Source organism: Rana temporaria, chromosome 9 (genome assembly GCF_905171775.1).
Source record: "Rana temporaria chromosome 9, aRanTem1.1, whole genome shotgun sequence".
NCBI lineage: Eukaryota > Metazoa > Chordata > Amphibia > Anura > Ranidae > Rana > Rana temporaria.
In genome coordinates, this window is record NC_053497.1 from 134,011,580 (window position 1) to 134,155,758 (window position 144,179).

At 45.2% G+C, this 144,179-nt stretch overlaps 1 protein-coding gene across 4 annotated transcripts; it reads right to left on the reverse strand.

Moving 5' to 3' along the window:
* Positions 1-19,492: 19,492 nt before the first annotated feature.
* On the reverse strand, positions 19,493-79,116 carry LOC120914098 (torsin-4A-A-like). Of its 4 annotated transcripts, none has more exons than XM_040324580.1 (3): positions 78,956-79,116; positions 65,784-65,832; positions 19,493-20,875 (listed from the first exon to the last, which is right to left on the reverse strand). In XM_040324580.1, the coding sequence occupies exon 3, from the start codon at positions 20,837-20,839 to the stop codon at positions 19,580-19,582; it is 1,260 nt and encodes a 419-aa protein (XP_040180514.1). In that variant the 5' UTR covers positions 20,840-20,875; positions 65,784-65,832; positions 78,956-79,116; the 3' UTR covers positions 19,493-19,579. The 4 variants fall into 4 exon arrangements, with proteins under 4 accessions (XP_040180514.1, XP_040180513.1, XP_040180511.1 ...); XM_040324579.1 differs by lacking the exon at positions 65,784-65,832 and adding an exon at positions 77,181-77,314; XM_040324577.1 differs by lacking the exon at positions 65,784-65,832.
* Between the last annotated feature and the right edge of the window lie 65,063 nt (positions 79,117-144,179).

The following is a 144,179-nucleotide window of genomic DNA, read 5'->3' on the forward strand; positions in this document are numbered from 1 at the left end:
TAATCCCCGAGCTCTTTCAAAGGTTCCGATCAGCTCAGGTTTTTTCTAAATTGGACCTCCGGGGCGCCTACAATTTGGTCCGAATAAGGGCAGGAGATGAGTGGAAGACTGCGTTCAGGTCCAGATTCGGGCACTTCGAGTATCTGGTCATGCCCTTTGGGCTCTGTAATGCGCCCGCCACCTTCCAGCATCTAGTCAATGACATTTTTCGACAATTTTTAGATGACTTCCTCGTAGTCTACTTGGACGATATTCTCATCTTTTCAGCCACAAAAGAATTACATCGGCAACATGTCAGGCAGGTTCTCACCATCTTGAGACAACACCGGCTTTATCTCAAATCAGAAAAATGCGAGTTCGAAAAGACATCAGTGCAATTTTTAGGATTTATCATTTCTGTGCATGGGGTAGCCATGGATCCCCAGAAAATCAGTGCTATTCAGGAGTGGGCACCTCCAACAGACAAAAAGGGCGTTCAGCGCTTCATTGGCTTCGCCAATTTTTATAGACGATTCATCATCGGTTTTTCATCAATTGTTTCTCCCATCACCAAGTTGACCCGCCAGGGGCACCGCTTCCAGTGGCCACAAGAGGCTCAGGAGGCCTTTATCAAACTCAAAATGGCCTTTACCTCGGCACCTGTACTTTGTCATCCGGATTCTACGTTACCTTTTGTTCTAGAAGTGGACGCCTCGGAATCTGCTACAGGCGCTATTCTTTCCCAGAGACAGGGACCGAAGTCGCTTCTTCACCCAGTAGCCTACGCCTCTCGGAAACTAAGTCCTCCTGAGCGCAATTACGACGTAGGCGATAGAGAACTACTGGCCATAAAATTTGCACTGGAGGAGTGGAGGTACCTGCTGGAGGGGGCAGCGCATCCCATTATCATTTGCACTGACCACAGGAACCTGGAATACTTACGGTCTGCAAAACGCCTTAGGCCCAGACAAGCCCGTTGGGCTCTTTTTTTTGCTCGCTTCAATTTCCATATTACCTATCGTCCTGGCGCAAAAAATGGAAAAGCTGATGCCCTCTCCAGGATGTTTCCAGAGACGCCCGATACTTCCGAGCCCAGCACGATCCTGTCACCTCAAAATTTTTTGCTTCTCCCTCAAACAGATTTGTTGACTGCTCTAAAGACCGCATGCCAACGGTGCCCTGATCATGAGGTTTCCTCCTTGGAGAAAAAGGACGACCTGCTGTGGTCTCGTGGGAAGATTTTTGTTCCAACAGAGGCAAGACAGTTAATCCTCAGCACCTTCCATGATCGTAAATTGGCTGGCCATTTTGGTACCCGTAAAACTTCCGAACTGATCTCTCGCTCCTTCTGGTGGCCTAAATGGAGGTCCGACTGCAAGGATTATGTCTCTTCCTGCATTCGCTGCCAGCGGAGTAAGGGGCCAAACACGAAGACCTGGGGGCTGCTGAAACCCCTTCCTATCCCAGAACGGCCCTGGATTGACATCTCCATGGACTTTATTGTCGATTTGCCTCCTTCAGCCGGGTTTACCACGATCCTAGTCGTGGTGGACCGTCTGTCCAAGATGGCGCATTTTTTGCCCATGGTGGGTACGCCCTCCGCGGCAGACACAGCCAAAATCTTTTTTAAAGAGATTATCAAGCTCCATGGAGTGCCCAAAAGCATAGTATCTGACAGAGGTACTCAATTCACATCCAAATTTTGGAAGGAACTTTGCAGAGCTTTGGAAGTGAAGATCTGTCTGTCCTCGGCCTATCACCCTCAAAGTAATGGCCAGACAGAGCGCACTAATCAAACGCTAGAACAGTATCTACGATGCTTTTGCTCAGTCTCCCAAGACGATTGGTCCTCCTTGTTATCTACAGCCGAGTTCGCTTACAATAATTCCATACATTCTTCCACAAACCAAACCCCGTTCTGGGCTAACTTCGGTTTCCACCCTTCCTTTTTGCCGGACTCCATCCCGGAAACATCTGTGCCAGCGGTCCAGGAACGTGTGACCTGCATCCAGCAAAACTTTCAGAAGTTACAGGAAAGCATGCAGCAAGCTCAGCAGGACTATAAGAGGTTCCATGACAAGGGGAGGAAGGATTGCCCTGTCTTCAAAGTGGGTGAGAAGGTCTGGCTATCCGCCATCAACCTCAAGTTACCTATTCCCTCTCGGAAGCTGGGTCCAAGGTTCATCGGGCCATTTGAGATCAGGCGAGAAATCAACCCAGTAGCTTTTGAGTTGGCTTTACCCAGGTCCTACAAGATCCACCCTGTGTTTCACGCCTCTCTGCTTAAGCCCGTTGTGTCTGACCCCTTCAACGGTAGAGAAGAACTGCCACCTCCACCAGTGGAGATTGAGGGTGAAAAAGAATTTGAGGTGGAGGCTATCTTGAGCTGCAGGAAAAGAGGAAGGCAGTTGCAATACCTTATAAAGTGGAAGGGATATCCCCCTGAAGATAACTCTTGGGAGCCTTCCCGGAATCTCCATGCCCCTCGCCTGATTCGGGCCTTTCACCTGGAACACCCGGAGTTAATGACCAGTTTGGGCGTCCGGAGTCCGCCCCTTGGGGGGGGGCACTGTCAGGGTACTAGCTCCATCTCTGACAGATTCTCGCACATGCCCAGTAGAATGACATTTCGGCGCATGCCTGTGCGTGGTTTGCGCGCACGCATGCGCGGTACGGCAGCGCGCCGTGTGCGTGGAAGCGCGCACGTGCACGTATGCGGCAACCCTGGGGCCAATCAGAGGCCGGACATTCCTATTTAAACCAGCAGCCTTCCCTGAACAGGTTGCTGGTTTGTCTTCAGCTCCTATGTGTTTACCTGTTGCCGTACCTGCCTGTTTTGACCCGGAATTCCTGACGACTCTCCTCTCACCCGGAACCTCTGACCCTTTGGCTAACGTTACCTGGATTGCTGTTGTCTCCTGCCCCTTGACCTCGGCTTGCTCTCATTGACTCCCTCTGAACTCTCCTGCCTTGACCCTCAGCTTGTGACTCGGATTTGCCCTCATCTCCTGTGGACCCTACCAGACTCACCAACCAGTTCCTGCCTGACCAACGCTTGTCTCCAGTCTTCTGCACCTGCCCTGCTTCTGTCAGCTGCACCAAGTCTTCCTGCCAGCTCCCGGCGCCGGTGCCTCCTTGTGCCGTCCCTCCTCTGTCCCAACTCCAGGGAGTGGTCTGCACAGGGTCGCAAAGGTGAGCCGCCCTCAGCATCTCGGTCTCGGTGAGTACAGGTTCTGACACTACCTTAAGTAAAGTGTGCTACATATATATGAAGGTATATTTTTTCACAGTGCACTTTATTATGTTGAAACATCAATAATCAGCTGATGTTGTTCAGGTCACCTAAACTTTAATATTTGGTTGTGTATGGAAGTCACATGTTTGCACAGGCACTTTATTATGTTTATATGTAAAAAAAAAAAATTATTTCATTTATCCACACAATTAGCCAGATTCAGAGAGACTTACGTCGACGTATCAGTAGATACGGCGTCGTAAGTCCGAATGTGCGCCGTCGTATCTATGCGCTCATTCTTAAAATGAGATACGCCTGAATTTTGCCAAGATACGACCAGCGTAAGTCTCCTACGCCGTCGTATCTTGGGTGCATATTTACGCTGGCCGCAGGGCGCGCTTCCGTTGATTTACGCGTCGAATATGTAAATGAGCTAGATATGCCGATTCACGAACGTACTTGCGCCTGTCGCTGTAATGTACATCGTTTACGTAAGGCGTTTTTCCGGCATAAAGTTAAACCACCAAAAAGCTGGTCTAAGTTGTTTAGGGTATGGACGTCGAAAGTGCCGTCGGATTTTACATTGTTTACGTAAGTCGTACGTGAATGGGGCTGGGCGTAAGTGAGGTTTCACGTCGTACACATTGTGATGTCGTATCGTAGGGAGTATTTGCAACGTGATTTTGAGCATGCACGTGCATGCGCCGTTCGTTCGGCCATGCATTCACATGGGGTCACGATTCATTTAAATACAACACGCCCACTGCCTTGCTACTATGAATTACGCGGGCTTACGCCGGCCCATTTACGTTACGCCTGCTTTGTGAATACATTACTTGCCTCTCAATGTTACGTCGGCGTATGGCATATGAGATGCGCTACGCCTAACTAAAGATGCACAGATCTCTCTGAATCTGGCTAAATGTTTGTTAGATTGTAGTGCTGGCTGCTACTGTCTCACTAATATAGCACAGTCATTTTTTATATACTTTTCCTCAACCACTTCAGCCCCAGAAGAATTTACCCCCTTCCTGACCAGAGCACTTTTTGCTATACAGCACTGCGTCGCTTTAACTGACAATTGCATGGTCGTGCGACATGGCTCCCAAACAAAATTGATGTCCCTTTCTTCCCACAAATAGAGCTTTCTTTTGGTGGTATTTGATCACCTCTGCGGTTTTTATTTTTTGCGCTATAAACAAAAATAGAGCGTAATTTTTTTTAAAAAAGCAATATTTTTTACCTTTTGTTATAATAAATATCCCCAAAAAAATATATATATAAAAAAAAAAAGATTTTCCTCAGTTTAGGCCGATACTTATTCTACATATTTTCGATTCCTGCTGCAGAAGCTGTTGGCATCTTTCCAAGATCTCAATCTTCTACCACTGTTTGAAATTGTCTCCAGTCATGTGTGGCTACCGGGCCTGTTTGTTTATTGTTGGAACTCTGACAATATACAGGTGAAACTTGAAAAATTTGAATATTGTGCAAAAGTTTATTTATTTCACTAATGCAACTTAAAAGGTGAAACTAATATATGAGATAGACTCATTACATGCAAAGCAATATAGTTCAAGACGTGATTTGTCATAATTGTGATGATTATGGCTTACAGCTCATGAAAACCCCAAATCCACAATCTCAGAAAATTATAATATGGTGAAAAGGTTAAATATTCTAGGCTCATAGTGTCCCACTCTAATCAGGTAATTAAGCCATAACACCTGCAAAGGGTTCCCGACCTTTAAATGGTCTCTCAGTCTGGTTCAGTAGGAATCACAATCATGGGAAAGACTGCTGACCTGACAGTTGTGCAGAAAACCATCATTGACACCCTCCATAAGGAGGGAAAGCCTCAAAAGGTAATTGCAAAGCACATTAATATAAAGTTATGTAGAAGGGAAAAGTGTGGAAGAAAAAGGTGCACAAGCAGCAGGAATGACCGCAGCCTGGAAAGGATTGTCAGGAAAAGGCCATTCAGAAGTGTTGGGGACTTTCACAAGGAGGGGACTGAGGCTGGAGTCAGTTCATCAAGAGCACCACACACAGACGGATCCTGGACATGGGCTTCAAATGTCGTATTCCTCTTGTCAAGCCACTTCTGAACAACAAACATCAGAAGCGTCTTACCTGGGCTAAAGAAAATCAGACCTGGCCTGTTGCTCAGTGGTCCAAAGTCCTCTTTTCTGATGAGAGGAAATTTTGCTTCTCATTTGGAAAGTCCAGTGTGAAGTTTCTACAGTCTGTGTTGATTTGGGGAGCCATGTCATCTGCTGGTGTTGGTCCACTGTGCTTCATTAAGTCCGGATGCAACCGTCTACCAGGAGATTTTGGAGCACTTCATGCTTCCTTCCGCAGACAAGCTCTATGGGGATTCTGACTTCATTTTTCAGCAGGACTTGGCACCTGCCCACATTGCCAAAAGCAATACAAGGACATTTTTCTAAATCAGTTAACATAATAAGAGGCACTAGGCAACTCTCCCCACTCATATTCGCTATAGCCATAGAAACTTTAGCAATTGCTATTCGCCAAAATCCAAACATTTAGGGGGTAACCTGTGGAGATCAGATCCATAAATGTGGTTTGTTTGCAGATGACACTCTTTTATTTATCACATCCCCACTGACTTCACTACCAAACATTTGCCAAGTCCTAAATATTTTTTCTAAGATATCAGGTCTTATACACGACCGTTTTTCATGTCATGGAAAAAAACGTTTTTCTCGACGTGATTCCTTCTGCCCACTTCCTGGCACTGGTCTCACCGACGTCAGCACGTCGAAGTGCGACCAGCGTCACCACGCTGCACCTACAACGTTCCTACTCCCGATTGGACACAGATCGGGAGTGCCCGCCCTACTTCCGCCCTTCGTCTGGCGCGGACCTCGCTGGTGCTAATACGCACGCGTGGGTCAAACGCCATGACGGCGATCAAGTGGGCGGTATTATGGGACGCTCTGGGCTATTTAACAGGTCGCCGAATGTTGCAGCCACACCCTCAGACGAAGTCAGCCAATGACGAAACGCGTCAGGGTGTGGCCAACATCGGACGACCCATAGACTGTTAGCCTGGTGGATCAGGAACAGAGGAGCGCGCCTGAGCGCCAGAACCTGTACAATACATCCAGGAAGGATCAACAGGCACAGTACATTTTCATGCTTATTGTCTATTGCATTGTGGTACGCATATTTTAAAGGGGACCTGTGTTTTTTTTTTACAATAAACTTTTAAAACGGTAATACACTATCCAAAGTTTATTCCTTTATATGTACACAAGCAAGACACACATAAGCTGGAGTGGTGGAGAGTGCAAGACTGGTGGCAGAGGCTGATGTGTATCCAATGCTGTTTTTTATTCCTGGTCTGGTGAGTGCATCCCCATAAGGGGATAGTATCCCCCCACGTGGTGAAACACAACCCCCTGGTGATGAGGAGCACACATTGAGGAAGACACTATTTACTGCTGATGTCCACCTGCACCATTATTCTGATACCTATGTCAACATAGAACTTTCATTCAGAGCTCATACTCTGTTTTTTAGCGCTGCTACAGTACACATTGAACTGCTTGGACTGCATAGTCATTTATACATTTCCTTGGTTTACTGTCATTTGCAATATTTTCTTTATCTAAGCGGCTGCTTATTGTGTATCTAGGTGTCTCTTTTTCCTGTACATCATTTATCTTAATTGCTGACTCCTGTGCGCTGAGCAGTGCTTCATCATTAGGAAGGGCGGATTTAAGCACTTTTTCATACAGTGATTCCTGTCAAGCCTGCCTTGCATACACACAAACGTGAAAAAAAATGCTTGAGCAAAGCGCAGTGACGTACAACACATACAATGGCACTATAAAGGGGAAGTTCCATTCGAATGGCGCCACCCTTTGGGCTGATTGTGCAAATTTCCCTTCTCATAACTTGCTTCTGTGCATGCGTGTTTTTTTCCCCATCGTTAAAGCCTACACACGACCGTTTTTAATGACCAATTTAAAAAATTGCATTTTTCTAGTGATGAAAAATGGTCATGTGAACGCGGCATAAGAGTCAATTATACAAAATCACAAGCCCTTAACGTCTCGCCCCCCCTTCCTTACTGAAGCAGTCATTTAAATTTGAATGGCAGGACTCTTCTATCAGATACCTAGGCATCACACTGACAGCTCGCACGGAGACCCTCTATGATCACAACTACCCGCCACTATATAGGAAATTGGAAAATGATCTTAAAACCTGGTCCAAACACGAATTGTCCTGGCTGGGCAGGATAAACTCAATCAAAATGACTTAAAATCACTTTAGAGCAAGATCCTCAAGTATATTTGGGGTACCACTGGCTACCATATAACCCAGAACATTCTATTTCTTCACAGACGCAGGGGAGGTCTAGGTCTCCCAGATTTACACAAATACTTTATCGCAGCAAGATTAGCACAGCTCTCCTCGATGTTCTCAATGTCTGAACAACCAGATTGGATCAAGATTGAAAATCAGGCAATACCCTGCTTTTGCCTTGATTATCTTTTATGGTGTCCACCCAAGAAACGACCACCTATAATGGCTCCTACCCTTTCTCAATCTTTTGCTCTTTGGGACAGATTTAGGAATCATCTGGCTCTTGTCTCTACAGGAGGCCTGCTAGAACCTCTATTCAGTAACTCAGATTTTCCCCCGAGTCTAGATTTTGAGGCATTCAAATGGTGGACGGATAGGGGACTATACCGTATAGGAAATGTCTTTAATTCTGGGGTTCCTATAACCCTTAACCACTGTATCAAAATATTAAAACTCCCATACTCTGAAAGATTGCGCTTCTGTCAAATTTTACGATTCTTAAATCACCTTTGGAGGTATAAACCATTACCGCTCCAATTTACGAAACATGGTGTGGTCGAGCATTTCAGTGATATACTCGTCCCTCACTCACACTACAGCAAAGACCTCTTATATGAAAGCCTGGGAAACAGACTTCCAATACAACTGGGACCTGGATACCTGGCATAAAGCTTGCTCAAAGTCCTTTAAAGGTATTCTGAACATATATCTAATGGAAGCTAATACCAAGGTTCTAACCAGATGATATCTTACCCCCACTAAATTAGCTGCCATATACCCATCATTAGACCCTTCTTGCTTTAGAGGATGCCAACTTTCAGGATCTATGGCCCATATCTGGTAAGAATGTCCTAGGATTCACCACTTTTGGAGCAAAGTTTTTAATTTGATCCTCCGGGTGATTGATTGTCAGGTTTCCAGGTCTCCATCTGTAGCTCTTCTAAATGCTCATATACCTCAAATAACTAAGACTACGCAAACATTAATCCATTTTATTCTCACAGGAGCCAAGATAACTATAGCTAAGGCGTGGAAGAAATCGAAACCCTTCCTTTCAGATGTCAAATGAAAAATATCCCGAAATTTGAAAAAGAATGGGAACCATGGGCTAGTTATATTGGGATTTCACTTAATCAAGATGTTCCATTGTTCTCTCATTACCCAACAACATTAAGCTAGGCATGTACCCTCTCTCTTTTTCTCTTTCCCTTTCTATTCCCAGTTCTCTGCTTTCCTTTTTATTGTTTATTTTATGATAAGGATTCCTGGAGATGTTTTTAAGGAACATATTTACATATTTTTTATCTAATATTATTGGATAGTTGCGTCATAGATTGAATGAGTTACAATCCTATTTAATTGGTTATATCTTTTGTGAAGAGAGTGGGGGCTACACTGTAAGTCCATGAAATAGACTGGGGATTCCCTCTTCGGGCACAGCATGATCCCTATAGGGGTGCCCCGGAGAGATATGGATCTTCATTATTTTAAAGGACGGTTTAAAAAGGCCTTCTTGACATAGCCTAACCTTACAAATAATTTTCAGAATATTTAATGTTATAATTTATAAGATCCTCTCTTCTTCTTCTTATTTTTTTAGGCTATTGAATTTCATTCCTACATTATCATCCTCCGGGATGTACCATTTATGTAATGTAATGTCTTATGATTTACTTTATGTTTTTTTTTTCTAAATAAAATATTTTGAAAGGAAAAAAAAAACATACTTCCCTTTTAAGTAAGGTGGTTTACCTATCCAGCATTCACATAAATTCAAATATCGATTTTGGTACAGACAGGCTCTTTAAGCTCAATAACAATTGTCCTCTAGGCTTTGCATGTCAACTTTATTTGTCTTCTGTGTTTCAGCTATGTTCAGAATGTAGGATGATCTCACCAAAGGATTTCTGATTGCCAATTACCGTACTTTGTTTGATCCATTAAAATTTTTTCCTATGGGTCAGGATAAAGAGAACATTAATCTCTGTGTTTCGTGTTTGCCTGTTGATGTTTACTCTCGACTTTCTGTTACTATCACCAGCCAGATCCTTCACTGCCTGCATTTACCCTGATTACCGCTGACACTAATTGGAGGTCAGGTTCAGATCTGTGGAGGCGGAGGTCCTACATGCCTAGACCATTATTACCCCCATTATGGGTAAATAAAATTACATTCCATACACAGGTGGGTCTAAGTCTATATCTACTGGGCTGGGATTAGAGACAGGATCAGTCTCATACCGTAGGCTTATATCTATGTATTCTTAAAGGGAAGGTCAAGGCTTTTTAATTTTTTTCTCATACACTTGTAAATGAAATCAGCATAGTGTAAATAATTTGTGTGCAAATATTTTTTTATATCTTGTTTCTATGTAATTTGTAATGATATATGTTACATGATGGCAGTTATATTCATTCATTCCATACGCAGCCTTTGCTTTCTGATCAGTGGCAGCCCATCCATAGGGGCGCAAGAGCGCCGCCCCCCCCCCCCTTCCCGTAACTAGTCACCAAAAAAAAAAATGTAAAGTTCCTTTAAAAAACAAAAAAAAGTCCTTTAAGTGCACTGTTTATAGGCACCAAACAAAGTGCACTTTTGGCAGCGTGACGTCTGTGCAATCACGTGATTGCAGATGAGACACTTCATTGGCTGCTTTTGGGAGTTCATTGTGGCACAAAACAATGTGCTGCAACACTGCCATATTGCAGTCATTGTCTTTGTTGTCGGGTTTTCTCTAGGCACCAAGATAGGACATGGGCGTTGCTTCCCTCGAAGCCGCTGCGTCACTTCCGCCTTCTCTGTGCCAGTGTGAAAAGTGTGAAAAGAAGTGACGCCACGGCTCTGTGGATGGAACGCACGGCCCGCGCGGCGCCTTCTTGCAGAATCGGCTGGGTTGGTAGGTTCAGAGAGTGAACCAAAATGTAAAATAATTAATGAAAGAAAAAAATATATCGTCTTTTACTATTTACAATGATTGCTAAGTTTTCTACATGTGGTCAGTGAGGTTTATTTAGGTTTTTGGATGGACATTTACTAATGGTGAACACAGAGGCAGTGATAAACACACATGACAATTCTTTGAAGCTAAGTCCTGATCTGTGAGGCTGAGCTGCATATACCCTGATCGGTGAGACTGAGCTATATACAGTACTCTGTCCTGTGATGCTGAGCTTTATACTCTGTCCTGTGATTCTGGGGCTGTATACTCTGTCCTGTGATGCTGAGATGTATACTCTTTCCTGTGATTCTGGGGCTGTATACTCTGTCCTGTGATGCTGGGGCTGTATACTCTGTCCTGTGATGCTAAGCTGCATACTCTGTCCTGTGATTCTGGGGCTGTATACTCTGTCCTGTGAAGCTGCGATGTATACTCTGTCCTGTGATGCTGGGGCTGTATACTCTGTCCTGTGATGATGGGGCTGTATACTCTGTCCTGTGATGCTGAACTGTATACTCTGTCCTGTGATTCTGGGGCTGTATACTCTGTCCCGTGATGCTGGGGCTGTATATTCTGTCCAGTGATGCAGAGCTGAATACTCCTGACACTATGGGTGTAAGCAAGTGGAATACAGGGGACGGAGTGGGTGCCCCCCCATCCTAAACCGTAATCAGCCACCACTGTTTTTCTGATTTGTAGCTCTATACAACAGTTGTGGTTTACTGCTCCTTCTCACAATGCAAGTCAATTGTTCTTGCCAATCCAATCTATTAACCTTCTATGAAGAGGTTAGCTGCCATCTAGATAAAGGAAGTGTCACGAAAGGAGATTCCGCAGTCCTGTCAACGTCAGGGGAATTCAGCCCCAGCGCGTGCGCATTGGCGCGCGTTTGCGCGCGCATGCTTGCGTTCGTGTGCGCGGTGCGCGGCGCGGGAGTGCGCGCGCCCGCTGACGGCGTTTGGCGCCAAGGAAACGCTATTTAAACTGGTCAGTCCCTCACCATCTTGCTGACCAGTCTACAGCGTTTACCTGAGAACCTGCATCTGCTACCTATTGTTCACCTGTTTACCTGACCCGGCTTTCCTTGACCTTCCTTGTCTGCAACCTGCCTTTGACCCCGGCTTCATCTGACTACGGCTCCTGCTCAATCCCTGGCTTGTCGCTGCACGCCCGTGTTACCGACCCGGCTTGGACTACCACTATTCTCTGGACTTTCCTTGTTACCTGAACCACTTACCGGTGACCCGACCGGCTTACTTACCTGCCTGATCCCTGTACCTGCAAGTGCCATACCACCATCTCGTCTGCTGCTTAAGTGCCCTGCCTGAACCAGTATACCTACCTGCTACCGTTCCTGGACCACTACTCAGCTTTACCACCAGGCACTTGTGTCCCTCCGGACTCTTGACCCTCTGTCCATTCTACCAGGAGGTCTTGGGTCGGAGGCTTACGAGAGGCCGCTCCCTGCACGTTGGGCTCTATAACCAGGTACGTGACAGGAAGGCCCGTAGATGTGGTGTATATGGATTTTGCAAAAGCATTTCGATACAGTTCCCCATAAACGTTTACTGTAAAAAGTAAGGTCCGTTGGCATGGACCATAGGGTGAGTACATGGATTGAAATCTGGCTACAAGGGCGAGTTCAGAGGGTGGTAATAAATGGGGAATACTCAGAATGGTCAGGAGTGGGAAGTGGGGTCCCCCATGGTTCTGTGCTGGGACCAATCCTGTTTAATTTGTTCAGGATGGGGTAAACAGCTCAATCTCTGTATTTACTAAGCTCTGGAGCAACTGCACTTGCAGAGTACAACTTTGCGTGCCTATTTGCCTTTAGTAAATCCACCCCAATGGGTCTGCCAATTCATTTTACTGCCCTGCAGCCTCATGTATACACACCCTTTGTTCATTACAAAACAAAAAACTATTTTGGATAGTGTACGGGACTAATAACAATTTTGTCTGTTTTTAATTGTTGTCTTTTACCCCTTATCCCATTTTTCACACATAGAGATTGATTTACTAAAAGAGTAGTGCATGTTCACTTTGCAAAGCAAATTGCCATTAGCTTAGTGAATGAAATAATGTTGTGGTGACCTCAATCATCCAATCGTGTGTGAGTATTTTTTTTTTTTTCATTTTCCTTCCATATGATTGGAAATCCTTTTCAAAGAGAATTTTGTCGTAGCTTCACGTCTATTCCTTTAGTACAGTGGTCATCAACCCTGTCCTCAGGGCCCACTAACAGGCCAGGTTTTATGTATTACCTTGGAGATGCAGACTAGAATACTGCAATCACTGAGCAGCAAATGATATCACCTGTGATGTATTTCAGTTATCTTGCAAACCTGGCCTGTTAGTGAGCCCTGAGGACAGGGTTGATGACCACTGCTTTAGTTCATCAACCCTATAATGCTCAATTCACAAAGTTTTATGTCATGGATATGCAATAATGTCTGGCAGCTTTCCTGTCTCTTCATGTGTTCATTAGAGGCCTGACTCTCTTATCTGGCTGCCTTTATCATCTCTCCTCCCTGTATGGCTCCACCGCAGGCCATCCCAGGAACTCTATATTAACCACTGCACTGCTGGTCTGCTGTGCTGATCAACGTTGTGTGTTAGCATTGTGTTCCTGCTTGCCGTGTGCTACGTTATCTCTGTGTACTGATTTTGGCTTGTCTCCGACTACTCCTGTTTGCCTGTGACCCTGACCCTTGGCCTGTCCCTTGATTATCCTCGTCTGCTTGTTCCCCCAACCTCGGCTTATCCCTCACTATCTCTTGTGTCCTGAGTGGCTGCTTCCCCTCTCACCCTACGGAGCGTGACCTAGGGGACTCCGAGGGCCGCGACCTGGATCCAGTTGCAGTGAAGGCCATCCTCATCGCTAGAGGCTCTGGTGAATACCAGCTGGATCTTAGACTCCGCGCCCTGGGGAATCTTGGGCTTAAGCTTCCTGTAGGTTCCCTGTTTGTGCCCCAGTGAACCTCTCCCCCATATCCACTCTGTGGTCCATCTGCAGCAGTCTGCTATAGGGTTCACTACCTTGTGGTGCACCCCTGACTCCAACGGTGTGCACTTGTCATCTGGCCACAGGTGACCTGACATTTTAACACAAGGTTAATGGCTTAATTTTAGCCATGTGGCTATCATTTTCAATGCTGATTGGCTGAACATACACTATGTTACCAAAAGTATTGGGACACCTGCCTTTACTCACACATAAACTTTAATGGCATTCCAGTCTTAGTCCATAGGTTTCAATATTTCGTTGGCCCACCCTTTGCAGCTATAACAGCTTCAACTCTTCTGGAAATGCTGTCTACAAGGTTTAGGAGTGTCTATAGGAATGTTTGACCATTTTTCCAGAAGCGCGTTTGTGAGGTCAGGCACTGATGTGGACAAGAAGGCCTGGCTTGCAGACTCATTCATCCCAAAGGTGTTCTATCGGGTTTAGGTCAGGCCAGTCAAGTTCCTCCATCCTAAACTCACTCATCCATGTTTTTATTGACCTTGCTTTGTGCACTGGTGTGCAGTCATGTTGGAACAGAAAGGGGCCATTCCCAAGCTCTTTCCACAAAGTCGGTAGCATGAAATTGTCCAAAATGTCTTGGTATGCTGACGCCTTAAGAGTTCCCTTCACTGGAACTAAGGGGCCAAGCACAACCCCTGAAAAACAAACCCACACCATAATCCCCCCTCCACCAAATAATTTGGACCAGTACACAAAGCAAGGTCCATAAAGACATGGATGAGCGAGTCTAGAGTGGAGAGCTTGACTGGCCTACACAGAGTCCTGACCTCAACACGATAGAACACACGATAGAACACAGATGAATTAGAGCGGAGACTGCGGGCCAGGCCTTCTCGTTCACATCAGTGCACTGACCTCACAAATGCACTTCTTCATATTATTATGTATTCTACAAACACATTCCCATAGACACACTCCTAAACCTCGTGGACAGCCTTCCCAGAAGAGATGAAGTTGTTATAGCTGCAAAGGGAGGGCCAACTCAATATTGAACCCTACGGACTAAGATTGGGATGCCATTAAAGTTCATGTGCTTGTAAAGGCAGGTGCCCCAATACTTTTGGTAATATAGTGTAGCTGTCACCATTTTGAAAATAAGTATCTTTATCGTATTTAGCTTTGTGAAGTTAGCATATGGGGAGTCGTTGGTATAGGCAGTGAGGAGAAATTAAATATAATTGGATCCCATACAACAATAATCATCTGAAAGCATTTATATCCCTTCTTCACTGTATTAAACAATGCCTTATTGCTGTTTGTATCTCTTTTTGAAAGTTTTATTCTCACTTTCTGTCCACACACCTACATCCAATGACACAGCATAAGAATGCAGGGTATCTTAGTAGGAATGCTTTATCTAGTCTGTCCTCATACACTAGTTTAGTCCATCTGCAGGGTATTAGAATGTTATAAACAAAGAGGAAAAAAAGGAAAAATAAAAACATTTAGAGCCGGTCCACACTACCGCGACTTGGGGGGCGACTTGTGTTGGCCCAAGTCGCGCGACATGACAAATTACATTAAAGTGAATGAGAGCCATCTTAATGCACACTACTGAAGTCGCTCCGACTTCAGAAAAGGTTCTTGTACTACTTCAAGGCGACTTGTATCCTCTGATTTCAATGGAAGTCGCCTCCAAGTCGGATCTCCTGTCTTAACTGAAGCAACTTTACAGGAAAAAAAACTTGTTTTCTCAGGAAAACCCCTCCCTCCTACAGAGCTGATTACTGTTTGATTGGCCACTGGCAAAGTCGCCTGTCCTCCAAGTCGCGCTGAAGTCGCCTCGCAAAGTTGCGCCCAGAGTCGCGTTGCGCCTGTGTGAACCGACTTTTACACAATCTCTGAATAAAAAAAGACAATAAAAAGCAAATTCTGTTTATTTTCCAACAACTTTTCTAGACCTGATATGGTTTCTCAGATAACCGTTCCATAACACCTCTTTCCAATAAATTCAAATTAATGTTCCTCGGAATGTTTCCGTTACCAGTTAGAAAAAAGAGTTGCATTTCTAATGCCCTTGTTGATATATTCTTTCTGTCAGTGTAATTAAAAATGATTTATCCTCCTCAAAACTGTAGCAACTTATGAGACTCACAGACAGCGGAGATGTTAAAGTGAGTCTGTCAGTTTAATAAGCCCATTACCTTTTCAGACCTTCTAGTGAAGACAGCCAGAGCACAGAGACTTATAATATTAAGATAAATGTATTTCTCTATGTACACAGTGCTATCACATTCTGCATTTTCAAATTATGTATTCTACAGTCACCGCCCCCAAGGAGCTTATAAACTTTAATTTTCAACATTGACATCCGTTCCTGCCCCCGAGGAGCTTGTGGTCAATGCTGGATTTTCTCCTAGGCCCTTGAAGACTGGAACTTTTATTTTCAGTGCAGCATCCTTGGCTCTGGTATCTTTCAGCACAGGACTATGAAAATTTAGTACAACCTCTTCTGATTATGATATTCATAAATAAAGGAGGGGGGGGGGGGGTTGTAGAATTACAAAGTCATTTAGGGGTCAGGGTGCTTAGTTTAAATGCTGTGGTTAATATTAGAGTTTTTTTAGGATTCAGTTAATCCAACTTGTTCCCTAATTGCTCCCTCTCTTTTTTTTGTTTTTTCTTATACTTAACCTTTCCAGATGTCTTTTGACTGGTTGAGTGGTGGGTGATTGATCCTTAAAGTGGTTGTAAACCTTTTACAACCACTTTATGCTACAGGTGGGCCTATATTAACCCTCCTAGCAGTATTCCCGAGTCTGACTCGGGGTGAGATTTTTATACCAAAAGCGGTAACCCCGAGTCAGACTCGGGCTTGCCTCGCTGCAGCAGCAGACAAAGTTACTTACCTTGTCCCTGGATCCAGCGATGCCACCGCGCTGTGTGAGCGAGCGGGACCTCGCTCGATTCACACAGTGTCCTCCTGTGCCGCCGATCTCCATTCCCTGCGACGTTACGACGCACGGGAGCGGAGAACGGCGCCAAATTCAAAAAGGTAAACAAACACATTACATACAGTATACTAAGGGAGCTGCGGTGGCCTAACGCGATTGGCACTGCGCTGACAAGCCATTCACCTCTGCAGCTAGGGGTTCGGATCCCGGTCTCGGCTACATGTGAATTGAGTTTGGTGGTCTCAGCCGGTGGGTGTGCTATGCGAGGTAAGCCTGTGCTTAGTACGCCCACCCCCCTCCCACAAAAACCACCACACGCACTCGAAATTGGGTTAACACACACGCACTTTGACCACGCGGTCTCTAAAAGAGAGGTGAAGGACTAACGGGGCTGGTTGAGCGGGCTAATCCTCTCACTCCCTTATAGGGAGTCCCTCTGCCCCGTTGGGCTTCAAAGCGGAGCAGGTAGGGCGGGCTGTGTGGGAGGACCCCCTCACACACCCGCCATTGCCACCCGGGGCATGGAGAAAGGTGGCAGATTGCCTACTCCCAACTCATGCAATCCGGCTCCTCTCTCGAGTACACGCACAAAAAAATACACTTTAAAAAAAAAAATACATACAGTATACTGTAATCTTATAGATTACAGTACTGTATGTAAAAAATACACACCCCCCTTGTCCCTAGTGGTCCGATTACAGGAAGCTGTGTACACTGTCCTGTCACTAGGAAGACTGGGGAAATGCATTTCCCCCTTCTTCCTCACGTGACACGATCGCAAGTATGCCCACGGACACCGAGTCCGCGGGACCTGCGGACGGAGTCACTGAGCTTGCGGCGCGCGTGCGTCCACAATGCCGCTTCTTAAAGGGCCCATGCCATTCTGCCGACCTATATCTGCGTGCGGCGATCGGCATGTGGTTAATGAAGCTGAGAGGGATGCTGATGACATCACGGTCACTCTCTACATCTTAAGGCTCTGTTTACACCTAGGCGTATATACGCCTGAAGCGCGACGCCGCAGCAGCCCCTAAGACGCTGGAGGGATGATTTTACATTGCCCTCTATGGAGATGGTTCACATCTCCACGCCGAACGCCGAACACCGTACGCCTGCCGCCTGAAAACAAGTCCCGGACCTTTTTTTCAGGCGGCTTTCGGCGTTCGGCATAGGAGATGTGGACCTGGGGGTAAGCTGCATTCACAATCGCGGCGTTTTGTCGCCGCAAATCGCGGTACAAAACGCCGCAATTTGTCGCCGCTTTTCGCGGGACAAAACGCCGCGATTAGGTACGCCAAGGTGTGAATGCAGCCTTATATTCTGAGTGCAGCGTGTTGCGGTGACATTCCATCAGAGGGCTTCTGGTTTGAAAAACTCTGAGCGTAAAATGGGGTAAATTAAGGGTCATGTCTTAAGTGTTGAAAGGGTAATAAGAAATATTAGTTTTGGGTGGGGGGATTAAGGGGTTTAGTTAAACGGTTGGTTAAGTGTTTAGACGTGTTTTACTGTAAGATACTTTTTTTCAGTTAAAGAGAGTTATGCCCTGTACACACGATCGGTTCGTCTGATGAAAACGGTCCGATGGACCTTTTTCATCGGACAAACCGATCAAGTGTGGGCCCCATCGTTTTTTTTCCCATCGGTGAAAAAAAATAGAACCTGTTTTAAAATTTTCTGATGGTCAGAAACCGATAGAAAAAAATGATCGTCTGTGGGGAAATCCATCGGTCAAAAATCCACGCATGCTCAGAATCAAGTCGACGCATGCTAGGAAGCATTGAACTTCGTTTTTCTCTGCACGTCATTGTGTTTTACGTCACCGCGTTGGATACGATCGGATTTTTAACTGATGGTGTGTAGGCAAGACTGATGAAAGTCAGCTTCATCGGATATCTGATGAAAAAATCCATCGGTCCGTTTTCATCGGATGAACCGGTCGTGTGTACGTGGCATTAGAAAACAATTCTGAATTGTGCTTCTATTTCATCCATAAAGCCCTACACTGAAAGCTACTAGTATTGGTCTGGGGTTGTCGTTTGTAGGCACAACATCTAGGGCAAGGGTCTCTAAACATTCTAAACAAAGGGCCAGTTAACTGTCTATTAGGATTTTGGGGGGCCAGACTGTGGCCAGTGGGATTAGAAAACACCTTGGCATCATGATCAGTGGAAGTAAACAGTGCCTTCTCATTGGTTTTAATGGTAGGAATAGTGCCCCAGCAGAAGAAATGGTACTCTATTGTTGGTATTTTATGGGGGGGAATGGTGCCCTATCATTGGTGTCTGTGGGAGGAATAGTGCCCCATCATTGGTGTTAGTGGATAAAATGGTGCCTCAAGGGCCGGATATAGGCAAGTAAAGGGCTGTAGCTTGGAGACCACTGATCTAGGGTGTACAATATTGTCAGGGTTTACAAAGGAGGAAAGAATTTAAACATTGTACTTAGGAAAACTGCTATGCAGGGTACTTTCAACTCTAACATCTGCATCTCTTGCCTTGTACACACAACCGTTTTTCACGACGAGAAAACTGCCATTTTTTATATTGGACGCGAAAACGGTTGTGTGTATGCTCCCTAGCAGTTTTCTCGACAAAAAAACTGCCCACAAAAAAAATGAAAGCAGCTTTCTTTTTTCTCGTCGTGTTTCTCGTCAGTTTTTCGCGAAATTGTGTATACTTTTCTGAGGGGGGAAAAAACACGCGTGCTCAGAATCAAGTATGCAGTCCAAAAGCAGCCCAAAGGGTGGCACCATTTAAAAGGAACTTCCCCTTTATACTGTAGTCCCGTCGTACGTGTTGTACGTCACCTCGCTTTAGTCGGACATTTTTTTGCATGAACGTGTGTATGCAAATCAGGCTGGAGAGGAACCACGTCGGGAAAAACTGCTGAGAAAAATGGTTGTGTGCACGAGGCATCTGTGTTAGTGGGGAATGCTGCCTAGGACCAGTGCAGTCCCACAAGTTTGTAATTGGACTATAGGAGGAAACCCACACAAACATTGAGAGAATATACAGTACCAACCCCATGTACAAATGTGTTTCTGGTGGAAATATATTAAGAAACTCACCTCAAAGGGTTATTAAACTTACAGAATCTCTTTTATTCACTTTAAATATAGGTGATAAACTTTCTAGACAGCAGTCAGAATGGTTTAACCCAACAATCATGTGTATGAATGTAAAAGATTCACTTTGGCTACCACCTGTTTGCACCCAGTGATGGAGAATTGCTTGTCCTTTGTAGTGTAATATTTTAGCTGTCCTGTCAAGCTTTCAATGTTGTTATTGTCTGGGTAAAACCCTTCCCGTAAGAGTTCATCTAAAAAGCAATTGGCGATATGGCTTTTCTCCAACAAAGTGAAAGGGACAATTTCAGCAATATCCCACATTCGGTGGTGCTGTTTCAAAGAAGATTGGATAATGCTTTTCAGTTCTTGCCGAACGTTCAAAACATCGCTGGATGAATTTTGCAGGATGAACTTGGTCACCTCATTTCCTCCAATGTTGCTGATTAAGATGTAGACTGCATTGAGATACTCATTGTTTTGGTTTAAGTAAAAGTAACTTTGTAACGTGTCTAAAAGTGGAAGGGGCATATGCTCCATTTCATCAAATATAAAGACAGGAATTTTTTCCTCAATTTCTGCCCGAGTCACCATGTCTGAGATCAAGTCCACTAAACTGTTCTTACAAGCCTCAATATCACTATCTTTCGGGCAGTTGTGCATGACATAGTATTGTATAACAAAATCATTGTCCATGACTGCACGAAAGTGCTTGGCCAATATACGTCCCATGTGGCTCTTACCAACACCACTAGGGCCGTTCATTGACATCACCAATGGCTTATTATGACAATGAGTTGCCAGGTAGTCCTTCAGGTGATCCATTATTCCCTCAATGGCATACTTTTGTCCAAATACTTCCCGATGCATTGTTTTCTCAAGTCCATCTAGTTCATATTTTATCACATTGTCATCCAAGTTCTCAATAGCATTCAAAATTTGGAAGCAAATGATCCCAACTAACAACATTAGGCATCGTTTTGCTTTGCTTTTCTGTTCCACTGGTAAATACCTTTTGGAGTTTCCTGGATAAAGTACCGCTCTGGACTTCTTACGTTTTTTCTTACGCTTAAGACTACTTAAGGTAACCTGCTCCAAGGTTGGAGTGTCAAATTTAAAAAAGTTAGGTGTTTCACAGCTGGAGGGCCTATAGATGGAATGCTCGGTAGACAGCTGCCGACGAAAAAGGCAAGATTTATTATTATCCAAAGGTCTCTTGCCAGACAGATCCAAGGCAAGATGGCTTTTTTTAAATGTTCGAATTTTTCTGCGTATTCGGATTGCGGCACGAATAGGAGTGACCAGTGAGATTTTGTGTTCTGTGGCTGGAGCCTCTGGAATAGGTTCCATATTGTCCATTTTTACAGTTTGTTGAAAATTGTGGAGCTAGATGTCCTACAATAAAAATAGAAACGTTTTATTGGAAAACTGTAAAGTAATTGGATTTCCACATTTATGGGTTGAATTGATTCTCAATCCGCACAATATCTTACAAGTTTCTGATATACAATAGGTTGAGCATTCCTCTCACTTATCCATTTTTTCCAATCTAGGTTAAAGGGGTTGTAAAGGTAAAAAATGTTTTCCCTAAATAGTTTCCTTTACCTTAGTGCAGTCCTCCTTCACTTACCTCATCCTTCCATTTTGCTTTTAAATGTCCTTATTTCTTCTGAGAAATCCTCACTTCCTGTTCTTCTGTCTGTAACTACACACCGTAATGCAAGGCTTTCTCCCTGGTGTGGAGAAAGCCTCCCGAGGGGGGAGGGGGCGAGCAGGAGTGTCAGGACACCCACTAACACACAGCTTTTTTCTCTATCTGCAAAGTAGAGAGTGTCCTGGCTTGCCTGCTTGCCCCCTCCCCCCTCAAGAGGCTTTCTCCACACCAGGGAGAAAGCCTCACATTACGGTGTGTAGTTACAGACAGAAGAACAGGAAGTGAGGATTTCTCAGAAGAAATCAGGACATTTAAAAGCAAAATCGAAGGATGAGGTAAGTGAAGGAGGACTGCACTAAGGTAAAGGAAGCTATTTAGGGAAAAATAAATTACCTTTACAACCCCTTTAAAGCTAAAGTTTAGTCATTTTGGGGGGATACAGCATTAAATTCAATAATTACATGTAATAGGTTGTATCCATGTCTGCTTCTTGTAAAAATCCACTCTTCATGCTGCCTTCATAGATGTGGGATACTGCCCTGAGCACTTCCAGAGCTGCTTGGGTTAACAGCAGCCACAGTCTGCAGGACATTGGAAACACACCATTGCACATACATTGGAAACACATTGCACATAGCTAATATGAAGGGCTGGATTAACAAAGGGGCTATTGGAGCTGCAGCTTCAGGCCCCTTACCTTAAGATAGGCCCATTTGCCCAAAAAAAAAAGAAGTTTGTGCATCATAGAGACCTCAAATGCCGAAGACCTACCCAGCCACTGGTCAAAATCTGCGACTCCTAGGACCTATGGTTCTGGATATACGAGGCTCCTTGCACAGCCTGTCAGAAGCTACATACAGAGCGGCCAGTTTAAATACAAGCTGGCACACTCTGTTTGTAGCAGACTGAGAGGATGAGCTCACAGTGCCTCTCCTCACTTCTTATCAGAGGCACTGAGCTCAATGGACAGCTTGGAGCCTTGTACCAATGGTAAAGAACCATTAGCCCCAGCTGTCCAATAAAAATGTGTCATAGATAAGGGCATGTGTCGAAAAGACACATGTTCCCTTCCAGCTCAGCCCTCTTAATTAGGAGGAAAAAACATGGGTTTATAGGCATAAGGTTTACCCACAATCTCATGTTTTTCTCACACTGTTGAGAGGAAGAATGAGAATCTTCTGCTGCTGAAAAGGCACTGCTTTAATCAAGCTAAATCATATATTTATATGCTATATTGTATAACATAATAATTTATTATTTATCTATTAACTGTGAAATTACTGGTTTGAAGTTATAACTTCAAACTTCAGTAATTTGTCCGTTAAGCCACATGCTTGAGTAAAGTTTTTAAAAATATATATATTTTTTGGAAAGAAACCGTTTCATAAATAATAATAAAAAAAGATTTTTGTATACTATGAAAGATGATGTTACACCGAGTACATAAATACCTAACGTGTCACGCTTTAAATTTGCGCACACTTGGAATGGCGCCAAACTTTGTTACTTAAAAATATCCATAGGCGGTGCTTTAATTTGTTTTACAGTTTACATGTTTAGTGTTAGAAAGGAGGTCTAGTGCTAGAATTATTGCTCTCACTCTAACGTTCGAGGCGTATATAACCTCACCGCACGTCCCTGACCCAAATCTTAAAAATAGAATTTGACAGGGCTGTACGAATGCCGTAGGTGTGATGCTTTACTTCACAGCTGCAACTTTTTTTTGTAATTTCTTTAGCTGCAGCATCTTTAACTCAGCCTGCAGAGTTTGACAGGCAGCACCGCCTGTCAAATGCGCCTACTGATTTCAATGGGCTCACTCTGCAACTGCAAGCCAAACTCGCCTGCAGTAGCAGCATAGTCCAATAATGTAAAACTACCATTCAGCAATGTAAAAAAAAAAAAAAACAAGGAGGCGGCAGTAGCACCTCATGAACGTCTGTCAGCTGCTGCCACTACCACTCGTTTAAAAGTAATCCACCACAGATCACTTTTCAGAGTGCGGTAATCATTACCGCAAATGTGAAAGAAACTTGAAACACATCATCCATTTCACACTCACCACCAACCAGGTCACTCAACAGCCACTTCCCATATTAGCCACCTCCATTCAACTTATGTCACAGGTCATCTGCAGGTGACAGACCCTACTCCAAAAGATATCACTCCCAGTTTCTCCCCCCATCGATATCCCTCCATGACCACCTCACATCCCCCCACTGACAGACCTCTCTCCCCAGCCTGTGCCCACACACCCTCTCACCTGCTGACCTGTGGATGGGGAATCAATCCAAAGAATACAATGATCAGTGTTGCTAAATATAGCTGGCAGCACTGATTGTTTTGGGAAAAACTTGATAGGCTGGATTTACTCAAGTCGATTAATAGATTGACTTGTGTACAATCAGCTAGCCTATACATAAATCGACTATGGCTGGTCCCTGCCTAATTGGCTTAATTTTAATCCATGTATGGTCCGCTTAACCACTATGCAGTCCCTATATATCCTTCCACAAACCTTTACATTACTTCTTCCCAGATTCCTTCATCCTCCTCACCTGTACATAGTGCCCACTGTCATACCCTCCACACTTCTCTCCTATACTTAGTGTCTACTGTCATACCCTCCACACTTCTCTCCAATACATAGTACCCACTGTCATACCCCCCACACTCCTCTCCTATATATAGTGCCCACTATCATACCCTCCACACTTCTCTCCTATACATAGTGCCCACTGTCATACCCTCCACACTTCTCTCACATACATAGTGCCCACTGTCATACCCTCCACACTTCTCTCCTATACATAGTGCCCCCTGTCATACCCCCCACAATCCTCTCCTGTACATACTGCCCACTGTCATACACTTCTCTCCTGTACATAGTGCCCATTGTCATGTCACCCACTTTACTGTCCTGTACATACTGCCCACTGTCATACCCTCCACACTCCTCTCCTATATATAGTGCCCACTGTCATACCCTCCACACTTCTCTCCTGTACGTACTGCTCACTTTCATACCCTCCACACTCCTCTCCTGTACTTACTACCCACTGTCATACACTTCTCTCCTGTACATAGTGCCCGCTGTCATACCCCCCAATCCTCTCCTGTATATACTGCCCACTGTCACATACTTCTCTCCTGTACATAGTGCTCACTGTCATACCCTCCACATTCCTCTCCTGTGCATACTGCTCAGTGTCATACCCTCCACGCTCCTCTCCTGTACATACTGCTCACTGTCATATATTTCTCTTCTGAACATAGTGCCCTCTGTCATACCCTCCACATTCCTCTCCTGTACATAGTGCCCACTGTCATACCCTCCACACTCCTCTCCTGTGGATGATCCCTGATGTAGCATGGATGAGCCATGGATGAGCATGAATGAGCCATGGATAGGGATGCATGAGCCATGGATGAACCATGGGTGAGCCATGGATGGAGCATGAATGAGCCATGGATGGGGATGCATGAGCCATGGATGGACCATGGGTGAGCCATGGATGGAGCATGGATGAGCCATGGATGGATAAATGAGCCATGGATGAGCATGGATGAGTCATGGATGAGCCATAGATGGAGCATGGATGAGCCATGGATGGAGCATGAATGTGGATGAATGAGCCAGGGATGGGCACAGATCAGCGCTGTGGGAACTTCAGATCCAGCCCACAGTGCTGCTGCACCCGGCTCTCCCACTCTCCTCACACGCTGTACCGATCAGCGTGAGGAGAGGGGAGGAGTCGAACCGGACATACTCCGGTTTCTTTAAGTGATCATGTGGTAAAAGGCTGCTTTCACTGGCCCTTTACCCCAATCCGTGACACGACGGGTCTGGGAGACCCGACGGTCACGGACATTCCCGATTCTGGGAGGCCGTCATATGACGGCTGGCCAGAGTTATCCGACCATGCTGTAGCTGTCATTCGGCTATGGCCTGGTCGACAACTGGTTAAGAAACATATAAAGTCTCCCCTGACATAATAATATAGTAAACTTGGTGTTGAAATATTCGCTTTAAGGTCATCACAGAGGACAGGGGGGCAGGGCCGGCCCTAGCCCAAGGCAACATGTGCACTTGCCTTACGGCGCCGGCAGTGGACAGGGCAGAAAATTGAGTGGGTGTGCGGGGGGTGCGGCCGTGCAGGCACTGCTAACACCGCCCGCTGCCCCACACTGATCAGCGCCTCACTCTGTGGAGCGTATTGAAGCCGCCGGCGCCTCCTCCACTCTGTTTACATCCAGTGAGGAGGAGGAGCCCGAGGGACACATACTGCTGTGTGTATATCCGCGGCCACGCTGTTCTGAGGTCTGTACGTGTACTGTACTATTTTAAGTAGATGGACATGTGCGGGGGGGGGGGGCTGTCTATGCTGATGGAGGGCGTGTATACTGCGGGGGTCTCTGTACTAAGGAGGGATTCTGTACAGCGGAGCAACAGACGGACCAGACCAGCAGGCAGTGCGGCATCATCCTGAAGGCGACAGCGACCTGTTGAGAGACTTGGGAGCCACCCAGTGCACAGATTTGGAAGTTGGAACCGAGCGAGGAGGCGTTTTCGGTTCACCCTCTCATGGTAACAAACCCCAGACACATCGGACTTGTACCGGGAATCGGGATTGGGAGCTGGCTGAAGTGGGAGCGGTATGTAATATAACAAAGACAAAGTGCACATGGTATGCTGCATTGTATTGTATTCTTTTGTATTGTATTGTGTTGTGTATTGTATTGTGCATTGTATAATACAGCAGCACAATGCTGAACACCAGCAGCTATAGAGGGACAACAAATCCCAGCAATAATACATTATACAGGCTGGTTAATATATTATTGCTGGGATTTGTAGTTCCTCTATAACTGGTCAGTGGTAATCTGCATTGCGCAGTATAATCATTATACAGTGCAATGGAGAATACCACCAGCTATAGAGGACTACAAATCAAAGCAATAGTACATTATATACAACGCAATGCAGAATACCAGCAGCTATAGAGGACTACAAATCCCAGCAATAGTACATTTAGGGAACAACTGTTGATAAAATGCACTTTACAAAACCACAAATAGTTTGTTTGCTTTCTCTGTAAAAGATAAATAAGTTCAACGATCACTTTAAGCATCATAACCATTAAAGCTTAATGAAGCACAGATAAAATGTATGGTGTGTGTGTGCGTACGTGCATGCCGGGGGGGGGCAAATGCACAAAATGCGTCAAAATGCACCTTCGCCTGAGTTGGCAAAAATCCTTAAATCCTTGCACCGGCCCTGCAAGGGGGCACTCTTTACGTCTGTTTTCCCCATAACTCTGATACTCCCATATTTTATTTGGCCATTTTCCCAGGAGCTGATCGTATATAAAATCAAGCAAAAGACAGTTATCTCACTAAACATGCATTGCAAACAATATCTACATTTTTCAGAAACAGGAAGGAATGCTTTGCCACACGTCCACATTCAAGACAAGAGGAGCCAATACCGCAACTGACAAGCTTTATCTCACAATAAGAGAAACACAAGTTAATATTATCCTCTAACAGCTTTAACGTCCATGTGTATGTGACAACATCACTTCCTATTTTAAGTTCCTGAAGAGGACAGCAAGAGCTTCAGAGCAGAGACAGGCTGCGGAGTTACATAACTGGAGCTGAATAAACATCCCACCTTCATATTGTACTTTGCAACCTTTTGTTCTCAAAGAGAACCATACAGGAAAAAGATTAACCACTTAAGGGCCGGAAGAATTTGCCCCCTTAATGACCAGAGCACTTTTTACAATTTGGCACTGTGCTGCTTTAACTGGTAATTGTGCGGATAGAGCTTTCTTTTGGTGGTATTTGATAACCTCTGGGATTTTTATTTTTTGCAATATAAACAAAAAAACGACTGAAAATTTGGAAAAAAAATCGAATAAAATGTTCTACTTTTTGTTATAAAACCAAAAATCAAATAAACTCAATTTTAGTCATACATTTGTATATATATATACATGCGTATATTTATTGGTTTGTGCAAAAGTTATAGCGTCTACAAACTATGGTACATTTACTGGAATTTACGCAGCTTTTAGAAAATGACTGTCTATCTAATTTTTTGAGGTGCTAAAATGGCAGGGCAGTACAAGCCCCTCCTCCAAAGGACCCCATTTTGGAAAGTAGACACCCCAAGGAATTTGCTGAGAGGCATGTTGAGCCCATTGAATATTAAACTTTTTTGTCACAGTGACACAAAGTTGTCACTGAAATGATATATTGCTCACACATGCCATGGGTATATGTGGAATTACACCCCCAAAATACATTCTGCTGTTTCTCCGAGTACGTGGATACCACATGTGTGAGACTTTTTGGGAGCCCGAAAACCAATCACCACCTTCAGGCTTTCTAAGGGCGTAAAGTGGTGATTTCACAGTTTTAGAGGACCTAAAGTTATCAGATAGCACCCCCCCCCCACAAATGACCCCAATTTGGAAAGTAGACACCCCAATCTATTTGCTGAGAGGCATGTAATATTTTATGTTTTTCCACAAGCCCATTTTGACACTTTTGTTTTGAGGAAAAAAAAATTTACTAGCAAATACTTTGAACCCTATATATTTTTTTAAAGCAAAGGCCCTACAGATTAAAATGGTGGATGTTGCAATTTATTTTTTCACACAGTATTTGCGCATTGATTTTTCAAACTCAATTTTTTGGGAATAAAAAACTTTAAATTTTAATGCACTGAAACACACTTGTAACAGGAGGTCCGTGGGACCCAGAAACTCTTACACAGATTGAGCCAGGAAATAAGGGACATATGTTGGATTGTTTTAACAAGAATGTCTGCAAGACCTATTTACAGGTTGTTCATTCAGAACCCAACAGGTCAACAGAAGAGTGGCTCATTCAATGTGGGAACACAGACTGTTAAGGGGGTAATTAAGTCTGCTACTGTCATGTAAACTAACCTTAGTCTGGCTTCTAAAGACCTTTCCATTGTGTGATGCTAATTAACACTGTATTGTGTGAATTCCTATTGATGATAAATGTGTATTGAACAGCAGGTGAGAGGAGCCGTAGTCATGATGTCTGTCTGACTTGTCAGCTGTAGCTAATTAGCTCATGTGGATTGTGTCAGACCTGGCACCAGAAAGTCTACCCAAGATGTGTATTGGAGGCTCGTTATTGTATGATGTTGTGGTATGATGTATGTGGGTGGAGTGTGTCATTGTCCCTTTGATTACTGCAGCATGCTTTTTGGTGTATATAAGAAGCCTGAGTTTCCCATTAAAATCTATTTGTTTGAACCAGAGAACAGAGCTGTGTGTGTCTCGTTTCTGGGGAATCCTATGGGTCGTGTTCGCTGGATTGTGGAGTGTCGATAAGCTGTCGTGGGTTGGTGGAATGGAATATCGTAAACGGCGTTAACCCCTGACCGTTACAACACTATATTGCCCAAATGTTTGGTAAAATATAAAAAGATGATCTTATGCCAAGTACATAGATACAACTACATAGATAGTACATAGATACAACTGCAGTGGCGACAAACTACATGCATTTTTAAAAACCATTACAAGTTACCACTATGGAATTACAGAGGAGGTCTACTGCTAGAATTACTGCCCGCGGTCTGACGTCCGTGGTGATACCTCACATGCATGGTGCAATTGCTGTTTAGATACAACACGAGACCAACGCTTGCGTTCACCTTTGCGTGCGAGCACGGGACAGGGTGCTTTATTTATTTAACTATTTATTTTGCCTTTTTATTTTATTTTTACACTGTTCCTTTCATTTTTTTTTTATCATTTTTATTGTTATCACAGGGATGTAAATATCCTCTATGATAGCAATAGGCGGTGACAGGTACTCTTTTTTGAAAAAAAAAATGGGGGCCAATTAGATTCTAGATCTCTGATTGGAGCTGTTCTGGTCTCCGATCAGCTCTATGGTCAGCTGGTGGAACCACCGGCTGCATTCTCGGGTTCCCTGATGGAACAGGAGAGCCTGAGAAAACCATGGCAGACGGCGGGGGGTAAACATTCTATCCCACTGATTGTAAAAGCAGTCTAGCAGCTAATTAGCTGCTAGGATTGCTTTTACATGAAAGCCGACCACTTGCTGAAAAGAACGATACCAGGATAATACCTAAACCTGCAGGCATCATTCTGGTATAACCACTCAAAGTCCAGCAACATACCAGTACGTCACTGGTCCTTGTTGAGCATATATTGTAATGTTCTTTTTTTTCATGCAGCCCGTAGATAAAAAAAGAGAACCTAACAGATTCCTCCATTCATATTGATCAATCGGTGGTATGCCCACCATTGGAGTACCAACCTGCATCTCACTTCTAATGATGGGCATACATGCATCATTTTTTTTAACTGCGGTGGTGAAATCACCTCCTACAGAGCTGGAGTCGCTGATTTACGTATAGTGAGAGCAAACCCTGTTCCTGTCAAAATAAATAAATCAGTTCTGCAGCTGAATGGCAAACAATGGTAACAATAAAAAAAACAATCAAATAACAATAAAAAAAAACTCAATAAAACAACTTTTTTTTACTGCAATCTGTGCCAAAAAAAGAGTTAAAAATATATGCCGAAGCATGGGGGCAATCTGCCCCTAATGTTAGCGGCAAATCACCCTTCCACCCCTGCCTCCATGCTTCGGCATATATGCTCTTTTTTTTAACTGTGGTGGTAAAATCACCTCCTACAGCACTGGAGTCGCTCGCTGATTTACCCCTGTTGCTGTCAAAATAAATAAATCCATGCTGCAGCTGAATGGAGTACCTGAAAAGCAAAGAATGGTAACATTAAAACAACTCAATAAAACAACTTTTTGTATTGCATCTGTGGTGGTGAATTCACTTCCTACAGTGCTGGAGTCACGGCTTTACATATAGTTTATTCTGACAGCAAACCCTGTTGCTGTCCGAATAAATAAACCTTTGCTGCAGCTGAATGGCGTACCTGCAAAGCATATAATGGTTAACAACAAAACAAAGTAACATTACAGTATAACAGTAGGACATACCATACCTGCAAAGCAAATACAAAAAAACACAGTAACAATAAAACATTACAGTTAAGCATAACATACAGGAACAATAGCTAGAAAACAATAGAGAGAGAAGAAAAATAAAACGATATGGGGTGAAATACTGCAGCTGCTGACTTTTAAAATAAGGGCACTTACCTGTCCAGCGCGCCTGCGATGTCAGCACCCAGCACTGCTCGGATCTCGGATGCTATCTTTGGTAAGGGAATTAGGCTGGTTCCCTACTGCGCAAGATTGAGTCGCGCTGCGCGATCTGAATGGTCTCTGCTGTTTTCTGGGACCTGTGTGTTTCCCAGAAGACAGGAGGGGGCGCCGGACGTGGCGTACATACCCGCAGATAATGCAGCTATCTATGCCCGGAAGTGGATGCAAATACCTGTCTGAGGCCCCGTACACACGATAGGATTGATCCGCGGATACGGTCCTCCGGACCGTATCCGTGGATAAATCCTCTGGCAGATTTGGATCCGTTGGCATGTACTCACCATCGGATCCAAATCTGCGCGGAATTCAACCGCGGTGACGTGTCGCGCCGTCGCCGCGATGATGATGCGGCGACGTGCGCGACGCTTTCATATAAGGAGATCCACGCATGCGTTGAATCATTACGACGCATGCGAGGGACGGGTTCGGACGGATCGATCCGGTGAGTCTGTACAGACCACCGGATCGATCCGCTGGAGCCGATTCCAGCGGATAGATTTGTTAGCATGCTAACAAATTTTTATCTGCTGGAAATCGGAAATATCCGCGGATAAATATCCGCTGGAACGTACACACCAGGGGATCTATCCGCTGAAACCGATCCGCTGAGATTTTTCAGCGGATGGATCCTCTCGTGTGTACGGGGCCTTAGACAGGTATCTGCTCCCCCCTAAAAGGTGCCAAATGTGACATCGGAAGGGGGGAGGAATCCGGACAGCGGAGGTTCAATGTTTGTGTTGACCCCCGCTTTAAATTATTCTGAGTCTGCATGCTCTAGAAGTACAGCCCCCTTCCCCCTTAAGGGAAAACTCCACTTTCACTAGATAAGTATGTAAAAGACATGTAATAGCCACACATTATTTTGTAATTCAAACATATTGTGAAGTAAGAATAAATAGCACTTTACAACATCGGGGAAGACAGTACAATCACAATACAATTCAATACAGGACAAATCCGAGGGCCCTGCTCATTAGAGCTTACAATCTAGAAGGGAGGGTCAAGTGGAACAAAGGGTATTTTCCTGTGAGGGATGATCAGATGGACAAGATGAAAATACAGTTGTTAGGTGTGGGTAGGATAGGCTTCTCTGAAGAGAAGGGTTTTCAGGGATCGTCAAAAAGCTAATAGAGTAGGAGATAAACGGACAGATTGGGGTAATGAGTTCCATAGACTTGGAGAGGCTCTGGAAAAGTCTTGGAAGCGAGCGTGGGAGGAGGTGATGAGAGAGCTAGAGAGTAGGAGGTCTTGCGAAGAACGAAGAGAACGATTAGGTTGGTATTTTGAGACTAGGTCAGTGATGTAGGGGCAGGGAATATATTGTATATATTGTATATAATATATATTGTAGAACAATCAAGGAGAGAAAGTAGACGCTTCAGAAAATGCTGAAGTTTACACAGGGAATGTATTCTTGCAGAGGGCAGTGGTGGGCTACTCTAGGATAAATTTGCATGCCGTCTGTTCATTTTGTGTTTACATATGAATTAGTTCACTTTTATAGGGAGAGTAACCAAGCATGATGTAGATTTCCTTTATGCTAGGGCACATATATTTCCTCTTCACTCTTGACACTAGCGGTTGAGTTATTACAGTAACTCTCTTGCAAGGTGCAACTTCCCTTGCAACATGAACAGCATATTTACAGTGCCTTGAAAGAGTATTATACCCCTTGAAATTTTTCACATTTAGTCATGTTACAACCAAAAACGTAAATGCATTTTATTGAGAATTTTTGTGATAGACCAACACAAAGTGGCAAGTGATTGTGAGGTGGAAAGAAAAAAGATAAATGGTTTTCAATTTTTTTTTTTTTTAAATATGTGAAAAGTGTGGCATGCATTTGTATTCAGCCCCCTTTACTCTGATATCCCTAACTAAAATCTAGTGGAATCTATTGCCTTCAGAAGTCATCTAATTAGTAAATATAGTTCACCTGTGTGTAATTTAACATCAGTATAAATATAGCTGTTCTGTGAAGCCCTTGTGGGTTTGTTAGAGAACCTTAGTGAACAAAAAGCATCATGAAGGCCAAGGAACACACCTAACAGATCAGAGATAAAGTTGTGGAGAAGTTTAAAGCAGGGTTAGGTTATAAAAAAATATCCCAAGCTTTGAACATCTAACGGAGCACTGTTCAATCCATCATTTGAAAATGGAAATAGTACGGCAAAACTGGAAACCTACCAAGACATGGCCGTCCACCTAAATTAAAAGGCCAGGCAAGGAGAGGATTCATCAGAGAAGCAGCCAAGAGGCCCATGGTAACTCTGGAGGAGCTGCAGAGATCCACAGCTCAGGTGGGAGAATCTGTCCACAGGACAACTATTAGTCGTGCTCTCCACAAATCTGGCCTTTATGGAAGAGTGGCAAAAAGAAAGCCATTCTTGAAAGAAAGCAATAAGAAGTCCGGTTTACAGTTTGCGAGACGCTATGTGGGGGACACAGCAAACATGTGGAAGAAGGTGCTCTGGTCAGATGAGACCAAAATTAGACTTTTTGGCCTAAAAGCAAAACACTATGTGTGGCAGAAAACTAACACTGCACATTACTCTGAATAAACCATCCCCATTGTGAAACATGGTGGTGGCAGCATCATGTTGTGGGGATGCTTTTCTTCATCAGAGACAGGGAAGCTGGTCAGAGTTGATGGGAAGATGAATGGAGCCAAATACAGGGCAATCTCAGAACAAAACCTGTTAGAGTCTGCAAGCAGTCACTTCCAGCCCTATGAGTTTTCTGTGGTGTAAAACAGCAAGGACAACTGTAATGCCAAAGAACTGTGCGGGTGCTGCTCTCCCTGGATAGGGTAATCCAAACGATACTACAGAAACAAGAAAAAATGGAAGGTGCACGGCACCTAGTGCATTGCCACAAAACATTTTTTCAATACAAAATGAATACTCACAAGATGGCAGAAAATTGTAGGCCAAAAAACACACAATGCTGGACAGTGTGGACACACGTGTGGCGTATTCACATCACGGGCAGGGGCAGACTGATAACTCATGGGGCCCCGGGCAATAGGAAATTATGGGGCCCCCGTGCAATATGAGATTATCGGGCCTCCGGGCAATAGATTATAGGGCCACACAGTATACACACACATACAGTATACATACACTGTATATGCACACAGACACACAATATACACACACAGTATACATTCACACAGAATACACATACACATACTGAAAAGGTACTGGAGAGGTGTGGCAGCTGTAATCTTGGGATTTTTTCTAAAACACACATTTTTACATACTGTCCCTGGTTTTACTGAGGCTGGCAACCCTGATGGGGCCCCCTAGTGGCATGGGGCCCTCGGGCAGTACCTGAGTGCCCAAATGGTCAGTCCTCCCCTGATCACGGGGTATACTTCCTCAGAGCTAAGTTTAGCTTATGCGTTAGATGTATACCCTGTGATGTGAATACGCCACATGTGTGTCCACACTATACAGCATTGTGTGTTTTTAGGCCTACAATTTTTATTCTTGTGAGTATCCATTTTTTATTGAGAAAATTGTTTTGTGGTGATGCACTAGGTGCGTGCGCCTTGCACTTTATCTTGTTTCTGTAAAGTCTGCAAAAGACTTGAGAATGGGGCGGAGGGTCACCTTCCAGCAGGACAACGACCCTAATCATACAGCCAGAGCTACAATGGAATGGTTTACATCAAAGCATATTCATGTGTTAGAATGGCCCAGTCACAGTCCAGACCTAAATCCAATTGAGAATCTGTGGCAAGACTTGAAAATTCAGACTCTGGGAGGCTGAATCCAAATGCACCCCACAAATTTCAGATATTTATTTGTAAAAAAAAAACATTAATCATTTCCTTACACTTCAGAATTATGTGCCACTTTGTGTTGGTCTATCACATAAAATCCCAATAACATACATTTATGTTTTTGGCTGTAACATGACAAAATGTGAAAAATTACAAGGGGTATGAATACTTTTTCAAGGCACTGTAAATAGGCTGTTCATGTTGCAAGGGAAGTTGCACCTTGCAAGAGTTTGCCCCAGACCTTATGCCGCGTACACACGGTCGTTTTTCGGCATGAAAAAAAACGACGTTTTTAAAAACGTCATTTAAAATCATCGTGCGTGGGCTTCACATCGTTTTTCGGCTTTTGATGTCACAATGTAGAGTATAAGATTTCCTATCATCTGTGCCCAGTCTTGCCACACAGAGTTAATCCAGCTCTGAGCAATCCTCTTTTAATGTTCAGTGAAAATTAACAGAATTCCAGATAAAAACTTGCCAAATTATAAAGTCCATTTCTCTGTTCTTGCTTTGTGTTACAGGTTATTTACATATCTAGAGCTTGGACATGTTTATCATATGTTATGTTATGTTTATCATAATATGAGGTGATCCAAAGTTCATTTTATATTACCAGGATATTACCAGGATATGGTACTCCGTAAACATTGGAAGATTTTACAGCAAAGAAAAGTGTAATTCCTTGTGTAAAAAAAATGCATTTTTGTGTGAACAGTCACCTCATTCACTAAACTAAGGCCAAACTTCCCATGCAAAATAAAATTTCCCTTGCAAATTGAACAGTCTATTTATTAACTGTCAGATACATTCAGGATGATTTACCAAAGGCAAATAAGCTGTTCACGTTGCACACAGAGTTGCACTATGTAATGGATATTTTACTTTGCAAGGAAAGTTGTTCTTTGCATGAAAATTTTTCACAGAAATTAGTGAATGTGATGAAATTTTACTTTGCAAAGAATATCTAGTCATGTGTCAGGAAAAAAAAAAACAGCATTTTTGCTTACATATGATTTCATGATTCAATAAGCTCTGGGGAAAATACTCATGCAGAATGCAAATTCCCTTTTTACTTATCTTTTGTAAATCAAATGTCAGACATGATGGGGTTGATTTACCAAAGACAAGTAAACTGTTCACTTTGCAAGGGAATGATCCCCAGAACGTAGTATGTATATATATATAGGCCCGGATTCACAGACATCGGCGCATATTTATGCCGCCGTAGCGTATCTCTTTTACTCTACGCCAGCGCAGCGCACAGAGGCAAGCACTGGATTCACAAAGCACTTGCTCCCACTCGCTGTTAAAGATACGCTGGGTTTCCTCGGCGTAAGCCAGTGTAAGTGGAAGTGGGCGTGAGCCATGCTAATGAGGCGTGACCCCATGCAAATGATGGGCCAAGCGCCATAGAAGTACTTAAAATGAACAGCGCATGCGCCGTCCCGTGGCCGCATCCCAGTGCGCATGCTCAGAATCACGTCGAGACAACTGCCTAAGATACGTCGAATCACTGCCTACGACGTGAACGTAACCTACGCCTAGTCATATTCACGTACAACGTAAACGACAAAAGATACGACGGCTTGTGTTCCCTGGTCCATACCTTTGCATGAGTTGCGCCTCCTATATGGGGAATAACTTTACTTTACGTTTGTGAATCGGCGTATCTCCCTAATTTGCATATGTGCATAGAAAATCTATGGGAGCGGCAAATGCGCCCGGCGTAAATATGCGCCCACGATACGACGGCGTAGGCAAGTTACGTCGGTCATAGGAAGCCTATTTTCAGGCGTATCTAGTTTTGTGGGCACGGCGCACAGATACCACGGCGCATATTTACACTTACGCGGCGTATCTCGAGATATGTCGGCGTAAGTGCTTTGTGAATCCGGGCCATAGATTATACATATAGTATATGTGTGTGAAGCCCCGTACACACGGCCGAGGAACTCGACGTGCCAAACACATCGAGTTCCTCGGCGTGTTCAGTCCTGGAGCCGCCGAGGAGCTCGGCGGGCCGAGTTCTCCCATAGAACAACGAGGAAATAGAGAACATGTTCTCTATTTCCTCGCCGAGGTCCTCGTCGGCTTCCTCGGCCGAAAGTGTACACACGGCCGGGTTTCTCGGCAGAATTCAGCTCTGAACCGAGTTTCTGGCTGAATTCTGCCGAGAAACTCGATCGTGTGTACGGGGCCTCAGTGTTGCCAACCATCAGCATTTTTACTGGCAGCCAGTAAAAAAATGAGCACTTTTCTCCTGCCAGTAAATGGCAGTTATGCCGTGTACACACGACCGTTTTTCGGGTTGTAAAAAATGACATTTTAATGGTCTAGAAAAAACAACGTTTTTTTCAATCCGATCATTAAAATGGTCTTGCCTACACACGATCGTGAAAAAAAAAATGCTCTAGGAAAGCGCGGTGACGTACAACACGTACGACGGCACTATAAAGGGGAAGTTCCATTCGGATGGCGCCACCCTTGGGGCTGCTTTTGCTGATTCCGTGTTAGTAAAAGACGATTCGCGCTTTTCTGTCTGTTACAGCGTGATGAATGTGCTTACTCCATTACGAACGCTAGTTTTACCAGAACGAGCGCTACCGTCTCATAATTTGCTTCTGAGCATGCGCGTTTTTTTCATGTCGTTAAAGCCCACACACGACCATTTTTTACAACCTTAAAAATTAGAGCATGTTCGAAATTTTTAATGGCCATTTTTTACATCGTGAAAAATCCTCTGGAGCCCACACACGATAGTTTTTAATGACATAAAAAAAAACGTAATTTTTTACAACACGAAAAACGGTCGTGTGTACGCGGCATAAGAGGAAAAGGTTGCCAGTAAAAAATATGGCTGTGACGCTCGGCACAGAACTGTGTATATGCAGCTCGGGGCCTGGAGCTGGCTGAGACCATCCAAGTGCCTGCTACAGTGTGTTTGGGCAGTGTGGCGGGCGGGTGTGGTGGAGGCGGAGTCTGAGCCTGTCGTGTGATGCCATGGTGCAAGGGAGCCAAGCGGAGCAGGCGGAGCCTTGGTGTGCGGGTCTGCAGGACAGGATTAAGGCAAGCCAGGAGTGGGACTGTCAGTGATGTTTGGACTGGAGGGGACTGAAGGGACCACCTGGCATTGAGAGAGACTTTCACTCTGACTCAAGAGGGGACATGTCAGTATCACTGTGAGAGTCAATTTCATGTGTGCATCACCCATTCTAATGTATTGCCCTCCTGAGTCCCTGAGCAACTTACTTACTATATCAAAAATAAAATAAGAAATATGCTTTTTGCCTTAATATCTACCTTGAATCACATTGCTAAATGCATATCGTACTTGTTTGTAGCCTAAATACTGGAATTTGCACTTAACCACTTAAGGACCCCGTCACGCCGATATATGTCGGCAGAATGGCAGGGCTGGGCACATCCAAGTACCTGTACGTGGCCCTTTAAGCCCAGCCGTGGGGTCGCGGACCCGATCGCCGCTGGAGTCCCGCGATCGGTCCCCGGAGCTGAAGAACGGGGAAAGCTGTGTGTAAACACAGCTTCCCCGTTCTTCACTGTGGCGCCGTCATTGATCGTGTGTTCCCTTTTATAGGGAAACACAATCAATAACGTCACACCTACAGCCACACTCCCCTACAGTTAAAAAAACAAATGAGGTCACACTTAACCCCTTCAGCGCCCCCTTGTGGTTAACTCCCAAACTGCAATTGTCATTTTCACAGTAAACAATGCATTTTTAATGCATTTTTTTCTGTGAAAATGACAATGGTCCCAAAAATGTGTCAAAACTGTCCGAAGTGTCCGCCATAATGTCGCAGTCACAAAAAAAAATCGCTGATCGCCGCCATTAGTAGTAAAAAAAAAAAAAATTTATAAAAATGCAATAAAACTATTCCCTATTTTGTAAACGCTATAAATTTTGCACAAACCAATCGATAAACGCTTATTGCAATTTTTTTTTACCAAAAATATGTAGAAGAATACGTATCGGCCTAAACTGAGGAAAAAATTTTTTTTTATATATTTTTGGGTGATATTTATTATAGCAAAAAGTAAAAAATATTGCATTTTTTTCAAAATTGTCGCTCTATTTTTGTTTATAGCGCAAAAACTAAAAACCGCAGAGATGATCAAATACCACCAAAAGAAATCTCTATTTGTGGGGAAAAAAGGACGCCAATTTTGTTTGGGAGCCACGACGCACGACCGCGTAATTATCAGGTAAAGCGATGCAGTGCCGAATCGCAAAAAAAGGCCCGGTCATTGGGCAGCCAAATCCTCCGGGGCTGAAGTGGTTAAAGCGGGAGTTCACCCATTTATTAAAATTTTTTTGTTCTCCCCTTAGATTCCTGCTCGTTCGGTCTAGGGGAATCGGCTATTTGTATTAAAATATGAGCAGTACTTACCCGTTTTCGAGATGCATCTTCTTCCGTCGCTTCCGGGTATGGGTCTTCGGGAGCGGGCGTTCCTTCTTGATTGACAGGCTTCCGACGGTCGCATCCATCGCGTCACTCGTAGCCGAAAGAAGCCGAAGGTCGGTGCGGCTCTATACTGCGCCTGCGCACCGACGTTCGGCTTCTTTCGGAAAATCGTGACGCGATGGATGCGACCGTCGGAAGCCTCTCGGAAGACTGTCAATCAAGAAGGAACGCCCATTCCCGCAGCCCGTACCCGGAAGCGACGGAGAGGATGCATCTCGTAAACGGGTAAGTACTGCACATATTTTAAAACAAATAGCCGATTCCCCTAGAGAAAACGAGCATCCAGCTATGGGGAAAAAGTGTGCGCTGTGGGTGAACCCCCGCTTTAATGTAGTCTTACTTGTACATTAAACGAATACTTACTTCCCACTGGCTAGACAGACTGCTCACTGTATGAAAATGAACCCGTTCATAAATTGGCGATCTGCACTGGATGCAAATGACAGCAACACTGTGGGGGTTATTTATGAAAGGAAAATCCACTTTGCACTACAAGTGCAAACTACAAGTGCAAAGTGCACTTGGAAGTGCAGTCGCTGTAAATCTGAGGGGTAGATCTGAAATGAGGGGAAGCTCTGCTGATTTTATTATCCAATCATGTGAAAGCTAAAATGCTCTTTTATTATTTCCCCCCTCAGATCTACAGCGACTGCACTTCCAAGTGCAATTTCAGTGCAATTTTAAGTGCACTTTGCATTTGTAGTTTGCACTTAGTACAAAGTGGATTTGCCTTTTGTAAATAACCCCCACTGAAATGCAAAAAGGCTCAAACATTTTTGAGATATATGGTAATTTCCTGAGGTTTCAGCTACTCTGTGGATCATCTGCGTGACTCATTATTGAACTATATCGCACATTCTTCTTTCATCGTTTAGTGGCCTCTGTGTGCTAAATATTTGCACAAAGTTGTATATATACAGTAGTGTTATTATCCGAGAAGCCTATTTATAAAAGGGGTAAAATGGTCGGATGAGAGCTTACGTTTAATCTCTAGTGCTACACAGCACTCCTTCTCTGTGGAATTCAGGATTTTACTCTCACAGTTTTAAACCAGTTTTTAAATGGACATTACCGCCCCCCCCCCCCCCCCCCCCAATACTTTCATGCTAAAAAGGGCTAATCCACCCCCAGCAATTAATTTATAGGTGATCTCTATTAAGCCTTGGGTTTACCAACAGCAAAAAGCCCCTGCTAAAGTTGTCACATTGGGGGTTATATACGAAAGGTAAATCCACTTTGCACTACAAGTGCAAACTATTAGGTAGATTCAGGTACATTGGAATAACTTTAGGGCCTGTTTAGGCTACACCGCCGTAAATTAGCTAGGCTAGTATTGATTTTCAATCAACTTACCTGCTAATCTACGGCGGCGTAGGCTCAAACGAGCGGGCGTAAGGGCGCCTAATTCGAATTGGTTGGAGGGGGGCGTGTTGTATGGAAATGAGGCTTGACCTCACATTTTTTGATGTTCTTTGCTACTGCGCATGCGCCGGGCGCCTACATTTCCCAGTGCGCATTGCGGCTAAGTACGCCGTACGGGCCTATTGATTTCGACGTGGACGTAAACGACGTAACTCCCGATTCGCGGACGACTTACGCAAACGACGTAAACAATTCGAACCTCGCGGCGGGAACGGCGGCCATACTTTAACATTGTTATTCCACCTCATAGGTGGAATAACTTTAGGCCGTCTAAGGCCTTACGGAAACGACGTAATTCGACTGCGGCGGGCTGGCGTACGTTCGGGAATCGGCGTACAAGCTCATTTACATAATCTACGCCGGCCGCAATGGAAGCACCACCTAGCGGCCATCCGAAAAATTGCAAGCTATGAGAAAGAACGGCGCAAGCCGTCCTATCTTAGCTTTGTTTAAGCGTATCTCTGTTTGAGCATACGCTTAAACATACGGCGGCGTAGATTCGGAGTTAGGTCGGCTTAATTACTGATAAGCCGGCCTAACTCTTTGTGAATCTACCTATATGAGTGCAAAGTGCACCTGAAATTGCACTGAAAGTGCACTTGGAAGTGCAGTCGCTGTAGATCCGAAAGGGACATGCAATCAGCAGATCTTCCCCTCATTTCAGATCCCCCCCTCAGATTTACAGCGACTGCACTTCCAAGTGCACTTTGGACTTGTAGTGCAAAGTAGAGTTTCCTTTCGTAAATAACCCCCATTGGCATTCTCCACCATGGAGTTTTACTCCTCCTGCTGCTTTCTTTTAAATTCAAATGAAAAACCCAATAGGGAGTGTGAGTTCTTAATTGTAATGGTAGAACAGGGGTGGCCCGTCCATTAGGGGGGCACAGGCACTGCCCCTTCTGTTCACGCCACCCCCCTATATGTATCATGTATATTTTCCTACATAGCATTAATCTATTCATGGCTGCCCCGGCCACCCCCTATTCAGGCGTCCGGCCCCTTTTAGGACACCAGGCGCCGGAATTACAGTGGTGTTTTTTTTTAAGCACCTGATTAGAGCCATAGGCTCTAATAGGCTTCAAAATAGGGTGGACTCGGAGCGCAGAGCACTGCGCTCAGAGCCCACCCATGTGTGTTATAAAAGCAAATAAATATTCACTTTTCTAACATTGAACTGCCTCTCTGCCAATCAGGAAGCGCAAGTCTTATAACTGTCACCCATGGCTGAAAGGACAGGTGCTCCTATGGGACGCCTAGCAGGAAGAAAGAAATGACTCATGGGGGACACAGCTTGCTGCTGCCTGACCCGCTGCCTGTCCCACAGCACGCCGCTGTCACCTACTGCCTGACCCGGTCAGACAGCAAGCAGGCAGGTGGGGGGGTCACAGTGGCTGCATTAGATAGGCACAGTGGTTGCATTAGATAGGCACAGTGGTTGCATTTGATGGGCACAGTGGCTGCATTTGATGGGCTCAGTGGCTGCATTTGATGGGCACAGTAGCTGCATTTGATGGGCACAGTGGCTGCATTTGATGGGCACAGTGGCTGCATTTGATGGACACAGTGGCTGCAATTAATGGGCTTTTTTCCAGTATTTGTTTGCGCTCCCCAAAAAGTGTTGAGCACCAGCCGCCACTGTGGCAGAGATCTTGTCAATGGAATCACCAAAATGCCAGGATGATTCAAATTGATTGTTGGGATGACAGCCATGCAGACCAATTTGATGCAGTGTGCGGCGTATGGTCTGAGCACTGACAGGCTGACCCCCACCGCTTCAACCTTTGCAGCAATGCTGGCAGCACTCCTATGTCTATTTCCCAAAGATAACCTCTGGATATGACGCTTAGCATGTGCACTCAACGTCTTTGGTCGACCATGGCGAGGCCTGATCTGAGTGGAACCTGTCCTGTTTAACCGCTGTTTGGTCTCGGCCACTGTGCTGCAGTTCAGTTTCAGGGTCTTGGCAATCTTCTTATAGCCTAGGCCAGTGATAGCGAACCTTGGCACCCCAGATGTTTTGGAACTACATTTCCCATGATGCTCAACTATACTGCAGAGTACATGAGCATCATGGGAAATGTAGTCCCAAAACATCTGGGGTGCCAAAGTTCGCCATCACTGGCCTAGGCCATCTTTATGTAGAGCAACAATTCTTTTTTTCACGTCCTCAGAGTTCTTTGCCATGAGGTGCCATGTTGAACTTCCAGTGACCAGTATGAGAGAGTAAGAGCGATAACACCAAATTTTACACACCTTCTCCCCATTCACACCTGAGACCTTCTAACACTGAAGCCTCGTTCACACGACCAAGGAACTCGACGAGCGAAACACATCGTTTTCCTCGCAGAGTTCCTTGTTAGGCTGTCGAGGAACTCGACAAGGCAATTTTTTGCATTCCCATCGACTAAAAAGAAGACATGCTCTCTTTTTGGCTCGACGGGATCCTCAACAGTTTCCTTGTCGAAAAATGTACACACGACCGGTTTCCTCGGCAAAAAAAAAATCCCAGCAAGTTTCTTGCTGGTTTTTGCCGAGAAACTCGGTCATGTGTACGAGGCCTAACGAGTCACGTGACACCAGAAAATGGCTAATTGGGCCAAACTTGGACATTTTCAGTTAGGGGTGTACTCACTTTTGTTGCCAGCAGTTTAGACATTAATGGCTGTGTGTTGAGTTATTTTGAGAGGACAGCACATTTACACTGTTATACAAGCTGTACACTCACTACTTTACATTGTAGCAAAGCGCCATTTCTTCAGTGCCACAGGGGCGACTTGTCAGGTGACTTAGCCGCCTGACAAGTCGCGCTGCGTTCTGTACTATGGAACTGTTCTAATGGAAGCGACTCAAGTCGCTCTGACTTAGAAAAAGGGCGACTTTGGGACGACTTCAGGGCAACTTGCATTGACTTCAATACAGAAGTCATTTTGCAAGTCGCCTCTGAAGTCGTGTGCAGATCGCTTTGCAAAGTCGCGCGACAAGTCGTGCCGCACCTGTGTGAACCGAAACTAAGCGTTGTCACATGAAAAGATACAATAAATTATTTACAAAAATGTGAGGGGTGTTGTGAGATCACTGTTGTGAGATACTGTATTTATGCATTTTCACACGTACACGTGAAGTTGCGCGAAATCGTATTCTTGCGTTCTAGTTCTGCACAATATGTAAATGGACATTTGCAAAATTTGGCACATTTCCACGCATGAGGTGTAAATTACTGACCAAAAAAAGCAGTTTTTTTAAAAATTGAACCCCATGGACTACGACTGGGATGTCATTAAAATTCATGTGCGTGTAAAGGCGGGTGTCCCAATACTTTTGGTAATATAGGGCCAGATTCACAAAAGGGATACGACGGCGTTTCTCCTGATACGCCGTCGTATCTCTGTTTCTATCTATGCGACTGATTCATAGAATCAGTTACGCATAGATAGCCATAAGTTCCGACAGGTGTAATTGTTTTACACTGTCGGATCTTAAGATGCAATACCGCTGCCGCCGATGGGGGGAGTTTGCGTCGTAAACCAGCGTCGGGTATGCAAATTAGGAGTTACAGCGATTCCCGGCGTTTTTTTTTTGCGTTCGCCAAGTCGCCGCTAGTCTAGTTTTTTTTGGTGCCTTAACTTTACACAGCAATCGTATTGCTGTATAAAGTATGGCCGTCGTTCCCGCGTCGAAATGTAAAAAATAACATCGTTTGCGTAAGCCGTCCGGGAATACGGAATTACGCTACGCGCGTCGCCGTTCGGAAAAATTACGTCACGGCGCGCAAAGCACGGCGGGAGTTTGGAAACGGAGCATGCGTGGTAGGTCCGGCGCGGGAGCGCGCCTAATTTAAATGGCACACGCCCATTTAAATTGGCCCGGAGGCCGCCGGCGTAGGTTTTCATCGCAAGTGCTTGGTGAATCAGGCACTTGCGATGAAAAATTGCGGCGGTGTAAGGTATCTACGATACGTTACGCCGCCGCTCTTCTATGTGAATCTGGCCCATAGTGTATGTTTGTCCCAAGTATGCCTGGAAAGCTCCTCGCTAGTTTTGGCTGTAGCCAATTTCCTTTGAAAAGGTGCTGAGAAAATGTTGAAAATGGATTGTGGCTTCATGTATTACAGATGCTTACTGCCAGCAACTGGAGTAATAGGCAGCTGTAAGCCAATCTAGGAAGTAAAAAAACGCAATCTAAAAGCAAGAAGAATAAAACACGCTACCCTATCCCATCACATTAAATTAAATTCATATAAACAAGCGCGTGCTTAAGGGATCAAAATCATTTTACAAATAAAAATTTCCCCAAGTACAATCCCCAAGAGAGCCAAATCCTCCCTAATATTATCAGAGTGAAATGATAAAGATTTTTACCTGAGATTCCCACGCTCTCGACCAGGTTACCTAATTCCACAGCGGTGCATGTCAAAACTGAACGTCTTGCATTTGTCCGGTATCTGCAGTTTAATGGGGGAAGGGAAGTAGGCGGGAGAACTAAACTTCCCTTTTTTTTTTTTTTATTATTCAGTTCTGCAAATCCACAGACCCTGCGACCTAATGGGAACATAGAGCGTGCTTTGGCAGCTAGTAGACAAACTAGAATACTCAATGAAGGGATCTAACCCACTCATAAAAAACTGGAGGTACAAGAATAACCACTTTTCCATCACAGCCACGTTTTAGTCCTGAAAATTTGTTAAAACACCAGACGTTATATATTTTCTGAACGCAGAGACCCTGGAAAATAAAATATTGGTAGTTGCATTTTTTTTTTTATAACACATGATATTAGTACACGTTTAACCAGTTTGGCTCCAGAGCAATTTTTTTATTTGTCGCATACATGTAAAAATCTTGGCCCGGATTCAGATACCATTTACGGTGGCGTATCACCGTAATTTAAAAACTGCGCCGTCGTATCCTTACGCCGATTCTCAAAGGCAGATACGCTTTTCAAAATAGGCTTCCTCCGCCGACGTAACTTGCATACGCCGGCGTATAATTGTGTGCAATTTTATGCTGGCCGCTAGGGGCGCTTCTGTAGATTTCCACGTAGAATATGCAAATGACCTAGATACGCCGATTCAGAAACGTACGTGCGCCCGGCGCATTTTTTTATGTCGTTTACGTAAGCCTTTTTCCGGCGTAAAGTTACCCCTGCTATATGAGGTGTACGCAATGTTAAGTATGGACGTCGGGCCAGCGTCGATTACGTTGTTTTCGTAAGTTGTTCGCGAATAGGGCTGTGCGTAATTTACGTTCACGTCGAAAGCATTGACTATTGCGACGTAATTTGGAGCATGCGCACTGGGATACGTTCACGGATGGCGCATGCGCTGTTCGTTAGAAACGTCAATTACGTGGGGTCACACATAATTTGAATAAAACACGCCCACATCTTCAACATTTGAATTAGGTGGGCTTACGCCGGCCCTTATACGCTACGCCGCCGTAACTTCGGGCGCAGAATCTTTCTGAATGCCATACGCGGCTCACAAAGTTACGGCAGGGTAGCGTATAGGAGATACGCTACGCCCGCATAAAATACATATTTGTATCTGAATCTGGGCCCTTAATTTTTGCCAGTAAAATTACTTAACAGTGGCGGTGCGTCCATAGTGGGCGCAGGAGCGCCGCCCCCTCTCTTCTGCACCCATCAATCAATACATACATTCATGCGTTGCATGAATGTATGTATTGTCACCGGTGCCACTGCCGCCCACTATTTAGATGGCCGGCCCCCTGGCGAGCGCCGGCCATCTGAATTACAGCGGTGGCCTGCGGTGGGTGTGTTTTGGAAGTGCCTATGAGAGCCAATCGGCTTCCAAATAGTTAACCATATGGCGCACAGCCACACGCCTCTCAGGCAATCAGGTTCACCGGGTCTGGTTACCGGTAACCGGTAACCAGGAGAAGAAATCAAGGGAGTGTGGGGGTCTGGAGGAGGATGGCTGAGACCCGAGAAAGGTAAGTATCGGGAGTGGGGGGCAAACTGGCGGTTTTTGTGGGGGCAAACTGGCGGTTTTTGTGGGGGCAAACTGGCGGTTTGTGGGGGCAAACTGGCGGCATTTCATGGCATGGCACAGTGGTGACAACTGATGGTATGGCACAGTGGTGACAACTGATGGCATGGCACAGTGGCGACAATTGATGGCATGGCACAGTGGCGACAACTGATGGCATGGCACAGTGGTGACAACTGATGGCATGGCACAGTGGCGACAATTGATGGCATGGCACAGTAGTGACAATTGATGGTATTGCACAGTGGTGACAATTGATGGCATGGCACAGTGGTGACAATTGATGGCATGGCACAGTGGTGACAATTGATGGCATGGCACAGAAGTGACAGTTGATGGCATGGCACAGTGGTGACAATTGATGGCACAGTGGCGACAATTGATGGCATGGCACAGTGGTGACAATTGATGGCATTGCACAGTGGTAAGTAACGGGCGGGGGGAAAACTGGCGGTTTTTGTGGGGGCAAACTGGCGGTTTTTGTGGGGGCAAACTGGCGGCAATTGATGGCATGGCACAGTGGCGACAATTAATGGCATGGCACAGTGGTGATAATTGATGGCATGGCACAGTGGTGACAAATGATGGCATGGCACAGTGGCGACAATTGATGGCATGGCACAGTGGCGACAATTGATGGCATGGCACGGTAGTGACAATTGATGGCATGGCACAGTGGTGACAATTGATGGCACAGTGGCTGCGTTTGATGGCACAGTGGCGACAATTGATGGCATGGCACAGTGGTGACAATTGATGGCATGGCACAGTGGTGACAATTGATGGCATGGCACAGTGGTGACAATTGATGGCATTGCACAGTGGTGACAATTGATGGCATGGCACAGTGGTGACAATTGATGGCATGGCACAGTGACGACAATTGATGGGCACAGTGCTGGGAAAAAATTTTAAATTAAAAGTCAGCAGCTGCTAACACTTACCTGTCCTAGTCGCCAGCGATGTCGGCCCCCGCCGAGACCGTTTCTCGATCCTGGCAGCTCCAGGTGCACACCATCCACAGTAAGGGAAACAGGCACATGTGCAAGCAGCGCGGCGCTTTGTGAATGGGCCGGCTGCTTTCTGGGATACACACAGTTCCCAGAATGCAGCGCGCCCCATTCACAAGAAGAAACCGAGTGTAGGACGAGGAAGAGAATCCACCGCGGAGGATGAAAAGGCAGATTCGGGACTTCCGCATAGCAACAGCTATTTAGGGTAAGTAAAAAAAAAATATTTTTCATTTTTTTTTTTTTTTGGAGGAAATTTTTTTTTCAGGGTGGAACTCCACTTTAACGTGGAGCTCTTGTGCTAAAAATATTGTTCTCGCTCTGACGTTTGTAGCAATATGTTACCATAGGCGTGCCCACAGGGTGAAAACGTTGACCTGGCAAAGTGGCTACCAGAAACATAGGCCCGGATTCACAAAGCACTTACGCCGACGTATCTCGAGATACGCTGCGTAAGTGTAACTATGCACCGTCGTATCTATGCGCCGTGGCCACAATCTGAGATACGTCTAAAAATAGGCTTCCTACGACCGACGTAACTTGCCTACGCCGTTGTATCGTGGGCGCATATTTACGCTGGGCGCATTTGCCGCTCCTATTGATTTTCTATGCACATATGCAAATGAGGGAGATACGCCGATTCACGAACGTACTTGCGCCCGGCGCATAATATACGCGGTTTACGTAAGTCGTACGTCCGGCGTAAAGTTATTCCCCATCTATGAGGCGCAACCCATGCAAAGGTATGGACCAGGGAACACAAGCCGTCGTATTTTACGTCGTTTACGTAGTACGTGAATAGGGCTGGGCGTAGGTTACGTTCACACCGTAGGCAGTGATTCGACGTATGTTAGCCAGTTGTTTCGACGTGATTGTACGCATGCGCACTGGGATACGTCCACGGGGCGGCGCATGTGCCGTTCGTATTAAGTACTTGTCTGGCACTCGGCCCAGCATTTGCATGGGGTCACGCCTCATTAGCATGGCTCACGCCCACTTCCACCTACGCCGGCTTACGCCGAGGAAACCCAGCGCAGTTTGGGAGGCAAGTGCTTTGTGAATTCTGTGCTTGCCTCTCTGCGCTGCATCGGCATAGCGTATATTAGATACGCTACGGCGGCATAAATATGCGCCGATGTATGGGAAATCTCTGTAATGGGACAGGGATGGTAAAAAATTATAAGCGACGCCCCCCCCCCCCACAGTTGCAGAATGCCAACCGCCCACATACTGGAAGCAGTGCGGGCGATTTATGGGGGCGCTAAACTAATTTGCCTAACAGTGTCAGTGCTTACACCCTGCAAAGTGCTTCCCCTAGGCCTGGGCCTTGTTGGCCTAGGCCAGGATACAGCATTGGTATGAATACTTTTTCGAGGCACTGTACATGTGCGGTCAGCTAAAGACCTCTATGCCCATTACCAGAATTAAAGGAGTTGTTAAGGAATTTTTTTTTTTTTGCTGAAATGACTGTTTACAGGGTATATAGACATAATAGTTAACTGATTCCTTTTAAAAATTATTAAAAATAGATACAAAATCAATCATATAATGTACCTGCAGTTTCTAGTTTTGTTTTTGTATGTTGTTTACTGCTTCTGTGATGTATAGAGCCACAGAGCCAATACAGGGCAGTGATGGTTTGGAAAACAAAACTGATTGGTGCTGAGGGGTTTTAGACACACAGTAATCACACCTCCTTGATTAGTGACCACAGAGAGAAAGCTCCCAGTACTGTGGTCATCAGGAAACAGACAACCAGGAAGTGTGGAGACCAGAGAAGAATTACAGCAACTTGAGAGCAAAAACGAACAATGAGGACATGAAAACAGCACTGTGTTAAGGTATTAAGATAAAAAAAAAATCCTTTACAAACCCTGAGACTGGTAATTGAATTGTACCTGAAGTTCAGGGCAGGGAAAGTTTGATCACCTGTTGAGTAAACCTCCCATCAATTTCCAAGCATCATTTGAATAAACACAACCACCTTACTGTCTCCATTGTCAGGTAGATGGGTGTTACCATAACAGAAACTCCTGTTTTTCCTTCTGATTATGCAGTGCGTCATAGGCAGTCCTGAATGGATCCCAACATATGTTTATTGCCCATGTCGCTATAAATACTTTGCTCATTTATATTTGTACAACAGAAGCACAACTGGGCTGGGACAGTATAAACATTAGTGTGCATCAGTGGGTAGATTTTGGTAGGCCAATATAGTGAGTTCCTTAACAGCAAAAGTAACACTGATTACAATAAGCAAAGTTAAAGAGTATATTATTATTGAAATCTAAATGTATAAAGTGTAACAAGTACACAATGCAAAGATCACTCTACACCTCAGGGCTCGAGAAATCCCAGGTGCCAGGTCATTATGGTGGCTTGAAATTGCGTTCTGGCGCCTGGGCTTTTGTCAGTTCATTCACTGTTGCAGGGATGCACAGTTTGTATCGCCCAATGCCAGGGACATGCAGTTCCAGGTGCCGGGCAGGTCATTTCTTTTTCTACATTTGCCCACAGTAAGGCTCACTTGTCAGGTGGCTCCACTTCCACCTGATTGCTTCCACACATGCGGGTAAAGTGCCCCACGTCCATATTTACTAGACGTACTCATGGGCATGGACTGATGTTCATATTTTATACATGCCTCCTATTACCTGCAGCCACTAAAATTGCATATAATGTCAAATGGGTGGAGCATGCTGGGGAAATGGACAAATGACGATTGGCACAAGGTACTGAAATCATGTAAACTGGTTTCTTTGACACTCTCTTACAAACTCACCCATGTATATGCTCTGCATAGATCTTACCTGATCCCCATTCGTCTATCCAAATACCTTCCCTAGATGTGGCAATACTAACGCCAGTGGTGGAACTACCAGGGTCACAACAGTTGCACTTGCGACTGGGCCCTGGTGTTCCGCCACTGTGGGGGGCCCCAAGATCCCCCTGCACCTAGATTTGGGAAGTGAACTACTAGCCACAGGAAGATAACGCCATATGCAGGCACCACAGAACTGCCGATCGCCTCCTCCCACCTCCCTCCATTGCATAGTAAACTGCAACAGTAGTAATCTAAGATTCAGGGGAAGATGCTGTGGGCACAGACTGCCATCATTGTTCAGGTGAGTGGCCATGGGGTGAAAGTGTGGGGGGGGGGGTACAGAGATGTGCTGGGGGTTGAAGGTGCACATCAAGTGGGTACAGTGGGTACAGAGCAGATATGTGTTAGGCTCCTTTCACACTGGTGGAAACTGACAGATCCCCCACTGAGCAAGTGAATTTTGCTGAAGCGTGAAGGGCATTAAGGGTTTGCAGGGTGCCAAGTGTGGTTTACGATGGTGTTCTGGAGGGATACAGAGGGTGCTGGGAGGTGAACATGTTATTGTGGTAGGGTGACCACATTTCCAAACTACCATTCAGGGACACCTCCCTTCTCAAAAATCAGCTTGTGCTGTAACGAATCACAGCACAGTGATTGGACACAAGAGGCGGGATTTAGGATTTCTCCAATCACAAGCAGGGGGCGGGGATTGTGCTCCTCCAGGCATTCCCGGCCAGGACAAGTACTGTCAGTGAGTAAAGCGGTGATGTGGCGGTCTTTTTTTTCATTCCTGGAATGTCCTGGAATGAAGGTGCCCGGGACAGACCTGCAAAATACGGAACTGTCCCGGGCAGTCCGGGACACGTGGTCACCCTATATTGTGGGGGGTGGGTAAGGAGTTGTGAGGGGTGCAGAAATGTGCGGCAGAGTGCATAGATGTGCTGAGGGTTGTTGAGGTGTGCTGGGGACTGTAGAGGATGCTGGGAGGTGCAGAGGTGTATGTGTGTGTGGGAGGGTGATGTGGAGGTGTGCTGAGGGTTACAAAGACTTGCTGGGCTTATGGAGGCATACTGGGGGATAAAGAGGATTCTAGGAGGTGCAGAGGTATGTGGGGGGTGCATGGGTGTGCTGGGGGAGGGGGTACAGAGGATGCTGGGAGCTGCAGAGGTGTGTGTAGGAGATGCAGTGATGTGCAAAGTGGTGTGCTGGGGGTATAGAGATGTGCTAGGGGTACTACGCGCCATTATCAATATTAACTGCATTCTCCAAACCAATAAACAATGTAAAGGAAGGAAACCAAAGTGAAGAAGAATAAAGAAATCCTATCTTTAGAAACAGCACTGGGGCAATGAATTCAGTATTGTATTTGCAGAAGGGGGGTCATATTGCGGCTGTTTGTCACAGTATCCAGACTCATATCTGATATACAAGTCTACTCTAAACTACGTCTGATGCTGAATTTATTTTTGTAATTGACCCGCCTAAGGTAGGAAGTCTGCTCTGCCTGATAAGATTGGCAACACAGAATTGAAGGTAGCTCAGGAGCTGCAATATTATGGAATATGTACGCCGTATTTCTGGACATTTAAAAAAAAAAATCCCAAATTCTGCAACACCAACAGTAAATGCTTCCAGTACCCCACTGTAAGTTTAAAGGTTAGGTGAGGACAGAACTTGAAGTGGGGAAGTTTTAATTGTTGTCTGTGTGTCCCTGCTGCCCCACTCTGTTCTGGTGACCATTGTCCCTGAAATAGAAAGCAAGGGGAACTCATAACAAGAAGAGAGGAGAAATCATCCAATGGGGACACATGTTCTGACAACCAGTGCCGGCACAAGGTCATTCAGTGCCCAGGGCGAAGATGGCAAATTGCACCCCCCTCACTGGGTGTAAAGAAAGCGTCAGTAGGAATCAACTATGTTTCCTGTGTGCGCTGCTTTTTTACTGCAGATCGGTTTGTTCTTTTTTCAGGGAAAATCAAAAAGCAATCATCCCCTCTGTAAAGAGCCCTGTATTGATTATCAGCTCAGGGCAACATGTCATTTGCCACTGTCACATGCTGCCAGATGCAACGTGTCAGTCATCACCATCACCTGCTGCCAGATGCAACGTGTCAGTCATCACCATCACCTGCTGCCAGATGCAGCGTGTCAGCCATCACCATCACCTGCTGCCAGATGCAGCGTGTCAGCCATCACCATCACCTGCTGCCAGATGCAGCGTGTCACTTGCCAACATCACCTGGTGCCAGATGCCACGTGTCATTTACCACCGTCACATGGTGCCAGATGCCATGTGTCAGTCATCACCATTACCTGCTGCCAGATGCAGAGTGTCACTTGCCATCATCACCTGGTGCCAGATGCCAAGCGCCATTTACCACCATCACCCGCTGCCAGATGCCACGTGTCAGTCATCACCATCACCTGCTGCCAGATGCAGAGTGTCACTTGCCATCATCACCTGGTGTCAGATGCCAAGCGTCATTTACCACCATCACCTGCTGCCAGATTCAGAGTGTCACTTGTCACTTGCCACCATCACCTGCTGCCAGATTCAGAGTGTCACTTGTCACTTGCCACCGTCACCTGCTGCCAGATGCCACATGTCATTTACCTCAATCACCTGCTGCCAGATGCAGCGTGTCACTTGACACCGTCACCTGTTGCCAGATGCCACGTGTCATTCGCCACCATTACCTGCTGCCAGATGCCACATGTCATTCGTCACCGTCACCTGCTGCCAGATGCCATGTGTCATTTACCACCGTCATCTGCCAGATTCCACTTGTCACTTGCCATTAATAGCTTGACTCTCTCCTTCCCCTTCAGTTGGGCATGCTGGGGGCTGCAGTTTCCCTCTAAGGCCTTGTACTCACGGCAGGACATGTCCGATGAAAACGGTCTGCAGACCGTTTCCATCGGACATGTCTGGCCGGGGACTGCCCGGGGACTTCTGTTCGATGGCTATACACACCATCGAACAGAAGTCCGCGCGTAAACAATACGCGGGGCGTGTCCGCGGTGTCGCCGCGTCGATGACGCGGTGTTGCCGCGACAATGACGCAGCGACGTGGGCGGCCCGCCTTTAAAATGCTTCCACGCATGCGTCGAAGTCATTCGACGCATGCGAGGGATGGCGGGCGGCAGGACATGTACGGTAGGTCTGTACAGACGACCGTACATGTCCGGGCGGACAGGTTTCCAGCGGACTGTTTTAAAGCAAGTCCAGGAAACAGTTGTCCGCTGGAAACCTGTCCGATCCGCCCGAAAATGGTCCGCTCGGGCCAACACACGGCCAAACATGTCTGCTGAAACTGGTCTGCGGACCAGTTTCAGCAGACATGTTTGGTCGTGAGTACGGGGCCTTAGACTTGCAATGGGCCAGTCCCCAGGACTATATATCCCATGATCCTCCTTTGTGCTCCTTTTTTCTTCTGCCCTTTCTTCTGCCCAAAAGGAAGGAGAGGGTGCGACTCCCCGCTCCTGAGTACAGCAGCATGAGAAGAGGAAAGAAGATCTGGGCAAAATGGGCAGAAAACAGAGCCCTCTCCTGTACAGCGACGTCTCGAGGGGAGCGGTGGGGGGCAGCACAGTATTTCCTCTTCAGACCGGCTCGCCGCACTTATCATTTGCCGGCAGGGAGAACATGCAGGAGGGGGGTCCGCAGCAACTGGGCTTCTGTGCCCCTCCCCCTCTGCCTTTGCTCCTGGCACCCGCCTAGGATCGGACATGATTATAGCTATTAGCGGCACCGGCGGCTAGTTTATACAGTCACACACAGTTGAGCCTCAGCATGTTTTTCTTTTTCATTTCAGTGATGACTCCGCACATTAAACCTTTTAGGATTTGTAGTCCACCTTAACCACTTGCCGTCGCCGCACCGTCATTATACGTCCACAAGGTGGCTCTCCTAGGCGAGACCACGTAAATGGACGTCCTGCCTTTTAGCCGCCACTAGGGGCGCACGTGCGCCGCCGGAGGCGCGCGCGCGCGCCCCCCGCTCGCCCCCGACTCCCGTGCGTGTGCCCGGCGGGCGCGATCGCCGCCGGGCACACGCGATCGCTCGGTACAGAGCGGGGAACGGGAGCTGTGTGTGTAAACACACAGCTCTCGTTCCTGTCAGCAGGGGAAATGCTGATCTTCGGTTCATACAATGTATGAACAGAAGATCAGTGTTTCCCCTAGTGAGGCCACCCCCCCCCCCTCACAGTAAGAACACACCCAGGCATACTTAACCCCTTCCCCGCCCCCTAGTGTTAACCCCTTAACTGCCAGTGGCATTTTTATAGTAATCTAATGCATTTTTATAGCACTGATCGCTATAAAAATGCCAATGGTGCCAAAAATGTGTCAAAAATGTCCGAAGTGTCCGCCATAATGTCGCAATACCGAAAAAAAAAATCGCTGATCGCCGCCATTACTAGTAAAAAAAAATATTAATAAAAATGCCATAAAAATACCCCCTATTTTGTAAACGCTATAACTTTTGCGCAAACCAATCAATAAACGCTTATTGCGATTTTTTTTACGAAAAATATGTAGAAGAATACGTATCGGCCTAAACTGAGGAAAAAAAAATTTTTTTATATATTTTTGGGGGATATTTATTACAGCAAAAAGTAAAAAATATTAATTTTTTTCAAAATTGTCGTTCTATTTTTGTTTATAGCGCAAAAAATAAAAAACGCAGAGGTGATCAAATACCACCAAAAGAAAGCTCTATTTGTGGGAAAAAAAGGACGCCAATTTTGTTTGGGAGCCACGTCGCACGACCGCGCAATTGTCTGTTAAAGCGACGCAGTCCCGAATCGCAAAAAGTACTCTGGTCTTTGGGCAGCAATATGGTCCGGGGGGTAAGTGGTTAACATATTGGACATTGTATTTTATGGGATAAATAGGGCTTTAATTTGGTAGCAAAAAATACAGTGCCTGGAAAAAGTATTCACACCCCTTGACATTTTCCACATTTTGTCATATTGCAACCAAAAACGTAAATATATATGTTATTGGGATTTTATGTGATAGACCAACACAAAGTGGCACATCAAGTTTTTTTGGGGGATGTCTCTACCAGCTTTGCATATCTAGAGTGTGAAAAAGAAAAATGGCTTAAGCTCTGTCCCATTGGATTTAATTTAAGTCTTGCCACAGATTCTCAATTGGATTTAGGTCTGGACTTTGACTTGGCCATTCTAACACATGAATATACTTTGATCTAAACGATTCTATTGTAGCTCCGGCTGTATGTTTAGGATCATTGTCCTGTTGGAAGGTGAACTTCCACCCCAGTCTGGAGTCTTGTGCAGACTTTAACATGTTTTCTTCTAAGATTGCCCTGTATTTGGCTCCATCCATCTTCCCATCAATTCTGACCAGCTTCCCTGTCCCTGCTTAAGAAAAGCATCCCCACAACATAATGCTGCCACCACCATGTTTCACGGTGGGGATGGTGTGTTCAGGGTGATGTGCAGTATTCGTTTTCTGCCAAACATATGGGGTTATTTACGAAAGGCAAATCCACTTTGCACTACAAGTGCACTGAAAGTGCACTTGGAAGTGCAGTCACTGTAGATCTAGGGGAAGATCTGAAATGAGGGGAAGTTCTGCTGATTTTATCATCCAATAATGTGCAAGCTAAAATGCTGTTTTTTATTTTTCTTGCATGTCCCCCTCAGATCTACAGTGACTGCACTTCCAAGTGCACTTGCAGTGCAAAGTGGATTTGCCATTTGTAAATAACCCCCATAGCGTTTTGCTTTTAGACCAATATGTTCAATTGGGATATTTTTTTTATAACCTAACCCTGCTTTTAACTTCTCCACAACTTTATCCCTGACCTGTCTGGTGGGTTCCTTGGCCTTCATGACGCTGTTTGTTCACTAAGGTTCTTTAACAAACCTCTGAGGGCTTCACAGAACAGCTGTATTTATACTGAGAATAATTTACACATAGGTGGACTCTACTAATTAGGTGATTTCTGAAAGCAATTGGTTCCACTGGATTTTAGTTAAGGGTAGCAGTGTAAAGATTACTAAATACAAATGCACGCCACACTTTTGAGCTTATTTATAAAACATTTTGAAAACCATTTATCATTCTCCTTGCACTTCACAATTATGTGCCACTTTCTGTTGGTCTATAACATAAAATCCCAATAAAATACATTTACATTTTTGGTTGTAACATGTGGAAAATTTCAAGGGATATGAATACTTTTTCAAGGCACTGTATATGTAACACTAATATAAGTGATAAACTGCGCCAATAGTGTGAACAAGCAACAAAGTGTCAGTGCTCAAAGATATAGTCTCTGAACCCCAAATTAAACATTGAATAGGGGTAAAAAATTGATCAGCATAAAGGAAATAGTATAATAGTCCCAATACAGTGATGAGGGATCACGGTGGACCCCAAAAACAGGATGAACGAACACCACCGTGCAAATTACTTCTTGTGAGGAGACCACCACCTAATGGAAAGCCGCTTACCGCAACCAAGGGGTTAGTATGCCTATAGACAAATCCATCCAGGGGATGCAAGCCAAAAAGGGTTCCACGAACAGAAAAACCAGGTATGATCGCTTCCTTGCAGATGAAAAGGTCCTCGATCCGTAAAAAAGAAAACGGACCAATAGTGTAACTCCATATAAAATGTATAAAAAAAAGGACGAAAACGTACTTACAGCAAGTATCGTAATTAAAAGCATGTACAAGTTGGCGGCCGGCACTATAGGAGCAATTCCTCCAAACGTAACAAACGTGGTGACGTCAGTGTGCGCCGTCCCAGACGCGTTTCGTCATCAAGTAGACGTTATCAATGTAACACTACCCCCGCAGGAGCCACTGGTAGTTTTGGGTCCTCTGCTCTGGTCTAGCCCTATGTAAGACCTCACCCTTGTTGACACCACCAGAATACCTTGTCTGGGAACACCCACAGATGCACAAAAATTATTCACACTACCATTTAGAAGATAAGCAGACTGTATTGGCAGATCACAAAATATAACAAAGCAAACTGGCACATAAAATGCAATACACATGAACACAACAGTAATGGTACAATATACTCCAACAAGGATACTTCTAAAGTCAAATACCTGATTATACTGTAACACAAGGAACATAAATGGTAGCTCTCCGTATGAGACGTTACACCTCAAGTGATCAGTGAGAATACCAAGAGGTGGAGAATGTCACTTGAGAGCTCTCCAACAAAGGCTAGGTTTAAGCCTTCACACTTAAACTCTACAATAGAACCCAGTTCTGCCCTCAGGATAGAGTTACACAGGCAAGTCTGTATGATAAACTTCTGACGGTTACTATGAGGCCCTTTAAAACAGTTGGCGCACCATGTGATGAGGATGAATCAAAGTGTGGCGTTCAACAGCAGTATATTATACAGGTTAAATTAGGCACACACTTTTCACTTGCTCAGTCCTTGCACTTGTGTTTATGTTTTATTGAGGGGGATTTAACTTGGATGGGCGATGGGAACTTATGAGATGCCCAAGTGATCAAAAAGTTAAAGTTGGGACTACTATATACATCCACAGTATATACACTCTCCTCTTCTCATCCTGCACTTCCTTGCTTGCAGAGTATCACACCTCACTCCTCCAGCACATCACTTCCTTGCACTCTCCGGACTAGCTAGTACTGTAGGCCTGACACTGGCTCAGCCACTAAAGCAGATGCCCATTACAGGCAGGGACCACAGGCCACTATTGTGTAGCAAAATAGAAAGTTCCAGTGCTAGCTGTCCCTGTGGCTACTGCTCCCAGCACCACCTATTCAGGCACTGCCAGCCCTCCTGGCTGCAGCTGCCCTTTTCCACTGCCCATGCCACCACCATCCTCCAGACTGGCTCTGCACCCATCCCAGACTGCTGCATCTCATTCCTCTCTGGCGTGCCTCCCAGTCCTTCCGATGTTGTGTACACTCACCAGCCCTCTTTGCTGCCTTTGTGGAACTCCTGGAGACTTGCCTGACAGTGTTCTCCCACTGTCTTCTCTTGCTCCTCCTGTGCCTCCTGGTCAGGACACCTCAGTAGGTTGTAAGAGGGTTCTGTCCACCCAGGCTTAAGGTCACCCCCCCTCCCCTCCAGACTGGGGAGGTCCCTCAAAATCCCTGACAGCTTAACATTCCATCTCCATCTTCCACCCAATCCAACTCCTCCCCAACTCCACCCAAAAACTGTAGCTGCTGACTTTTATTAATCGGACACTCACCTGTCCTAGGTTCCAGTGATGCAGGCGTACGAAGCCCTGCTCGTCTCGCCCTCCTATCTGCGGCACCGGCTTTGTAAGTGTGAACGCCCGGCTATGGCTTCACAGCCGGGCACGCACTGCACATGTGCGAGACGCACTTCGCACCAGGATTGGTCGGGCAATCATCTGGGAACTGTGACGTGTCCCAGATGATTGCCTAGAGGGAGGGGGGAGAGGTGAACTTCCTTCCGGTAACGTGGTGCCCCGGGAGGAAGTGGGAGCTGGAACCCTCTAAAAAGAGGGTTTACACCCCCCCCAAATGACATGCCAAATGTGGCATGTCAGGGGGTCACCTTCCTCTAAAGTGGAAGTTCCATTTTTGGGTGGAGCTCCGCGTTAAAAATCTCCACATGCAAAGTTAAAAAAATTCTACAGGTTGCATGTTGTGAGTTATAGAGGAGGTCTACGGCTAGAATTATTGCTCTTGTGCTAATGATCATGGTGATGCCTTACATGTGTGGCTTAAACACCGCTTTTCACGTATGCGTTCGCTTCTGCACAGCAGCTCGGCGAGGTGGGGCAGTTAAAAAAAAATAGTAAATGTAAACATCCCTTGTAATAGAAAAAAGCATGACAGGTCCTCTTAAATATGAGATCTGGGGTCAAAAAAGACCTCCGATGTCATATTTAAACTAAGATGCAATAAAAATATAAAAAAATATTGTTTGGAAAAAAAAAGTCCCTTTAAGAGCTATGGGCGTAAGTCACGCTTTGACGTCACTTCCACCCTTGCAATGGTATAGAGCCGGAATGGCGGCCATCTTCCCCTCACTCATCCCCATACCACAGAGGGGAGAGGATGCGATCGCCTCCACCGCTGACGGCGTCTCCAGTAAGCAGCGGAGGGCACCAGAGCATGGCGGGAGGGGGGTGCCCTCTCCTGCCCCCGATAAAAGTGACCTAGCGACAAATCCGCCACTGAGACCACTTTTCTCTAAAAGCGGACTGCCCTGCCAAAGAAGAGGATACTGGGGTTATGGCAGCTAGCTGCTGCCATAGCAACGATATTCCTCTTTTTTTTTCATGTTGTATCCTCCCCAATAGGGAGACTCTTCACTATGAATGCTTTTGTTTAGATGAGAAAGATTGTATAACTGGAAATGTATGTTTGTAGGCATCATATGAGCTCTATGATATGGATTGTTACCTGCTTGAAACTTGTGTAACATCACTGTTTACGTCTCCCTTTTATTATTATTTATCTTTGTTTTTTCGCTCTATGTTTGTTTACTACATAATGTAACCATCTAATTGCTGTCCTGATTTGCTTGATCATATCTTAATAAATCCTTTGTAAAAGAAAGTCTTAAATAGGAGTTTGTGTTCTTTAGAAAGTAGCAACATCCTGAGTAGAAAAGCTTGTCCTCTGCCAGCATATAGCAGAGTGACATTCTTGCTTAAAGCAGTTGTATACCCGCAATTTTTTTTTTTTTTTACATCTGTAAGGCAAAAGCCATAATGAGCTAGTGATTGGCTGGAGCGGCGATGTCGTCACTCCCGCGCATGCAAGGTCCGGCGGCTGCTGGCCCTTTAGCCGAGGATCCCCGCTGCGCCTGCGCCGCTACAATCAGCGGCGCATTGCGAGGGGAATATCTCCTAAACCGTACAGGTTTAGGAGATATTCTTTATACCTACTGGTAAGCCTTATTATAGGCTTACCTGCGCTACGTCGGCGTAGCGTATATTCGCTGTATGTGAATCTGGGCCATAGTTTTTTGGAGAGAAAACTGTTTCGAGAATATACAAAAAAAAACACAAAATTAAGCCCACTTTTTTTGTATCATGTGAAAGATGATGTTACGCCGAGTAAATAGATACCTAACATGTCACGCTTTAAATTGCGCACACTTGTGGAATGGCGCCAAACTTCAGTACTTAAAAATCTCCATTGGCATCGCTTTAAAATTGTTTACGGATTACATGTTTAGAGATACAGAGGAGATCTAGTACTAGAATTATTGCTCCCACTTTAACATTCGTGGCGAAGGTTACCAATGTGTATCTGGCTCTGATAGTAGCCAGTGCCTCACCAGCCACTGACCTCACTGCATGCCATTTTGTAATGGGAACTACATGTCCCACGATGCATTGCTTCAGCAGTTCTGGTTGCTCAGTCTGAGTGGTGCTGTACACTGGATTACAGGAGCTTCCCCTTTTGGGTGGAGCTCCACTTTAAAGTGATATTAAAGTATTCTAAACCCACAAAAGTAAAATCCGTCTGTAGATGCAGTACTACTCACTGTGGAATCTAAGGGGTTAATCCTCTGTATTGTGTAAAAAGGATGTTTGATCCTGTCTTCTCCAATTCTCCCCTTCTTCCACTGCCCCCAATCCATATGCTGATAGAACAGAGCCTTGGGGGCACTCTGCACATGCTCGCTGGTGTGTGTTGTCAGAGAGTTTTTTTATTTTCTTGGGAGAGTGCATGTGATCAGCACAGGGCCAATCAGCACTGTCCAGAGGGTCGGGGATCCTGCAGCCTGATAGGACAGTCAGAGGAGAATGAAAACTCCTCCTACAAGCTTTAACCAGACACTGATAGAAGTCACAAGATGAGAAAGGGTAGCAGTTTATATTTCCATGTCCTGTGTACTGTGGGAGACCAGCTATAGTTGTAGGGTTTAGTCAGGGATGCTCCTCAGAAATTTACTTACAAGGGGCAATTACCCTGGTCAATTGTTAGAGATCCATTGATTTCTCCCTAAGCTTGGCCTGGTTGTACTTCTCTCTTCTACCACTAGGTGGCCGGGTAACTTGGTGGTACTAGATATGAGAAGGACAACTTAAAGGGGGGTTCAAGTCATTTTTTATGTTTATTAAAAGTCAGCAGCTACAAAAAGTGTAGCTGCTGGCTTTTAATAAACATACACTCACCTGCTCCACGTTCCAGGCCGGGGCTCCACGTTCCAGGCCAGGGCTCCGCTCCTCTCCCCTCTTTCCGGCCGGCGTCTTCATTCCAAGTGTGGGCACCCGGCTGTGACAGCTTTCAGCTTCACGGCCGGACACCCACTGCACATGCGCGAGCGTCACTGCGCATGCGCGAGCGGTGCTGCGCCATCCAATTGGACAGGCGATCGCCTGGGACCTGTCACGTGTCCCAGGCGATCGCCTACAGGGAGGGGCAGCAGAAAGGCGATTAGACTATTCGCCTTAGCAGCCTCTCGGCGGAAGGAGGAAGTGGGACAGGAAGTTCAACTCCTCCTGAAGCCCCCACTCCCCCCCCAAAAAAATTACATGCCAAATGTGGCATGTAAGGGGGCGAGGAGTGGATTAAGCGGAAGTTCCACTTTTGGGTGGAACTCCGCTTTAAGATCAGGTTATGGGGTATCTCAGCCAATGGGCAGGGGTTTTATTGAATCCCTTGGCCTGCTGGGAGAACCTATATATTCGGGTGGAGTCAGGTGATCTATGCTCTGTGCCACCCAGACGGCTTGCTGGGGCCTTTCCCTGCACGGCTGTCCTCCTATTGAAGTCTTGGTGTCTGCTATTTAAATCTGCAACTACTTAAGGGTATCCTAACCCTCTTTCCCCCAGAAATACAAAGGGACTGTTAGGAGAAATAAAACCTCTTTTACATCCAAGAAGTGTCTGGTGCCCAATAACTTTGTCCACCTTGCACCCACTATGCCTCACAACCCACCACATACAGAAGAATGTCTGCTATCTTTGGCTTGGAAAGGTCTCATTAGACTGGACAAGGCCAGAGACCTTGCTACATAGTGATGGCAGGGTCCTGGGTTTTTAACACTTTAAAGCCTTATTTAAAAAAAAAAAAGCAAAGTGGTCCCTTGCTTCCTCTTCTGGAGTCCCCCCATCGGTGCTCTCCACTCCTTCTTCCTGTTGGTGTTCCTATAGTAAGCCGTGTGCCAGGGGGGGCATCCATGCAGGCGGGCTTCTGAGCCAGGCTGTGTGCATCCATAGACACACACACACACACACAGCATTGCTCAGACACTTGCCCCCCCCCCCCCAGCTTTCTCCTTATAGGATTTCACTGAAAGCAGTGAGAGCCAAAGTCCCCCGCTGCTGCCTGTGCCTCTGAGCAGCTGGGACAGTGCTGGATCGCTAACAGGACGCGGGTAAGTGTTTGGGGGTGAAGCTGAGCACATTTATTACTGGAAAGGAAAGCCCAGAGTGAAAAGGAAAAATAGCAGAGGGCTGGGCATGACAGGGTTAACAGGGTATAAACAAATTGGAAAGGTTTTACCTGATAAAGGGGAGCCTGGGGAAGGAGGGGTCAGAGGAGTAAAATGAGCTGGCCCCTCCCCCTCAGCATCAGAGAAGCGTGGAGGAACAAGCTTGCCACCCACCCTCCCTCTTTGTTTTCTTTTTTTCAATGTATCTTTTTCCACAGATCGCTGTGTCCTCAGGATGTCGTGGCAGTTGGCGGGTGTTGGTCTTTGCGGGTGAATGAAGAAACGTTCGGAACCCGTCAGTGGTATGGGTCCCAATGGTGGTATTCCAGCTAACGGTGGTTTAGCTGGAATTTGGTTAACGGGTGCCCTGCGGTCAGTTGGTTGTCTCTGAGCCAGTATGTCGGCTAAAGACCTAATATCATATATAAAAGGTACCGCAGTGCATTTACTAAACAGATGGTATGTGGAGTGCATGCAAAGACCAACGCGAAGATCAGATGTTTTTTATGGTTTTGTTCATTTAAATTTATTGGTTAACCACTTAAGACCCGGACCATTATGCAGGTTAAGGACCTTGACCCTTTTTGTGATTTGGCACTGCATCGCTTTAACTGACAATTGCGCAGTCGTACGACGTGGCTTCTAAACGAAATTGGCGTCCTTTTTTTCCCACAAATAGAGCTTTCTTTTGGTCTTATTTGATTACCTCTGCGGTTTTTATTTTTTGCACTATAAACAAAAATAGAGCGCGAATTTTGAAAAAAAATGCAATATTTTTTACTTTTTTCTATAATAAATCACCCCCAAAAATATATAAAAAACATTTTTTTTCCTCAGTTTAGGCCGATACGTATTCTTCTACCTATTTTTTATCAATTGGTTTGCGCAAAATTTATAGCGTTTACAAAATAGGGGATAGTTTTATGGCATTTTTATTAATAATATTATTTTACTACTAATGGAGGCGATCAGCGATTTTTTTCATGACTGCGACATTATGGCGGACACATCGGACAATTTTGACACATTTTTGGGACCATTGTTATTTTCACAGCGAAAAGTGCTATAAAAATGCACTGATTACTGTGAAAATGACAATTGTAGTTTAGGAGTTAACTAGAGTTGAGCGGACACCTGGATGTTCGGGTTTGGACCCGAACCCAAACTTTAAAAAAAAAGTTTGGGTTCGGGAACCCGAACCCGAACTCCGAACCCCATTGAAGTCAATGGGACACAGACTTTTAGTAGAAAAAAGAAAAATGCGCGGAGGTCCCCCCAAATTCAATAACCAGACACTTTAGGTCTGGTATGGATATTAAGGGGAACCCCCGCCGTCAATTAAAAAAAAATGACGTGGGGTTCCCCCTAAATATCCATAACTAGACCCTTCAGGTCTGGTGTGGATTTTAAGGGGAACTCCACCCCAAATTTAAAAAAAAAATGGCGTGGAGTTCCCCCTAAAATCCACACCAGACCCCTTATCCAAGCACGTTGACCTGGCCGGCCGCAGAAAAGAGGGGGGGACAGAGTGCGGCCCCCCCCTCTCCTGAACCGCACCAGGCCACATGCCCTCAACATTGGGAGGGTGCCCCCCCAAAGCACCTTGTCTCCATGTTGATGGGGACAAGGGTCTCATCCCCACAACCCTTGCCCGGTGGTTGTGGGGGTATGCGGGCAGGGGGCTTATCAGAATCTGGAAGACCCCTTTAACAAAGGGGACCCCCAGATCCTGGCCCCCCCTGTGTGAAATGGTAATGGGGTACACTGTACCCCTACCATTTCACGAAGGAAGTGTAAATAGTATTTTTCAGGAAAAAAAACACACACACTGTAGAACAAATTACTTTATTAATTAAACCAAATAAAAATCCAGCGGTGAAAATAGACGATCGATGCTGCTCCATGCTCCAACGTTGTCTCTATCCAGCGCCGGGTGATGTCTCCAGCGATGGACGATTGGTCCAGCGATGAGAACATCCATCCATTCAGAGCACAGCTCAGCGAATGACGCGCCGATGCTTTGACGTTTCTTTTATAGGGGAGGCGGGCCACAAGTCACGTGACCCCGTCCCGCTCTGAAGCAAGGGGCATGTCTGGGCTGTCCCAGTGACAAAGCAGAGTGTGCGTCAGAGGGGGACGGGGTCACGTGACGCGCCTTATCTGCACGTCAATTATCTACGCCTCTTCATAGGAACGCCTACTCCCCCGCCGGAGTGAGAACCTGGAACCCGGGTGAAAAAGAACTATAAGACGGTATGTACAGCGAAAAAAAAAAAATACCTGTACATGTCAGAAGTATGCTGGATGTAATGGTATATAATTGTTTTAGGGTGAACCTCCGCTTTAACATTACAAGAATATGTCAGTGTGAAAACCACAGGCAGAGATAATTATCAGTGTTAAAAAACAGAAAGCTGTGTTACGGGAATAAACAAATAGGAGAGAAATAAGGGCCTGCCAAGTCATTAAAGGTCAAGATAAAGAGCAATGTGCAAAATGCACTCATGTCGGCCATATATAATTAGAGTTGCCACTTTTTCTTCAAGTCAAACCCGAACACTTTAGCACAGCAATTTTTTTATAGTATAAACTATACATATACACTGCTCAAAAAAATTTAAAGAACACTTTGAAAACATATCAGATCTCAACGGGCAAAAATCTCATGCTGGATATCCATACTGATATGGATTGGGTAATGTGTTAGGAATGAAAGGATGGCACATCATTTGATGGAAATGAAAATTCTCCACCTACAGAGGGCAGAATTCAAAGACACCCCGAAAATGCATGGGATGCATTAAGGTGAAAAAACATGAACCTGTACAACCCCTTTAAGACCTCATGTATATGAGTGCATTTCCCAGACATGGTGAAAATGAGGCATATTTTGACACCTCAGAGGCACAGATGATGTGCACAGCCCACTGCCAGCAGCCTGTCAAAATCAATGACAGGCTGAAATACGATTGCGGCTGTAAGAAGAAAGATTGTGGGTATACATCCCTCCTGGATGCCAAAATGCGCCAATTTGTTACAGTGTATGGTGCTTATTCACTGTTACTAAAATAATGAGTGTAACAAGGGTCCAAGATATTTGAGCTTTCATACCCTTCGGAAGCCATGTAAAGCCTTATGTACCCTAAAGTGTTACTAAACCCAGGACTCTGCATTTACTATATCTGATCTCCCACAGTACACAGAACATGGAAATGCAATTATTTTTGTAAATATAAACTGTTAAACACCTTTCTCATCAGCAGTATATAGCAGTCTTGTGACTTCTATCAGTTCATGGTAAAGCTTGTAGGAGGAGTTTTCATAATGCACTGACTGTCCTATCAGGATCCAGGACCCCTGACCCTCTGTCTGGACAGTGTTGATTGGCCCTGTGCTGATCACATGCACTCTCCCAAGAAAAAAAATAAAAACACTCTAGCAATACACACCAAACTGAGCATGTGCAGCCTGAGCCCAGTAACTCTGTCGTATCCGGACCTGTTTTGGAGTCAATGGAAGAAGGGGAGGATCAGAGAAGACAAGATCAAACAGCCTTTTTACACAATGTAGAGGATTAACCCCTTAGGTTCCACTGTGAGTATAACAAGCATGCTTTACTGCATATACAGACTGATTTTACTGTTGTGGGTTCGGTAACACTCTAAAAACCACCAAATCCAATGCATTTTGTCAAAATTGAAAACATGTTTCCAAAATCTAGATTTCATTATAATAAAAACTTTCTATTCCAGTCATCCCTGGTTAGCGTTTCTTCAGATTTGTTCCAGGTGATTGACTATGAAACTACTGAGTCCTGTGGGACCAGCATAACAGCTGACAACCCCATATTTCATTTAGCACAGGTGCCCTGTAATAATTTCATGTATAGTATACAGTAGTTCATGCTTATATATGATGTACACAGGCCATAGCGACAGCCATAATTACAAATTGGCTTTAGCTTACATTAGAAAGCTATTTTTTTTATGTATGACAAAAAAGAGGAACATTTTTTACTGACTCGTGCAAAGTGTAAATGTTAAAATGAAACTGGCGACGTTTTAGGACTTCTGCTTTCAATGCTGTCTGTGGTCCTGTTGGGGAGATGCGCCTTCATTTTCTGTCCCAATAACAGTTTTTACAGAGACAGATCAGTGGCGGTGCGTCCATAGAGGGCGCAGGAGCGCTGCCCCCTCTCTCTCCTGCACCGCCACTGAAATACAATACATAGATTCATGCATTGCATGAATCTATGTATTGTTGCTGCCGCCCACTATTCAGATGGCCGTCCCCCTGGTGAGTGACCGGCCATCTGAATAACGGCAGCTGGTTGGCTTTGGAAGTGCCTATCAGAGCCAGGCGTCTCTGATAGGCTTTCCGATTACAGCCCTCAGGCTGTAATCGGCTTCCAAATAGTTATCCAGGGGACGCACGGGGGTCCCTGGATAACACTGACAGGCCTCTCAGCCAATCAGGTTCACCGGTTCTGGTTACCGGTAACCTGATTGGCTGAAGCGTCATCGAGGGCGGGTGAAGACATCGAGGGATGGTGGAAGCAGGATGGCTCACCCCAGAAAGGTAAGTATATTAATTCATTTATTTATTTATTAAAATGCTTGTAAAACAACAGCGCAGTCTTACACACATGCCTTGATGCGCTGGCGGGATAAAAACAGAACAGAAAAAGGGGCAGAAACTACATTGATCAAACAAGTAACAATAAAACAATAACAATCAGCAAACAAGAAGATATATAAAACAACATACAAAGTTAAAAATATAAAATTTAGAGCTATTAGAAAGTTTAATATTTAAGTCACCCCGAAAGCCTGGATATATAGCCATGTTTTTAACAATCTCCTAAACTTTAGGAAATCATTCTCAAGTCTTATGTGAAAATGTGAAAGGGCAAGGAGTTCCAGAACTGAGCTCCTTGAACTTCCAGGGTCCTATCACCACATTTGTTTTTGCCAAATTTGGGGATGTTCAACAAAGCCAAATTCTCAGACGCAGCGATCTGGTAGGCACATGTCTGATGAATTTTTCTCTGAGATAGCCCGGTCCAAAACCATGGATGGCCTTATGCACAAGACACTCCGTCTTGAACCAAGCCCGTTGTACTATGGGCAGCCAAGGCCTGTAGGGATGGAGTGATGTGGTCGTACCGGCCCACACCCGTGAGTAGCCTAGCGGCGGCATTCTGAACAAGCTGAAGCATGTGCAAGATGTTCTTAGACACACCCATGTACAGGGCATTGCATTGCATTGCAGTAATCGAGTCGACTACCAACCATTGCATTGACCATAGAGATTTTATCAGAGTCCTCGATAAAGTGAAACGTAGATCTCAGGAGTCTCAAGTGGAAGTGGCATACACTTACCACTTGATTCACCTGGCTATGCAATGCCAACTTAGAATCAAGGATAACCCCCAGGTCCCTGACCTTAGAGACTGGTGCCAGACTCGGTTTAAAAGAGTCAGGCCAGTCGGGAATCTTACTAGGGCAATCATGGTTACTGAAGATCATAGTTTCAGTTTTGGAGCCATTAAGCTTGAGGTAATTGGCTCCCATCCAGGTTCTAATCTCCTCCAAACAAGAGGCAAGATCCACTTGCCTCTCATTGGTCCTGGGGAGGCGAAAGTATATCTGGGTATCATCTGCGTAGACGTGGAAGAGAAGGTTTTGGCGGTGTATGATGTACAACAATGGTCTCATATAGAATGCCGGGCAGGGCATTTTACAGGGCACAGTGGCAGCATTTTACAAGGCACAGTGGCTATAATTGATGGGCACAGTGGCTATAATTGATGGTACAGTGTCTACAATTGATTTTTGATGGGCACAATGGCGACAATTGATGGGCACAGTGGTGACAATTGATGGCACATTGGTAACAATTGATGGCACAGTGGTAACAATTGATGGCACAGTGGTAACAATTGATGGCACAGTGGTGACAATTGATGGGCACAGTGGTGACAATTGATGGCACAGTGGCTGCGTTTGATGGCATGGCACAGTGGTGACAATTGATGGCACAGTGGCAACAATTTATGGCATGGCACAGTGGTGAAAATTGATGGCACAGTGGCTGCATTTGATGGGCACAGTGGCTGCCTTTTATGGGCACAGTGGCTGCGTTTGAAGGGCACAGTGGCTGCGTTTGATGGGCACAGTGGCTGCGTTTGATGGGCACAGTAGCTGCATATGATGGGCACAGTGAGGCTGCAATTGTTTTTTTGTTTTTTTTCGTTTGTTTGTGCCCCCCCCCAAAAAATTTTGAGCACCAGCCACCTCTGCAGAAGGTAATGGTAAATTTCCCGAACTGGGGCCATAGACAGCATTAAACATCTAACAGAGATGGTAACTCTTCTACACTTTATAGGAAAAAGTTTGGCTGGTGTTCCGCTTTAGATCCCTGCTGAATGCAGAAATTGTTTTGCAATCTTTAGAGCAGGTACTAACCACTGCTACCAATAGGGTTGCCACCTTTTCTTCAAGTCAGTCCCGAAAACTTTATCGGCGCACAACAATTATTTTTATAGAATAAACTATACATATATTTTGCAATTAAATAACATTTCTAATCATATGAAGTTAATAATAAGAGTTCCCCTTTACATCTAAATCCCGGGAGTTCTCTTACACTGTAAGGGGGGACTCTGCAGACTCTGATGTAAGGGAAAACTCTGGGGACTCTGACATAAGGGATGCTCTGGGAACCCTGATCTAAGGGGGAACACTGAGAACTCTGGTGTAAAGGGGAACTCTGATGTACGGAGAGGACTCTGTTGTAAGGGGGAACACTGTGGCCTCTGGTGTAAAGGGGAACTCTGATGTAAGGGGTGCTCTGAGAAACCTGATTTACCTTAGTGTAGTCACTCAGAGACAGAAGAGAGAAGGGGAGACTTCATTCACAGACAGGGATGGATGGTGAGCTCACTCACCCCTTGGCAGTCAGCACCTCTCATCCAGATGTATCTGAAGCTGCTGGACTTCAAATTTCCGGACCCCACTTTCCTTTTCTGAGGCACAGCACTGGGGATTGGAGTGTAAGCGGACACAGAGGGGTAGGGGCAGGAGGAAGAGGAACAGATCGAGCCCTCTCTCCACTCCCGTCTGGTATGTGGGGGGGGGAGGGTTGTTAGTGCTGGCTTTGGGCAGTGTGAAAGAGAGTGTAAAAGACACTCTCAGGTTAGACAACTGCAGCCAGCAACTCTGCTGGGAAGCCATAGTCTGGTCTGAATAATGTGTCTGGGTTTCAGGCAGTTTGAAACCCGGACATATGATTCCAAACCCGAACTGTCCGGGTGAATCCTGGACAGGTGGCAACCCTAGCTACCAATAATAAAAAAAATAAAAAAAAACAACAAATCAGAATTAATAGGGTTAAAAAAGTTAGCAGGTTAACACGTTTTCATCATGAATAAAGTTCTATTTGCAGACCTAAAACCTAGACCTGGAGCCGAGCTCAGACAGGGTGGAGGAACTCTCTAATTATTGGTCAGCCGCCTGATGATTCAGATGGGTTAATGTTCCTCCTACATAGCCAGAATTCTTGTAGAAGGTTCTCTGAGAGTTCATGCTTTGAACTGGAAGAATCAAGTTGACCATACAGTGTGCAAAGTTTTCACAGTATTCAAAATCATTTTTAACATGGACTTTTAAGCCGGCCATAGACCATGCGTTGCAGGAAAGAAAGTCGGTCAATTCCCCCATCAACACAGACAGTGATGATAGGGGAATACCTCCCGTGAAGCTATTGTGTTCTCGCAGAGAGCGGGGGGAGCCATTCTGGCCAGGAGTACACAGTGATTATTGCTAGCTGCTATAGACGCTGGCAATAATTGCATAAAAAATACAGCAGGCTGGTAGATCAACTTGGGTACAATGAGTCTGCCCACAGATTAGGGTTGTCCCGATACCACTTTTTTAAGACCAAGTACAAGTACCGATACTTTTTTTCTAATACTCGCCGATACCGATCACCAATACTTTTATGTAATCTCATGTGACAGTGGCACATGTGTTTTTTTTTTTACAATTTTTTTTTACAATGCTTTCTTTTTTTAAGGGGGGGGGGTGAACAGTGTCAGTGTGTTTTTTTTTTAATTTATTTTTTTATTATTATTGTTTACAATTATTTTTTATTATTATTTGTTGCAATTATTATTTTTTTATCAGCCCTGTTGGGGGCTATGGTGAGATATCAGGGGTCTTAACAGACCTCTAACATCTCCCCTTTGAGACAGGGAAAGGGACTAGGGACACAGATTCCCCAGTCCCTTTCTCAGCAGCCTCCGCTGCACTGAAAATGAATGGAGAGAAGACAGCGGCTCCTCTCCATTCATTAACTGAGACATCGTAATCACAGGAGGTTACAATGTTTCAGTTATGTGAATGGACAGAGTCAGTGATCACTGACTCTGTCCATTCAGAAAACGAAGGAGCCGGATTTACCGGCTCCTACCTCCACTCTCCATCCTGACAGATCGAGGGGGACAGATGCATGGAGGGGGAGAAAAGAGGGGGACAGATGCACGGAGGGGCAGAAGAGAGGGGGACAGATGCACGGATGGGGAGAAGAGAGGGGGACAGATGCACGGAGGGGCAGAAGAGAGGGGGACAGATGCATGGAGGGGCAGAAGAGAGGGGGACAGATGCACGCAGGGGGACAGGTGCACAGAGGGGGAAAAGAGAGGGGGACAGATGTACGGAGGGGACAGATGCACGGAGGGGGACAGGTGCACAGAGGGGGAAAAGAGAGGGGGACAGATGTACGGAGGGGACAGATGCATGGAGGGGGACAGGTGCACAGAGGGAGAAAAGAGAGGGGGACAGATGTACGGAGGAGGACAGATGCACGGAGGGGGACAGCAGCATGGGGAAGGACACAGGAGAATGGAGGGTGACAGCAACATGGAGGGGGACAGCAGCAGAACGGAGTGGGACTGGAGGAGGATATGGAGACAGTCAGCGGTGATCGTGTGTGTGAGGGTTACATGCACCGATCACCGCTGATTTCACTACAGCAGCTGAAAGCCAAGTACAAGTACTCGGGCAAATGCTCGGTATCGGTACCGGGACAACCCTACCACAGATGATTCGAATCTCAGCTGAACTGGCCGAGATTTTATCTGTCTATGGCAGCTTTAAGGTTCTACAGACTGATCACACATCATAGCATATTTTAAAATACATGGGAATGTATACTTCACCAAAATGTTTCTTTCAATATTAAAAAAAAATATATATATATATATATATATATATATATCATCATGAAGAGAACATAAAAACTCAGATTATTCCTTTTTGCGGGGGTATATCACCAACATGTATGATTCTTTTTTAGTTCACACAGAATGGGACTCGTGCATGCGCCATAGGGAACCGGGCAGTGAAGCCGCAGCACTTCACTTCCTGGTTCCCTCAGCGTGGATGGAGGGGGGAGCAGCAGGGTGACGAGCGATCGCTCGTGCTCTGCTGCGATCAGCGCTGGACTCCAGGACAGGTAAGTGTCCTAATATTAAAGTTCCTGGGAAAAGAGGACCCAGGAAGAGAGAGGCTACGCAGGAAGTCTTCAGTAACCCGCGGAAGACCGGAATAGTAGGGGCCTCATGTTTGTTTTTTGTTAGTCTGTCAGATTTGTATCTCTTTTAAAACAAAACTAGTAAATTCTTCAACATATGCTACAGTATGTATCTTTATTCATCATATACCATGTATCTTTGCATGAATTTCCTAGTCTAAGGTCCATATCACGCTATTGATGCTATCAGTAAAGAGAGTTTGCCAATGACAGAATCACTAGAGGATGCTGGGAGGGTATATACCAAGGAAGAAACATATGCAAGCGGCTGAGGGTTTTCATACCCTGCTGTGCCCTCCAAAGTTGTCTTGCTGTCGGCAAGCTCTTGTCTCATTAAGGGCTCATTCACACAAATATGGTGACTGGCGGTTTTCCGCACTGGAAGAATGGCAGTCACCACTATGGCACATTGAAGACAATTGATTTCTATGTGCCTCATTCACACTATAAAGCAGCCCGGAGGTATAGTGCAGTGGGCATTGATAAAATGGAGGAATGCAGAATTTTATTGCAGCACACTGGGTAGCACTGCATGATACTGCACAGCAGAGCAGCGCAATAAAACATACTGCTGTGCTGTAAGATATATGAAGTGTCACTTTGTGCACGTCAAATAAAGTTGCAAAAAAGTAAACCAATGCAGTAAATCATGCATCACACCACCCCCTCACTGCGGCTTACTGTGTCCGTTACCGACAGCTGCCCGCAAACTAAACCACTTCGGTTTAGTGTGAGAACAGTGTAAACGGGCCCTAAAGCTGAACTCCAGGTATGATTATAATCCCATTGGTTCAGCTTGGTGCTATTTAAGTGTGCATATCCAGTGGCGGCTGGTTGTTTTTTGTTTCAGGGGGCGGCAAACAACCCAACCCCCCCCTCCCCCATGGCACCACAAACCCCTCATTCCCCCTCCCCGCGCTTTCTGCCGGTCGGTCCACTGACACTTACCCCCATCTAGGCGGTAGGCATCGGCGGGGATCGGGCATCGGTGGGCATCAAGGGATCTTATGGCGGGGATCGGGGGCACCAAGTAGCAGCGGTGATCGGGCATCCGAGGAGCGGCAGGGAATCGGGGCACCAGGCAGTGGTGGAGATCAGGCATCGGCGAGCATCAGCCAGCGGCTCTTCCCCTCCTTGCTTCCGCCATGTGTCTCCTCCCCTCCTCCTAGGCATCCAATAGGAGCGTTGGTCCTTTCAGTCAATCAGGTGACAGGTATCAGACCCGCTTCCCGATTGGCCGGGAGGAGAGTGAGTGTTGCAACAGTGTATATTCATTGCATCCGAAAAACCCACTCAGGTCTGTTGCAACACACCTGGGTGGGTTTCAGACGCAATGCTCTGCGCCCCCGAGCCCACCCTATTTTGAAGCCTATTAGAGCCTCTGGCTCTAATCAGTGCTTTAAAAAACACAACCCCAAGCCCATCTTGCCATAGGAATTCATAAGCCTGGCGTCCTGAAAGGGGCAGAGCGTATAGATAGGGAGGGAGGCGGGACATGGATAGGGCCCCTGTGCATATCTTGTACCTGAGGGTCCGCTGTGAAAGCTGACAACAGGTCAACGCTACTACAGGCAGTGGGGATCATTTTGTAGCAAAGCACCAAGTTTGTGGCACAGGTACATCCCTCTCTGGCTGCCTTTGCAACTTAAAGTGGAAGAACATTCTAACTAAGCCTACTCTTAAAAATGTTCCCTCCTCATACCAACGGCGGATCCAGGGGGGGGGCAACAGGGAAATTGCCCCCCCCCCCCCCCCCGAGGCAATCATGTCACATTGGCTTTAAAAAAAAAACATTTTTTTTTGTAAACTGCTTTGTGGCAACGGCGGATCCAGGGGGGGGGGGCAACATGGCAATTGCTCCCCCCCGAGGCAATCATGTCACATTGGCTTTAAAACTGCTTTGCGGTGCCTGCAGCTCCCGCTGCCGAGTCTCTAACTCTCTCTCCCTCTCTCATCACCAGGGCTGGTAGGCTGCCTGTCCTGAGGCTGCTTTGAGCTGTAGCTGACTGCAGCACTCCCCCTCTCTCCTGCGTGTATGACATTGGGCATCTCTGGCTGTGTGTGAGAGCTGGATCTGTGTTCGGCTGTGCTGCCTGTGCTAGACCTGCTCGTGTGATAGTAGATGGAGATGGAACACTGATTGAATCAGTGTTTTGTCTATCACACAAGCCCGACACAAGTGGGGCTGCATTCATAGACAAAAGTGGGGCTGCATTCATAGACAAAAGTGGGGCTGCATTCATAGACAAAAGTGGGACTGCATTTATATACAAAAGTGGGTCTGCATTTATATACAAAAGTGGGTCTGCATTGATATACAAAAGTGGGTCTGCATTGATATACAAAAGTGGGTCTGCATTGATATACAAAAGTGGGACTGCATTAATATACAAAAGTGGGACTGAATTTATACACAAAGGTGGGGCTGCGTTCATATGCACAGTGAGGCTGCAATGGTGGGCACTGATGAGGCTGCATTGATCTCTTGTACCATGTGTTCAGTCTCTGACCATCCCTTGTACCATGCCTGCAGTCTCTGACCATCTCTTATACCACGTCTGCAGTCTCTGACCATCCCTTGTACCATGCCTGCAGTCTCTGACCATCTCTTATACCACGTCTGCAGTCTCTGACCATCCCTTGTACCATACCTGCAGTCTCTGACCATCTCTTATACCACGTCTGCAGTCTCTGACCATCCCTTGTACCATGCCTGCAGTCTCTGACCATCTTTTATACCATGTCTGCAGTCTCTGACCATCCCTTGTACCAAGTCTGCAGTCTCTGACCATCCCTTGTACCAAGTCTGCAGTCTCTGACCATCCCTTGTACCACGTCTGCAGTCTCTGACCATCCCTTGTACCACATCTGCAGTCTCTGACCATCTCCTGTACCACGTCTGCAGTCTCTGACCATCTCTTATACCACTTCTGCAGTCTCTGACCATCCCTTGTACCATGCCTGCAGTCTCTGACCATCCCTTGTACCACTTCTGCAGTCTCTGACCATTTCTTGTACCACGTCTGCAGTCTCTGACCATCCCTTGTACCACGTCTGCAGTCTCTGACCATCCCTTGTACCACATCTGCAGTCTCTGACCATCCCTTGTACCACGTCTGCAGTCTCTGACCATCTCCTGTACCACGTCTGCAGTCTCTGACCATCTCCTGTACCACGTCTGCAGTCTCTGACCATCTCCTGTACCACGTCTGCAGTCTCTGACCATCTCTTGTACCACATCTGCAGTCTCTGACCATCCCTTGTACCACGTTTGCAGTCTCTGACCATCTCCTGTACCACGTCTGCAGTCTCTGACCATCTCCTGTACCACGTCTGCAGTCTCTGACCATTTCTTGTACCACGTCTGCAGTCTTTGACCATCCCTTGTACCACGTCTGCAGTCTCTGACCATCCCTTGTACCACGTCTGCAGTCTCTGACCATCTCCTGTACCATGTCTGCAGTCTCTGACCATCTCTTGTACCATGCATGCAGTCTCTGACCATCTCTTATACCATGTCTGCAGTCTCTGACCATCCCTTGTACCATGCCTGCAGTCTCTGACCATCTCTTGTACCACGTCTGCAGTCTCTGACCATCCCTTGTACCATGTCTGCAGTCTCTGACCATCTCTTATACCATGTCTGCAGTCTCTGACCATCCCTTGTACCATGCCTGCAGTCTCTGACCATCTCTTGTACCACGTCTGCAGTCTCTGACCATCCCTTGTACCACGTCTGCAGTCTCTGACCATCCCTTGTACCATGTCTGCAGTCTCTGACCATCTCTTATACCATGTCTGCAGTCTCTGACCATCCCTTGTACCATGCCTGCAGTCTCTGACCATCTCTTGTACCACGTCTGCAGTCTCTGACCATCCCTTGTACCACGTCTGCAGTCTCTGACCATCTCCTGTACCACGTCTGCAGTCTCTGACCATTTCTTGTACCACGTCTGCAGTCTTTGACCATCCCTTGTACCACGTCTGCAGTCTCTGACCATCCCTTGTACCACGTCTGCAGTCTCTGACCATCTCCTGTACCATGTCTGCAGTCTCTGACCATCTCTTGTACCATGCATGCAGTCTCTGACCATCTCTTATACCATGTCTGCAGTCTCTGACCATCCCTTGTACCATGCCTGCAGTCTCTGACCATCTCTTGTACCACGTCTGCAGTCTCTGACCATCCCTTGTACCATGTCTGCAGTCTCTGACCATCTCTTATACCATGTCTGCAGTCTCTGACCATCCCTTGTACCATGCCTGCAGTCTCTGACCATCTCTTGTACCACGTCTGCAGTCTCTGACCATCCCTTGTACCACGTCTGCAGTCTCTGACCATCCCTTGTACCATGTCTGCAGTCTCTGACCATCTCTTATACCATGTCTGCAGTCTCTGACCATCCCTTGTACCATGCCTGCAGTCTCTGACCATCTCTTGTACCACGTCTGCAGTCTCTGACCATCCCTTGTACCACGTCTGCAGTCTCTGACCATCTCCTGTACCACGTCTGCAGTCTCTGACCATCTCTTGTACCATGTCTGCAGTCTCTGACCATCTCTTGTACCATGTCTGCAGTCTCTGACCATCTCTTGTACCATGTCTGCATTCTCTGACCATCTCTTGTACCATGTCTGCAGTCTCTGACCATCTCTTGTACCACGTCTGCAGTCTCTGACCATCCCTTGTACCACGTCTGCAGTCTCTGACCATCCCTTGTACCATGTCTGCAGTCTCTGACCATCTCTTATACCATGTCTGCAGTCTCTGACCATCCCTTGTACCACGTCTGCAGTCTCTGACCATCCCTTGTACCATGCCTGCAGTCTCTGACCATCTCTTGTACCACGTCTGCAGTCTCTGACCATCTCTTGTACCACGTCTGCAGTCTCTGACCATCTCCTGTACCACGTCTGCAGCCTCTGACCATCCCTTGTACCATGTCTGCAGTCTCTGACCATCTCTTGTACCATGTCTGCAGTCTCTGACCATCTCTTGTACCATGTCTGCAGTCCCTGACAATCGTCTACAAACTATGGGATAGATTTATGGCATTTATATTTAAATATTTTTTACTAGTAATGGCAGCGATCATTGATTTTTTAGCGGTACTGCAACATTGCAGAGGACACATCGGACACCTAATTGAGTTCTGTAAGCAACACCTTATTTTCTGGCAGTGCCCCTCCCGAGACTAGACTCTGGATCCGCCCTTGCCTCATACGTATCCTACCTAACCTTGTGTACTTACCTTTTTTAAGTCCAGTCATGTGATCCTGCAGCTCTGTGTTAGGGAGTGCTCAACAAGGGCTGTGAATTCTGGGAGCTGTGACGTCACTCATAGGCTCCCATAGCCCAGTCGTTGTCGGCTCTCCTGCCTTTTCCCTGCAGCTGCCGCTCACTGACACAGGAAAGCCAGAGCTGCAGGATCACTGCCTGATTCCCTACATGCGCGAGGATCGCGGCGCACTGTCACTGGTCCCCCGGAAGTGATGTATATACCTGAATTTCTCACTTCCTGTTTCTCCTCAGTAAGCTTCCCCCATCACCTGAGCCATTCTGGGGTTAGTCAGCCAGAACAGCTTACTGAGGAGGAACAGGAAGTGAGAAATTCAGACAAAGAAAAAAAAACATTCAGAAGGGAAATTGAAGGAAAAGGTAAGTGAACTAACAATGCACTAGCTTAAAGGAACCTATTTAGAAAATAAAAAACAAACCTTTACAAACCCTTTAAATGATAGACCGACTTTTGTTCAACTGCAGTGGCCAAATTTGCACTGAAATTCAGCCGGTCCCTTTGGCTACATTAAAGCAGTAGTAAACAGCAGTTAAAGAGGGGAAAAAAAAAAACTGCAAGGCAATGTCATAATGTGCTAGTATGCGTTGCATATTAGCTCATTATAAGAAACTTGCACTATATTACCAAAAGTATTGGTACACCTACCTTTACACACACATGAACTTTAATAGCATCCCAGTCTTATGCCCCGTACACACCATCACTTTATGTGATGAAAAAAAACGACACTTTCTGTGAAGTAAAAAGTGACGTTTTTGAAACTTCAATTTTCAAAGACGAAGTTGCCTACACACCATCGTTTTCTCACAATGATCTTGCAAAGTGAGGTTACGTTCCACCACGTTTTTCCATTGAAGCTCGCTTCATAAGTAGCTTCTGGGCATGCGTGGATGAAAAAACGTCTTAGAAAACAACGTTTTTTGCTACACGGTCAATTTCTGTGAAGTAAAAAGTGCACTTTTGAAAAACGACACATAAAATTGAAGCATGCTTCAATTTTTTTGGTCGTTTTTTACAAGACATAAAACGACGTTTTCCCCCACACACGGTCAATTAAAGTGACGTTTTTAAAAACGTCATTTTTTTTCATCACATAAAGTGATGGTGTGTACGTGGCATTAGTCCCTAGGGTTCAATATAGAGTTGGCCCACCCTTTGCAGCTATAACAGCTTCAACTCTTCTGTGGAAGTCTGTCCAGGAGTGTCTATGGGAATGTTTAACCATTCTTCCAAAAGTGCATTTCTGAGGTCAGGCACTGATGTTGGACGAGAAAGCCTGGCTCACAGTCTCCGCTCTCATTCATCCCAAAGATGTTCTATCGGGTTGGGGTCAGGACTCTTTGTGCATTGGTCCAAAATCATTAGGTGGGGGGGGTGTATTATAGTGTGGGGTTGTTTTTCAGGGGTTGGGCTTGGCCCCCTAGTTTCAGTATTCCAGAAAAGGGAACTCCTAAGGCGTCAGCATACCAATACATTTTGGACAATTTAATGTTCCCAACTTTTTCCGGAACAGTTTGGGGAATTTTCCCTTCCTGTTCCAACATGACTGCACACCAGTGCACAAAGCAAGGTCCATAAAGACATGGATGAGTGCCATCCCAATAAACGGCGAGATTTTCTAAGCCATCGGATCATTTCACCTTTGAGAGACGATTTTAAATACAACTCTTCCTGTATGACAATCACATTTCTGCATTACAAACAAATTTTTTTCAGGTTCTACATACCTAGAAAGTCCTAGGATCACAAACTTCAGCTCTCTCGGTACTTTTACGGGTCACGCTAAGCCATGTTGGGATGTCGGAGACGGCTGCGGGGGCCTGCGACACGAAAGTGAGCGAGAACTGATCCACCTCTCCCTGTTGCAGCAGACAAGAATGCATGCCTGTAACAGCTGGGCAGGAAAGAAAGATCTCTCATATCCACCCCCAACCCCCAGAAGAATGCAGATTTTCCTACAGGCTATAAAAACTCAGCCCTTCTCTAGCTCAGGTGTGCAATGTAGTACCAGGCACTAAAGGATATTCTTTCAAAGTAAACTATTCTCAATGACAGTCAGTAAAGAAGGGGGAGTTGGGGTGATACTGCTACTTATAGGGATGAACACCTTTAATGCAGAGATAATGTGTAAGAGCAAAGCCATTCAAGCGTAGATTTCTCTCTTTCAGCCTAGGGGCTAAACATTTGATTAAGCAGGGGTCTCAAACTGGCGGCCCTCCAGCTGTTGCGAAACTACAAGTCTCATCACGCCTCTGCCTGCGGGAGTCATGCTTGTAACTGTCAGCCTTGCAATGCCTCATGGGACTTGTAGTTTCACAGCAGCTGGAGCGCCACCAGTTTGTGACCCCTGGATTACAGGCTCTTTCCCACGGGTGTTGAAAATAGATGCTTACTATTCTAGAGCTTCCCACCCACCTATCAACGCCACCCAAAATGGTTAAAATAAGGAGCAGATGAACATGTACCCACTGCAGAGTTCGTCAGGCGTTGCCACTTTGCAACCACCTTCATTCGCTTCTATACAAACTGGCCACAAGCATGTCGTAAACGCACTGTACACACAGATATGGCATTTAGGGCTGGTTCACATTGCATGTTCTGCATTCTGGATGTGTTTCTGTATACGCATTGACATGTGTTTTTCTCATGCATGTTTAGTTGCATATTTTGCTTTTTCCTGCATTATAATTCGGAATATGTGCGTTCCGGTGCATTTTTGATGCATTCTGGTGCATTTTTTTATGCGTTTTGCTGCGTTCCAGATGCAACACTGTACCCAAATACAAGAAAATATATACTTTTTCCCCCACAAATTAAGCTTTCGTTGGGTAGTATTTGATCACCTTTTTTTTATTTATTTTGGCTCTGTATTTTTGATGCGTTCTGGTGCATTTTTGAATCATGAACTGGAGCCATTGGAATCTATTTTAACCACTTGACCTCCGGAAGATTCACCCCTCTTAATGACCAGGCCATTTTTTACGATACTGCACTGCGTTACTTTAACTGACAATTGCAACACTGTACCCAAATAAAATATAAAATTGTTCCCCACAAATTAAGCTTTCTTTGGTATTTGATCACCTCTGCATTTTTTTATTTATTTTTGCTCTATAAAAAAAAAAAAAGAGAGAGAGGAGGTGAGAGAATGGTGTGTGAGAGAGGAGAGGTGTGTGTGTGAGAGAGAGAGAGAGAGATTAGAGTGAGAAGAAGGTGAGAGAGAAAAGGGATGAGAGAGAGAAAGGTTGTGAGAGAAAGTGTGTGTGTGTGGGGGGGGGGGTGAGGAAGGTAAGAGAGAGGGGGTAAGAGAGGGGTTGAGAGAGAGAGAGATAAGAGAGGGTGAGAGGGGGGATGACAGAAAGAAAGGGGGATGAGAGAAAAAGGGGGTGAGAGAGAGAGGAGGAGGGGGCGAGAGAGAGGGGAGGATAAGAGCAAAAGAAGGAGGATGAGAGAGAGAGGAAGGGGGTCAGAGAGAGAGGGATGGATGAGAGAGAGGAGGAGGGAGCAAAAGAGAGGGGAGGATAAGAGAGAAAGAAGGGGATGAGTGAGAGAGGGAGGGGGTGAGAGAGAGGGAGGGAGTGAGAGAGGGAGGGGATGAGAGAGAGAGGGAGGGGGTGAGAGAGAGGGAGGGAGTGAGAGAGGGAGGGGATGAGAGAGAGAGGGAGGGGGTGAGAGAGGGAGGGGATGAGAGAGAGAGGGAGGGGGTGAGAGAGGGAGGGAGCGAGAAAGAAAGAGGGGAGGGTGAGAGAGAATGAGAGAGGGGGGGTGTTCAATAGGCTTGCTACTCACAATTATGACCCCAGGCTGGTCCCCCCTAGGCTCAGGCAGTCATGATCTACAGATGCTGTGCCCTCTACATTTAAATCTGACACCTTCATTAAAAGCCCTTTCATAGAAGTGTGTGCAAGTCAGGGGGTGAAGTGTGGGGTGGGGCAGACTCAGCAGCCTCCTCCATTCTGTTTGTACATACTGTACTGGGCACTATCGATTGGATCAGTACAGCACAGTACAACCTTCCCACTCCCGGCTGGCAATGCGTTCCTGAAGGTGGTGGCCACTGCATCCCAGCCCAGGCCCAAGGTCATCACCCCCCCCCCCCCCCCCAGACTGGGTATCTCCCTCAAAGGCCCTGACAGCATCCACACACTCTCACTCCAGCTCTTCCACCCAAAAACTCCCCACAGCTGGGGTGACCCTGGGTATTTAAGGAGTTCTGCCCCCCACCAATCCAGATTGGGGACTGGTCAGGGCTCCTCAAACCCCAAATGGCTCCACCTCCCCTCCCCCTTTCCAGAAAGCATCAGCAGGTTCTGGAAAAAAGGGGAGGTCCTAATGAAACCACCTGTGAGTCACCCAGCACTACCCTGAGCCACTCCTGGCCCAGAATGAAAACAAACAGGCCTAGCTACCAGCCAGGCCTGCTTAAATTTCCCTATCCTCTCTAGCACACTACTAGAAGGTGCTACACTATGTTGAACTATGTTAACTTCTTCTTCAGTAAAACTTTTGAAATGTTGCCTTTGCCTGGTCTGAAGTTACTAACCTGCAAGTAACTGGCACATAAACTCTACAGCTCGGCTCACCATGCACATTGGGGTATCAAGATAACGGTACAAGGGTAATACAGTGTGAAGATAGTGGTTACCAAGGGTAGGGTAAAGAAGGTCTCTCTAGAAGCCTGTCATAAGCGTGTACATGTGAACAGTGAGGTAGCTTCTTGCAGAAGGAGTTGTTGTCGGCACTCTCTCCATGAGCAGGTCTGTCTCCCATAGCAACGGAAGCAGATCAGCACCGCAGAAGGTCCCCAACCTGTACACAGGTACGGAAGAGGAAGAGTTAAAGCTGAGTTCCACTTGGTTTTGTGTTTATTAAAAGTCAGCAACTACAAAAAGTAATAGTAGGTGGCATTTGATCACCACTGGGTCTTTGTTTCGTTCTTTTGCAATATAAATGAAAACAAGACAAAAAAATTAAATAATAACAACATTTTCTACTTTCTGTTATTAAACATATAAAAACAAATAAACAAATACAATGTATTCATAAATCTAGGTCAAAATGTATTCAGCTACATGTCATTGGTCAAAAGAAAACCCCAATATTATTATTATACAGGATTTATATAGCGCCAACAGTATATTAACCACTTAAGGACCGCCTCCTGCACATATACGTCGGCAGAATGGCACGGCTGGGCACAAGCACGTACCTGTACGTCCTCTTTAGGTGCCTAGCCGTGGGTCCCGGTCCGAAGCTCTGTGATCGCGGCCGCGGGACCCGATCGCCGCCGGAGTCCCGCGATCGGTTCCCAGAGCTGAAGAACGGGGAGAGCTGTGTGTAAACACAGCTTCCCCGTTCTTCACAGTGGCAGCTTCATTGATCGTGTGTTCCCTGATATAGGGAAACACGATCAATGACGTCACACGTCCAGCCCCGCCCCCCTACAGTTAGAAAAACATATGAGGTCACGCATAACCCCTACAGCGCCCCCTAGTGGTTAACCCCAAACTGTAATTGTCATTTTCACAGTAAACAATGCATTTTTATAGCCCTTTTTGCTGTGAAAATGACAATGGTCCCAAAAATGTGTCTAAATTGTCCGAAGTGTCCGCCATAATGTCGCAGTCATGAAAAAAAGTCGCTGATCGCCGCCATTAGTAGTTTAAAAAAAAATTCATAAAAATGCAATAAAACTATCTCCTATTTTGTAAATGCTAAAAATTTTGCGCAAACCAATCGATAAACGCTTATTGCAATTGTTTTTTTACCAAAAATAGGTAGAAGAATACGTATCGGCCTAAACTGAGGAAAAAAAAGTTTTTTTATATCTTTTTGGGGGATATTTATTATAGCAAAAGGTAAAAAATATAGCATTTTTTTCAAAATTGTTGCTCTATTTTTGTTTATAGCGCAAAAAATAAAAAAAGGTGATCAAATACCACCAAAAGAAAGGTGATCAAATACCACCAAAAGAAAGCTCTATTTGTGGGGGAAAAAGGACGCCAATTTTGTTTGGGAGCCACGTCGCACGACCGCGCAATTGTCAGTTAAATCGACGCAGTGATGAATCGTAAAAACTGGCCAGGTCCTTTACCTGCATAAAGGTCCGGGTCTTAAGTGGTTAAAGAGGAACTGCAGTCTGCTCACATAAATTGTAAAAAAAAAAATCTTTGCCATTCTCAAGCTTTCCTCCAACCACTTTGTATATTATTTTATGTACAGTGGAACCTTGGATTACGAGCATAATCCGTTCCAGGAGAGCGCTTGTAATCCAAAGCACTCGTATATCAAAGCAAGTTTCCCCATAGAAGTCAATAGAAACTAAGATCATTCCACTAAGACTTCTATGGCATGCAGTACCGCATGTTTCCAGAGGTGGGGGGGGGGGCGTCGGAGAGACTCAGAAATACTCAAAGGGGCAGATTCAAGAAGCTATTGCGCCCGCGCAACCATAGGTTGCGCGGCGCAATAGCTGTTTTGCTCCCGCGTAGCGAATGCCCCTGATTCAGGAACATCGCTACGCGGACTGCAGCCTAGGATATGACAGACATAAGCCTCCTTATGCCTTCATATCTCAGGCTGCATTCTTGCGTTGGCCGCTAGGGGGCGCGGCCATTGTGATCGGCGTATAGTATGCAAATTGCATACTACCACCGATTCACAAAAGTTGCGCGGGCCCTGCGCACGCAAGGTACGGAGTTTCCGTACGGCGACTTTAGCGCAAGGCTGCTCCTGCTATAGCAGGGGCAGCCAATGCTAAAGTATAGCCGCCCTTCCCGCTCGTGAAATTTAAATTTCACGTCGTTTACGTAAGTGATTCGTGAATGGCGCTGGACGCCATTCACGTTCACTTCGAAGCAAATGACGTCCTTGCGACGTCATTTGCCGCAATGCACGTCGGGAAAGTTTCCTGACGGAGCATGCGCTGTTCGCTCGGCGCGGGAGCGCGCCTAATTTAAATGATTCCCGCCCCCGGCGGGATCATTTACATTAGGCGCCCTTACGCCGGGCTATTTAGCATATCGCCCGCGCAATTTACGGAGCTACTGCTCCGTGAATCGCGGGCATTTCAAAATATTTGCGTGGGCGCAGAGCAAAACTCGTTGCCCTTTGCCCACGCAAATATTGCACGGATCTACCTGAATCTGGCCCAAAGACTGCTCAGCTGCACTCAGAAACCCTCAGAAAGGCTCAGAAACACTTGCAAACTTAGTATTTCTGAGTGTTTCCGAGTATTTACGAACGGCTCTGAAGAGCTCAGTGTCACTGGCACCTCCGTACCTCTGGCCAAAAGTGGTACTGCACAGAGGCTTCAATCCTGCTTGTTTTGCGAGACAATACTTGCAAACTAAGTCAGAATTTGAGAAAAAAAATGCTCGTATTGCAAAACGCTTGTTAACCGCGTTACTCGCAATCCGAGGTTCCTCTGTATACTGTGATTCTGTACTTGCCAAAAATGCTGCAGAAATCTCCCTCCACTAAGTCTGGCTGTAGCCATTTTAACTGTTGGCAGCTGAAGCTGCTGCCTGTTCACTTCCTGAATTTACACAGATGCACACCTCCAGCTCTGCAGCTCTCATTGGCCCTCCTATGACTCATCCCCCCTCCCTTCCTTGCAAAATCTAACAAGAGTAAGAGAGAGAGCTGTACATTATGTCATAAGCCTAAGCTTTTAACCAGACAAGAAAAAGGAAGTGGGTGGTTATAAAGTATTTACTGGCAGAAAAAATTATGGTTAACTATCCAAAGATAAAACAACAAGGGCAGAAGATTTAATAGATGAAAAAATAACTGAAGTTCGACTTTAAATTGTTTGTGCAAGTTACAGCGACTACAAACTATAGTATACTGTATATGACTGTGCTCAAAACAGCACAGGTGCCACTTAAGATGTGCAAAATTGTATGTTCATAGAAAATCATATGAATAAATTAGGTAAAGCACGAGTATCAAATATAAAACAATTTCTATGTGATCAAAAGTAATAGTGCAAAACAAAACTCATGTGAGCGCATGTAAACATGCAAACCAATCCTATGTATCAAAAGTTCATATAGTGCAAACAAAAAATATCAAAAATCTGTTGAAAGTTATTCCCAATTCTTGAATCAATATAAAAATCTTGAAGCAACGTGGATCTTATGAAAATCTTCTATGAAACATAACACCACCATGTGAATACACCACCATGTGAATACACCGCCATGTGAATACACCACCATGTGAATACACCACCATGTGAATACACCACCAGCTGAATTAGGTAGGTAACAAAACCAGCCAGTAAAGCATTTCCCTGTGGAAGTAATATTCAGTATCTGTAGTTGTCTCATGCACATAAAATCATCAACCCATCCATATATTGGGGGAGAAGTGTCCCCATAGCGTAAAACCGTTTTAAAACACGTCAATTTAAATACCCATTAAAATCACTCACAAGTATATTGTGCAGTCTGTATATTGAGCAATTCCGGCCGCGAGCTCCGAGCTGTCAGTGAAATGGTGACATCACATCCAAAGCCCCGCCCTACGCATTTTGTCATCTGACGTCTTCCGCCCCCACTTTAAACGATTGCCGCCCCCGCCGCAGTACATTTACTGCAGGAGGTCGGCTCGTACAGTCACAATCACGTACCTGTATGTGTCAGGAAAGGTTTTACCTGTTGGTGGCGCTGTCGGTTCTGTGGGTTGCAGTACTGGTGTCCACCAGTGGGTGTCTCCTGACAGTCTGGAATTGTCAAAGGTTTCACCTGTTGGTGGCACTGTTAGACAACACAGGGCTCTCTACATAACGCAGCAATGTGCTGCCCCCCCCCTTCCCACAAAGCAGGGAGTAAAAACCGGCACATTGCTTAAAGCGGAGGTTCATCTTAAAAAAAAATATTAAAAGCCAGCAGCTACGAATACTGCAGCTGCTGACTTTTAATAAATGGACACTTATCTGTCCAGCGCGCCCGCGATGTCGGCACTTGAAGCCGAGCGATTGTTTGTCTCTTGGCTGCCCCCATCCTCTGTGAGGCAATCAGGAATTGAAGCGTTGCGGCTTCACTGCCCAGTTCCCTACTGCGCATACGCGAGCGGCGCGTCCTCACTGGTCCCCGCTGTCTCATGGGACCAGTGTGTTTCCCAGAAGACAGCAGGGGGAGGGGGTGGTGTGACTACCGTGGGAGTCTATTCTCAGAAGTGGGTGCAAATACCTGTATACAGGTATCTTCACCCCCCTCCCCCTGAATGGTGCCAAATGTGAGACCGGAGGGGAGGAGGGTTCGGAAAAGCGGAGGTTCACTTTTTGTGTGGAACTCCGCTTTAATATAACATGGGGGGAAGCCTGGGCAGTAGGGGGAATCAGCACCACACAGAGTGATAAGCGTGTGCCCAGGCACGCCTGACACACCCCTTGCGCATTCCTATGATCTAGGATATAGGTCTGGAAAGGATGTGGAGGGGAATCCCAGCTGCTTTTTTTACAAACAGATGAAAGTGGATAGAAAATGTCATTTGGGCCAATTTTATTTTTTTTGTCACTACAGGTGTGCCACTTCAAAGGCAGGTATGGGAGCCTCTGCTGCTTCTGTGTCCTGTTATAAGAGGAACAGGGACCAGTGCCGCTGCAGAAGGGCACAGTGCTGTATCGAGTGAGGACACAGGTAAATATATGTCATGGTCTTACCTCTCTCCTGTCTCCTTCGTTTGACATGTGCTGGCGGCCATCTTGGTTTCTAGGTCTCTTGTAGCCTCCCACCCTGCGGCTCCTCCTTCCCACTGGGAGGAGCTGGATGCCTGGCTCGCATATTTAGGAGGTCTGTGGCTTCAGTTCCTTGCTTGGTCCTCCTGTGTTCACATGCTTCTAGACTGCTGCTGCTTCTGGTTCCGATCCTGGCTTCGTCTGACTTCCCTGCTGGTTCCTGATCCTGGCTTCGTCTGACTACCCTGCTGGTTCCTGATCCTGGCTTCGTCTGACTACCCTTCTGGTTCCTGATCTCTGGCTTCGCAAGACTCTGCTTCGGTTTTCACCATCCGTTTGGACTTTTGATTTACAGCTTGATTTTCAATAAAGCATTCTTATTTTCACTTATCTCTTGTTGTACGTCTGGTTCATGGTTCCGTGACATTAGGACCAAGCCATGAATTTTGACGGTACAGAGCCATCCTCGCTACCCACGCTGGTTGCCAGACTTGATCAGCTGGAGTCCCTGTTGGGTCAGTTCGCCGTGGCGTTGCAAACCCTGCTTGAACGCACGGCTCATGTCGCTCCCGTTGCCGATGGGTCGGTTGTCGCTCCTGGGTCCGCTCCTACTGCCGCTCCGGTTGTTGCGCCAGAGTCTACCCCGACACCTGCTGTTGCGCCTGCGGTGTTTCGGGGTATGACCGGTTCTGCCCCCCTTCCACAGCGATTTGGGGGAGAGCCAACTCAGTGCCGAGGTTTCCTTAACCAAGTGGGCATTTATTTCGAGTTGCTGCCACATGCCTTTCCCACTGAGAGATCAAAGGTGGGCTTCTTGATCTCGCTGCTCTCGGACAAGGCCTTGGCCTGGGCCAGCCCTTTATGGGAGAACAACAGTCCGGTGGTTGCCGAGTTTTCCGGTTTTGTTGCTTCTCTTCGGAAGGTATTCGATGTGCCGTCTCGCGCCGCCTCTGCTGCGAAGCTCCTTATGTCCGTCAGACAGGGTTCACGATCCGTAGCCGAATACGCCATTGAGTTTCGTACCCTGGCAGCAGAGGTAGGTTGGAATAATGAGGCTCTGGTCGCTGCTTTCTCTCATGGTCTCTCGGATGCCTTGAAGGATGAGGTTGCAGCTAAGGACCTACCAGTGGAGCTCGAGGCTCTTATTTCTTTCCTGATTTTGATTGACACCAGACTCAGGGAGAGACCTTCCTTTAAGGAGCGCCTGCGGAGGCCTCCTAACAGTTTGGCGCCTACGTTGGCTGTCCCACCCGTGCCTCCCTCTCCTCCCACGCCTCCTGGCGTTGACTTGTCTGGGGGTGAACCCATGCAGCTGGGGTTTGCTCGCCTGTCCGAGGGGGAGAGGGTACTCCGGAGACGCGAGGGCCGATGCATGTACTGTGGTCTCGGTGGGCATTTTCGGTTGGCATGTCCGAACCGTCCGGGAAACGCTCGCACCTGAGATCCTGTCGGGGGCAGATCTTGGGTGGAGTCTCCTCGTCCCCGGTTTCCCGTGTTGATAAACCACTGATCACTGTTGTCCTCTCCTGGGTCGGGGGCTCGGTGACGACCCAGGCGTTGGTGGACTCTGGTGCTGGTGGTTTTTTCATTGATAGTGAGTTCGCTGCCGCCAATTCCATTCCTCTGCAGGCTCGAGGTTCCCCGCTGGCTCTAGAGGCGATAGACGGCAGACCCCTCCAGCCGTCACACGTGACTCATGAGACCCTTCCAGTGGGGATAGCCATTGGTGTCGCTCACAGAGAGTCGGTCTGCTTCCAAGTTATTTCGTCTCCACACTACTCGGTGGTCTTGGGGTACCCCTGGCTCCAGAAGCATAATCCGACTTTAGACTGGAGATCGGCCGAGATCCTCTCATGGTCACCACAGTGTGGGGCTAAGTGCATCCATGGGCCTGTCAAGTTGCTGTGTACTTCCTCGGACTCTCTGTTGCCTCCTGAGTACGAGGAGTACCGGGATGTATTCGATAAGGTACGCGCAGTTGCCCTACCTCCGCACCGCCCATATGATTGTGCCATAGAGTTACAACCTGGTGCCGTTCCTCCTCGCGGCAGGGTCTATCCACTGTCGGTTGCGGAGAATGAGGCCATGGAGGAGTACGTGATGGAGGCGCTGTCCCGTGGTCACATTCGCAAATCCTCGTCCCCGGCAGGGGCTGGATTTTTCTTTGTGAAAAAGAAGGGCGGTGAGTTGAGGCCTTGCATCGATTACAGGGGTCTCAATCGCATCACGATCAAGAACGCTTACCCGATACCCTTGATTTCCGAGCTGTTCGATCGCCTGAAAGGGGCCACGGTCTTTACCAAACTCGACCTGAGGGCGGCATATAACCTGGTAAGGATCAAGGCGGGCGATGAGTGGAAGACCGCGTTTAACACCAGGACCGGTCATTATGAATCCTTGGTTATGCCCTTTGGGTTGTGCAATGCGCCCGCAGTCTTTCAGGAATTCATCAACGATGTTTTCCGTGACCTGTTGCAGCAGTGTGTGGTGGTCTATTTGGATGACATCTTGGTATATTCTGAATCCTTGGAGGCCCACATTCTGGATGTCAAACGAGTGTTGCAACGGTTACGAGAGAACAGGCTGTTCGGTAAGCTTGAGAAATGCGAATTTCACCGATCCCAGGTAACCTTCCTAGGTTACATCATTTCCGCTGAGGGGTTCTCCATGGATCCTGAGAAGGTTTCGGCTGTCTTACAGTGGCCCCAGCCCAGTGGTCTTCGTTCCCTGCAGCGCTTTTTGGGCTTCGCCAATTATTATCGGAAGTTCATCAGGGACTTTTCCATGCTTGCCAAGCCTCTCACGGATCTGACCAGGAAGGGCAGTAATTCCCAGGTCTGGCCGCTCGAGGCCATCCGAGCTTTTGAGGCCCTAAAGTCCGCCTTTGTGTCGGCTCCGATTCTGTCGCATCCCAACCCTGGGTTGCCCTTTGTCCTCGAGGTGGACGCGTCTGAGACGGGAGTAGGCGCTCTTCTGTCTCAGCGTAGAACACCAGAGGGTCCTCTGCTTCCTTGTGGGTTTTACTCCCGGAAACTGTCTCCCGCGGAGTGCAACTATCAGATTGGTGACAGGGAGTTATTGGCCATCGTGCAGGCCCTTAAAGAATGGAGGCACTTGCTCGAGGGCTCGGTGGTTCCGGTTCTCATCCTGACGGACCACAAGAATCTGACCTACCTTTCTGAGGCCAAGAGATTGACACCACGTCAGGCCAGATGGGCTCTGTTCTTGTCACGTTTTAATTACGTGGTCTCCTACCTACCCGGTTCCAAGAACATCAGAGCGGATGCCTTATCACGGCAGTACTCCGAGCTGTCCAGGGAGGAATCGATTCCGACTTCGGTCATACCTCCGAATCAGATCCTGGCCGCCATTCGCACCAGCCTGACCTCTCCCCTGGGTGAGCAGATTTTGGCGGCTCAATCTGGTGCTCCCTCTGGGAGACCCAACGGCAGATGTTTTGTGCCTGAGGAGTTGCGCACTCGGTTGTTGCGAACCTACCATAACTCCAAGACCGCGGGGCATCCTGGAAAGAATCAGCTGTCCTGGGCTGTTTCACGTCTGTTCTGGTGGCCTTCCCTACGTTCCGACATCACCGCATATGTAGCGGCATGCTCCGTCTGTGCCCAGAGTAAGTCCCCTCGGCACCTTCCGTTGGGCCTTCTGCAACCCATAGCCACCGGGGAGCGCCCATGGTCACACCTGGGGATGGATTTCATCGTGGACCTCCCTGCATCCCGAGGCCATACGGTCATTCTCATGATTGTGGATCGGTTTTCCAAAATGTGCCACTGTGTTCCTCTCAAGAAGTTACCCTCTGCACAAGAGTTGGCCACGATTTTTGCCCGGGAGGTCTTCCGGTTGCACGGTTTGCCCAAGGAGATTGTGTCGGATCGGGGGAGTCAGTTTGTGTCCAGGTTCTGGCGCGCCTTTTGCTCCCAGTTGGGGATTCATCTCTCCTTCTCCTCTGCCTACCACCCTCAGTCCAATGGGGCCGCAGAACGATCCAATCAGGCCTTGGAGCAATTCCTTCGTTGCTACGTCTCCGATCACCAAGACAACTGGGTTGACCTCCTGCCTTGGGCTGAGTTTGCCAGGAACACGGCGGTGAACTCTTCCTCTGGGACGTCTCCCTTCATGGCCAATTATGGGTTCCAACCTGCCGTGTTACCGGAGGCATTCTCTCCCCAGGATATTCCGGCTGTGGAGGATCACCTTTCCGTCCTACGTGCTTCTTGGGTACAGATCCAGAAGTCCCTTGAGGTCTCTGCGCAACGCCAGAAACTCCAGGCTGATCGCAGACGAGCGCCTGCTCCTTCCTACCAGGTCGGAGACCGTGTATGGTTGTCCACCCGCAACCTCAACCTTCGAGTACCCACTCCCAAGCTGACTCCTCGCTTTGTTGGTCCCTTCCGAGTGCTTCGCAGGGTAAACCCGGTAGCCTATGCCCTTGCGCTTCCACCTGGCATGCGGATCTCCAACGTGTTTCATGTCTCCCTGTTGAAGCCACTGGTGTGCAATCGCTTCACTTCCTCGGTTCCTCGGCCTCGTCCGGTCCAAGTGGGCAATCAGGAGGAGTATGAGGTGAGCAATATCCTGGACTCACGCCTGGTCCGCGGTCGGGTGCAGTTTTTGGTCCACTGGCGTGGTTATGGTCCAGAGGAGCGTTCCTGGGTTCCCTCCGCAGATGTCCATGCTCCTGCCTTGCTCCGAGCCTTCCACGCACGTTTCCCTCAGAAACCGTTTTTTGCACCGCGGAGGAGGGGCCCTTGAGGGGGAGGTACTGTCATGGTCTTACCTCTCTCCTGTCTCCTTCGTTTGACATGTGCTGGCGGCCATCTTGGTTTCTAGGTCTCTTGTAGCCTCCCACCCTGCGGCTCCTCCTTCCCACTGGGAGGAGCTGGATGCCTGGCTCGCATATTTAGGAGGTCTGTGGCTTCAGTTCCTTGCTTGGTCCTCCTGTGTTCACATGCTTCTAGACTGCTGCTGCTTCTGGTTCCGATCCTGGCTTCGTCTGACTTCCCTGCTGGTTCCTGATCCTGGCTTCGTCTGACTACCCTGCTGGTTCCTGATCCTGGCTTCGTCTGACTACCCTTCTGGTTCCTGATCTCTGGCTTCGCAAGACTCTGCTTCGGTTTTCACCATCCGTTTGGACTTTTGATTTACAGCTTGATTTTCAATAAAGCATTCTTATTTTCACTTATCTCTTGTTGTACGTCTGGTTCATGGTTCCGTGACAATATATAGGATGGGGGCATACTGCTACTAGGACATTTTTACCTTAAAGCAGAGTTCCACCCAAAAATGGAACTTCCACTTTTCGCAACCCTCCCCCCTCCAATGTCACATTTGGCACCTTTCTAAGACAGGTATTTGCAGTGGACAATCTGACACTAACTGATGCTGGGGGTGAACTGACTAACTGCCACTGACATTACCAGTGGCACTAATAGTGATTAGTACTAATAATATACACTGACACTGGCTGGGAAAGGGAATAACATCTAGGGCAACAATAGGTTTAAATGTGTCCCTTACAATGTTAAGTAGGTGTACTATGTGCTGCTTATATTAAAGCGGAGGTCCACACAAAAAGTGAACCTCCGCTTTTCTGAACCCTCCCCCCCTCCGGTGTCACATTTGGCACCTTTCTAAGACAGGTATTTGCACCCACTTCCGGGCATAGACTCCCGTGGGAGTCTACGCCACTCCCCCCCCCCCCCCCCCCTGTCTCCTGGTTCCCAGAGGAGAGCGGGGACCAGTGACGGCTCGCCGCGCTACTCGCGCATGCCCAGTAGGGAACCGGGCAGTGAAACCGCAAGGCTGGACCTCCGCTTTAATGCAGAAAATGCATTTAGGTAAAAAAAATATTGCATTTATGACCATTTAAGGTGTCAGATGTGAGCAACGTTATCAAACTTGGTGTGTCACAACATGTGAGTAACATTGTCATAAATGTACCACAAAACCACATTTTGATTGCACAAAAAACTCCGGCTTTATCTTTGTATCTAGATTGTGTATTTGTGATTTGTCATTATTATATAGAAACCTATGAAGAAATTTGAATGAATTCTCGCTATGCATATGTAAAGTAAAACCAAGCTTTAGAAGTCTTACCAAGTTTTACTGTTACCTTACAGAGCCTTTGATGATTACAAAAAGTCATAGGGATATGTGAGGAAATCTTTTTTAGGCTCCTGTTTTTGGAAGAGGAGCCTTGCCTTATGAAATATAAGAAATAATACCACAAATTATTTCTCAAACATTTATTAATAATTAAAATGCCAGTATAAGTGGTTTGGCCCAAAAGGTAAGACATTTTAATACAAATAATACAAAAAAACAAATTGGAACATTATAATATAATTATTATATCACATGCTGGTTCTAATTTTCATACTACTTAGAGGTGTGGTACTTGGCAGCGGGTTAACTTCATCACCTCATATAATGAGCCAGCTTGCTGTAAGTAATTGTGAATGGGCACATTCTTTACAATCCCTGACCTAGTATCATCATATTATATAATGACAGCACAAACAAACTATCAAAGCTATGCTGGCATTATTTATAGCTAATACAATTGTCAATTAGGTGGGGTTCACACCCATGTGAATTTTATGCAGATTTCCCCGCATCCAATTCACATGACAGGAGATTGCGACTCTCTATGGAATGCTGTGTGTCTTTGGCTCAGTTTCAGGGCAGAATTCAGGCAGAATTTTGGCCCTGATTTGTCCCTGAAACAGAGAACAGGGACGCATCGGACCCCTGCTGCGAGCCACATCCGTCGGGGGTGTGAATCCAGCCTTAATCTTTGGCTTTTCCCTTGATAGACCCCACCCCCACTGATACAGTAAAACCTTGGTTTGCAAGCATAATTTGTTCCAGAAACATGCTTGTCATCCAAAGCACTTGTATATCAAAGCATTTTTTTTTACAGAGTATAAAAGAGAAGAGAGGCGCCTCTAAGTGTAGCAATAAGATGCTAAATGTTGTACCTTCATTAAATGTAACCATATTGCTACACTTAGAGGTTCCTCTCTTCTTTTTTATAATCAGTTGTGACATGACGCTACTCTTATATCAAGACATTGCTTGTATATCAAGGCAAAATGTATTAAAACATTTTGCTTGCTGTGACGGTATCGGTATGATATCCCCGTCAACGTTCCCTTCTTCCCATAACGAAAATCACCCCAATATTCCACGAGGAGGGATATCCCTGGAATCGCCCCAGCTTACTGCTTGAACAACACAGAGTTTTAATCGTAAGAAACCAGAGCTTATATGTGGTTACAACTGTTACAATGACAAATCTCCGCCCCCCCTCACACAGTGGGGGGTCTTCAATACAGCTCCTTTGAAATAAAGATATTTCTTTGAACTACTCAGTATCTAGCCGGTTCGGCACCGCATATAGAGAGATAATTATCACAAGGAAGCAATCAGCATAATTAACATGAGCCACTTATCTAATCACAGTAACCAGTAAACACAGGGTTAGAACAATTAACATTTGAAACAGGGCTAGCTGCAGAAGTGTAAATACAATTAACAGCCTTAAACAAGCAGGGAGGATTAAACTGAAGCATATAGGTAAAAAGTCCATCACACTTGCCTGGCCAAATGCTCTCAAACCAAGGTTTTACTGTACTGTCCTTATCCTCATTCCCATATCACCCTGGTCAGCTGCTGGAGTCCAGAGTAGCAAGGCTTGACCAAGCTCTATGTTGGTCTATGTTGGCTTCCACAGAGCCAATGACCTTCCTCCAGCCCTCACATGACAGTGCTCAAGCCTGGTAATTGGCTGCACAGGCCGAACAATGCATCACAGAGGGAAGGGGAGAAGGTCACATGTGCATACATACCAGGAATACTGGGTATTTACAAAGACTCCAGGTAAGTGGAGGGGCAGGGCAGCATGCTGAAGGTGCATGTAGGGTATCTTATCAGGAGTAGGCATGTGCAAATTTTTAAGTTACGAATACGTTTTCCGTCAATTTTCGTTATTTTAGTTGATTCGTTAACATACGAATAAACGAACGGTTTATCGCAATTAATAACGAATAACGATATTTTCAAAATAACGAATATGAAAAACAACGAAGATACGAAAGATGAAAGAAACGAAAACATAGAAACAACGAAAATACAAACTTACTAATATTCAAAGACCGAAAAGAAAACAACCGAAATGCCGAACAACGAATAAAAAACGAAAATCAAAACTAACGAAAAATACATTACGAATCTTCGGAAAAGGGAAATCAAAACAACAAAAATACGAAATAATGTAAATTAGCTTTCGTTAGTACTGAAATATTTCTGGACATTGACCAATAGCCACTGAGCGCTGTCCCTTTCCTCTGAAGAGGTTTGTTCCTTCCCCCATGGAGCTTCTTTCTCATTACCTCCTGGCTCCTTGTGTCTTTTTTTGTGTTAGACTGCAGTGCATCTAATTTCTAGATTTGTATTTGTAATATCTGACATATTTTAGTTTTCTTCTACGTCAGACTTCATTCTAGACAGGGTGTGTGTGCTAACTAAGACAGTCAAGTCAATCACAGTAAAGTACGAATTACAAAATTACGACGAGTAGTGTGTCGAATAAACGTAAAATGTATTCTAACAGAATTACGAATGCAATAAAATCTACAAAAGTACGTTTTTACAATCAAAGGAAATTAGACACGAAAATACGAATGATCATAAAGCAACGAAAATATATTTCTTACGAAAATACGAATGCGGCATGATGGACAATATAATGTAAATACGAATAGCAAAACAACGAAAGTTAAACTAACGTAAAAACGAAGGAACGAATAAAATCATTTTAAAAATACGAACGCGGCAGAATACAAAATATAACGAAAATACGAATCTCGATGCAACGAAAAATAAACTAACAGAAAAAAACGGAAACGGAAAAAAGAGTGTTACGAAAATACTAAAGAGTACGAATACGATAACTAACGTCTTACGAAATTACGACTCGTTACGAATCACGATAAACGAACAGAAACGAAACAGAAATAAACGAAATTTTTTGCTGTGCACATGTCTAATCAGGAGAACCTTCCCTATGCCCTAAAAGGGTAAACTGTTCTTTATGAAGCTTATTTTTTGTTTTGGCATTAAAAAACTATAGAAACCTAAATGTGTATCTTCAAAGTGTTGCCCTCAAGCCTTTCTAGAACCTGCTTTCTAGTGCCTTCAGATTGCCAGAGTCTGATAGACTGCTATCATATCTGATCTGATTAGTGATTTCCTGCGAATCCAGCCCACAACTGTACTGCAATACAACCCATATGCATTTTTGTCTAACTCGTCCCACTTGTTAAACAGCCCGGTCTTATTTCTGATGAAGAGCCACGAAAAAAGGCCTGACTGACGTCACTGACAACCTAAGAAATCTACTTAAGAATTTAGCAGCATTAAGTCACATGGTTCTATCTGGCAGATAATTCATGTATATACTGCATGGTCTTTAGTAAAATGTTGAGGCTGATAGAGGCTCACTTGGCTACCCAACTGCTAGGATGGTCAACAATCCAGATCATTTGTTTTTAGTCAAACCTGTGGTGGTGGTTCACACAGGGGCAACCCGACGTACAGCACGACATTGCAAGGCGATTTGGAGGCGACTTCAGCACGACTTCAGTGTGGCTGAGCAACTTACAACGCGACTTATAGTTGCCTCCAGGACAGGCGACTTTGGCTGTGGCCAATCACAGAATAATCAGCTCTGTGGGAGGGAGGGGTTTGCCTGGGTAAACTATTTTCTTTTCCTGTAAAGTTGCTTCAGTTAAGATGGAGATCCGACTTTGGAGGCAACTTCCATTGAAATCTATGGGTACAAGTCAGCTAGAAGTTGCCTTGAAGCAGTACAGTAACCTTTTCTGAAGTCGGAGCGACTTCAGTAGTGTACATTAAGACTGCTCTCATTCATTTCAATGGAATTTCTTATGTCCAGCGACTTGGGGCAACTTGAGGTCTGACAAGTCGGATCCCAAGTTGCTGTAGTGTGAACCGGCACTTAATGTTGGGTCTGTTGGTTCCTGAGCCCCAGACAGGTTGGATTTCTTCACCTGGTCATTCATACACACTTAAAGCGGGGGTTCACCCTATAAACAAAAAAATATATATATTTTTTTCTTCTAGCATAAAATTAGGCATAGTAGCGCGAGCTACAGTATGCCTGTCTTGATTTTTTTAGCGCGGTACTCACAGTGCAATCCTACATTGAAGATACCGACTCGACGCGGGGAATGGGTGTTCCTATCCAGACGGAGGATGATTGACGGCCGGCTCTGGCACGTCACGCTTCTCCGGAAATAGCCGAAATAGGCTTGGCTCTTCACGGCGCCTGCGCATAGTCTGTGCGCAGGCGCCGTATAGCGCCGTGAAGAGCCGAGACCTACTCCGGCTGTCTTCGGGGAGCGTGACGTGCCAGAGCCGGCCGTCAATCATCCTCTGTCTGGATAGGAACGCCCATTCCCCGCGGGGAGTCGGAATCTTCTATACAGGATTGCACTGTGAGTACCGCGCTAAAAAAATCAAGACAGGCATACTGTAGCTCGCGCTACTATGCCTTAATTTATGCTAAAATGTTGCTTTGGAGGGTGAACCACCGCTTTAAGGATCAGGCTATTAAACTTTTTTTTTCCAGCTATACATAGTCATATTTTCAGGAGATCTGGACACCCAAAAAGATAACTAGAGCTGGAAAATACACTCACCAGGAGAGGTGCCATGGAAAAGCGCTGAAAACTGGGACCCCCAACCACAACACCATATCTTCCATGTTGTTGAATATCCAGTTTTCAGCAATTGGAAGCCATTTAATCAGAACTCAGAAATGGCTTTTCCTACATATAATCGTTCTGTATGGGCAACTTGATATTGGAAGTAAAGAACAGTTGCTTAATTAGTCTTGATTTGCAAGCACATCGACTGCCATACAAAAAACGATGTATTGAATAGATAAATATTCTTATTATAGGCTTTGTAGTAAGAAAACAAATGAAAATAGCTGATACAAAGGTACTGAGGGCTAGAAGACTTCAAAGCTTTAGGAAGGCTTAACTCCTCTGGATGAACATACCATTCCTGCCAACTGCAAATATAGATGATAATTTTAAGTGCCTCCCTGCTCATGCCAAGAACCTCACGCTACTTTTAATATAAAACTATCCATCCTGCTAGGGCTTGTGTTTACATTTTCCAAGAACACATAATCAATTCTTATCTTTGACCTTCAAGGAGTAGATGTAGCTTGGGAATTACAGTGTTTGCTGACATGATGCAGAAAACAAGTGTTGTGTAAGCCTTGATAAGCAACCAGATTTCATGGTCCTGCATGGAAATCCAATGAGAGAGCATATTTACATTTTTAATAAGAAAGTGATCTTAGTATAATAATTTGATGATATGTTGCATAAATGTTTTACAATTCATGTTTGCATTATAAAAAGTAATTATATGGGGACATGGCGCAGACATCTTATTGATGGAGGGGGGCAATAAGAAAGAAGGGCAATAGGAAGGAAGGGAAGAAGGAAGGAAGGGAGGGAGGGAGGGAGAAAGGAAGGAAGGAAGGAAGGGACAGAGGGAGAAAGGAAGGGACGGAGGGAGAAAGGAAGGGAGAGAGAAAGGAAGGAAGGGAGGGAGAAAGGAAGAAATGGAGGGAGTGAGGGAGGAAAGAAGGAAGGAAGGAAGGAAGGAAGAGAGGGAGGGAGGAAGGAATGAAAGAAAAGCAAGGAAGGAAGGTTGGTTCAATAGAAGGAAGGAGAAGAAAAAAATAAGGTGACAAAAGAGGTAAGGAAGAGTAAAGAGGGAGGGAATGAAGAGTAAAAAGAAAGAGAGGAACAAAGAGTAAAGGAAGGAAGATATATTGTATTGCTCATCTCCTAAGGCCTGAATTAAAGGAACACTAAAGGATTTTTTTTTTGTTGTAAAATAACAAACATGTTATACTTACCTCCACTGTGCAGCTCGTTTCGAGTGTCCCCGAACCCTGTCTTCTGGGGGCCCTCGGCGGCTGTCTCCGCTCCTCCTCGCAAGAGCTTTTCACCTTAATGCGAGCTAGCTCGCATGGTGGAAAGCTTTTGCAGGCGCGCTCCCGTGATACATCGGCGGGCATAGCCGCCAACTGTATCACTCGGCCCCGCCCCCTGGCGTGCCGCATCATCGGATGTGATTGACAGCAGCGCCAGCCAATGGCTGCGCTGCAATCAATCCGTCCAGCCTAGCCAATCAACGGCCAGGCTGGGAACCGAAAAGGATCACGGGGATGAGCGTGGGACTTTGGAGGGGTCAGTTAAGTAAAACGGGGGTTCGTGGGGGGCGGGGCCGTACCGTCGGATGTTTTTTCACTTTAATGCATAGGATGCATTAAGGTGAAAAAACATTTACCTTTACAACCCCTTTAATTCCTAAATGTACACAATTTAACTGGGTAATAACATTTATAGGTGAAGTTGATCCAGGCAATATCCAAGTGTCTCTCTCTGGAATCTGGAAGGAATTATTTTCCCCTCTTGGAGCAAATTGGTTCATGCTTTGCTGTTTTTTTTTTTTTTTTGTCTTCCTCTGGATCAACTGTCAGTATATGGTTTGTGTACAGTGGTGTATTATCCATGGGTGCAGGGTGTTCACTGCACACAAGCCCTCAAGGTGGGGGGGCCCACTGTGCTCCAACAGACTCAGCACCCATGGATGATACATGACAAGTTCTACAGCTGTGGCACAGTTGTGGCACAGTTGGTTACATGTTGCGTATCCCCTCCCCTGCCCCCACCGTGCTGGCCACGCTCCTTCCTCTTAGCTCCGTTTTTTGTGTCCTCGCCGGGCTATGTGCTTCTCCTCCCTGGGCTCCTCTGTGGGTGGCTGCCGGGTGACTGCTCAGCCTGGTGATTACTGTGCCCTACACTGAGCCAGGCATCCCTTCCCTCCACCTCTGATAACTTTCTGATAAGTGTCATGGCTGCTGCAGAACTCCTTGGAGGGGGAAGGGTGGGTCTGCTGGGTTTTATAGTGCAGGCAGTGATTGGCAGCTGTGGGATTCTCAAACACCCTCCTTTCCCTCCCTCCCTGCATTTCCCCCCTCCTGTCATTCCACCCTAAACAATAACCCCCTCCTGTCTTTCCACCCTAAACAATAACCCCCTCCCGTCTTTCCACCCTAAACAATAACACCCCTCTAGACCCTAAACAATAACCCCCTCTCCCGCCTTTTCACCCTAAACAATAACCCCCCTCCCTGCCTCTTCACCCTAAACAATAATCCCCTGCTCCCTGCCTCTACCTCCTAATAAATAACCCCCCTCTCACCCTAAACAAATAAATAAACAAATAAACCCCCTCCCCACCTCTCCACCCTAAACAAATACCCTCCGTCACACCCCCTTCAAGCCACACCCACCACTTAAGCAAATTTAAACCACGCCCACTGTTCGCTGCGTTGTGTGCCACAATTTTTCCTCTACACACTAGGGCACACTTTTGATCTTGCACAAGGGCCCTCTGATTTCACGATACGCCCCTGGTTGTGTATATAGGATTGTATAACAAAAACGTATTTTTCCAGGATATATTTTTTTCCCCTTTCTATTGGTTGAACTAGATGGACTTTTTTCAACCTGATAAACTATGTATGTAATAGGCATAAACAGACACAGGGTGAAAAACATACCCACATTACTCTGCAAGAGAGCATGTTGCAGACAAAGGTGCTGAGTCCTGCACACACCAGAGGAAGTATAATATACTGAGAATTGTGGGGGAGAACATTCCTTGCCCTGCGCACAGGCACCCCTAGCAATGTTCATGCCAGACTACCAAGAATACAGGTTCATCGGGTATAAACAGCCGGCAATTTTTCTGCAACTATTGTTTTTATTTTCTGGTGCTACACAGGAATTATATTGCCCTGCAGTTTTTTTTTTTATCACTTATTGTGAAGCAAGTTTACCTTGTGAGAGCGTTGAGGTGCAAACTGCCCTTCTTGGACTCCAGGGTTGCATACAGTGACATCACTGAATCTGTGAATTTGAGGTTAAAGTGAATCAGTCACCAGTGAGCATTTGAAAAACAAACAATATACTCAAAGTATATATATCACCGCGCTACCTAAGATAGCATGTGAATGGCAGCCAACCCCACAGAATCAGATCAATTCTGTAAGTAGAAACATAAAAAACAAAAAAAAGTGTAGCGCTAATCACATGTGAAATGACAGAGAACAAATGTGAATATATCTCAGAAACATGTATAAAATACACCAAAACGTGCTCAAAGTTCTTATTTGAGAATCACAATTTCACTGGAATGGTAAAGTCCCATAGAAGATTCAAAAATGAGAAAAAGTCCAACAATTTGTGATCTAATATTGAAGACATAAAGTGACGATGTGCAAAAAGATCCACCACCAAGGTAAATTGGAGGCTTACCGGATAATGTGGACCCAAATAAGCATATACTTAATGGGTCATGAAGGCTTAGAAATAAAGTTGTCCTGAATCCAGAGATATCTTGAGTAAGAGGCAGGAAGATGATTTCCACTAATAAATGATATATGATATCCAGAGGCAGGGATTATCTCAAAGAAAAAATATTAGGTGAAAATACAATATTAAAAAATTATAACATAAAATGCCCCACCACATATAAATATGTGTTATGGGGTGGGGATATATGCAAATATCACTGGTAGGCTATAAACTAGCCTGTGAAGATTCCAATGTGCTATAAGTAAAACAATAATGCGAATACATATACATGTGACAAAAGAAAAGCATGTAACCAAAATATAAAATTGTGGTACTTATAAAAAATATATAAAAAATGTATATATAGTAATAGTCCAATAATGTGCTTATATAGAAAAAATATAGTCCAGCAATATGGATGCGGTGAAAGTACTTTTTACAGCAATACTATGAAAAAAGCCATCCAGGGGGTGATAAAGTCCGTGCTGTGATAGGTGCACCTGTGAAGGTGAGTGCTCAGGTATGCAGTAGTGGAACTTGCACGCAGTGTTCACGGTGCTCCCCCTTGTGGGTCCCCACTTACCAGAGGCACTAACCCCTGCAGGGGTAAAGTGCAAAGTAGTCAGCCTCGGACGGCTCAGTGGTCTCCCGTAGTTCCTCAGTTGTACTTGGGACCTCCTAGATGTAGTAGTGGTGTGTTATCCGAATCCAAGGTGGGTAGTTGTTTTTTTAAAAACCAGCAGCCCTCCGGAGAAAAAAACACACTGACATAGCGTGGTATGTTTGGAATAGGTGCTTGGTTTATTTAGCACTCACAAAAGCATGCAGGGTATATCAGAAAAATATATAATAAAAAATAATAAAAAATATGAACATAAAAATAGGTTTAGAGCGGGGGTGGTTGCTCAAAGAGATAAAAGTTTTTTAAAACCAAAAGATATCTGTGGAGCAGCTAACAGCCTGTTAGCATGGCTCCGTCGCTGCACTGGGTATGTCAGGAAGTATCGGCTATCGCCTGGGAGCGGCGTGCGTTCCACTGATACTCCAGCTAGAACCGGAAGTGCGTGCGTGTCTGCGTGTATCCGCTTTACACGTGTTTCGTCGTAATACGTCTTCAGAAGACGTATTACGACGAAACACGTGTAAAGCGGATACACGCAGACACGCACGCACTTCCGGTTCTAGCTGGAGTATCAGTGGAACGCACGCCGCTCCCAGGCGATAGCCGATACTTCCTGACATACCCAGTGCAGCGACGGAGCCATGCTAACAGGCTGTTAGCTGCTCCACAGATATCTTTTGGTTTTAAAAAACTTTTATCTCTTTGAGCAACCACCCCCGCTCTAAACCTATTTTTATGTTCATATTTTTTATTATTTTTTATTATATATTTTTCTGATATACCCTGCATGCTTTTGTGAGTGCTAAATAAACCAAGCACCTATTCCAAACATACCACGCTATGTCAGTGTGTTTTTTTCTCCGGAGGGCTGCTGGTTTTTAAAAAAACAACTACCCACCTTGGATTCGGATAACACACCACTACTACATCTAGGAGGTCCCAAGTACAACTGAGGAACTACGGGAGACCACTGAGCCGTCCGAGGCTGACTACTTTGCACTTTACCCCTGCAGGGGTTAGTGCCTCTGGTAAGTGGGGACCCACAAGGGGGAGCACCGTGAACACTGCGTGCAAGTTCCACTACTGCATACCTGAGCACTCACCTTCACAGGTGCACCTATCACAGCACGGACTTTATCACCCCCTGGATGGCTTTTTTCATAGTATTGCTGTAAAAAGTACTTTCACCGCATCCATATTGCTGGACTATATTTTTTCTATATAAGCACATTATTGGACTATTACTATATATACATTTTTTATATATTTTTTATAAGTACCACAATTTTATATTTTGGTTACATGCTTTTCTTTTGTCACATGTATATGTATTCGCATTATTGTTTTACTTATAGCACATTGGAATCTTCACAGGCTAGTTTATAGCCTACCAGTGATATTTGCATATATCCCCACCCCATAACACATATTTATATGTGGTGGGGCATTTTATGTTATAATTTTTTAATATTGTATTTTCACCTAATATTTTGTCGGTATACAGGTCTGGTTTACTTACTGTACTGACCACTACACGTCACCTCACACCCATTTGGGTTACTGTTCACAATTATTGCTGTGCCCAGTTGCAGGTAGGGCAGCGCCACCACCCCTCCACACGTTCATCCAGTCCTTTACTATCTCCTATGGGGATTTGTTTTTGGGGGGCTGCAGCCTGATTATTGAATATTTTTATTACAATTATTCTGATTATTTTATTTATCGGTTTTCCTGGATTTGATTAGACATCTGTCTAGTATCTACTGTCATATATATTAGCCTGGCTAGAGCCTAAGCGCAGATTAACCCCTATTCTACGTATTATCTCAAAGACAGCCAATGGTAATGAGGGTTTAAGCCACCATTATCAAACAAGAATTCTCAGCATGTATAGGAGGGAAAAAGAAAAAAAAAACGAAGATGCACATAGTGTAAATCTGTTGGATATAGGTTTACTTGGCAGCAAAGGAATAAAAGTTTACACTCACATTTCAGAGGATTTACATCAGGCATGTAGTAAAAATAAGCAGTAAGGTCAGCGTGTCCCGACGCGTTTCGATCTCTAGATCGTCATCTGGGGTCACTGAGCATTTGTAATAATCTGAATCTTTAATAAATTGTTATAATAGTGACACCTTACCTCTCAGGGATTACATGTTTTATTATTATTTACTTGCAATCGCGTCACTGGGAACACAGTGCGCCTGCCCGGCGGCCGCGATGGCCGCCGGGCACCCGCAATTGCCCAGTAACTGAGCAGGGACGTGGATCCGTGTGTGTAAACACAGAGCTCCACGTCCTGTCAGGGGAGAGAGGAGACCGATCTGTGTCTCTTGTACATAGGGACACAGATCGGTCACCCCCCCCAGTCACCCCCCTTCCCCTACAGTTAGAACACCCCCAGGATAAACATTTAACCCCTTCCCCGCCCCCTAGTGGTTAACCCCTTCCCTGCCAGTCACATTTATACAGTAATCAATGCATATTTATAACACTGTTCACTGTATAACTGTGAATGGTCCCAAAAATGTGTCAAAAGTGTCCGATGTGTCCGCTATAATGTCGCAGTCCCGAAAAAAAACGCAGATCCCCACCATTACTAGTAAAAAAGAAAAATAAATAAATCATTATGTCCCCTATTTTGTAGGCAATATAACTTTTGCGCAAACCAGGTTATTGCGATTTTTTTTTTTTTTTACCAAAAATATGTAGAATAATACGTATCGGCCTAAACTGAGAAAAAAATATATATTTTTTAAAAAAATGGGATATTTATTACAGCAAAAAGTAAAAAATATTGTGTTTTTTTTCAAAATTGACGCTACTTTTTTGTTTATAGCCCAAAAAATAAAAACCGCACAGGTGATCAAATACCACCAAAAGAAAGCTCTATTTGTGGGGAAAAAAAGGACATCAATTTTGCTTGGGAGACACGTCGCACGACCGCGCAATTATCAGTTAAAGCGACGCAGTGCCGGAAGCTAAAATCTCGTCTGGGCAGGAAGGGGGTGTATGTGCACAGTAGGCAAGTGGTTAAGAAGTTGATGTGTATGGATTATTTTTCAACAAAAAGTATAGTGTTTAGTGTCACTTTAACAGTCTTTTTGGTTGCAACAGAATGACATTAATCACATGATCCTGGATGCCATCGCCGGGTCACTGACTGCCCTGTTATTTTTAGGAATGCCAAGCAAAAACATCAAGTGGGGGGAAAAAAGTAAAGCAGAGAATTTCTCTGCAGCCTTTTAAAGCTGATCTGTCTGGCTCTCCACCTGCATGTGATCACATTTCCCCACATCCTCGCTGAGCCTCAACTTATGTAAACATTGGCCTGCACAGGGAGAAAAGTTTGAGCTTTCTTTTAAAAGTTTTTATAAACTTCTTGGATCCAGCCAATAAACAGCTGGTATTGGACTCACTACAAATTCCTCATTAAAGAGCAGTCTGCTCACATAATTTGTAATACAAACATCTTTGCCATTATGAAGCTTCCCTCCAACCACTTTGCATATTATTTTTATATATACTGTGATTCTGTACTTACCAAATATGCTGCAGAAATTTCCCTCCACTGAGTCTGGCTGCAATCATTTTAACTGTGGGCAGCTGAAGCTGCTGCCTGTTCACTTCCTGGATTTACACAGACACACAGAGGCACACCTCCAGCTCCGCAGCTCTCATTGGCCCGCTTATGACTCATCTCCCTCCCTTCCTGGCAAACTCTCACAAGAGTGAGAGAGAGAGCTGTGCACAATGTCATAAGCCTAGGCTAATGACCAGACAAGAAACAGGAAGTTGGCTGTATAAGGTATTAACTGGCAGAAATACTGTATTTATCGGGGTATTGCACGCTCCGGCGTATAGCGCGCACCCCTAAAGTGGACCCGCATTCCTGTAAAAAAAAGATTTTAGTACTTACAGTTTTGGTGTCTTGCGCGGCGGCCTTGTTGGGTCCGGCGTCCGTCTGCGGCAAAAAAAGTGCGTGGTATACGCCAATAAATACGGTAAGTGTTTTTACTATCCAAAGTTAAAATAACAAGGGCAGAAGATTTAATAGATGGAAAAAATGACTGAAGTTCCGCTTTAATGGGTTTAAATATTATACTGTAATATTTATTTTACTGTATTCACCTATTTTCTATTCCTTTTCTTGTGGGAACTCATAGGTGACGCCAATATGGACGAGTTCACTGTGTTCAAAGACATTACCTTGTTCCTCCGCAAGGTATATTACCGATCATTATTTTCTAATGATGGGGTTGGTGAAATTAAACAACGACCAGTTGAAAGCGAGGACCAAGCCATCTTGGACATTCTGAACTCCCTACTGGCGGAAAATACAACCATGGATGAAGAACCTTCAATCCTTATTAGACGGGTTAACCTCAGGATCAAATCGCTCAAAATGCCACCTTTATCAAAAAATAGGTGGCTTAAAACATTCCTAGACATGGTACAAATCGACCTGGAAAAGATCGATTGGTCCAAGAAGGCTACCGACAACCTAACAGCCGGTGAGAGGAAGGCCCTAAAAGAATTACAAAATGACAATAACATTGTCATTAAAAATAGTGATAAAGGTGGTAATGTTGTACTGTTGACTCCAAATCAATATGAAAGTGAGGCCAAACGATTATTGAGTGACATTTTCACTTATGAGAAATTGGATCACAATCCATTACATACTGTGGTCACAGAATTAAATTACAAACTGAGTTTGGCGAAAGAGGAGGGCCTCCTAACCATTAAGGAATATGACCATTTACGAGTCAATGAGTACAACATTCCCACCTTTTATATTATTCCTAAGGTCCACAAAAATTTGGATAAACCACCGGGCAGACCGATTGTTTCGGCCTGCCAGGGACCCTTGGAACGTATGGGACGATATTTGGACCTTATGTTAAAGGAGATGGTGACTGACTTAAAGTCCTTTGTACAAGACACACAACACGTACTGGCAAAGTTGGACGATCTTGGCACCAGTCAGCAGCCTGAGGGCTGCTTACTGGTAGGTATAGATGTGGAATCACTATATACCTCAATACCCCATGAGATTGGCATTCGGGCAGTTGGGGCCTTTTTGGAAAGTACCTACCCCCTCTCAGGACCACAAAATGAGTTCGTTACCGATCTGTTGGAGTTCGCCCTCATGAACAATCATTTCCAATTTATGGGAAACTTCTACCGACAAATACGAGGTACCTCGATGGGCGCGGCATGGGCACCGGCCTATGCCTGCCTACATCTAGGCCTCTGGGAAGAAGAAGATGTTTATACCTCGTCTATGTACAGCCACCACGTATTAACCTGGTGGCGGTACATAGATGATGTCCTAATGATATGGAAAGGAGACATTGAATCATTACATCGGTTTATGACCGAGCTCAATCAGAATAGGCGTAATATCCATCTAACCTATACCGTTGATCCTGAACATCTATCCTTCCTTGACTTATTAATCACTTTGAAAGAGGGTAAACTGAGCACCTGTACCTTCCGCAAGAATACTGCGGCTAATACCCTTTTATATGCCACTAGTCATCATCCACATTGGCTCAAAAATGGTATTCCGGTGGGTCAGTTTATGCGTATAAAACGCAACTGCTCCAACATCTCTGATTACCGTCACGAAAGCCACGATTTGTACACGCGATTTCGCGAGCGTGGCTACTCGCATGGCCAAATTAAAAAGGCGAGAAAACGAGCGGCCATCAGAGATCGTGTGGACCTGTTGACCAAAAAGAGATCATTGGATAAACTCGGCACAAATTCCAATGAGCCCATTAGAATAATAACCCCATTTGGCTCACAGTGGAATTCGGTTCGAACTGCCCTGGAGAAACATTGGGGGATCCTAACCAATGCCCCAGGTCTTTCTAAGATAGTTAGTCCTGCACCTAAATTGGTGGCACGACGTGCACACAGCCTCGGCGACATCTTAATTAAATCGGAATTCGTAAAAGAACCAAACGCCACTTGGCTGTCTGACTATCCAAGATCCCTGGGTATGTTCCCCTGCAATAAATGTCAGATTTGCCCCTATGTCGACCGTACAACCTCCTTTCAGGATGCCCACGGACAATGTGATTTTGAGATCAGGGACCTGATAAACTGTTCGACAACTCGAGTGATCTATTTAACCACCTGCCCTTGCCCCAAAATATACGTGGGAAAAACAAAACGTGCCCTGAAAGTCCAGATAGGTGAGCACCTACGTGAAATCAACGAAAAACAAAAAAACCCTGAAAAGCCACTCGCTAAGCATTTTGCTGAACACCATAATAGATGCTCTAAGGGCATGACCGTGAAGGGAATCTATGCCCTCAAATTACCGGGCAGACAAGGTGATTTCGACCGTATCCTCCAACAAAAAGAGAAGTGGTGGGTATACCATCTTAAATCCCTTGTCCCTGTCGGCTTGAACACTGAACTAAACCTACAAGTCTTTCTAAATCCATAGGGTAGTCTCGATTATGCCCTCCATTACACTATGATATACAATCTGTGATGTGTCTTGGGAAATCTTGCATATCATTAAAGCATACCTTAGCCACTCCACCTTTCATATCTACAAACACCTCTGATACATCACTGTCAAATGCCAAAAAATATTTCCTACCATCAAAAATGGAGCCTTAATCACTGCCAGGTTAGCCATGTCTCCCAATTATATATTTAACTTGTAGCACCTATCCACATGTACAATCTTTTTCATCCGTTCCCAGAAGTCAGTGATCCCCATTGAAATAGATCCAGACGAAGGGACCAAGATATTAACTGATACATGAGGAAATTACTATAATAGTACTAGCTAGGACATGATTAATCCCTGTTGCAACCGTTATTTGTTCAGCCAAAAAATATTTGTCCCTCTTTCCTCACCTCTTCCCCTGCTGTGCCTTTCCCCCACTGTGCTCTCACCCCAAAATTGAACATCAACGTTCAAAACAAGCCATACCCAATGAAGAAAGAATATGAGTAGGAAAATAAATCCCTTTTCTGGGTAACTCAAAGTAATATGACTGACTAACCTCCATGACCACCGTAGCGTCGGGCGCTCCATACTAGGGTTGTCCCGATACCACTTTTTTAGGACCGAGTACAAGTACCGATACTTTTTTTCAAGTAGTCGCCGATACCGAATATCGATACTTTTTTTTAATGTCATGTGACCGTTTTCAAACCACAATACAGACCAAAGATATTTTCTTTAGAATTATGAAGAACTGGTACATCATGGTGTGGGGCTGTTTTTTAGCATACGGTACTGGAAAACTACATATCATTGAAGGAGTGATCACTGTCAGTGCAGCTCATCGGTGCCAGTGCCCAAAAGTGCAGCTAGCCAGTGCCACCTATCAGTGCAGATCAGTGCCCATTAGTGCATCAGTGCAGGGAGGCAGCTTATTAGTGCATCTCATCAGTGCCACCCAATCAATGCCAGTGCCACCTATCAGTGCCATCCATTTATGAGTGCCATTCAATCAATGCCAGTGCCACCTATCAGTGCCATCCAATGGTGCCATCCAATTTGTGTTTGATGTCACAAAAAAAAAAAAAAAAAAGTATTCTATTTTGGTATCGGGAGTATTTGCGCGAGTACGAGTACTAGCGCAAATACTCGGTATCGGTCCCGATACCGATACTGGTATCGGTATCTGGACAACCCTACTCCATACAGTAGTTCATCATTGGCACGCACTGTTTTGGTACAAGTATCAGCTGTGGATTGCGTATATAAACATCCATCAGCTGACATTTCATCACGTCCAGGAAGAAGCTACGCCATTGGCTACGGCGAAACGCGTCGATGTCATCACCAGACGCTGCCCATGTGACCTGTCCATGTGATTCAACCTAAACGAGGAGGGAACACGGAGGAATACGGAGACGGAGACCGAGGTGTTATACTGGGCCATCCAGCCCGCGCTCTGGACACGGAGTATACTCCACTTCCCTTTCAACAAAGCCCCCTGCATTCTCGGGCACACCATTTGGGATAACCAACCAGAGGACTGCATAAACAGATCCTACTACCACTCTGATCATTCCATAGAATGAATGAACATCTACTAAAGGTCTGTAATTACCTTCCATTTTGAATGTTCTCATCTGGAGTCATATGGATGACCATATTCCCTGAAATCACTACAAGCATTAAACACGCTGTTGCTATATACCTCTGGGGACATAGTTACTCGAATTAAACAGTAACACAATTTCTATGACCTCTGAAAATTGAGCTATACCCATGTATAATCCTACCTAACTATCCCAGTAGGAAACGTAGCTGTGTTGTCACGGCACTGCCTTCATAGGATGGTTACATCTAGAATTGGTGGTGTATGATTTATACACACCATCATCATTTACATTATCTAAATCAATATATCTGTGCATTTCCAGATATCAAATGCCTTCCTAACCGACAGCATACTGCACACAGCTTCTAATGCAATCCAACTAATTGAATATATATCCAGACCGTTAAGACCATACAGTGTACATTTACTTCAGACCAAGTGAATCATCACTCATTCGAATGATCGTTGAAATGCCACAATCTCACATAGAGTGAAAATCTTGAGAATTGATGCCACCTCCGCATTCTTTATGAGGGGAAGTTTCTCCCTCATTAATAGTGAACTTATTATTAGTCCACTATACAATTCTACTGCCTACTGGCACCATTAGTAACACCTGCTGCAGCTTTATTACCTCAATCTCCACACCCCTTTCCCGTCTCCCCCCCCCCCCCCCTCTACCCCCTCAGGGTTCAGTCATTGGTGAGTACATTATTAGGGCCACAATTCGGATGTAAGGTGTCATTATATTCTTGATCACCGTTATATTCCAAATCATCCAACATACATTGTATTATAGTGCCGACAACCAATGACTGACCCCGACAGAGTCCGGACAGCGTTGTGTGTCAATGCTGTCTATTGTATGTCCTGTATGTTATGTGTGTTCATGGTCAGATACTAGGTACTTAATACCATGTTCTTTTAAACTGTGTTGTGATATTTGAATTTGATCCTATTTGATTATTTAAATCACTAGAATAAACCTTTTGATACCATATCTTGAGTTTATCATTATTAGGACCAGGATCATTATAGTGTGGCCTATAGTAACCCCTTTCCTTCCATGACCCTATCTAAGGTCAATTTTCACCTTTTCTTACCACTGATCTTTTTAATCTGCTAATTTCTTGATATATGCCAATGGTTACGGCCCCACTCCCATCATTGATGAGCGATCCCACACATGTTCATTATTCACTGGATCAGACTTGCATATACCCCCATCCCCCCTTCCCCCCAAATGTTTACATAGGTGACGGCAGCAGTAATTTGTTCGTTTAAAGGGGTTGTAAAGGTAATGTATTTTTCCCTAAATAGCTTCCTTTACCTTAGTGCAGTCTTCCTTCACCTACCTCATCCTTCCATTTTGCTTTTAATGTAATTTCTTCTGAGAAATCCTCACTTCCTGTTCTTCTGTCTGTAACTCCACACAGTAATGCAAGGATTTCTCCCTACTGGGGATAGGGGCGTTAAAAAAAAAATTGTATATTTTATTTTTGATTTTACTTAATTCTTTTTATTTTTTCACTTTTTTTTTTTTTACATTTTTTTTTGGATCACTTTTATTCCTATTACAAGGAATGTAAACATCCCTTGTAATAGGAATAGTGTGTGACAGGTCCTCTTTATGGAGAGATGCAGGGTCAATAAGACCCCACATCTCTCCTCCATGCTGAAAAGCATGAGATCGAAAACAAAAAAAACACTCTCATGCTTTCAGCAGCTTGTTTACGTCGGCGGAGGCCGATTTGTTCTCCGGGCCTCCGATAGCACATGAGAGCCTGGAGAAGCACCGGATGGCGGCGGGAGTGGGGATGTCCCCTCCCGCTGCCTGTAAGAATGATCAAGTGCCAGAACCGCCGCTATGATCTTTCTTATGGTGCCTGTAAAAAAAAATATCTGAATGTTGCCTGTAGCTGCACCTATCATTCAGATATCCCCCACTGATGTCCAGGACGTCATATGACGTCCTACGGTACGGAAGTGGTTAATCTTGGAACTCATGTATTTGAAACAATATGTATTAAAGTGGGACTTCACGCCTAAAGGGAAATTCCACTTTTCTGCCTCCTCCTTTCCAACTTTTGGACACTTTGATTTTTTTTCAAGGGGGGGGGGGTGTGGATTGCCTAGGCCCTAGGTGTTCCAAGTGAAAGTTTAGTCCACCTCTCCTCTCTGCCTGCAGCCTCTTTAGAGACATCACAGGTCCCAGGAGGCTGCGGGACCATACACACAGCTCGCCCTTGCACAGTGGGCAGCCGGCTGTGAAACCACAAGGAGACACAGCCAGCTTTCCTTAGCAGTCATGCTGGCACCTAGGGTTGTCACCTCATCCTTTTAAACCCAAACACATATGAATTACACGGGTTCTGAAGCTAATTCAATGCAGATAAGGCACCAAGTGAGTTTAATTACCACCCTAATCATCCACAGAACTTGTTTGGTTTTAAAGGGATGAGGTGGCAACCGTACTGGCACCATGGAACCTGAAGACTGGTGAAGAACCTGCCTGAGTGGGCACAGCGCTGGATGCCTGAACAGGTAAGTGTCAGCAGTAAAAGTCAGCAGCTACAGTGTTTGTATTTCCAGGTAGTGGGCACCCTCACGCCCTTGCTGCCCCAGCTGTGCTGTCATTCGCTACAGTACAAGCCGATCAGTGAGTCCTGGCCAATAATTTATGGCCAGAACCCGCTGATCAGCTGAGCAAATGACAGTCCTCTACAGACAGCAGTAATGTGCCGTTTTTTATTTCTCCCCACAAAGCAGAGTAGAAATTGCTGCATCGCTTAGTAAAAGCAGCACACACAGTAAACACTGTTATGCCGCGTACACACGATCGGAAATTCCGACAAGAAAACCGTGGATTTTTTTCTAACGGATCCTTAGCTTAAACTTGTGTTGCATACACACGGTCACACAAATCTTGTCGGAAATTCCGACTGTCAAGAACGCGGTGACCTACAAGACGTACGACGAGCCAAGATCAATTAAGTTCAATAGGCAGTTAGGCTCTTCTGCTTGAATCTGAGCATGTTTTTTTTGCGCTTCAGAATTGCATATAGACGAGTGTATTTTTCGATAGGAACTTTTTCCGTCGGAAAAATAGAGAACCTGCTCTCAATCTTTTGTTGGCGGAAATTCCGACAGCAAAAGTCAAATGGAGCATACACACAGTCGGAATTTCTGACCAAAAGCTCACATTGGACTTTTGTCGGAATTTCTGATCATCTGTACGCAGCATTAGGTACACAGTTAACCCCTTGATTGCCCTTAAGGCCGGGTTCACACCTATGCAAATTGAGTGCAGCTTAAACCACATCCAATTTGCATAACATTATAAAATACTTTAATTTAAATGAGGTTGGTTCACATAAGTGCGATGCATTCGCACTGCGCATTGCCCAAAAAAAGTGTGCGTTTTTTAGGCATTGCGGTGCGGCTCAGGTGCAAATACAGGCCCATTATCTTCTATGGGCACGCATCTGATTCGCAGATGTGTTCATTTCTCATCAGGATTTCTCTCATTCTCCTCAATACACTTCCCCCCTCCCCTCTCCCAGGTCTCCAAATTCGCAGCTAAAACTGAGATGATCTGCTGAACAGCTCTGTTATCTCTCTGCAGAGATAACAGAGCTGGATTTCGCACAGCACAAGTGTGAACCTGGCCTTAATGTTAACCTCTTCCCAGCCAGTGCTATTAGTACAGTGACAATGTATATTATTATCAGCACTAATCACTGTATTAGCCCAGGTTCACACTGAGCTGCGGGAATGAAGCCGCATGAACTCGCATGATTTCACTCCCGCTTGTCAGTCTGTGCGGGTTTCTGCACAGATGTCAATGGAAATCGCACCCCGAGATCACAAAAAGTAGTACAGAAATGACTTTTTGAAATGCAGCGTCGTACCGATTAGGATGGTGCTATTGCTGGCAATTGCCACTGATTTCACATGCGATTTGACATGTCAAAACGCACCAATATGAACTAGGGCTTAGTGTCACTGGTGGTGTCAGTTAGTCAGTTAGTCAGTTTCCCCCCCGACGTCAGTTAAGCCCCGTACACACGATCAGAATATCATACAGAAAAATACCGCTTTCAACACGATCATATGATAAACTGATCGTTGGTACACAGGTTTTTTTCAGAAAATACAAAAAAAAAATACAGATCATACGATTTTTGTTTAACCACGTAAGGATCGCCGCACGATGATATATGTCGACAGAATGGCATGGCTGGGCACATTGACGTATATATACATCCTCTTTAAGAGCCCAGCCATGGGTCAGCGGCACACTCGTGACCCGGTCCGAAGCTCCGTGACCGCGGCCGAGAAACCTGCGGACCTGATCGCCACGGATGTCACGCGATCGGGTCACAGGAGCTGAAGAACTCGGAGAGGTGAGTGTAAACACACCTTCCCCGTTCTTCTCTGTGGCAATGTCAGTGATTGTCTGTTCCCTGATATAGAAAACGACGATCAGTGATGTCACACGTCCAGCCCCCCTACAGTTAGAAACACACATGAGGTCACACTTAACCCCTACAGTGCCCCTTCACTGCCATTGTCATTTTCACAGTAATCAGTGCATTTTTAATAGCACTTTTTCGCTGTGAAAATGACAATGGTCCCAAAAATGTGTCAAAAGTGTCTGATGTGTCTGCCATAATGTCGCAGTCGTGAAAACAATCGGTGATTGCCGCCATTAGCAGTAAAAAATAAATTATTAATAAAAATGCCATAAAATTATCCCTTATTTTGGATACGCTATAAATTTTGCGCAAACCAATCGATAAACGCTTATTGCGATTTTTTTTACCAAAAATAGGTAGAAGAATACGTATCGGCCTAAACTGAGGGAAAAAAATGTTTTTTATACCTTTTTTGGGGATATTTATTATAGAAAAAAGAAAAATTGTCGCTCTATTTATGTTTATAGCTTAAAAAATAAAAAACGCAGAGGTGATCAAATACCATCAAAAGAAAGCTCTATTTGTGGGGAAAAAAGGATGCCAATTTTGTTTGGTAACCACGTCGCACGACCGCGCAATTGTCAGTTAAAGCGACGCAGTGCCGAATCACAAAAAGGGGCAAGGTCCTTAACCTGCTTATCGGTCCGGGTCTTAACCGGTTAATCAGTACAGTTTTTATCAAAAAAAAAAAATACAACACTTCCAAAAAATAAATTCTGTTGTAAAATAATTTTATCGTATCATATTTTAGTAACCTGTTCGTTTTCGATATGAGATTAGCATGCAAAAATAAAAAAAAGGGACGATCATTGGTCCAATAATTTCATTGTGTGTACCAGGCTGTATTGCTGGTAATCTCTGCCAATGTTTTATTAAAGCTTGACTCCCAACTGTAAAGATATTATTCACTTCCTATGTGATCACTGAGATAGGAAGTGAGGGGAACTCAACCCAATGGGGACAGAGACAGCATTAAAATAATGACGATAATCTGTTTTCTCACATTATCCCAAACTAAAGAAAGGGGTCTGGCTGAAGTTGGGCTTTAGCTTTAAAAAACAAAAACAAAACAAAAACAATAAATAAAAGAACAATAATAAAAGTGGCAGTCTCAGCACGTCCATACCTGCGCACACTGTACAGGCGCTGCCTTTGTAATAACAATGTGCCCAGTGGGTGGAGCAATGAGAGTTTTAAAGAATTCCAATGATGATGTAATAATTTTCCTGCCTAAAATAGCATCACACGTCAGTAAAATGTGTCAGTGAAAACTGAGGTCACCCCAGTACTGCAATAACAAATGCATTCCATTATCTCAGTGTGGTCCTTAGACTAGGCATGTGCAAAAGGGAAAAATTTGTTTTGTTTCGTTTAATTCATTATTTAATTAATTTCGTTAAGTTAGATTCGTTACATGTGTTAAATTCGTTTTCGGAATTCGTTAGTTTTCGACCGAATTTCGAAAAATCTGGTCTAATTCGAAAATATTTTGACCGTTTTCGGAATTCATTCGTTTTCGACCGAATTTCGAAAAATCCGGTCGAATTCGAAAATATTTCGACCGGATTCGAAAACAAATAGTCTCTTTTCGAATAGAATTTGTTTTCGAATTCGATTCGAAAATATATTATTATTATTTATTTATTTTTGAAAATTCCGATCGAATTTCGTCCGCAGGTTTTCGATCAGGAATCGAAAACGTTCGTTCGCATTCGATATATTCATTAATATTGCAATTCGGGAATTCATATGCATCCGAATGTCCGAATAATGAAAAATTCATCAGAATTTCGATTCGGAACGAAACAAAATGCACATGCCTACCTTAGACGGGACTTAATTAAAGTATCTCACAAAAGTGAGTACACCCCTCACATTTTTGTAAATATCTAATGTGACAACACTGAAGAAATTACACTTTGCTACAATGTAGAGTAGTGAGTGTACAGCTTGTATAACAGTGTCAATTTGCTGTCCCCTCTAAGAATCAGGCGCATAGATACGACGGCTCAGACTCAGAGATACGACGGCGTATCTGGAGATAAGCCAACGTATCTCCTTTGAGAATCTGGACCTGTGTGTCTAAAACCCCTCAGCACCAATCAGTTTCGTTTTCCAAACCATCACTGCCCTGTATTGACTCTGTGGCTCTGTACATCACAGAAGCAGGAAACAACATGCAAAAACTAAACTAGAAACTGCAGGTACATTACAGTATATGATTGATTTTTATCTATTTAAAAAAAAAAATTCCTTTACAACTCCTTTAAGTATAACATGTTTGTTATGTTTAAGAATAAAAATGTTGCCTTTTGAAAGGTGAACTCCACCCAAACATGGAGCTCTTTAAATTTCCTTGGCGTTCCATTAGTCAGATATACGGAATGCACCAATTCATCGGCCATCACACCAGTGTCCGTAATGTATGATACGTAACTATGGAATCTGGCTAATGCCCCGTACACACGATCGTTTTTTCTGTTGGAAAAAGTCTGATGAGAGCTTTTGGTCGGGAATACTGACCGTGTGTATGCTCCATCAGACAAAACTGCTGGAAAAATATAGAGAGCAGGATCACTTTTTTCCCGTCAGGAAAAAAACTGATCGGAATTTCCGATCGTGTGTACAAATCCCAACGCGCAAAATTCAGACGCATGCTCGGAAACAAATCGACGCATGCTCAGAAGCATAGAACTTAATTTTCTTGGCTCGTCGTAGTCTTTCACCTCACCACGTTCTTGGCAGTCAAAAGTTCACCAAACTTTTGTGCGATCGTTGTGTATGCAAGGCAGGCTTGAGCGGAATTCCGCCTGAAAAACTATCCATTTTTTTTATTTCGACAGGAAAACCGCTTGTGTGTACAGGGCATAAGGGATTACCGCAATGTGCTCTTTACAGAAATCTACAGAAATTGCACAAAACCCTAAAGACCCAATAACATCCACCTAGCTAAGGATTTTAGTTGCGGGTGGAGTTGCCTTTTACAATAGAAAGCAAATGTACAGCAATGTTTATTGTGTTTCAGGCTTGGCGAGGTTGACATTGTGCCTGTTTATAGAAAGAGGAAGTATAGCGCGAGTATAGAGAAGCAAATTATCTATCACTTCTTGTTCCTTCCCACCATTGCAGCCATTAGCGCTTTATTTAATTCAACAGCCTGCGCAATACAAAATTAAAATAACATGTAAAAAAAACATTTTAGTACTTACAGTTTTGGTGTCTTGCGCGACATTCATCGGCGGCCTCGTCGGGTCCGGCGTCCGTCTGCGGCTTCGGTGGTGTCCTCCTCGTCGGGTCTGGTGTCCTTCTGTGGTGTCCTCCCCGCTCAATCACCGCTTCCCGCGCTGAGTTTGAACCACTGCGCCGGCATATACCGAGCGCAGTACACTCGGGTATAGTCGGGCAGGCTTGGCTCCTCTCGTGGTCACGTCCTGTACATCCAGGACATGACCGCATAAGAAGCCGAGCCTGCCCGACTATACCCGAGTGTACTGCGCTCGGTATATGCCGGCGCAGTGGTTCAAACTCGGCGCGGGAAGTGGGTATCGGCGTAAATCACGCACCCACGATTTTGATTTTCAGGGCAAAAAAGTGCGCGGTATACGCCGATAAATACGGTATAGTGTAAATCAAGTGATTGGCCATAAGGGCCATAGGAACTAATAAACCAGAAATGTAAGTTAGAAACATGGGGACAAGGGGTCACACAAACTATGAGGATAAACCTTAGGACAAATATGTCCTTATCCTGTAATACAGGCCGGGTGTCCCACCACAAAATAATGGTGCTGCAGCCGACCACAATCGCAGGTGGGGAGTCAAACTAGCAACAGTGGATGTTCCAGGCTTATTAAAAAGAGTTAGTAATAAATGTGCATGGGGTAAAGAACTGTGTCAGAGATAAATAAATTGAGGAAACAGAAACATAACAGAACAGAAGCAACAAAAATATTTTAAAGCCAGATGTTAGGTGAGGTACGTTGAAGACCTGAATAGAGAACGAGCAAACAGCTATATGAAGGTATCTAGCTATGCTAAATGTCCAGCTTGTCTGAGGGTTAGAAAAATCCCCAATGGCAGTCCATAGGTGTAGCAAAAATGTCAGTTGGGGTTGAATACCTGTCTTGAAACGCGAGGACAGGTGTGGGGTAGTGTATCATACCTTGTCAAAACAGTTTGAGTTGATCGCTGGAAAGATAGACTTAGCAGCATACCTGAAGGTAGGGACAAAGTAGGGTCCGGTACAGCAAAATAGGAGAAAACAGACATTGCTGAGAACAACGTTCCTGGGGAAACAGGAAAATCATTAAACTGGTTGATTTTGAAAGGAGTGGTGCATCCTTCTTTTATCTCTCTGGCTACGTCTGGTGGAAGGGGTAGACCAGATCGGAGAGGATCTAGGTGTGGCTGGTGGACGGTTGAGGGGGTCTTGCTCCAATAAGCCCAATTTCACCAAAAGTTCCTTGCCCTCAATTACATTGTACACCGTGTAGGTGGTGCCATTATGTGGTATTGTAAGCTTAAAGGGAAAGCCCCAGCGGTATTTTATCCTTGCTGATTGGAGGACATTAGTGACTTCTTTCATCCTGCGTCTTCTATCTAAGGTGGCTGGTGAAATATCTGGATAAATTTGCAATCTCTTGCCATCTAAAGTTATGTTATGTTCTTTTACAAGAAATTCCTTCATGCACATAATGATGTCCCTGGGGGGCTTGTCTGATGTGGGATTAGGGCGAAGAGCTCTGTGAATCCTGTCAAAGGTGAACGCAGACAGAGGCTTGTCAGGTAGAAAATCATGGAAAAAATTTGAGACTGCAGGCATCAGGTCTGTAACCGATTCAGGGACACCACGCACCCTGATGTTATGGCGGCGGTTCCTATTGTCCAGGTCCTCGACCTGCTCCTGCATGAAGGCAAAACTGTCAGCAAGGTTTTCATAGTCCTTTCGAAGGTCGTTGTGTGCCAGAGAAAGTTCGTTGTGCTTTGTCTCAAGGAGGTCTGTGCAGTTGCCTATACTGGCAATCTCATGTGAGAGGGCAGCGGTGGAATTGTGTACTTCCTTTTCAATTTTCTCCACTAACTTATCATAGATGGCTGTCAGACTTGCGTCCAAGTCAGCCTTGGAGAGGGGGAGTCCGTACTCATGTTTCTCACGGGTGGATTGAGGATCGGATAAGGGATCCTCTGTCACAGCATGGAGGCTGGGCCATTTTAGGACATCTTGCCGCTTCTCTGCTCCGCGTCTAGGAGGAAGCTCGTTAGGCTGTGCTGGGTGCGCCGATTCCGTTTTTTTGGTGGATGGCATGCGCTTTGTTTTCCCACAGGGGTGCTCGGTGAAATCGTCGTAATTGGTGCTGATTAGCCCTGGGAATTAAGCCTAGGAGGACCGAGTCCGACGGAGCAGAGCTCAGGCGGGTCCTTCCTGCATCGCGCCGCGCATGCGCCCCTAATAGATATTTCTTTTGGTGGTATTTGATCACCTCTGCGGTTTTTGTTTTTGCGCTATAAACAAAAGAAAAGTAAGAAGTTTAAAAAAAAATACAATTTTTTTTTTTTTTAAACAACATTTTTCCTCAGTTTAGGCCGATGTGTATTCTTCTACATATTCTTGGTAAAGAAAAATCGCAATAAGCGTATATTGATTGGTTTGCACAAAAGTTATAGCGTCTACAAAATAGGGGATAGATTTATAACATTTTTATTAGTATTATTTTTTTTACTGCGATTTTTATCGTGACTGTGATATTGCGGCAGACATATCGGACACTTTTGACACTATTTAGGGACCATTCACATTTATACAGCGATCCGTGCTATAAAAATGCATTAATTACTGTATAAATGTGACTGGCAGGGAAGGGGTTAACACTAGGGGGGCGATCAAGGGGTTAAATATGTTCCCTAGGGAGTGATTATAAGTGTAGGGGGGAGGGGGACTCATAAGGGTAGGAGACCGATCGGTGTTCCTCTGTACAAGGAACACACTATTGGTCTCCTCTCCTCTGACAGGACGTGGATCTGTGTGTTTACACACACAGATCCACGGTCCTGCTGTGTTCACGGGCAATCGTGGGTGCCTGGCGGACATCACAGCCACCGGGCACACGCATCGGGTCCCCAGTGACGGGAAGGCGAGGACATCACATGACGTCCACCCAGAACGAGAGCCACACCGTCCAGCCATCATATGACGGCCAGCGGTAGGTAAGCAGTTAATGGTGCTTGGATCCAGAAGCATCTGCTTCTGAAAACATCATGTATTGATGACGAAACACGTCAAGCACGTCCAGTGCAACATTTTCTGTCCAGGTGGAGCGCACACCAAGAGCTGGGCAGCTTCCACAAAGATTTGTATTACCGGAATATGACGATTTCATATGATATGGATCCAAGCACCATTAAGGAAAGGATATCCATTTGTGATGCCAGCTATGTCACGGTCTGGAGTCAGGCTCAGAGGCCAATTGCTATAGCAGTGACAGAACAGGTATACAGGCAGTAGAGTAGTCCAGGAACAGGCCGAGGGTCAAACACAGGTGGTTGCAGATTGGGATCAGGCAATAGAGAAGTCCAGGAACAGGCCGAGGGTCAAACACAGGTGGTTGCAGATTGGGATCAGGCAATAGAGAAGTCCAGGAACAGGCCGAGGGTCAAACACAGGTGGTTGCAGATTGGGATCAGGCAATAGAGAAGTCCAGGAACAGGCCGAGGGTCAAACAAAGGTGGTTGCAGATACATGGGCAGCAGAGCAGACAAATCGCAAGGCACTGGCTGGGAAGGCACAATAACCTGGCAAAGAGGAAGTGCAGAGACAAGGCTTTTATAGGAAGTCTGTGGGAGGAGCAAGGGGTTCAAGGTTCAATGCAATCAAGACACAAGGCAGGAATGTTCAATGGATCAGATGGGTTTGTCCAGCCGATCAGACAGGGAGCTGTCCAGCATCCCAGATAGCTCAGTGAGAAGGTTCACTGCCAGACACAGATGAGGTCCCAGGTTCAAGTCCAGGTCCTGACAAGCTAGGAGATATGAATAGGTCCTGAGGTGACCACATAAGCGCAGTTGACTTCTTTGTTATACAACAAGGGGCTCATTGGATTCCGGTGAGCAGGCCCGGACTGGCCATCGGCACAGCGGGCATCAGCCCGTTGGGCTTGGGCAGCTGAGCCGCATTTCAAAGGCAGCTGGGCTGCTCCTTAACCAGTTCCCTACCGAGCCATTGTCAAATGACGTCGGCAGGAACCTTGTCTCTCTCCGGGTGGATGTCATATGACGTCCTGGGCTTCCCGGCCACTAGGGGGCGAGTGCACGCGTCCCCGGCATTGTTCGGAACGTCCGCCAGGCACCCGCTATTGCCCATGATCATGGCAGGAGTGTGGCTCACACAGGAGGTAAACACACATATCCACCTCCTTTCACACCGATGTGTGTTCCCAGCAGTGTGTAGTGTAGTGGTCAGTGTGTAGGGGTCAATGTGGTGTGTAGTGTAGTGGTCAGTGTGTAGTGTGTAGTGGATTGTATAGTGTAGTGGATTGTATAGTGTAGTGGATTGCATAGTGTAGTGGATTGCATAGTGTAGTGGATTGTATAGTGTAGTGGATTGTTTAGTGTAGTGGTTGATGTAGGAATCATGTAGGTCAGTGTAGGAATCAGGTAGATAAGTGGTCAGGTAGGTCAGTACTATTGTAGGAAGGGAAGGAACTCGGAGTGCCAAAAGTCCACAGGTTAGGGGGCGCAAATTACTTGCCTTGCCCCGGGCGCTGACAACCCACGCTACGCCACTGGTTCCCAGTACAGAGGAACACAGATCGGTCTCCTCCCCTTGTGAGTCCCCTCCCTCTACAGTTAGAATTACTCACTAGCGAAAATATTTAACCCCTTCAGTGCCCCCTAGTGTTAGCCCCTTCCCTGCCAGTCCCATTTACACAGTAATCAGTGCAGTTTTATAGCACTAATCGCTGTATAAATGTGAATGGTCCCAAAAATGTCACGGTCACAATAAAAATCGCAGATCGCCGCCATTGCTAGTAAAAAAAAATGCCATAAAACTATCCCCTATTTTGTAGACGCTATAACTTTTGCGTAAACCAATCAATATACGGTTATTGCGATTTTTTTTACCACAAATATGTAGAATACAAATCGACCTAAACTGAGGAAACATTTTTTTATTATTATTTATTAAATCAAAAAGTAAAAAATATTGGGCCAGATTTACAAAGAGATACGGCGGCGGATCTCCTGATCCGCCGTCGTATCTCTGAGATCCGACGGTCGGATCTATGCGACTGATTCATAAGAATCAGTTCCGCATAGATCTCTCTTAGATCCGACTGGTGTAAGTGACTTACACCGTCGGATCTTAGGCTGCAATCTCCCGCCGGCCGCTAGGTGTCGCCTCGGTCTTTCACGCATCGGATATGCAAATGAGGAGAATCGCCGATTCAGAAACGAACACCCGCCTGTCGCTTTTTTTTTACGTCGTTTGCGTTCGGCTTTTTCCGGCGGATAGTTACCCCTGCTATATGAGGGGTAGCTAATGTTAAGTATGGCCGTCGTTCCCGCGCCGAGTTTCAAATGTTTACGTCGTTTGCGTAAGTCGGTCTGGAATACGGATGGCCGCAATTGACGTTGCCGCCGAAAACAATGACGTCCTAGCGATGTCATTTGGAGCATGCGCACTGGGAAATTTCGCCAGCGGCGCATGTGCAGTTTAATCGGCGCGGGAACGCGCCTGATTTAAATTGTACACTCCCCCTAGCCGCGGAATTTGAATTCCGCCGGGGGAGTTACGATCCGACGGTGCAATTTTCGAGGTAAGTGCTTTGTGAATACTGCACTAGCCTCGCTAAATTGCACCGGCGGATCGTAAATCACATAGATTACGCGGATCTAAAGATCCGCTAATCTATGTGAATCTAGCCCATTGTGTTTTTTTTTTAATTGTCGCTCTTCTTTTGTTTATAGCGCAAAAAAATAAAAACCGCAGAGGTGATCAAATACCACCGAAAGAAAGCTCTATTTGTGGGGAACATTTTTGAATTTCCAAATTTTCGAATTTCCGATGTTTTAAATTTCCTAATTTTCGAATTCCGAATTTTCGAATTCCGAATTTTCGAATTCCAAATTTTCGAAATTTCGAATGCCGAATTTTCGAATTTCCCGAATTTGCAAATTTTCGAAAAAAGCAAAAAAACTAATAAAACAAAAAACAAATTTTATCTAAAATGATCAAATCAACAGCATTTTTATTATAACGTTCTGATGAAGCTCAGTACATCTTTCTCAAGCTCCCCACCACCTATCGTCCTGTGTTGTTAGGACACAGGTGGCCGCTGCCGCCTTGAATTCTTTGTTGCTAGGGTGCCGGCAGCTCTTCTTTGCCAATAAAGTTATTTTGCACTGTAAGCATTTAGATATTAGCATACTTATTTACATGCATACAGGGCCAGATTCACATACAAATACGTTACGCTGCGGCGGCGTAACGTATCCCATTTACGTTACACCGCCGCAAGTTTACAGCGTAAGTGCCTGATTCACAAAGCACTTACCTGTAAACTTGCGGCGGCGTAGCTTAAATCCGCTCGGCGCAAGCCCGCCTAATTCAAGTGGGGCGGGCACTATTTAAATTAGGCGCGTTCCCGCGCCGAACGTACTGCGCATGCTCCGTCCATAAAATTACCCGTCGTGCATTGCGCTAAATGACGTCGCCAGGACGTCATTGGTTTCGACGTTAACGTAAATGGCGTCCAGCGCCATTCACGGACGACTTACGCAAACGACGTGAAATTTTAAATTTTGACGCGGGAACGACGGCCATACTTAACATTGGTTACACCACCAAGAGCAGTGGTCATCAACCTTGTCCTGCAGGGCCCACTAACAGGCCAGGTTTGCAAGATAACTGAAATACATCACAGCCGATATCATTTGCTCCTCAGTGATTGCAGTATTCTAGACTGCATCTCCCCAAGGTAATACATAAAACCTGGCCTGTTAGTGGGCCCTGCAGGACAGGGTTGATGACCACTGACCTAGAGGGCATGCTTAGTTTTACGCGACGCATCTCTACGGAAACAACGTAAATTTAGATCGACGGGCAAAGCGGACGTTCGTGAATCGGCGTAACTAGTCATTTGCATATTCTACGCCGACCACAATGGAATCGCCACCTAGCGGGCGGCCTAGAATTGCAGCCTAAGATCCGACGGTGTAACACAGTTACACCTGTCGGATCTTAGGGCTATCTATGCGTAACCTGATTCTATGAATCAGGCGCATAGATACGACAATCGTATCTCAGAGATACAACGGCGTATCAGGAGATACGCCGTTGTATCTCTTTTGTGAATCTGGCCCCTAGTGTACATTATAACCATGGGACCATGGATGCAAATTCTTCTGTTTGATCTGAATGCAGTGCAAGTTCATAGCTCCCAACTGCCCCTGATTTCGAGGGACTGTCCCTGATTTGGAGCAATGTCCCTCTGTCCCTCATTCCTCCTCATTTGTCCCTCATTTTGGTCTGATCTATATAGGTGTATATAAAACGCATTTTTATCTATCAAAAAGTGTTTTCCAGCGCTAAAAATTTCATCTGATTTCTAAATTGCTGCATTTATAAATTCCAAAAGCCAATATAAAGGAAAAGTAGCGGTAAAAAAGCACTTGTGGGTCTAACCAATCTTGTTTTATTGTACAATTCTCCTTTAAGGGAGCGTGGCTGGGGGTGTGTCTTATGCCTGCATTCTTTTGCTGATAGGTGTCCCTCATTCCCATCTCAAAAAGTTGGGAGGTATGCCAGTTTACTGATCTTTATACAGTATAGGTGTGTGCATGGGGCCATAACAAGCTACACACCTGCATTCAGATATATAAAAGAAAAAAAGAACAGACGTAGGTATATGCCTTTGACCATTTTGAGGTGTAACTGATGAGAAATAATTATCTGTTTAGTAGATCATACAGTATGTCTGCGCTACAGCTGGATCTTACAGCCAGTAAAAAGATCAAAGCATATAACCTGACATTATGTAGGCAGCCTATACCAATAATAGCATGGTCTATGTAGCGCTGGGACTAAGCCAACTGCACAGTCCTGGGATCTGCTGCTCTCTACTGGTCAACAAATGTTTTTTTCAAACTTTTTTAAAGGAGCCCTATACTAAGACAAACGTGTAGGCTGCCATTGCCGACCTGCCTAAAGAAGAACTTGGCCTTTATGTTATAAAAAATCACAAGGCAATGTTATAGAATGTCAATCTATAAACAGATACTTATACATAATTGCAGCTTTTTTTATTCTTTGCATAACCTCATTCAGTCCAATACATTTTGCAGCTCTTTTAAATGCATATGATGTCAAAAGCATATTTCCCACCCGAGAGATCCTTGGGGAAGTTGGCAACTGCTGTAATAGTCAGTGCGACTGCAGTGATAGCCATGATCTTTCAGATCCCGACTGTGCTGCCCAATTGCACATTAACCATAGGGATGTCACCCTCTCGACCCTGCCACTATTCTTGGAACGCCTTATATTTTTTCAATGATACAAGCCACTTTCTAAATGGACAAGGTGGAGAAGAATGGTAATGATGTCACAATCTCCAGCTCATTCAGTCATAGAACACCTTGTATTCACCTTGTGTGGCGGTGGTGCCAGGAGAACCACCCAGGGCTGGACTAGGACAAAAATTTGGCCCTGGACTTTATCCAGACTGGCCCACTTTGACAGGTCTCTCCCATGGCGGCCGGACAAACCCGCCCCCCCGGCCGGCCAACCCGATGGCCACCCAAGCCCCCCTCCCCTTTACTAGCCATTAGCCGTTCTACTTTATTAAAGTAGAACGGCTGGTACTGGTACTCTTATAGGCAGTACCAGTGGATAAGCTAGACATTATTTCACCTGGGGCAAAGAATCAGTTCGGTGCCCCCCCTAATGGGACAAGATTAGGCAGAAGTGAGAAACTCCCAGGCCATAGCTGTTGAGTCCGCTGTCTGTCCCCTCCCCCATGCTCCTTCTGGTCCCCCCCCATGCTCCTCTATCATCCCCCCTGCTTCTCTGGTCCTCCCCCTGCTTCTCTGTTCCCCCACATGCTTCTCTGTTCCCCCCCCCATGCTCCTCTGTACCCTCGTGTTTCTGTGGTCCCCCCTCTGCTCCACTGGTACAGCCCCTGCTTCTCCGGTCCCCCACCTGCTTCTCTGTTCCCCCACATGCTTCTCTGTTCCCCCACATGCATCTCTAGTCCTCCACATGCTTCTCTGTTCCTCTACTGCTCCTCTGTTTCCCCATGCTCCTCTGTACCCTCATGCTCCTCTGCCCCCCCCCCGTGTGCTCCACTGGTACCCCCTCTGCTTCTCTGGTCCCCCACATGCTTCTCTGGTCCCCGACATGCTTCTGCATTCCTCAGCTGATCTTCTGTTCCCCCATGCTCATCTGGTCCCCCCTGCTCCTCTGTCCCCACATGCTTCTCTGGTCCCCCCTTGCTTCTCTGGTCCCCCCGTGCTTCTCTGGTCCCCCCCCATGCTTTTCTATTCCCCCTGCTGCTCTGGCCCCCCATGCTTCTCTGGTCCCCCCATGCTTTGCTGGTCCCCCCATGCTCCTCTATCCCCCCCCATGCTGCTCTGGTCCCCCATGCTCCTCTATTTCCCCCCCATGCTGCACTGGTCCCCCACATGCTGCGGTGGTCCCTCATGTGCTGCTTTGGTCCCCCATGCCCCTCTATTCCCCCCCATAATGCTCTGGTTCCCATATGCGCCTCTTTCCCCCCCATGATGCTCTGGTCCCCCAATGTGCCTCTATCCCCCCCCCCATGATGCTCTGGTCCCCCATGCGCCTCTATCTCCCCCATGATGCTCTGGTTCCCCATGTGCCTCTGCCCCCCCCCATGATGCTCTGGTCCCCTATGCGCCTCTATCCTCCCATGATGCTTTTTCTCAGCAGGGACAAGGAAGCTGGTCAGGGTTGATGGGAAATGGGATGAAGCCAAATACAGGACAATCTTGGAAAAGACCTTCCAGCAGGACAACGACCCTATACATACAGCCAGAGCTACAATGGAATGGTTTGGATCAAAGCATATTCATGTTTTAGAATGGCCCAAAGGCCAGACCTAAATCCTATTGAGAATCTGTGGCAAGACTTAAAAGTTGCTGTTTACAGACTCTCTCCATCTGACAGTAGGCATGTGCAAAAGGGAAAATTTTGTTTCGTTTCGTTTTAATTCGTTATTTAATTAATTTTGTTAAGTTAGGTTCGTTACATGTGTTAAATTTGTTTTCGGAATTCGTTCGAAATTTCGAAAAATCCGGTTGAATTAGAAAATATTTAGACCGTTTTCGGAATTCGTTCGTTTTCGACCGAATTTCGAAAAATCCGGTCGAATTCTAAAATATTTCGACCGGATTCGAAAACAAATAGTCTCTTTTCGAATATAATTTGTTTTCGAATTCGATTCGAAAAGATTTTTTATTTTTTATTTATTTTTTTCGAATTCCGATCGAATTTTGTCCGCGGGTTTCGAATCGGAATCGAAAACGTTCGTTCGGATTCGGTAAATTCATTAATATTGCAATTCGGGAATTCGTATGCATCCGAATGTCCGAATAATGAAAAATTCAGAACGAAACGAAATGCACATGCCTATCTGACAGATCTTGAGCTATTTTTCAGAGAAGAATGGGGAAAAATATCACTCTCTAGATGTGCAAAGCTGGTAGAGGCATCCCCAAAAGACTTGCAGCTGTAATTGCAGAGAAAGGTGGTTCTAAAAAGTAGGGGCTGAATACAAATGAACACCACACGTTTCACAATTTTTTTTTTGGAAAATCATTTATCATTTTCCTTCCACTTCACAATATTGTGCCACTGTGTGTTGGTCTATCACATAAAATTCCAATAAAATACATAAAAATTTTTGGTTGTAACATGACAACATTTTGAAAATTTCAATGGGTATGAATACTTTTTTAAGGCACTGTATATGGTGCAAAGAGCACTGGAATGTTTATATTTTTTTAATATTTGTATTGATATTATTTTTTATTTAGTCATTTTAGTATTTTACACATATATTGATTTAAAGGGACCGAGCTAGAAGGTACACCCAAGGAGATTAGCTTAACGCATGTTTCACATTCTCTTAGACTTACATGGGAATCCAAAACCCGTCTTAACGTGAATTAAATCCCTTCAGCACAGGCTCTTCAGTTGATCTCTTTCACATACATATATACAACAATGTGAAAAGTACATAGTTCATCTTTAAAAGCAATTTGGCTTTCCATGCTACAAATGGAAGTGTTCCCCATTGAGGTTATAATTAACTCTCATTCCTTATTGACATTAGATGCCTAAAAATATACACCATAACAGAAACTGATTAACGTGCGCCGCTAATCCCATTTCAAAACAAATGTCTTTGTCATGCCCATTAAATAACATAGCAACAGAGTATTTGTCACTGCAAATATTTATGTGTTTAGTACTCTAGGACTTGTCACTCCATTCTAGAAGATTCCAGAGTGGATTGCGTTAGCGTGTGTGTCGGTGAATGGAAAAAGTGATTCATGTATACCTTAAGCTGAATTGTTTATTTACTTCGGCACCGCCCACCGCACTTATACTGTGGTAGGGTGGCCCCACTGTGCCAAATCACAGGCATATTATGGAAGGTATATGGAGCTAGCTAGGTAGGCTGGGGTGAGGAGATGAAGATTTGGAATTGAAATAAAAAAGGCACTTAAAAAAATCCCATGAAGTCCATAATAGTCAATGGTAATAAATGAGGCTCAAACATGGCTGCGGCCCTCCTTTAGAGGATTGGATAACACTCTTGGATCTGTATTGAAAAAAGAACATAGGAAGTGCCACCATCTGAGAGTAGATTAGTAGAAACAAACAAAATAAAAAAATGCACTCATTTTTATTTGAAAGATAAAGGCTTACAAGCAGGGCCACTGATAGGGGGGCCTGTGCACACAGAGGGGCCTGGACAACAGGGGGGTCGGTGCGGTGGGATGGGAGGATAATTGTAGAACGATGCACTATGTCTGTGTTTCTCCCTCCAGCAGCTGAAAGCCTGTTTCGCCCCCTCTCCCTCCCACTGGCTTTCAGCTGCTGGAGGGAGAGACACAGACACCGTGGGGTTGATTTATTAAAGGCAAATCCACTTTGCACTATAAGTGCACTTGAAAGTGCAGTCGCTGTAGATCTGAGGGGGACATGCAAGGAAAATAAAAAACAACATTTTAGCTTGCACATGATTGGATAATAAAATCAGCAGAGCTTCCCCTCCTTTCAGATCTACCCCTCGGATCTACAGCGACTGCACTTCCAAGTGCACTTTCAGTTCAATTTCCAGTGCACTTTGCACTCATAGGGGCAGATCCACAAAAATATTACGCCGGCGTATCTCTTGATACACCGCGTAATTTCAAATTTCCCGCGTTGTATCTTTGTTTTGTATCTTTAAAACAAGATACGACGGCATCTCGGCTAGATCCGTACGTCTTAGTATGCCGTCGGATCTAAGCTGCAATTTTTCGCCGGCCGCTAGGTGGCGTTTCCGTCGAATTCCGCGTCGAGTATGCAAATTAGCTAGTTACGGCGATCCATGAGCGCACGTCCGGCCGGCGCATTTTTTTACGTCATTTGCGTTCGGCTTTTTCCGGCATATAGTTAAAGCTGCTGTTATGAGGCGTACTCAATGTTAAGTATGGCCATCGTTCGCGCGTAGAAATTTGAAATTTTTACGTTGTTTGCGTAAGTCGTTCGCGAATAGGGATTTTCATAGAATGACGTCACCGTCGGAAGCATTGGCTTGTTCCGTGTTAATTTCGAGCATGCGCACTGGGATACCCCCACGGACGGCGCATGTGCAGTTAAAAAAAACCGTTGTTTACGTCGGGTCACGACATATTTACATAAAACACGCCCCCATCACAGAGATTTGAATGGCGCGCCATTACGCCGCCAAAGATACACTACGCCTCCGTAACTTACGGCGCAAATTCTTTGAGGATTCAAAAAAATATATATAAGTTACGGCGGCGTAGTGTATCTTAGATACGCTGCGCCGTCGTATTATTGCGCACAGGTACGTGGATCTGCCCCATAGCTTGCACTTGTAGTGCAAAGTGGATTTGCCTTTCGTAAATAACTACCAGTGCAGTTCTCCTCCTGTTCCACCACACTGCTCCTGCTCCCTGGGCTGCCCACATCTGATCCTCCTGTGTGCCCAGGCCCCCCCTCATTCCGCTACATACAGAGCTTTCCTCTCCCACCAGTTGCTGCGGTACACAGGTGGATGGAGAGTGAGGAAAGGGGCCTCTAAATATGTCATTTACTGGTCCCTTCCTATTCCGCATTGGACACAGTGAATGAATGGTACGGATCGCTCCTGTATCCATTTATAAATGAGCATAGTAAACTGTTTACTTTGCTTCGGTTTATGAATATATGGGATCGTCTATCTCAAAGGTGAGATGTCAGGGGTCTATTTAGACCCCCTGATATTTCATCCAAACACAAAGCTTTTAAAACGTGTCAAAGTTTGTATTAAATATCACTTTCTGTCCCAACGACAGTGGTCAACAGAAAAGTAAAATATCACCAGCAGAACACAGGCGCAATAAAAACCTCATAGTGCTCTTTCAGATAGGTGGTAAGTTTACCATCCTCTAAATGGTGGATCGCTTTTCAGAGGGCGGTATAGCAGTGGTTAGCAGGTGATCAGGAGGCATCACTGCCACATCCTCATATATGTTTTTTCTATTTTTTGCCGAATGGCAATTTTTCATGGTGCGATCCCATTGATCTCAGTGGATGAATTTGACAGGCAGTGCCACCTGTCAAACTTTGCAGTCCGAGTTAAAAATGCCATAGCCCCAAAGTAAAGACATTGCAACCACGGCATGTGCATGGTTTAATTACAGTGGGTTGTCAGCGGTAAAATCGCAGTGCAGCGGTCTGTTTTTAATGCGTCTAAGCTACCCTTCCCAATTCTATCTACAACTAAATACAATGGCCCGGATTCAGATACAAGATACGACGACGTATCTCCAGATACACCGTCGTATCTCCGAGTGCATGCCGTCGAATCTATGCGCCTGATTCAGAGAATCAGTTACGCATTGATTTCCCTAAGATCCGACCGGCGTAAGTGTCTTACACCATCGTATCTTAGGCTGCATATTTACGCTGGCCGCTAGGTGGTGCTTCCGTATAGTTACGCGAGGAATATGCTAATTAGGTATTTACGCCGATTCAGAAACGTACGCCGTTTACGTTAGGCTTTTTTCGGCGTATAGTTACACCTGCTATATGAGGCGTAGCTAATGTTAAGTATGGACGTCGTTCCCGCGCCGAGTTTTCAAAATGTTACGTTGTTTGCGTAAGTCGTTCGCGAATAGGGCTGAACGTCATTTACGTTCACGTCAAATCCAATACGTCCTTGCGGCGTACTTTGGAGCAATGCACACTGGGATATTTCACGGACAGCGCATGCGCTGTTCACAAAAAACGTGAAATACACGGGGTCATCTTGAATTTAGATAAAACACGCCCACAACATCCCCATTTGAATTAGGCGGGCTTACGCCGCCACACATACGTTACGCCGCTGTAACTAAGGGCGCAAGTTCTTTCTGCATACGGAACTTGCGCCCAAAGTTACAGCGGCGTAACGTATCTGAGATACGTTACGCCACCCGGAAAAATACACCAATGTATCTGAATCCGGCCCAATGAATTTATAGGCCATTTAATTCTAAAATGTAGGATTTAAGAAACGATTTTCTTTTGTAAGAACATTTTATTTGGTTTTAGGTATATAAAAAAAATATATAGAAATCAAGTATTCCCAGTCCTCATTTGCAAGCATTTACGCCCCAACCATTATATTATATAACTCATTATATTTCTAGACTGTAAGCTCTAACGGGCCCTCTGATCCCTCCTGTATTGAATTGTATTGTGACTGTACTGTCTTCCCTGATGTAAAGCGCTGCGCAAACTGTTGGCGCTATATAAATCCTGTATAATAATAGTATGAGTTATAATATGTAGCATACCAGCTGTGTGAACTTTTCACAATCATATTCCCCCTTATAGAGCCACAGCTGCTCCCTCTAGTGGCCAACTGTGAATCAAGCAGTACAACCAGCATCCTTGTAATTGGAATGTCTCCTCTGAAGAAAACCACCTTTTATGATGCGTCAGCTGGGCTGGAAAAGTTTTGCTCTGCAACACACTATTACATTCGATATAACTCTTCAGACAGAGCTGACCATCTACATGAACAATCTGCATTATATGAAAAATGAGCACAAATTGTAACCTTTTGATGACTAAGGACTGCTTGCCACTGATGGACCAGAACAATTTTTACAGTTCTTGGGTGTATAAATTGCATAGTATCATATGTAAAACAAATACCTTGTCATTACATATAATGATAGGTAGTTATAAATAAACGCATAGACACTGTGAAACTTTTTTTTTTTTTCGTTTTACAAGTAGTGTTACTATGGCTACAAGATACCAATTTTATTTTATAGTTTGTCTTGTCCATAAACATTAAAGTGTAACTAAAGTCAAAACTTTTTTTTTTTTCAAAGTCTTGGACAAGGTGGCAATGCATAAGAACACCTAATAGGTTTCCATGGTTTTCTGTGTCCCTATTAGGGCGATTCCTCCTCTTTATTTGTCCTGTTTGCCATTATCATTGAAAGTGAAAGTAAAAGAAAATCCCAAATTTTGGGTTGTCCCCAGAAAGGTAATAGAAGGGAAATCTTCCAATGGGGATTCTATGCTTTATTGTGTAGTGGTTACCCTGGGAGGGGCCCCTGGTAACAGACAGGTTTTCCCTAAGTCCCGTTTGCAGTTTGCGAGAAGCCATGTGGGGGACACAGCAAACATGTGGAAGAAGGTGCTCTGGTCAGATGAGACCAAAATTGAATTTTTTGGCCTAAAAGTAAAAAAATACTGTCTGTGGCGGAAAACTTACATTGCACATCACCCTGAACACACCATCCCCACCGTGAAACATGGTGATGCTTTTCTTCAGCAGGGAAGGTGGTCAGAGTAGATGGGAGGATGGATGAAGCCAAATACAGGGCAATCTTAGAAGAAAACCTACTATGCCACATGCACACGATCGGAAAGAAAGAAAACCGTGTATTTTTTTTCCAACGGAATGTTGGCACAAACTTGTGTTGCATACACACAGTCACACAAAATTTTGACTGTCAACAATGCAGTGACGTACAACTCTACAACGAGCCGAGAAAAATAAAGTTCAATGATTCCGAGCATGTGTCAAATTTATTTCGAGCATGCGTTTTTTTTTTGCAGGTCAGAATTGCATACAGACGATCCGAAATTTTTCTTGTTGGAAAAAATTGAGAACCAGCTCTTAAATTTTTGCTGTTGGAAATTCAGACAGAAAAAGTCAGATGGAGCATACACACGGTCGGAATTTCCGAACAAAAGCTCACATCGAACTTTTCTTGATGGAATTTTCGATCGTGTGTAAGCGGCAAAAGACTTGAGACTGGGGTGAAGGTTCACATTCCAGCAGGACAATGACCCTAAACATACAGCCAGAGCTACAATGGAATGGTTTAGATCAGTGGTTCTCAACCTTCTAGTGCCGTGACCCCTTGATAACATTTTCCAAGTTGTGGGGACCCCCAACGGTAAAATTTTTGTAGCGTGGGTTGTCAGCACCCAAGTCAAGACAAGTAATTTGCACCCCCAAACCCACGGACATTTTGCACTCCCTGAATCCCTTCCACTCATACAGTATTGAAACCCCTATGGTACATTTTAAGATGTATCACTCTTTCTCTTTGTTCTCCTTTCTCTTTTATCTCTCTTTATTCAATTTTTTTCCCATCCCTCTCCAGCCGTCTTTCTTGTTCTTTTTCTCCATTTTTCTTTCATCCCGCTCTTTTCCTCTATATTCCATGTATTCTCTATTTTTATTACTTTTCTTGGTCCTTGGTGGGGATGGGATGAGTGGCAATGTTCGGGAGAGTTCAGATCAGTCAAAAAAGCTGGGAGAGTGGTGTGGGCTTCAGAAACAGCCCAGGATGTGGGGACCCCTGGCAAATCATCATTTGACCCCCGAGGGGGTCCTGACCCCCAGGTTGAGAACCACTGGTTTAGATCAAAACATATTCATGTGTTAGAATGGCCCAGTCAAAGTCCAGACCTAAATCCAATTGAGAATCTGTGGCAAGACTTGAAAATTGCTGCTCACAAACACTCTCCATTAGGGTTGAGCTTTATGTTCGACTCAAACATGAGTTTGACTCGAACACTGACTGTTCGCCGAATAGTGAACAATTTGGGGTGTTCTCGTGAAAATTCGAAAGCTGCGGAACACCCTTTAAAAGTCTATGGGAGAAATCAAAAGTGCTAATTTTAAAGGTTAATATGCAAGTCATTGTCATAAAAAGTTTTTTGGGACCCGGTTCCTGCCCTAGGGGACATGTATCAATGCAAAAAAAGTTTCAAAAACTGCAGTTTTTTGGGAGCAGTGATTTTTAATAATGCTTAAAGTGAAACAATAAAAGTGAAATATTCCTTTAAATTTGTTACCCGGGGGTGTCTATAGTATGCTTGTAAATTAGCGCATTTCCCCCCTGTTTATAACAGTCCCTGCACAAAATGAAATTTTAAAGAAAAAAAGTAATTCAAAACTACTCGCGGCTATAATGAATTGTCGGGTCCCGGCAATACAGATAAAAGACATTGAAAAAAACTACACCCCCCCCTCCCAGTCCATTACCAGGCCCTTTGGGTCTGGTATGAATATTAAGGGGAACCCTGCAACAACAAAAAAATATGTGGGGGTCCCCCTAAATTCCATTACCAGGCCCTTCAGGTCTTGTATGGGTATTAAGGGGAACCCTGCGCCAAATTTTAAAAAAAATGATGTGGGGTTCCCCCCAAAAATCCATACCAGGCTTGAAGGTCTGGCAAGGATTTTAAGGGGAACCCCATGCCAAAATTAAAAAAAATGGTGTGGGGTTCCCCCCAAAAATCCATACCAGACCCTTATCCGAACATGCAACCTGGCAGGCCAAAGGAAAAGAGGGGGGAAGAGAGAGCACCCCCCCCTCCTGAACTGTACCTGGCCACATGCCCTCAACATGGGGAGGATGTCCCCATGTTGATGGGGACAAGGGCCTCATCCCCACAATCCTTGCCTGGTGGTTGTGGGGGTCTGCGGGCAGGGGGCTTATTGGAATCTGGAAGCTCCCTTTAACAAAGGGGACCCCCAGATGCCAGCCCCCCATGTGAATTGGTAATGGTGTACATTGTACCCCTACCATTTTGCCCCAAAAAAGTGAGAAAAAAGGGGGTTTCCTGGGGGTTCCCGTGGTGTCACGGATTACCCCACCCCCTCTGACGCTTCAGAGGGGCTGTTAGACGGGTTGCACGTCATTCGGTTGGTAGCCTCCTATAGAGGCGGTATCGTTCTTAGCGGCGGGTTAAGCTCGTGGAAGGATTACGGCGCTGGAATTTTTTTTTTTATTAAAGGACTTGTCCTAACTTTGTGTGTGTGTGTTTTTTCCCTTTTTTCTCACTTTTTTGGGTGAAATGGTAGGGGTACAATGTACCCCGTTACCAATTTACCAATTCACATAGGGGACGGCATCTGGGGGTCCCCTTTGTTAAAGGGGGCTTCCAGATTCCGATAAGCCCCCCGCCCGCAGACCCCCACAACCACCGGGCAGGGGTTGTGGGAATGAGGCCCTTGTCCCCATCAACATTTTCCTTTAGAAATGTCATTTTGTGCAGAGACTGTTATAAACACTGGAAACATGTGCTATTTTACAGGCATACTATAGACAACCCCAGGTACGAAATTTAAAGGAAAATTTCACTTTAATTGTTTCACTTTAAGCATTATTAAAATCACTGCTCCTAAAAAAGCACCAGTTTTTAAAACTTTTTTTTGCATTGATACATGTCCCCTTGGGCAGGACCCAGGTCCCCAAACACTTTTTATGACAATAACTTGCATATTAGCCTTTAAAATTAGCACTTTTGATTTTTCATATTTGTGTCCCATAGACTTTAATGGTGTTCGCACAAATTGTTTGCCTGTTCGCATATGCTGCTGCAAACCTAACCAGGGAGTGTTCGGCTCATTCCTACTTTCCATCCAATCTGACAGAGCTTGAGCTATTTTGCAAAGAAGAATGGGCAACAATATCACTCTCTAGATGTGCAAAGCTGGTAGAGACACATCCAACAAGACTTGCAGCTGTAATTGCAGCAAAAGGCGGTTTTACAAATGATTGACTCTGGGGGCTGAATACAAATGCACACCACACTTTTTAGATATTAATTTGTAAAAAAATTGGAAAACCATTTATCATTTTCCTTACACTTCACAATTATGTGACACTTTGTGTTGGTCTATCACATAAAATCCCAATAAAATACATTTGCGTTTTTGGTTGTAACATGACAAAATGTGGAAAATTTCAAGGGGTATGAATACTTTGAATACTGTATCCTATAGTTTGTAGACGCGATAACTTTTGCACAAACCAATCAATATATGGTTATGGGATTTTTTTTTTACCAAAAATATGTAGCAGAATACATATTGGCCTGAATTTATGAAGAAATTCGATTTTTTCTATTGGATATGTTTTATAGCAGAAAGTAAAAAAATATATATATATATTTTTAAATTGTCGGCCATTTTTTGCTTTATAGCACAAAAAATAAAAAAAATACAGAGATGACCAAATACTCTCAAAAGAAAGCTCTATGTGTGGGACATAAATTGTATTTGGGTAATTGGGTTGCATGACTGCGCAGGGATGCAACAGGCGAGCAGGGATGACATTGAGGACTCGGAGGGAGCGTGGAGGAGGACGACGGTGACCCGAGAAAGGTAAGTGCCGGGCGGGGGGGGGGGCAAACTGGCTGCATTTGATGGGAAAAACTGGCTGTATTTGATGGGGAAACTGGAATCGTTTGAGGGTGCAAATTGGCTGTATTTGAGGGGGCAAACTGGCTGTATTTGATGGAGAAACTGGCATTGTTTGAGGGGGCAAACTGTCTGTATTTGATAGGGAAACTGGCATCATTTGAGGGGGCAAACTGGCTGTATTTGAGGGGGCAAACTGGCTGCATTTGAGGGGGCAAACTGGCTGTATTTGATGGAGAAACTGGCATCAATTAAGGCGGCAAACTGGCTGTATTTGATGGGGAAACTGGCATCATTTGAGGGGGCAAACTGGCTGTATTTGAGGGGGCAAACTGGCTGCATTTGAGGGGGCAAACTGGCTGCATTTGAGGGGGCAAACTGGCTGCATTTGAGGGGGCAAACTGGCTGTATTTGAGGGGGCATACTCGCATAATTTGAGGGGGCAAACTGGCTGTATTTGATGGGGAAACTAGCATCATTAGAGGGGGCAAACTGGCTGTATTTGATGGGGAAACTGGCATTGTTTTAGGGGGTAAACTGGCTGTATTTGAGGGGGCAAAATCGCATAATTTGAGGGGGCAAACTGGCTGTATTTGAGGGGGCAAACTGGCTGTATTTGATGGGGAAACTGGCATTGTTTTAGGGGGCAAACTGGCTGTATTTGAGGGGGCAAAATCGCATAATTTGAGGGGGCAAACTGGCTGTATTTGAGGGGGCAAACTGGCTGTATTTGATGGGGAAACTGGCATTGTTTTAGGGGGTAAACTGGCTGTATTTGAGGGGGCAAAATCGCATAATTTGAGGGGGCAAACTGGCTGTATTTGATGGGAAAACTGGCTTCATTTGAGGGAGCAAACTGGCTGTATTTGAGGGGAAAACTGGCATCATTTGAGGGGGAAAACTAGCTGTATTTGATGGGGAAACTGGAATAGTTTGAGGGTGCAAATTGGCTGTATTTGAGGGGGCAAACTGGCTGTATTTAAAGGAGAAACTGGCATAGTTTGAGGGGGCAAACGGGCTGTATTTGATAGGGAAACTGGCATCATTTAAAGGGGCAAACTGGCTGTATTTGAGGCGGCAAACTGGATGTATTTGATGGGGAAACTGCCATCATTTGAGGGGGCAAACTGGCTGTATTTTATGGGACAAACTGGCGGCAATTGATGGGCACATTTGGCTGCGTTTGATGGGCACAGTGGCGACAATTGATGGGTGCAGTAGCTGCGTTTGATAGGCACAGTGAGGCTGCAATTGATGTTTTTTTTTTTTAGTTTGTTTGCGCCCCCCCAAAAATTTTGAGCACCGCACCAGCCACCACTGACCACAACAGTACCTATCCTGGAGTTTGCATGTTCTCGCTGTGTGGGCTTCCTCCAGGTGCTCCAATTTCCTTCCACACTCCAAAGACATGCACTTTAAAAATTGGGAAGCTGCATTAAACTTTGAAATAATAACCCAGGGTTTTCTGTAACTGAAATAGAGAAAAATGTTGGGAACTGTCAAGATAAAGGTTCATTAGACTTCCAAGCAATACATCTAAAGTTTGTATAGGGGTCACCCCACACTGTGCTGTTTACATCATGGGTCTTTTTGGGAGACCTTTTGTTCCTTGGTTTATTTTCTCTCTAGATCTTATCAGATCCTCCATCTCCTGTATGTACACAGCACATGTGAGGATGTAAGCAGATCCATCAGATAGTATGTTACTAATAGTTTATCATCCGTATTTCTTCACGTCTTTGCGTAACATTAAGGAATCAGCAAGAAATTTGTGGCCACATTCACTGTCATTGTCATTGCCGCATACACACGATCATTTTTCGGGTTGTAAAAAATTACGTTTTTTTTAATGTCATTAACCACTTCTCTACTTTGGGTGTTTTTCAGATTTGGTGTTTACAAGACTAAAACATTTTTTTTTGCCTGAAAATTACTTAAAACCCACAAACATTATATATTTATTTTTTTCTAATACCCTAGAGAATAAAATGGCGATCATTGCAATACTTTTTGTCACACCATATTTGCGCAGTGGCCCTACAAGCGCACTTTTTTTGGAAAAAAATCACTTTTTTGAATTAAAAAATTAGACAGCAATAAATTTGGCCCAATTTTTTTATATATTGTGAAAGATAATGTTACGCCGAGTAAAATGGTACCCAACATGTCACGCTTACAAATTGCGCCCGCTCGTGGCATGGCGTCAAACTTTTACCCTTAAAAATCTCGATAGGCGACGTTTAAAAAATTCTATAGGTTGCATTTTTTGAGTTACAGAGGAGGTCTAGGGCTATAATTATTGCTCTCGCTCTAACGATCGCGGCGATACCTCACTTATGTTGTTTGAACACCGTTTTCATATGTGGGCGCTACTCGCATATGCGTTCGTCGGTACGGGGCGCTTTAAATTTTTTTTTTTTTTTTCTTATTTATTTTTATTTATTTTATTATTTTTTACACTGGAAAAAAAAAATGATCACTTTTATTCCTATTACAAGGAATGTAAACATCCCTTGTAATAGAAAAAAGCATGACAGGTCCTCTTAAATATGAGATCTGGGGTCAAAAAGACCTCAGATCTCATATTTAGACTAAAATGCAAAAACAAAATAATTGAAACTGTCATTTTTTCAAATGACAAAAAAAAAATGTTTCTTTAAGAGGCTGGGCGGGACTGACGTTTTGACGTCACTTCCGCCCAGCAGAGCTATGGGGACAGGTGAAGGACATTTTTCCTTCAGTCTCGTCCCCAGTCAGCAGCCGAACGCACCCGATCTCCTCCGCCGCTACCGACGGCTCCGGTTAACGGCGGAGGGCGCGGGAGAGCGGCGGGAGGGGGGGGGCCCTCTCCCGCCGCCGATAACGGCGATCTCGCGGCGGATCAGCCGCGGAGACCGCCGTTATCGTTAACAGAACCGCTGACACTAAAGATGGATACCCCGGTTGTTGTAGCAGCTGCTGCCGTTACCGAGATATCCATCTTTAAAGTTAGGCCGTATAAAGACGTACAGCGGTTTGGAAGTGGTTAAAAACGATTGTGTGTGGGCTTCAGAGCATTTTTCGGGTTCTGAAAAACGGGCAAAAAAAAATTCGAACATGCTCTATTTTTTAACGGCGTTTTTAACGTTGTTGTTTTTCGGGTTGTAAAAAATGGTCGTGTGTGGGCTTTAACGACGTGAAAAATCCACGCATGCTCAGAAGCAAGTTATGAGACGGTAGCGCTCGTTCTGGTAAAACTAGCATTCGTAATGGAGTAAGCACATTCATCACGCTGTAACAGACTGAAAAGCGCGAATCGTCTTTTACTAACACGGAATCAGCTAAAGCAGCCCCAATGGTGGCGTCATCCGCATGGAACTGCCCCTTTATAGTGCCGTCGTACATGTTGTACGTCACCGCGCTTTGCTAGAGCATTTTCTTTTCACGATCGTGTGTAGGCCAGGCCGTTTTAATGATCGGGTTGAAAAAACGTTGTTTTTTCTAGAGCCTGAAAAACGTTGTTTTTTACAACCCGAAAGATGATCATGTGTACGCGGCATAACACTCTGGAGGCCTCAAAGGAAGTTTATTACTGCCGCTTTTTGGTCCTTTCACACAGATTAATATTACATAACCCTTTATATGCACATAACTTCCAAATGTCATTTATATAATTTTAGCAGGACTAAGGGTAGACACCTAAAGTTACACACCTCATCCAGAGAAGTAATTTATTCAAAAGAGGGGGAGAGTGTGAAAAGGGACTATAGTGGTGCTTATTCACATAATAATGGAAACCGAACAAAAGTATGTAACAAAATATACAAAGTATCTTTATTATACATAGAAGCTAAAGAAAAGTAACAAAGCACAAAAAGTCATTATTACAGAGTAACTCCAATATGGTGGTTGCACATAGAGGCTTTCTTAGAGCTTGAATGATCATACGTTATCCCAACAAGTTTCGCCTCAAGGCTTCATCAGGGGATATTTGCATCAACCATAAATTAGTGAAAAGGCTAATACAAAAAAGGGAATATGACATAAAAAAATATAAATCTGAAATAAATCAACATTAAGAAAAAATGTTGTTAACAAGATTCCCCCCAAAAAGAGGGAAAACAGGGGGAAGAGAAAGGGGGCAACCACGATGTGGGAAGCGCCAGGAGCGGAGGGCACTAAATACTTATGTAGCACTACCCCCGGAGGAGCTGCTGGATTGTTTTGGGTGGTAAATTTACCTCGTGGCTCTTCCGAATTCCTAGGGGTGAATGGTGCATATAGCAGTAGTAAAGGAATGTCCACTACAAGTGTCTTTTCTTTGTTCTTTATTACCCAGCCGGGTAAAAACAATGAACTGGTGAAGAAAGGGATAGAGTTTCAAAGAAGAAGGAGAACAGCAGAAACAGTCCTGTTCCCAAACGTGACACTTTCCGTACCACTCCTGACTGAGTGGGCTTAGCGTACCCGGACAGGCCTCTCTCACTGACCTGGCAGCCGGAGTATCACTCAAACCATTTTAGGACAAAGTCTCTGCCACAGACCCTCCTGAAAAGAACTTCAGGGAGACACCTCTGCCACAGGCCCTCTCTGATTGCAAATACGGAGACAATCCTCCTTAACCAGTTGGTAACCGCCCTATAGCCAAAATACGGCTACAGAGCGGTTCCTGTACTCTAGGAGGGCGTCAATGTACGTCCTCCCAGAGACTGCGTTGTGCGCGCCCGAGCGGGCGCGCACACGCGATCGCCGGTGCTCGCCGGGTCTACGGGACCCGCAGCAACAGCACTCGCGGTAAGGAGCCAATGGAAGCGGCTCCTTACCACGTGATCGCGCCGTCCAATGACGGCGCGATCACTTGTAAACAAACCGGCGTCATGTAATGACGCCGGTTCCTCCCTCTCCTCTCTGTACCGTTCGGTACAGTGTGAGAGGAGAGGGAGGGGGGGGGGGATCGGGCGGCAGCAGCAGCCGCCGCACTGTGGGCTGGATCTGTGACAATTGCAGTCACAGATCCAGCCATCCCTGCGCAATACTCTGCAGTAAAAAAAAAATAATGATGAGTGCAATACTCTGCAATACCCCACCCCATACTCTGCAATACCCCACCCCATACTCTGCAATACCCACCCTGGGGGGGTGGGTATTGCAGAGTATGGGGTGGGGTATTGCAGAGTATGGGGTGGGGTATTGCAGAGTATGGGGTGGGGTATTGCAGAGTATTGCACTCATCATTTTTTTTATTTTACTCTGCAATACCCACCCCCCCATACTCTGCAATACCCACCCACCCATACTCTGCAATACCCACCCCCCCATACTCTGCAATACCCACCCATACTCTGCAATACCCCCCCCATACTCTGCAATACCCCCCCCCATACTCTGCACTACCCCCCCCCATACTCTGCAATACCCCCCCCCATACTCTGCAATACCCCCCCATACTCTGCAATACCCCCCCCATACTCTGCAATACCCCCCCCCATACTCTGCAATACCCCCCCCCATACTCTGCAATACCCCCCCATACTCTGCAATACCCCCCCAATACTCCGCAATACCCTCAATACTCCAATACCTTGCAATACGTCGCCTATGGGGATTTTTAAGTAGCAACGTTTGGCGCAATTTCACGAGCGTGTGCAATTTTGAAGGGTGACATGTTGGGTATCTATTTACTCGGCGTAACTTCATCTTTCATATTATGCAAAAACATTGGGCTAACTTTACTGTTTTTTTTTTTTTTTAAGCACAAAACTGTTGTTTTTTTAAAAACACGCGTTCAAAAAATTGCTGCGAAAATACCGTGCAAGATAAAAAGTTGCAACAACCGCCATTGTATTCTATAGGGTCTTTGAAAAAAAAGCATATATAATGTTTTGGGTTTCTATGTAATTTTTTTAGCAAATAAATGATGATTTTTACATGTAGGAGAGAAATGTCAGAATTGGCCTGGGTGCTCCAGAACGCCTGATGGTGCTCCCTGCATGTTGGGCCTCTCTATGTGGCCACGCTGTGTAAAAGTCGCACACATGTGGTATCGCTATACTCGGGAGGAATAGCAGAATGTGTTTTGGGGTGTAATTTGTAGTATGCATATGCTGTGTGTGAGAAATAACCTGCTAATATGACAGAAACTAGATTTTTTTTTTTTTTTTTACAGAATTTTCAGTCTTTTTTCTTTTATAGCGCAAAAAATAAAAACCGCAGAGGTGATCAAATACCACCAAAAGAAAGCTCTATTTGTGGGAAAAAAAGGACAAAAATTTCAGATGGGTACAATGTTGTATGACTGAGTAATTGTCATTCAAATTGTGAGAGCACCGAAAGCTGAAAATTGGTCTGGTGATTAAGGGGGTTTTCGTGCCCAGTGGTCAAGTGGTTAAAGAATCACGCCTGGATCTCCTTCTTAACGTCGCTCAGGTACCGACTTACAGGTGGTCAATCTCTCAGTGTCTGGCTACCTTGATCCCCGGTGGTTTGTCGAAATCCTTTTGGACCGCAAGCCTCTCATTGGCACTCCTCAGATGTACTCCCCACTGAACAGCTATACCGCTTGGGATCTCAAAAGTGGGAACCCAGTCGATCACTGGGTCCCCGACGCTGCTCAAATGTTCTGGACCAACATGGTCCCGAAACCAGGA

Coding starts and splice junctions, on each gene's coding strand:
- LOC120914098 (XM_040324577.1), bottom strand. CDS start 20,839: ATGGACAATATGGAACCTATTCCAGAGGCTCCAGCCACAGAACACAAA.